Source organism: Peromyscus leucopus, chromosome 18, assembly GCF_004664715.2.
Source record: "Peromyscus leucopus breed LL Stock chromosome 18, UCI_PerLeu_2.1, whole genome shotgun sequence".
NCBI classification, from domain to species: domain Eukaryota; kingdom Metazoa; phylum Chordata; class Mammalia; order Rodentia; family Cricetidae; genus Peromyscus; species Peromyscus leucopus.
The window spans coordinates 8,708,840-8,834,433 of record NC_051078.1 but is presented as its reverse complement, the minus strand read 5'-3'; the positions used below and the strand labels follow the sequence as shown (position 1 = coordinate 8,834,433).

At 47.2% G+C, this 125,594-nt stretch overlaps 2 protein-coding genes and 1 non-coding gene across 4 annotated transcripts; 1 reads left to right on the top strand and 2 right to left on the bottom strand.

The window, feature by feature from the left end:
• Window positions 1-16,413: 16,413 nt before the first annotated feature.
• Trnaa-agc lies at window positions 16,414-16,488 on the top strand. The gene has a single exon. It is a non-coding gene; the product is annotated as a tRNA-Ala (tRNA).
• A 22,270-nt stretch (window positions 16,489-38,758) lies between these two features.
• Tbk1 (TANK binding kinase 1) lies at window positions 38,759-77,575 on the bottom strand. Its single transcript, XM_028869601.2, has 21 exons — window positions 77,469-77,575; window positions 74,811-74,929; window positions 70,521-70,661; window positions 67,332-67,461; window positions 63,820-64,001; window positions 63,356-63,516; window positions 59,701-59,811; window positions 57,146-57,325; window positions 54,965-55,161; window positions 53,478-53,536; window positions 53,071-53,162; window positions 49,362-49,463; window positions 47,901-47,979; window positions 46,598-46,719; window positions 46,427-46,503; window positions 45,534-45,573; window positions 44,289-44,390; window positions 44,085-44,181; window positions 43,375-43,481; window positions 43,114-43,185; window positions 38,759-39,549 (listed from the first exon to the last, which is right to left on the bottom strand). Exons 2-21 carry the CDS (start codon window positions 74,895-74,897, stop codon window positions 39,498-39,500), a joined length of 2,190 nt encoding a protein of 729 aa, XP_028725434.1. The 5' UTR covers window positions 74,898-74,929; window positions 77,469-77,575; the 3' UTR covers window positions 38,759-39,497.
• A 3,089-nt stretch (window positions 77,576-80,664) lies between these two features.
• On the bottom strand, window positions 80,665-120,330 carry Xpot (exportin for tRNA). 2 transcript variants are annotated; one of them, XM_028869599.2, is made up of 25 exons: window positions 120,015-120,330; window positions 116,059-116,192; window positions 112,792-112,874; window positions 110,848-110,904; window positions 110,321-110,390; window positions 108,812-109,030; window positions 107,289-107,473; window positions 107,024-107,192; window positions 104,871-105,107; window positions 103,422-103,460; window positions 102,848-102,910; window positions 101,188-101,312; window positions 100,377-100,521; window positions 100,107-100,226; window positions 99,770-99,864; window positions 99,000-99,069; window positions 98,049-98,287; window positions 96,913-97,198; window positions 94,333-94,522; window positions 93,099-93,215; window positions 92,649-92,764; window positions 91,676-91,723; window positions 87,896-87,967; window positions 83,589-83,645; window positions 80,665-81,249 (listed from the first exon to the last, which is right to left on the bottom strand). In XM_028869599.2, exons 2-25 carry the CDS (start codon window positions 116,116-116,118, stop codon window positions 81,223-81,225), a joined length of 2,889 nt encoding a protein of 962 aa, XP_028725432.1. In that variant the 5' UTR covers window positions 116,119-116,192; window positions 120,015-120,330; the 3' UTR covers window positions 80,665-81,222. The 2 variants fall into 2 exon arrangements, with proteins under 2 accessions (XP_028725432.1, XP_028725433.1); XM_028869600.2 differs by having other exon boundaries at window positions 98,049-98,284.
• Between the last annotated feature and the right edge of the window lie 5,264 nt (window positions 120,331-125,594).

Below are 125,594 nucleotides of genomic sequence, written 5' to 3'. Positions count from 1 at the left end.
CCTCGAACTCACACAGAGTCCTGCCTGCCTGGGCCTCCTGCCTGAGAGCTGGGACTCAAGGTGCGCACTACCACACCTGGCTGACTCTGTGCCCTTTAACGATGCGCCCCTATTATCTGTCAATCAAGGAAGTAAGGTAATTTGTGCAAGCGTGGGTCGTTCTCGGACCCCGTGAGCAGTTTCCTGGGGCATTTGGCTCAATGTTCCACTTGCGCTCAAGCCCATCAAGTGTTTGCTGTCTCTTGAGCGCCTCAGAGAGCCTCTGTCATCCTCCGCTCCCTCCAGAGTCATCCTGAGAAGGTACCAGCTGCAACCCCAACCCACTCTTGTCTCGGTGAGAGAAGAGCGTCTCTTGTTAAGGCTGGTACCCCCTGCAGGAGCGCCCCAATCCACCGCACTCACACAGCTCCCCATCCCTCACTGCTTAGAACGAAGCCATCCGGTTGCCAGGAGTGCTATTATTATTCATGCCCCTTGCAGATTTCTCATGGGCCCCCTCTGCTCCTGCCAAGTGTAATTAAGCTGAGTGGGGACCTCCACATGTGAACCACACATGCAGAACAAACTCTTCAAAACGGCCGCGACTGTTCCGATCAAGAGTCGGCTCTGTGAGGAAGGAACAAGGGCTGAACTGTGCGTCTGGTCTTTTGTGCTCGGTTGTTGGCCAGGGACCAGGAGGAGTCAGCTCCTTGGTTCCAAAGAATTTCATTTACGTAGACAGGAGGCTGAAGAGTGTTGTGTAATTTCAGACAAGATACTGAGAGATCATTTCTGAGAAATCATTTAGGGCCCAGCCTTCGGGGGGGAAAATACCAGCTTTTTAATAAAAAAACTTATATGCCAGGAGAGAGGACGTTAAACAGTGAGTTTGCAGAGGAACAGCCATCATTGCCTGTGGTACTTCTAGAATTTCAGCAACCATGGAGGACAGAGAGACCCCGGAGTGCTGGCAGGATCCAGCTGAGGCCCTTGAGGAAGTTGGATTCATTCCCACTAACTAGTCCCTTCTTCGGATGTTTCATTTTTCATGTTTTCAGTTACTTTAGACATGCTTGATCTGAAAATATTAGGTGAAAGATTGCAGAAATCAGTAACTCCTAAGGTTAACTACTGTTGTTGTATTTTTGAGACAGTGTCTCCCTCTGTAATCTAAGCTGTTCTGGAACTCACTATATAGCCCAGGCTGACTTCTAACCCATGTAGATCCTCCTAAATGATCAGATTATAATTATAAGGGTGAATCCACAGTGCTGGCTAGTTTTATGTCAACTTGACACAAGCTAAAGTCATCAGAGAGGAGGACACCTCGATTGAGAAAATTTCTCCATGAGATCAGGCTGCAGGCAAGTCTGTAGGGCATTTTGTTAATCAGTGGTTGATGAGGGAGGCCCAGCCCATTGTGAGTAGGGCCATCCCTGGGCTAGTGGTCCTGAGTTCTATAGGAAAACAGGCTGAGCAAACCAAAGAGCAAGCCAGTAAGCAACACCCCTCCACGGCCTCTGCATCAGCTCCTGCCTCCAGGTTCTTGCCCTGTTTGAGTTCCTGTCCTGGCTTCCTTTGATGATGAACTGTGTAAGCTAAAAAAACCCTTTCCTGCCCAAGTTACTTTGGTCATGGTGTTTCACTGTAACAATAGAAACCCTAACTAAGATACCCACCATGCCTGGCTTAAAGAAGTTATTAATGTGTATCCTTATTAGTCATTGTTAATCTGTTATTATGCTTAATTAATAAAAAAAACTCTTTTGCAAGTATGCACATATAGAAAACATATATGCATAGGGTTTGGTACATCTTTGCAGTTCAAGGCATCCACTTGGGGAAGAGACTTGGAACATACCCATCACAGAGGAGGTGCATCTACTGTCCTAACTGGAGAGGCACACAAGCAGGTGGACTCCCAGCATGGCCTCATGCTCAGGTTCATCAGCAGATGGTACGGTGGATAAAACGAGAAACGTCCTCCGTAACTTCAGGCATTTGAATACTTGGTCCCCAACTGGTGGTGCCATTTGGCATGTGTAAGAGGTGGAGGCTTGCTGGAGGAGGTGTGTCACTGAAGGTGGCCTTTGACCGCTTAAAGACTTTCAAGTCGCCTCAAGTTGGCTCTCCACTTCATGCTTATGTTCAAGAAGGGAGGCCTCAGTATCCAGTCCCTGCCGCCATTCCTGGGGCTTCCTGCCAAGCTTCCCCACCATGATAGACTAACCCTCCAGGACCATAAACCCAAATAACCCCTTTCCTCTTTACAGTGCCTTCACCATGTGTTTATAACAACAACAGAAAGGTCATGAATCCATAAGAAAAAACCAGCCATCACACATTCAAATTCCATCTTCTAGCAGCATAGAAAACACGCCTCTCAAAATGACTGACCCTGAATATACAATCGATCGGGCAGATGAAAGCCTTGTGTTTTGTGACGAGTCTGTTGGATAAGACTACTGGCATATGTTACATGTTATATCTACAATTATAACCCAGAGTCGAGCTTCCCGTTCAGTAGGCCTTGAGGAAGAACATAATGATAAAGAATGAACACAGATTTGATCCCCTGAGGCCACCTTAGTAAGCCACAGGTTCTTTCTACCAGCTTGAGGGACAGATGGCCTGACACTCAGGACGTTGCCGGAGCCACTGACGTCTCTGCTCACCTGTCTGTCCCTTTTGCGGGAGTGTCTTACTTCAGACGCGGACACGCAGCGGGGCCACCTGCCCTGTGGTGGATCGTCCAGATGTAGCAGGTCTCGGCAGTGGGAGTGGCAGATGTATTTACCGTCTGAAACAGAAAACACAACATGATTCCTGTGGAGATGAACAGGGCTCTCTATCCATCCCACAGGCAAAGGGAAATCCGAACCCCCTAAAGCAAAGCCATATCCAACTTAAAGTCATGACAATCAGAGTGTTGGCCCCGTCTGTTCACAAGAAGATGCTGAACTGTTTCCTTCTCCGCCATCTTGGCTTCCTATGAAATCCAGTCATAACTTTGTTGATTATCTTTTAGAAAAGCAGGGTGTTGGGTTTGTTGGTCAGTTGGTTTTTGAGATATAGTCTCATTCTGAAGCCTAGGTTGGCTTCAAGCTCTTTTTTAAAATGTATTTTATGTGTTATGGGTGTCACATATATGTCTGTATACCACGTGTGTGCCTGGTGCTCATGGAGGCCAGAAGAAGGCATCAGATCCCCTGGAGCCGGTGTTAGAGATGGTTGTGAGGCATCCTAGGGGTCCTCTGGAGGCGCAGCCAGTGCTCTCAACCACTGAGCCACCCCTCCAGGCCCTGCCCCAAGTCCCTTTATTGTCTTGCCTCCACCCCAACCCAAGCGTTAGAACGACAGGTGTACGTAACCACATCTGATTCCCAATTTTTAAAAAATGAAACAAGCCGGGCAGTGGTGGCTCACACCTTTAATCCCAGCACTTGGGAGGCAGAGGCAGGTGGATCTCTGTGAGTTCGAGGCCAGCCTGGGCTACAGAGTGAGTTCCAGGAAAGGCACAAAGCTACACAGAGAAACCCTGTCTCGAAAAACCACAAAACAAACAAACAAATAAATAAATAAACAAAATCACGTAGCATAAACTTCACAGTTTAAACTATGGTTTTTAGTATGTTTAAAATATTGTGCAACTATGGCCAACTAACTATTATCCATGTCTGTCTTCCCAGAAAAACAAGCAAACAAACAAACAAACAAACAAGCATATGATTGGTGGGTACTTCCCATTGCCATTTCTGTAACAGCCATTAATTTATTTTTTGTCTCTATGGATTTGCTTATTTTGGATATTTTATACAAGTGAAACATGCTATGTGGCACTTTTTTTTTTCTTGGCTAACAGCTTTGTCTCAGTAGAATATTCTCAAGGTCTGTCTCCATCGTAGCCCGGCCAGCACCTCGTGTGTCTGTGCAGATGAACAGTATTCCGTTATATGAATGGATCATAGTCTGATTACTCGCTTATCACCTGGCAGATCTGGGGTTGTTTCTTCTTTCTGCCTGTATGAGTCACCTCTCCTCAGCTGTGATAAACCTACCCACCTCCCATAACTGTGATTAAAAAATCAGACAATGTTAGTAGAATACATGTGATATGAAAGGGGGGAATACTAGAGCTGGAAGGCTTAAGCAGGGGTGAGGGGTGGAGAGGAAGAGGTGTGAGGTATGTTCACCGCAACTAAGGATGAGTGGAAAAGTCTATGTAAATCTACTTTGCAAGCTCATTTTAAAATACCATTAAAAAAAAAAAAAGAGTTTGAATACAGTTACCCTGCATGGGTGGACAATACTTCCCCCAAAAGACATGGGTTAATAAATGCAATTTTGGTGCCAGGACAGAGATTCCTCTCTATGAGGTATTGGTCAGGGATGCCCCAGAGGTCCCCCCAACAACACAGGCTATCAGCATTGTTCTTGGTTGCCCACCATAGCTAGACAGTAAGACACAAGAGGCTTTGATTTCAGGACGTAGGGTAGGAGACTGGCATTGACCTGGAAACTTCCTCCCTGCTGGCTCGCTTTCCCAGAGATGCAAGGTGCCGTGCAGAACACTGGAAGGAGAAGATGCATCGGTGGACTCACCCAACAGGGGACCTTGGGTGCTACAGCACCAACCTGCCAGGCAAGACATACTCACGGATGGAGTAGAAGCATTCAAGTGATGGGGATGACCAACCGCTTCCTGATTGGATTCAAGGTCCGCTCCCCAGGAGGGAGTTCAAGCCTGGTACCATAAACCAGGTCCAAAGCCCATGGCTCCCGAGGTCACAGACCCTAGTGAGGGAAACTACTCCTGTTGTTTTGTGACATGGACTTCTACATATTTATATTTATACCCATAACTGCCGCTCTCAACCTTGGTTAAAGAGACCCCTCCTGCAAGGGGGGCTGGAGAGATGGCTCAGAGGTTAAGAGCACAGGCTGCTCTTCCAGAGGACCTGGGTTCAATTCCCAGCAACCACATGGTGGCTCACAACCACCTATAATGAGATCTGGTGCCCTCTTCTGGCCTGCAGGCAGAACACTGTGTACATGTGTACATAATAAATAAATAAATAAACACATAAACAAACAAACAAACAAATATTAAAAAAGAAAACAAAATAAATCTCTGCAAAGGGCAGTGACTGTTGGTTGAGCACTCTGCCCTAAGTGGGACATCCATCTCAACTTCGCCAAGGCTCAGAGGACATCACAGGAAAGAGGGCGGAGAGGATGGAAAGAAAGCTGGCGGATGGGCAGGAGTGCTGTGAAACACTGTCCCTGGACATGCCACAGCCTTGCACTCATGAACTCACATGATCTGCACACGATGAGGCCAGTCAACGGCCCGGCACTGATGGTAGAAGCTCATGAAGCAACATCCAGCCACGGAGCTGCTTTGCTTTGGGGATGTGGCCCAGGGCTGCCCATTCTTATGCAGGCAGCACTAATCAGATTCCATGGGTTATGGGGAGGGAGGATGAGAAGGCTGGGGAGGGACATATTAGAGGAACGAGGGAGTAGGGGGAGGGCGGACTTGGGGGTGATTATGATCAATACATATCCTATACATGTATGAAATTGCTGAATAGAAATACCTGACTAAGCAACTTGGGGAGGAGGGGTTTCCTGTGGCTTCCTGTTGAAGGGCACACATCCTCTCAGAACAGAAAAAGTATGGCAGCAGAGAGAGCAAGAGGCAGCTGCGGATGCTTGCTGGCTGGCTTTTGCTGTGGGATAATCCTCTTGCACACTGTAAAGATTTGTCACTTGAACTGGTTTAATAAAACACTCATTGGCCAGTAGCCAGGCAGGAAGTATAGGTGGGTCTACCAAACTAAGGATGATGGGAAGAAGGAGGGCAGTGTCTGGAGTCACCAGCCAGATGCAGAGGAAGCAAGATGAGGATGTTGTAGTAAGAAAAGGTACCAAGCCACGTGGCTAAACATAGATAAGAATTATGGGTTAAATTAAGTGTAAGAGCTAGTCAGTAATAAGCCCGAGCTACCAGCTGAGCATTTATAAGTAATATTAAGCCTCCAAGTCAGTTATTTGGGATGTGGCTGCTGAGTGTTTGGGAACAGGCAGGTGGGAGAGAAACTTCTACAAGCTTTCTCTCTTTTCTTTTTGCAGGCTCTCTCTACATAGCCCTGGCTGTTTCAGAACTCACTCTATAGACTAGGCTGGCCCCAAACTCACAGAGATCTACCTGTCTCTGCTTCTCGAGTGCTGGGATCAAAGGTATGTGCCACCACAGCCTGGCTGCCAGTTATTTTACTTATTTATTTATTTATTTATTTATTTATTTATTTATTTATTTATATATTTATTTATGTGTTTTTGAGACAGGGTTTTCTGTGTAGTTTTGGTGCCTGTCCTGGATCTTACTCTGTAGACCAGGCTGGCTTTGAACTCACAGAGATCCGCCTGGCTCTGCCTCCCAAGTCCTGGAATTAAAGGTGTGCACCACCATTGCCTGGCCAGTTATGTTTTTTTTTTTTTTTTTTTTTTTTTTTTATAAGGGAGACTGGACACAGGGCTTTGCACCCATTGTTGGGTTATACAAGACTCCCTTGTTTGTTTGTTTGTTTTTAAAGATTTATTTATTTATTTATTTATTTATTTATTTATTATGTATACGGTGTTCCACCTGCATGTGTCCCTGCAGGCCAGAAGAGGGCACCAGATCTCATTACAGGTGGTTGTGAGCCAAGGTGTGGTTGCTGGGAATTGAACTCAGGACCTCAGGAAGAACAGCCAGTGCTCTTAACCTCTGAGCCATCTCTCCAGCCCCCAGTTATGTATTCTTAAGTTCAGGCGAGAAGAGCCAGCCCCTACTTCAATCCTGGGATTGTGTAGGACAGGGAAGTAGTCTTGGTCCGCAGCCTGTCCCTACCCTTGGGGGAAGAAATGGCGGCCCAGGAAGGCTTGACGTCATCGAGATTACATCCGAGGTGAAGTGGTCTAGGCAGGGACTACCTGGGCTTGGGGAGGTGCAGGACGGTCCCCTCGTCCTCTGGCTGTGGCGTCCTTCTTCTTCATGAGGCTAGAGGAACATCCTCTCTCAGAGCTACCACCCCTTCCTCTAGATGTCATCCTTTGGGTAACCGGTCTGATCTCAGGGCCAACCCAGGCCTCTCTTGTCTGAGCTCTCCTCCCAGAGAAGATGGCAACTGCTTACCCAGAAGCCTCAGGGCTAACAACACAGGCAGGGGTGGCGGGATGGGGGTGGCAGAACTACTGTTACAGTGCTGTTGGCTGGCCTTAGACACATGGACAGGGTTATCACAGGACAGGGTCCCCTGTGCAAGGTCTCAAGTGTTCTAAAGGCTGAGCTGGGGGCTGGAATAGAAACAGATAAACTGTTAGGCCCAAGGCCTGGGGATGTTAGAGTTCATCTACCCCCTAGAACTCTGAAAAAAACAAATGTCTATTCAGTCAGTTAGTCATATAAAATAGCATTATAAGAAAATATTAATATAAAATAGCATTATATGCCAGGCATGGTGGTATACGCCTTTAATCCCACCACTCGGGAGGCAGAGGCAGGCAGATCTCTGTGAGTTCGAGGCCAGCCTGGTCTACAGAGCAAGTTCCAGGACAGCCAGGACTGTTACATAGAGAAACCCTGTCTCAAAAAACAAAGAAAATTACATTATAGATCAACTTTCATAAGTTAAGGAGACTGAAAACAAATGAATGAATGAATGAATGAATGAATGAACAAATTCCAGGTAGCTGGAGACTCAGGCGCCAGTGGAATGAGAGGAAAGATGCTCTGTAAACAGTTGAGGACGTGAGTCAGGAGTTCAGGAGGGAGAGCTAACTCTAACAGCATCCCGGGACCCCTCTATGGCTGAGGCGTATGGGAGGCAGAGGTGTGACTGAGGTAGTCTGAGGGAATGCGGACCCCCGGAAAAAGCAGTTTGCTGGTCATGTACGTGGCCTGGTTTTGAATTCTGCTCCCTCTTTTCACAGACTAGAATGTTTGCACAGATTACCAATCCACTGGGAAAAACCATGCAAATGGGAGTATTTTTAATATTTATTTGTTGTGTGTGTATGTGTGTGTACACGTGTGCATGCGTGTGCGTGCACGTGCCCACATGTGGGAGCAAAGGTACCACAACTACATGGAAGTCGAAGAGCAACCCCCAGAAGTCAGTTCTGCCCCTCCATCACGTGGGGTCAGGGGATGTCAAACTCAGGTCATCAGGCATGGCAGCCAGCGCCTTTACCCACTGCGCTACCTGGCTGGCTAGCCCACAGAAGTCTTCTCAGCTTTAAATGACGGACTTGGAGCTGGCTCCGTGGGTCAAGCGCATGCTGTGCGAACCTGAGGACCCGAGTTTGGACCTCCAGCATCCACATAAAAGTCAAACACATCAGTGCACATCTGTGAGCCCAGCACTCGGGAAGGAGGGACGGGCAAATTCCCAGAAGTTGCCACCCACCCAGTCTGGCTGAATTGGTAAGCTCTAAACTCAGTGAGAAAGCCTGCTTTTGAAAAAAAAAAAAAATTATATATATATATACAGTGAGCAATGAAAGAGGACAACCGCCAGCATCGTCCTCTGGCCTCCACACATCCTGATGCACCTGAGTCACGTGAGCACATACATACGCAGAACACAACACACAGGCGAACCTGGGTAAGCTGCAGAATCAGACGTATCCAACCTAATAGGATCCGGCAGCCTGTTGGCCACCAGCACCACGGCGTAACTGTGAATGAGGTCTGACACTAAGTCATAAACTTCCTTAAAGCATCATGAGACTTTTTAGTCTTTTATTTATTTGTTTGTTTATTTATTTATTTTTTGTTTGTTTGTTTATTTTTGGCTTTTCAAGACAGGGTTTCTCTGTGTAGCTTTGCGCCTTTCCTGAAACTTGCTGTGTAGACCAGGCTGGCCTCGAACTCACAGAGATCCGCCTGCCTCTGCCTCCCGAGTGCTGGGATCAAAGGCATGCGCCACCACTGCCTGACCCTTATTTATTTACCTATCTATCTATCTATCTATCTATCTATCTATCTATCTATCTATCTATCTAGTAACTCAATAGGATGGCTGCTGAGCGTGAACTTTGTAGATGACCATGTCGCAATGCCAAAAAGTTGGAGGGAGGTACCAGTTGGGGTGTTTTAGAGTGGGAACTTCAGACAAAGTGGCAGCTGTTTTTGCTTTAGCAAGGATGAAGGTAAGGATAGAGTGTTGCTGTTATGGGGTGCGGGGGTGCTCAGAGGAAGGGAGCGTGTCCGGAGGTCAGAGAAAACCAATCAGAGAGAAGGGACCCATGGGGAAGGAAGTGAAGACCAGTGAGCTTCCAGGAAACCGTTGCAGGGCTGGAGAGATGACTGAGCAGTTAAGAGTGCATGCTGCTGCAGCTGCAGAGGACCCCGGTTCTGTTCCCACCACCCGAGCGGCGGCTCACAGCCCCCCTAACTCCAGCTCCAGGAGATGTGTTATCGACTGGACACGTACTCGCACACAGATATAGACACACACACACACACACACACACACACACACACACCTTTGGGAATAAAGATGGAGGGCTGGCGAGATGGAGGAAGAGTCAGGAGCGCCGGCTGCTCTTGCAAAAGACGTGGGCTCGCTTCCCAGCACCTACATGGCAGCTCACAGCCACCTGGAACCCCGGTTCCAGGGGATCTGACGCCCCCTTCCAGCCTCCACAGGCATTGAGCACGCACATGGTGCCCATACATCCATACAACCACTCACGCAGACATATACAATAAAAATAAATTTAAGAATCACAATAAATTTTTTTTTTTTTTAAAGAAAACAATTAGGTCAGTCATGGAAAGTGTGACCGCAGAGAAGAAGAACAAGGGACCAGGTGCTGGGAGAGTCTAAGACACAGAAACTTGCCTTAAAAGGACATGGGGGAGGGGAGGAATTTGACTGTGTCTCCCTGGGAGACTCATCGGAGACTAAGATGAGAGAGACCCCGCCCACAGAGAACATGGATACTGCCCCGTTAGGAATTAGTAAGCTACGGATGTTGCATCTGGTGGGAAAGAGTAAAGACTCTTTACCTGTTACCCCCACCCTGTGGACTAAGGTGGTAATTCAGTAGAATTCTGTGTTTAAACTCTGAATAGAATAGGGTATGCAATGCGTTTTAATTCCTTAGTTCACGTTATTCCCCTTCTAAAGCTACGTACCTTAAAAAAAAAAAAAAAGTTCCAGGCTGTTTTCACCTGAGAACCAGATTAAATCGATCATTTTACTATTAACATCTGCTTACATGGATGTAAATGAACACCAATTGAGTTATCGAGCTGTGTGAGAGTCCACGTTTTTCTAAGAGGGGACTCTTTCATAACAAGAGGAAACGTTTTCTCGCTCACTCGAGATTAATTCTGACCTCCGTGACGCTGAGCCCACAGCAGACATCCCTCCTTCTCCCAACACAACACTTGCGGGAAGCAAACACAAGGCCAAGCCAGTCGATCTCTCCTCGTACATGTCGTTTTGATGGAATGGGAATGGTCTCTTTACATGTCGTTTTGATGGAATGGGAATGGTCTCTCGAAGGAGTATCGAGTTAGAAGACAAAGGCACCATGGGCTTCTCTATACATTTCGTCTTTACTAAAAGGCGCTTCTTGTTTTGTGCTTTTGGGACAGAGCCTCGAACTTGCTTCATATGTAGCCGGGGATAACCTCGAACACCTGGTCCTCCCAACTCTACCTCCCAAGTGCCAGGTCTACAGGAATGTACCACCATGCCCATTGATCATGAAGTGCTGGTAACCAAACCAGGATTTTCTACCAACTAAGCTACAAGGCAGGTTTTTTTTTTTTTTCTTTTTTTTAACACACACAAGCCTTGCTGAACGAGGGTACATCTTATAATGAAAGGCATGCTGCAATATGATGAACAGCATTTTCCATCCTAACAGATGTAAGAAATGATGGTGTTTATCAAAATCGATGCTGCTTGGCTGGAGACACAGTTCAGTTGGTAGAGTACTTGTCTAGCATATACCAAAGCCCTGGATTTGACCCAGCACCACATACACAAGGCACACTGGTGCTTGCCTATAATCCCGCCTGGCACTTGGAAGATAGAGGCAGAGGCATCAGAAGTTCAAGGTCATCCTCGGAGGTGAGTTTGAGGCCACCCTGAGATATATGACGTGTCCTGAGTTTGAAGCCAACTTGGTCTACGCAGTGAGACCCTGTCTCGAAAGAGAAACAACTACCACCATGAAACACTGGTGCCGTGGCTGTGACACCAGTCAGACTGTGCTTCCTACAAGGCAAGCTGTTCCAGACAGATGGACAAGAGCCTCTGACATCGCTAAGATGGTCACACAACAAACACACATCCCAGACATTTGTCATAGCTTAGTATTAAGTCTGGCAGTTTGCTAGGTACATTAAGAAACAGCAGGTCATGGATCAAGGTCATAGGTGTCCTTTCTGGGGCCGTTCCAACCACCTTCACCTTAATCTTTTTCTCTCCTTCCTCCCTCTCTCCTTCTCTCCCCCCTTGCTCTCTCAACACACACACACACACACACACACACACACACACACACACACCACGTGTGCACACACCTGTAAGACACTTCCAATCTTGCAGGGGCTCTACAAGTCTTGGGACCGGGCATCTCCGACCCTTCTTTTCCTCAGGATTTCATTTCTGTTAAAACTTCATGGAACATCTGCTGATAATCAAGGCCTTCCCCCATTTTCTGAAAACCCAGGGAACCCCAGCCCCGCCAGGCATTCTTGGGAGATGCTGCGGCACCTGAACACACTCCCCCCCTGGCCTTCACCCAGCGAGGCTACCCAAACGTTTCCTTGCTTGCTGAGAACCTGGAGTCACAGCCTGAAAGTTCTTGTGTCCTTTGAGGAAGAGTCTGGACAGCAAAAACACATGTCCTTGATATTTATAACTGGTCAAAATAACGCTGGAGTCAACGCTCCATCTGTTCCCGAGACTCAGACCCTCTGAGCCGACCCGTCGGCTGGCTGCGATGCTCAGCCTTTGTTCGACTCCTGCAACATTTGCAAGCACATTTGCTTACAAGAAACAAAGCTTCCTAGGGAAATGGCTCATAAACGAACTCAGATGGTGAGAAGCCCAAGCAGCAGGCCTGGCTGACGTGTTCATCCCTGGCCCCCCAGAACCAGCTGGGTCTCGCAACATCAAAGGCATGCGCAATTCATTTAACGTGGGTCCCTGATCCCTCCCAGCAGCCGGGGGCCCTCAGACCTCTGAAAGGAGGCAAAAGCTTACCGGGCCTGTGGGTTTTCTTCACCTGAAAGTTGATTTTATCTGAGAGCTTATAAATCGCTGTCCCCATCTCTGAGCGGAGCCCAGCCCGGCTGAGGAGCGCTGAGTGACAGACAGCTGAGGGTGACAGCCTGAGCCGGGGGCCAGCCCCACTGACCTGTGTGACTCAGAGCCTACCAGGCAGGGGCCCGGCCTCACTCCAGTCCTGGCTCCCTGACTATTCTTCTCACAGGCCACCAGCAGGCCGAGCCACCCCTCCTCCGGGGCTGTCGGACTTTCCCACCTACACCCATAAACCGCGTTGGCAAAGGTTGAGAGAGACCCATGGTTTGATTAGAGGTGCCCCTTACGTACGACTAGTTAGGAGACCTCTGAACCCACACACTTAGAGCTGGGTAGTGTTTGGCCACTTTGTAACCCACCCCGCCCTGTACACACACCACTCTGTCTCACCATTTAATTTGTAACACGAGGAGAATAATGGTTCCCACTTGATTCAGTCTGTTTTATTTTTACGGTACCCCAGATTGAACCCTCTGAGCCTTGCATATGCTAGAGGCTAGGAAAGTTCTCCAGCCCTCTTTAATTTCTTCTTCTTCTTCTTCTTCTTCTTCTTCTTCTTCTTCTTCTTCTTCTTCTTCTTCTTTTTTCTTCTTCTTTTCATTTTGAGACTGGGTCTACATTGCTAGACTAGCTTCGAACTTGCTCTGTAATCCAGGAAGGCCTTGAACTTGGGCTTTTCCTGCCTCAAGTAGCTGAGATTATAGATCTGCACCACCAAGGTAGGTGTGTGTGTGTGTGTGTGTGTGTGTGTGTGTGTGTGTGTGTGTGTGTGTGTAGGCACCCACAGAGGCAAGAATGGGGTGTTGGATCTCCTGGAGCTGGAGTTGCATGCAGGTCCTTGTGAGCTGCCTGTGATGTGGATGCTGGGGTCCGAACTCCCATCTCCTGGATGAACTGCAAGTATTCTTAACTATTACACCATCTCCTGAGTTTTTTGTTTGTTTGGGTTTGGTTTGGTTGGTTGGTTTTTTCGAGATAGGGTTTCTCTATGTAACAGCCCTGGCTGTCCTGGAACTCGCTTTGTAGACTAGATCGTCCTGGAACTCAGAGATCTGCCTGCCTCTGCCTCCGGAGTTCCTGACTAAGTCTTAATACATGTGAAAGTTGCACAAGTAGCTGATCCCAGCCCTGCAAAGGGTGAGCCCTGATTTTAACGGAGTCTAAAGAAACCTCTGCGGGCTGCTGGTTAAGAAAATTTGCACTCATGACCAGGGCGGCTGACCGACCGGGGCACTAGTATCTGGATATTTCTGTCTACTAGGAACTCCCACTTCTCGTGATGAGTTGGATAATGGTCCTGAGGATGAAGGAGGGGGACCCTGTGGTAAGAGTGAGGGGAGGAGAGAGAGGCTGGCCCAAGAGCTCCGGGCTGCCAAGTGCGCAGGGGTTTCGTCCCGGATGCAGTGTGCAATTCATGCCAGAGGAGGGCGCCGCTGAGCGCGGCCCGGCTCAGCATCCCGGAGCACCAGGGCCGGCTCTCCCGTGGGTGAATCATTCCACCCGAGACCGCACTTTTCTACACCTCTGCCTTCGGCTGGCCACGAGGCCGCTTTCTCTCCCTTGCTTACTCCCCGAAGACGTTTTTAAATGTGAGGAAAGCGGATTTTACCAAAGCCGGATCCGCAGAGGGAGGCTGTGACGATTTGGTCAAATCCCCCATCCGCACAAAAATAGCTATTTTTTTTTTTCCTCTCAGCTGGCTCTGTCACTCAGTGGCAGCGTGGTCTCCGGGTCTCAGTTGTCAGTCCTCTGAGACAAGCGATGCGTCTACAGGAGCTCTGAGAGCCCTGGAAACTCTCTGCTTTTCTCTTAGGTTTACCTTTCCGGAACATTAGCAATTTTAAGTTTGTTTATTTGTTTATTTATTTATTTATTTATTTATTTATTTATTTATTTATTTATTTATTTATTTATTTTGTGGTCCTGGGAACTAAACGTAGGGTCTTACATAAGCCGGGCAAGGTCTCTGCCACAGAACTGTTTTTCAGCCCTAACGTTTCTTTGGAAACAAAACCAGAGAATTAGGAGTGGCATTCAAACTTCCAAAGTTTGAAATAATTTTAAATGTTCATTTTGGGGAAAAATAGGAGTAATTGATGATAGCGCTACAGTGTAAATGTGATTAATGTCACTGTGTCCTGTTTTTAAAATGGTTAAAATGTGTAATTCCAGCCCTTAGGATGTAGGGGGTGGGGTACGGAGGGTGGGGGTGGATTATGTCTGAGATCAGACTTGGCTCTACAGACTTGTCTGTGTCTCTGTCTCTGCCTGCCTGCCTGTCTGTCTCTCTCTCTCTCTCTTTCTTTCAAAAGGGGGATAAAATGGCAAATTTTATGTTATATCCACTATACACACTTTAACACAATAAAAACATCAAAGAGCAGTTTTCAACCCAATGTGGTATCACAAAGCCCGTAATTCTAGCACTCAGGAGGTTGATAAAAGTGGGTCATGAGTTCAAGACCATCCTCAGCTACATAGTAGAATTCAGACTCTACCTGGGCTACCTGAGACCCTATAACAACAAACCCAAACCAACCAAACTGAACCCCCAAACAACACCACATCCTGTGGTAGACTAGAGAGTACAGGAAGAAGTCCAGACACATCGGTCACCTGACTTCAAATGCAGAAAGAAGTAGAGAAGGGCTGGTCCTGAGACCAGTTCTGGTATCTACTGCTTACCAGCCTCCAGCAGCGCAGGGCTCAAAGGGAATCCACTAAGTAATAGGACTTTTTATTTTTTAATCTGAGGAGGTTAGGGGAAAGACACACACACACACACACTCTCTCTCTCTCTCTCTCTCTCTCTCTCTCTCTCTCTCTCTCTCTCTCTCTCTTTCTCCGAGACAGGGTTTCTCTATGTAGCTTTGCGCCTTTCCTAGATCTCACTCTGTAGACCAGGCTGGCCTCGAACTCACAGAGATCCGCCTGCCTCTGCCTCCCGAGTGCTGGGATTAAAGGTGTGTGCCACCACCACTGCCCGGCTCACACTCTCTCTTGTTCGCTTCCTTCTTTATTCTTCTGTATTCTCCATTCTGTGTTCTGTATTCTCTTTTCTTACCTCTATTTAGAAATGCCCCTTCTGTCTCTCTAGATATTTCCCTTCTCCTTCTAAGTCTCTTGATGTTTTTCTCCTAATTCTCTCATTCTCCATGTTTTCCTCCTAACCCATTTTAACTCTATCTTTATTCTTTCCCTTACAGTTTATAAACCCCAACAAAATCTTTCAGGCAATATAACAATTACAATGTAGCTGGAGTTTTCCTGCCTGGCCCAGAGTCAGGACAAATCTCTCCTTCCCGCCAGTCCCGCAGCCGCTCAGACCCAATCAAGTAAACACAGAGACTTATATTGCTTACAAACTGTATGGCCATGGCAGGCTTCTTGTTATCTAGTTCTTGTATTGTTTTTTTTTTTCTCGAGACAGGGTTTCTCTGTGTAGCTTTGTGCCTTTCCTGGAACTCACTTTGTAGACCAGGCTGGCCTCGAACTCACAGAGATCCGCCTGACTCTGCCTCCCGAGTGCTGGGATTAAAGGCGTGCGCCACCACCACCCAGCTAGTTCTTATATCTTAAATTAACCCATTTCTATTAATCTATAAGTTGCCAAGTGGCTCGTGGCTTACCGGTATCTTAACATCTTCTCATGGCGGCGGCTGGCAGCGGCTCTCTCCGCCCCAGCCATCCTGTTCCCAGAATTCTCCTCTCTGCTAGTCCCACCTATACTTCTGCCTGGCTACTGGCCAATCAGTGTTTTATTTATTGACCAGTCATCCACAGCATTACAATGTGGCTACATTCTGTTTTTTGAGTGAATGATTACAATGAATACAAGTAAAAAAAAAGGCATGTTTTCCATATTCCTTAACATGATTAAGCTTTTTTTTAAGATTTATTTATTTATTATGCATACAGAAGAGGGTGCCAGATCTCATTACAGATGGTCGTGAGCCACCATGTGGGTGCTGGAAATTGAACTCAGGACCTCTGGAAGAGCAGCCAGTGCTCTTAACCTCTGAGCCAGCTCTCCAGCCCGAATTACAAGTCTTAAATGAAAAGAGTTGATAAACTGAACATGAAAATCAAGAACACGGTTGGGGATTTAGCTCAGTGGTAGAGCGCTTGCCTAGCAAGCACAAGGCCCTGGGTTCGATCCTCAGCTTCAAAAAAAATAAAAAAAAGAAAAAGAAAAAAAAGAAAAGAAAATCAGGAACACTCAGACACTCAGCTGAAGAGGTAGCTCAGTTGGAAGAGTGCTTACCTAGTACACGGGAAGCCCCGGGTTCACCTCAAATTACCATGTGGTGGTACACGTCTGTAATCCCAGGTAGGAGGGTCAGAAGTTCAAGGTCAACCTCCGTTACATAACAAAACAAAACTATCTCTACCTGGGTGAAATGGTATATGTTTATTGTCTCAGTGCCTCCCCCCACGCCAGGACAGGATCTCTCTGTGTAGCCCTGGCTATCCTGGATCTCACTCTGTAGACCAGGCTGGCCTCGAACTCACAGAGATCCGCCTGCCTCTGCCTCCCGTGTGCTGGGATTAAAGGCGTGTGCCACCACCACCTGGCATCTCAGTACCTTCAAAGGCTGAGGTAGGAAGCTTGCTTGAACCCAGGGATTTGAAATTAGCTGAGCAATGTAGTGTTACTGTGTCTACACATACACACAGTACATATATGTGTGTTATGTCATACATACACATTCTATTAGCTGGATCTAACAGCTCAAACAAGATGACTGGCCATGCAGCTCAGTGGCATGTGCTGAACATATTCAAGGCCCAACTTTCATCCCGGCCTTGATCAGTTGGGATCTCCCCGCTGTCCTTCTCTCTGCCATGGTTCCATCTTCAGGAAAGATGGTTGCTGGAGGCGTGGAGGTCCTGGTGATCACAGATCTCACAGATAAGCACTAGGGGAGCCAGGAATGTGAAACACACACACACACATACACACACACACACACACACACACACACACACACACACACAGATACATACACAACCTGTTTTCTGCCCAGAAGGCTGGGAGTGGACGTGGGTCATAGCCTGGTGACCTTTGCCCTATCGTGTGGCCAGGCCACAGGGACCCTCTCCCAAGACCCTTATCTGAGCTCATTTGTCTCAGTCAATCTATAGGACTGTCTTCCCCAAGACTCTTACCTGGAGTCTGTTTTCTTAGTTACCATACTGAGCCTGTCTTTATGGAAGGTATTCCTTGTGCCTTACAAAGAGGTTTGATGTGGTCATATCTTAAACTTTGTTGTGCACACAGGATTGGGTTAATTATCACCAGGAAACTTTTTCTCAAATTATGCTGTGCTTAAATATGCCTAAAATAAACTACTCGGGGTCAATTTGAACCAACACCGACTATTAGTTGTGTAGACTTGAACGACCTTCTAGCCTCCCTCTGATGGTCGCTCTACTGGCCACGGTGGTTGCAGACACACACAGTGGTTACAAACACACACACACACACACACACACACACAAGGTCGCCACATTAAAAGGCTCTAAGCTCACATCTAACAGAGGGTCTTTCTTTTCCTAACAGTTCCACTGGATGGATGGACACCATCAAGGTGTTAGAAAACGCTGGTTGCTTATGCAGAGCAACAGCCAACGGAGTGAAGAGGCGATGTACGTGAGGGAAAGAACATTTGCAAGCTGTGTGTCTGCCGTGGGGCTCTCTGGACCATGTGCAGAACTCAAAAACTAATTGCCAAGTAACAGCCCAGTTGCACAGGCAAGAGACCCAACTGGACCTTTCACAAAAGACCGTACCGATAGAGAGAAAAATGCTCAAGATTAGTGCTCTTCAGGCAAACAAACGAAACCCACACGGAGCTAGTCCCTCACGCTCTAGTGAAGACAGCTTGTATCAAAAAGACAAAGGTGACAGGTGCTGGTGACAATGGAGAGATCTGAGCCCTTGCACACCGTCGGGGGGAGGGGGGATGCACACTGGGACAGCCATTCTGGAAAATGGCACGGAGGTGTCTCAACAAGGTTAAAAATAGAAGTCCTGTGTGATCTACCCCTAGGGCTCATGTGATTGTCAGCTTGACAGGACAATCTGGACTGTGGAGGAGACAAGCCTTCGGGAACACCTGTAAGGAATTATTTATGTTAGGGAAGCCCCAGGGCATGCCTGTGAGGGTTGAGCTTCCTTTTTTTAAAAGATTTATTTTTATTTACTTTTGTGTGTCGGGGGAGTGCAGGAGGCGACGACCAAGGAGTCAGTCCAAAAGACAACATAGGATCCCTTGGAATTGGGAGTCACAGACAGTACTTAGACACTTGGCGTTGGTGCTGGGGACAGAACTCAGGTCCTTTGGAAAGGCAGGCAGCATGGTTAACCACAGAGCCATCTCTCCAGCCCCATGGAGGGTGTTATTCTGGTTCGATTTATGGAGATGGGAAGACTTACCCTCAAGGACCGTACCATTCTCTAGGCTTGGGGTCTGGACTGTATAAGGAGGAGAGGACCTTTTCTTCCTGACTACAGTGTGATCAGGAACCTCAGTTCCTGTGATGATGGACTGTACCTTGACCTGTGAGCCAAAAGAAACCTTTCTTCCTCCCTCAAGTTTCCATCAGGGCACTTTGTCAAAGCAATAAGACAAGAGGCTAAGTAGATATCTAAGAAAATGAGGGCTGGAGAGATGGCTCAGTGGTTATGAGCACCGGCTGCTCTTCCAGAGGTCCTGAGTTCAGTTCCCAGCAACCACTTGGTGGCTCACAACCATCTGTAATGAGATCTGGTGCCCTCTTCTGGCAGGCAGGGATACATGGAGGCAGAACACTGTATACATAATAAATAACTCTTTAAAAAAAAGAAAGAAAACGAAACCAGTACATTACAGTGATAATTGCTCTCTTGTGTTCACTGCTGCATTCTTTACAATAGCAAAAAAAAAAAAAAAAAAAAAGGAAACATAAAAGTCCATCAACTGATGAATGGATAAAGAAAATGTGGTGCACATGTATACAATAGCATACTATTCTGTCTTTAAATTAAATAAAAAGCCAGCCACAGAGAGAAAAAGACCACGTGTCTCATTCATACGTGAAATATAAAAACATCCGTCTCATAGACAGCCAGAATGGTGGTTACCAGAGGCTGGGTCTGTGGAGGCAGGGAGGTTGGGAAAGACTGGTCAATGGATTCTAAGTTGCAGCTAGAGAGGAGCAGGGTGTTCTGGTGACCAGTAGGGTGACTGTAGACGAATTTCTAAATGGTCTTTTTAAATAAAAAACATGGAGCCAAATATAGGGGGTGAAAGCCTTAGATCAGGGAAATAGGGAAAGACACCAGACAACCTTACCTCACCAACTCTGCAGCTTCCAAATGTGAGTTACTTCCTGTCTAATGTGCACCTTTATGGCCTTGCTGTTCTGCCCTCTCATTGGCTCTCTTAGCCCAGCTACCTCACTTCCTCTTCCTTCACAGCTCTGTCACTTTCTGTCTGTCTGTCCAGACCTCCAGGCCTCTATGGTTGGTACTGGGATTAAAGGCGTGTGTCACCACGCTTGGCTCTGTTCCCTAGTGTGGCCTTGAACACACAGAGACTCTGCCTGCTAAGTGATCGAATTTAGGGCGTGTGCTACCACTGCCTGACTTTTGTGTTTACTTAAAATGGCTTGCTATTTCCTCTGATCTCCAGGCAAACTTTATTTATTAAAGCACAAATAAAATATCACCACAGGTGACTGTGAATATCACTGGCATACTATCCATTTCCCACAGTCGGAAGACAGGATTTGGGATTGTTTTCACCATGAGGGAAGGATAAATGTTTCAGGAGATGGGCGTTTTAACCTCACTAAAGCCTCATACAATCTATATTCTTGAATCCCCACACTCAGGAGACAGAGGCAGGTGGATTTCTAGGAGTCTGAGGCCAGCTAGCTTACATGCTGAGACCCTGTCTCAAAAATGATCTCTATGAGTCTGAACCAAGTGCCGGCTACATGGACAGGGGTCATGTGTGCACTCATGAACTCACCACAGGAAGACAGGTGTCTCTCCAAGGAAGGTTGGCCTAATGCATTTGATTTCTGGAAAAAACTGACTTTTGGGAGGTAATTGCAGTGTTTGTTAAAGAGAGAGAATTGCAGAATCGACAAGACTAAGATATTTAAAAGCTTCCCTCTAAATGTAGCCGGTTTTCCATGCCAGGTTCATTTTCAGCTGCATCTTTAATCACAGCACTTGGGAGGCAGATCTCTGAGTTCGAGGCCAGCCTGGTCTACAGAAGGATTTCCAGGACAGCCAGGACTACACAGGAAAACCCTGTCTTGAAAAAAAAAAAAAAAGTGAATCACCTTTCACCTCCTGTGCTGTGGGGTCTAAGGCAGTGTGGTCCTCACCCTTCCTAAGGCTGGGACCCTTTAATGCAGTGCCTCATGTTGGGGTGATCCCCAACCATACAACTACTTCATTGCTACTTCATAGCTGTAATGTTGCTACTGTCACGAATGGTAATGTAAATATTTCTGTTTTCCATTTGGCCATTTTTTTTTAAAGATTTGTTTATTTATTATGCATACAGAAGAGGGCGCCAGATCTCATTGCAGATGGTTGTGGTTGCTGGGACTTGAACTCAGGACCTCTGGAAGAGCAGTCAGTGCTCTTAACCTCTGAGCCATCTCTGCAGCCCCCAATATTTCTGTTTTCCAGTGGTCCCAGGAGACGCCTGTGAAAAGGGTCGCGACCCACAGGTTGAGAATCACTGGTTTAAAGCCCGGCACAATGCACACATGACCGGTTCCTGCTGTATGAATCGGTTTCTCTCGGGTAGAAGTGTGCGTGTCCAGTACCTGCTATAGGAAGCGCTTTCTCTAGATACCATTCATTTTTTCAACAAGCCTATCCGAATGTTACAGCCGAGGGGACTCAGATTGAGAAAGAGGAAGCGTCCCAGGTCAGGCTTGTGAGGCCACCAGGAGTCACTCAGCTTGCGTCACCCCGACCCCGAGGGCTTTGCTGTGAACCCCACTCAGGGCGGCAGGGACGATGTGAGGTGAGCACATGCTGTCTCCCGACCTGTCCGTTGCAGGCTAACGGGAAGGGCCCCTCTGCAGCTGATTCAAGCTGATTTCGGTCTCCTTGGGTCAGGCTCACAAAAGGATGTTCCCTTTCAGAACATTTCAGAACGCCTTTAGAGAACATCGTCAGAGCGGCGGGTTTGACGTGGAATAAAGAACTGGCCTAGTTAGAAGAGAAACCCAAGTTCTCCTGGTCAGGCCTTCCTGAAAACTCCCCCGTGGGACCTTCCCAAAACCTCTCCAGGTCCAGTTGCCTGAAGCGGGTTTCCTTAGATCGATGTGTTCTGATGCTAACTGACGTTTGGGACACACTGGATTGGGCAGGAAATAAGAGCTTCTAATTTAATATTAATTTCTTTTGTATTGATTGATTGATTGGCGTGTGTGCGCGTGCATGCGCGCGCATGTGACAGCATTTGCACGGCAGTCGGAGGAACAGCTTGCAGCAGCAGGCAGTTAGACCTCTCCTAGGGACCAGGCTTGAGTCGTGAGACTTGGTGGTAAACCGCTCAGGCAAACAACAAATAGGGAAGAAACGATTTGTTTTAGCCCTCAGTTCGGAGTTACAGCCTTTCCCTGGAAATGACCGCAAGCATGCTTCTAAGCATGCTCACTTTTTCTGCTCATACAGTCCACCGCTGTCCTGATTTATTCTCTCTCTCTCTCTCTCTCTCTCTCTCTCTCTCTCTCTCTCTCTCTCTCTCTTTCTCTCTCTCTCTGTCAACTGGACACAAGCTAGAGTTATCTGCAAAGAGGGCACCTCAGTTGAGAAACTGCCTCCGTAAGATGGGCCTGTGATTGGCACGGGAGGGCCCAGCCCAGCTCGGGTGGTGCCACCTCAGGCAGGTGGTCCTGGAGTGTATAAGAAAGCAGGCTGAGCCAGCCGGGAAGCAGAACTCTTCTGGGATCTCCGCTTCAGTCCCCTCTCCATGTAACTGCCTTGGCTTCCCTCGACTGATTGTGACCTGGGATATGTAAACTGAATAAACTCTCCCCTCCCCAAACTGCTTTCACTGGTTTTTTGTTTTGTTTTGTTTTGTTTTTGTTATTTTGAGACAGGGTTTCTCCGTGTAGCTTTGGTGCCTGTCCTGGATCTCGCTCTGTAGCCCAGGCTGGCCTCGAACTCACAGAGATCCGCCTGGGTCTGCCTCCCGAGCGCTGGGATTAAAGGCGTGTGCCACCACCGCCAGGCCGCTTTCAGTGTTTTATGCCAGCAATAGAAACCCTAACAAGACAACCCCCCAAACCGGGGGAATGGAGCTGCTCACATGCAGGGTGGGTCTTCCGGTTTGATTCATCCAGTTTAGAAAACCGGTTACGGGCATGCACACAGGCCAACTTGAGCTAGATAAAACCTCTCATTGAGATTTGCTCCACAGGTGAGTCTACGTTTTGTCAAGATGTCAATAAAAGCAAACCTCACACCCACCATGCCCAGGTTATGGGGTGCCCTGGAGACCGAATTCAAGGCCTCAAACTTGCTACTCAGACACTCGACCATCCGGCTCCACCTCCAGCCCTCCTCACTTTATTTTTTATTCTGAGATGGGTCTGAGTTGCTCAGGCTGACCTTGAATTCTCTTTGTGGCCCAGGTAGGCCTTGAACTTCCTGCCTCAGCCTCCTGAGGAGACCCCAGGCCCAGCCCCACCTTCCATTCTATGTATATCACAGTCTCAGTGAGATAGCCATTGACCTTGATTCTCACATCTGTCCTGGCGGGAGGGCTGTGTGTTTCTGATCACCCCAGCAGTAACATAGTAAACTCCAAAGCAGGCGCAAGAGAAAACCGACTTGGGGAAAAGGCAGAGGCAAAGGAACTCTCAGTCTGTAGGAATCTCACCCCATGCTCACACTGTTACCTGCTTGCCCATTTTCCTCTTCCAAACCAAGGCTCACCAGGACTCTACAGAGGCTGAACTGACAGGGATGCAAGAGGCCGAAAAGAAGAGGGAGCATGTGGGTGGCTGAGTCATGGATGTATTACAGAAGTCAGGTCTGGGGCAGGTAAATGGCTCAGTGGTTCAGAACACTTGCTGCGCTTGCAGAGAACTTGGGATGGATTTCCAGCACACTTATGGCCGCTCACAACCACCTGTAACCCACAGTTCCAAGGGATCCCTCTTCTGGCCTCTGGGCATGCAGGCAAATTACCCATACACATACATTAAAAAAACAAAAAAAACAAAACACCAAAAAGCGTTTACTGCTCTGCCGAGGACCCACGTTTCATTTCCAGCATCCACATCAGGTAGCTTAAAACCATCTGTAACTCCAGATGTTGGGGACCTGACACCTGTTTCTGGCCTCCACAGGCACCTACACGTGTACACATGATGAGCATACATACACTCAATCACAGACATACAAAATAAGTCTTTTTCCCCCTTTAAAAAACAAACAAGAGTCAGGCCTGTTGAAAAGCTGTATGTGAGGATAGAAAAAGAGTCTCCGGGCAATGGTGGCACACATCTTTAATCCCAGCACTCGGGAGGCAGAGGCAGGCTGATCTCTGAGTTCAAGGCCAGCCTGGTCTACAGAGTGAGTTCCAGGACACCCAGGGCTGCATAGAGAAACCCTGTATTGAAAAACTGAAACAAACCAAACCAAAAGAAAAGGGGGGTGGGGTGCTGTGGGATGTTCTGTACAGCAAATGTGTTGCTCTGATTGGTTAGTAAATAAAACACTGATTGGCCAGTGGTCAGGCAGGAGGAAGTATAGGCGGGACAAGGAGGAGCAGATTCTGGGAAGTGGAAGGCTGAGTCAGAGACTCTGCCAGCCACCACCATGACAAGCCGCATGTGAAGATGCCGGTAAGCCACGAGCCACGTGGCAAGGTATAGATTTGTGGAAATGGATTAATTTAAGCTATAAGAACAGTTAGCAAGAAGCCTGCCACGGCCATACAGTTTGTAAGCAATATAAGTCTCTGTGTTTACTTGGTTGGGTCTGAGCGGCTGTGGGACTGGCAGGTGACAGAGATTTGTCCTGACTGTGGGCCAGGCAGGAAAACTCTAGCTACAGGGAGCGGGGGGGGGGGGGGGGGGGGGGGGGGGGTAGTATGGCTGATGGATAGGATCCCAGGCGAGCCCCTTATGAATACCTCCCCACCACCTTCATCCTTTCTGGTAATTCAAACCTGGGATGCAGGAAGGGAGGGTGGGCTTTGGTGAGGACACTTCACTGACAGCATCTGCCCCTCTGGCAACCCTCCCTTCCTCCAAGCATCCCAGAGTTCCCTGTCCCTGATCACAGTCTCTCAGAACTCTGACTCCCGTGCCAGCCTGGAGCTGGTCTTCACAGGGAATTCCTGCAGAAGGCTGATGTGCCTGGAGAGCCCAAAGACAGTTTTCTAGGACCTCAGGGACATCTTTATCTGCAGGGTGACATCGGCACAAAGAAGCCCCCACAGCTAAGCAGAGAAAGGGGTTCCAGAGACGGCAGAGCCATGGCCAACCTGAGGAAGCAGACTTGCTCTCTCTGGGATGAGCCAGTACCTGGCTCCCTGTTCCTCTCTCCTGTGCCATGAAGCCTGGATGCGGGAATTGTGACTCCTTTAGAAGCAACAGTCTTTCTGGTTCCCCAGAGTGTCCCAGAGTAGTGTGAGGGAGTGGTCATGGGCACAAAGATAATTCTTTCTTATCTCTCTATCCCATAAGCCACATTACCAAGATTGTTTTACGATGTCAGATGTGGTGGTACAGGCTGAGGCAGGAGGATTCTGAGTTTGAGGCCGGTCTGGGCTGCATACCCTACCTCACAAACAACAGCCTGCCCCACCCCCAGAGACAGGTAAACACCTACACTCCCCAACTTCTTTAGCAGAAACCAAATAAGTGGGTAGTTTCCACAGCCTACAGGGTGGTTTCAGAGATGAGGTCGACTTACAGCTCCTTTGTTTCTTGGTTTGGCCTGGTCCTGGTCCACAACTTCCATAGCCATGATCACAAAAAAAAAAAAAAAAAAACAAAAAACAAAAACCAAAAACCAAAAAACAAATAACAAAAACCCTCAATCATCCTGGGGAAAAGCCTAAGAATTCAGATTGTAGCGACCACTTCAGAGTCGGTGCACTGGCTGGTTTTATGTCAGCTTCACACAAGCTAAAGTCCTCTGAGAGGAGGAAACCCTGAATAAGAAAACGCCTCCATAAGATGGTGCTGTAGGCAATCCTGTAAGGCATTTTCTTAATTAGTGATCAATGGGGGAGGGTCCAGTCCGTTGTGGGTGGTGCCAACCCTGGGCTGTGGTCCTGGGTTCTGTAAGAAAGCAGGCTGAGCAAGCCATGGGGAGCAAGCCAGTCAGCAGCACCCCTCCATGGCCTCTGCATCAGCTCCTGCCTCCAGGTTCCTGACCTGCTTGAGTTCCTGTCCTGACTTCCTTGGATGATGAACCAGTGATAGGAAGTGTCAGCCAAATAAACCCTTTCCTCCCCAACTTGCTTTTGGTTATGGTGTTTCGTCAAAGCGATAGAAACCCTAACTAAGACAGTTGGCAACTTCAAAATGGCTAATGTCAGGAAGCTGAGGTTAGAAACATGAGTAATGTTTCTACGCTGCTGTGTGCACATTGAGCCTGGAGGGGAGGCTGGGGACAGACAAGGGATTAAACATTTTACCCATGCATCTCATCACCAAGGCCCACCGTGGTGGCAATGCCTGGCAGCTAAGGGCCGTTGAAGTTGGATCCCTGCCGACCCTCCCCTTTCCCCACGCCCCTCAGCAGGATCCCAGATGAAGCTTCATTGTGGGTTTGTTTGACATCTGGAGATCAGAAACTCCACTAAATTTCTGCTTTTTATTTTATATGCCAAGGGAGGGGGGAGGAAGAGAGAAAGAGACAAAGGAGGGGGGCAGAGGTGGGTTGGTTCCGCGCCCGAAGACCTCTCCTCACCACAGACTCTGTGGCATTTTTAAAGGGTGGCCTCCTTTGAGTTCTCTTTCCAGATCTGTCTGGCGAACAATGCACAGGGCCTCTCCAAGGGTGTTTATTAATGTTCATGCTTCCTGGACTTCCAGAAAGTTGGCTGTTTTATTGAATGTCGCTAGTGTCATGCTAGGCATTGAGCTTGGGGACTCACACATGTGCCATGCACATGCTTTACCACCGAGCTGCACCTCCGGCTCTCAGCTTGCTAGCTTCCAGTGTGTGCATGTGGTGCACACATGTGCATGTGTTCACGTGTTCACGTGTGTGAAGGCCAGGAGCTGACGTTAGGCGTCCTCTTCAGCTGCTCTCCACCCTATTTTAGAGATGGAACCTTTCAACGGAGCCTGAAGGTTACCAGTCTGGCTAGGCTGGCTGATCGGCACGTCCAGGGGATGCTTCTTACCTCTACCCCTCCATCCTTGAGGTGACAGGCACGGGCTGCCACCCCCAGCTTTTCCTCGGGTCTGGGAGATCTGCGATCGGGTTCTCAGGCTTGTGTAGCAAACCCTTTATGGAGCGAGCCACCTTCCTAATAATACATAATGTTTAAACATTGTTATTAGATTTGTTCATTTTATTTTATGTGTGTTTCGCCTGCATGTATGTAGGTGTGCCATGTACATACTCCAGCCCCAGGGAGGTGCTGCATGATCTGGGGGAGTTTCCTGTGTGGCCACCAGCTGGCTAGAAAGACTTTCTGTTCGGCTTTAAGAGTCTGTGCGTTCCCTGAAGGAGTTACCTTGCGACAATGCCAGCCATGCTAGTCACAGAGTTTCAGTACAGACGATGACAGCTACCCAGACAGTGGGTGACATTGCTGTGAAAACCAGGCCAGAAGGTTCATGGAAGGAGGAAGTACTATGGTTTTCCTGTGTGTCTAGTACAGGATCCACAACTCATGTTTGAACGTCATAGCATCAGGTTCAGACTGTCAACATTAAGCTCAGCGGTGGTGGCACACGCCTTTAACCCCAGCACTGAGGAGGCAGAGACAGGTGGATCTCTGAGTTCAAGGCCAGCCTGGTCTACAGAGTGAGTTCCAGGACTACACAGAGAAAACCCTGTATAAAAAAAAAAAGAAAGAAAGAAAGAGAGAAAGAAAGACTGTCACCATTAAAAGAGACTTCCTACCTTCAGGTCTAGCCTAGGGAATCTGCCTACTTTTAGGGCCTTTGTGTGGACAGTGTACCTCCCAGGGTTGAGGACATACTGCATGGGAAGTGGTGTAGGGGGAGGCAGACAGGAGCAGAAATGTCATAACTGGATTGAGACCCCGATCTCAGCCTCCTAGAGGACGTGAACCCTCTCTCTTTGCCCTTTTCCAGTGGGTGAGATAACATCCCCACTGGAGGTCCTTTCTCGGTCCTGCCCGCCCTGACTCCATCTCCCTGTTCCTTTGGGACCATAACTGGTACAGGGGGACAACGGCCCATCACTGTGGGGCTGGTCACAAGCGTCAGAAGCCTCACTTGGGTGTGGCAGCCAGAGGAGCGACATGGGGCCGAGCTCTTGGGTGTGTGGAGGGGTAGGTCTTTGCGTCCGGATCGGTCACACTGCGGAGATTGTGTTTTGGTCCAGGTGCCCCACTCTCCAGTCTTCTATGACTGTCCCTGCAAGCCATCTTCAGCAGAGTGCGCAGCACATGGCAAACCTTCCTTCAGAAAACCACACCTGGAGCTGTTGGGAGTCCTGGGTAACCCCTTCTTTCCCTTACTCTGAACAAGGGCCACCTCTAGCTCCTGTAGATGCTTGTAGACATCTCTGGCACCTGTACACACTTGAACCTTCTCTATTCTAAGATTTTAATATAGACTCCTCAGAGTGTCTTAGCATGTCTATGGCTGTGAAGAGACACCATGACCACAGCAACTCTTGTAAAGGGAAAACGTTTAACTGGGGCTGGCTTACAGTTCAGAGGTTCAGCCCATTATCGACGTGGTGGGAAGCATGGGGGCAGATATGGTGCTGGAGAAGGAGCTGAGAGTTCCACATCTGGAGCCACAGGCAGCAGGAAGAAAGAATGGCACCGGGCCTGGATTGAGTGTTTGAAACCTCAAAGCCCACCCCCCAGTGACACACTTCCTCTAACAAGGGCACGCCCACTCTAACAAGGCACTTCTAATTGTGAGTGCTACTCCCTAACGACCAATCATTCAAACCCTTGAGCCTATGGGGGCCATTCCTATTTCAACACCCCACAGAGGCTGTACCTACATCTATCTTGAGGATTCTCGTCCTTGGTAGGCTGGGACGACAAAACATCAACCCTCTCCTCCTCCTCCTGAGGTCCCAATGACAAACCAAAGTTCAGTTTCACCCTGGAGAACCAGTGAGCTTCTGAGGATTACTTACAGAGCGTGGGGAAGGGTCACGGGCAGGAGCATGGGTGATTTTTAAATCGCCCTCCCCGGAAGCTGTGTGCCCAGCGTGGATGACGGTTTCCCACTGCCGAGCAGATGGAGACCCTTCAATCTTCTCCCAATCATATCCTCTAGTCCCTCCCCCAGATCCCCAGGCCACAAGCAATCAGGGCAGAAATGCAAACAACTGGTTGGGAAGAACGGCTAAGTATTCAGCGGAAGGGTCTGAGGATCATCCTGGCTCCCTCCTTCTAGGAGGGACCGCCCACGGTCAACAAGGCCAGCCGTGATGATGGATTTCAAGCAGACACAGCCCAGCAGTGTGGCCGGGAGGAGGGCCCTGCCCAGCAACCCACCGTCTTGTGTTCTTCACTGCTGTTTATTTCCGACGTCCTCTTTTCAGTTATGACCTCAGGCCTTTTTATCTAGCAGAAATAGTAACAGGAATCTGGGGAGCTAAACATCAAATTCTATTTCATTTATATTTAGGCTTTTTTTTTTGGCTTTAAAGGACTTAAAAATGAACTACTTTCCTACATGCACCATCATAACTAGAAATAGAAAACCTCTACCGAGTATATATTATGTGCGAGGCTCTGATGTATAAACACGTTATCCCTTTTAACTCAGTCTTCTCCGTCAGCCCCACAAGGCAGGTACTGTGCATGAGGAACGTAGGAGGTGGTGGGCAGGCTTACGGGTCAAGGCAGCTTGTTTCTAGTCCTTTCAGCCACAATGCCACCCGACCTAGATTCATGCCCTTGGGGTATAGTTCACAAAACGCAAAATACAGAATTGGGCTGGGAGGTGTTTTTTTCTTTTTCAAGACAGGGTCTCTCTGTGTAGCTCTGGCTGTCCTGGAACTCGCTCCGTAGACCAGGCTGGTCTTGAACTCACAGAGATCCGCCTGCCTGTGGCTCCCGACAGCCGGGATTAAAGGTGTGCGCTACCACCGCCCCGCTGGGCTGGGAGATTTTTGACATCCATACCTGTATACCCACCACCCCAAGATGTGACGAGTTCCTGTTACTGCTCTTGGCTCCTGCAGTTAGCCCTCCTCAGTGCCTGTCAGGAAACCCCTGGTTGAATTTCTATCACCCTTAGAGCCAATACTGTTTAGTTTGGAAAGCCATTCCACCAAATTGCCCTTTGTTGGAGAAGACTGAGTTAAAAGGGATAACATTTGGTGAGCGAGCAAGACAAACTCCATTTCTCCTAACAGCACTAAGGTAAAAGGTGAACCAAGTTCCAGAGACACAGACACCCGGCTAAGACTCCGGTCAAGGCGCCCCCCCCAATGCCAGGATGGGTAGACTGCTGGCCAAGAAGTAACTAAAATGAAGGCTTAATCCTTCAAAGTCTCCAAAAGTACCGGGAGAGTCTCCAACTGTACTTTGTCTTCTGTAGTTCTTCTCTTGGCTAAATGTTCCAGTTAACTGAAGTGTGACCCTGAAATGCAAAGGCTTGTAACCCCTAGCTTGCGGCTTTTCCCTTAAAAAACCTTCTTCTGAGAGCTCAGGGCCGTCCTCCTACACCTGGCTAGCCAGAGTGTTGGACGCCGACCAAGCCTGGGCTTGCTTGTTTTAATAAACCCCTTTGTACTTGCATCGGATGTTGGCTCTTGTGGTGGTCGTGTTTGGGGGGGGGTCCTCTCAACACGGGCACAACAGTGGGGGGGGGTCTTCAAATCACAAATCCATGCAGTCAGTCTTATGACTTGGGGGGGCTTCTAGTTACAGACTCTGTATTATGTGTGTGGTATGACAGTGTCCCCATCACACAGTGACACTTTGGTTGACTCTGTCATCCTCTCCCTCTGGACCGCTTTGCCCTTTGAACATCCTGGGTGTGGAGGAGGGCAATGACCAGGCAAAAAGTGTGGAAGTGGTATATGGTGATATTTTATTTGTATTAAAATGTTATTTGTATGCTAATAAATAAAGTTGCCCCTGGGGTCAGAGCTATTAGCAAGCCATAGGAAAGCAGGGCAGTGGTGGCATACACTTGTAATCCCAGCACTTGGTAGGCAGAGCTAGGTAAGTCTCTGTGTGTTCAGGAATACAGCCAGTATTGGATACACATGCCTTTAATCTCAATACCAATCATAGAAAACCTGGAGGTCTATACAGACAGGCTGTGATGAGGCGGTCATGTGGTTGGGTTTACAACCAATGAGAAGGCAGAACAGAAACACTATAAAAAGACAGACACACAGGAAGTAGCTCTGGTTTGGAGAGATAGGACTGCCACAGGAGGAAGAGTAAGGTTTTAGCTCTTAGCTCTGACCTCTTGACTTTCTTCCTTGCATTGGTTCTGTGTTTCTTATTTAATAAGACGGTTGGTTACATCTACAGTGGTGTGGTAGGTCAGGCCCAGACTCGGTTTGAACTGTCCAGAGACAGTGAGTCAGCAGCTTGAGCGGTTCATGGCAGAACCTTAATGTGCTCCTGGACCTTGGGTGTTGCCGAGGAGACAAGATAGGCAGTGTTCCTTTGACTCATCTTGGCACGGAACCCTCATGGCAGCGAGTCCCCAAATGCACTGAACTAAACCCCATTCCACCAAAGGTTCTGACTTTCTGATTATTACTATTTTTGTATTCATTACTGTGGATGATGAAATTATTGTTACATTTTATGATTATTTAATTTTTGTTGGTTTGGTTTTTTTTTTTTTTTTTGTTTTTGTTTTTTTGTTTTTTTGTTTTTTTTGAGACAGGGTTTCTCTGTGTAGCTTTGTGCCTTTCCTGGAACTCGCTCTGGAGACCAGGCTGTCCTCGAACTCACAGAGATCCGCCTGGCTCTGCCTCTAGGACATGAAACTGAACGTGATTCAACTCTGTTTAACAATGGCAATTGAACCCTAGCTTGCCTTACAAGAAAAACATTCTGCTTTTGAGAAACCGGCACTCTTGTACTCTTCTGTGTTTCCTATAAGGCCAGAAGAGTGAGCTGACTCAGAACAAAAGAACTGTGCTTACTACACAAATGGGGATTAAAGGGGATTAAAGGCTTGCGCCACCACCCCCTGGCTTGATTTAAAAAACAAAACAAAACAAAACAAAACTGTGTACTGGGGCTAGAGAGATGGCTCCATAGTTGAGAGAAGTTATTGCTCTCGCAAAGGGCTGGGTTTGACTGCAGGCACCCACGTGGTGGCTAACAGCTATCCGTAACTGTAGTTCCAGAGGATCAGAAGCCCTCTGCTCACCTCCACAGGCACATTCATTCAAGTGGTACATGTACATACATACATGCTGGCCAAACACCCATACACAAAAGGTAAAAATAAAAACAGCTATGCCGAGAGATGATTGAATAGCTATCTAATGACTGAATAGCTAACTAATCTTTTTATCATCTCAGAGAAAATAGTTTTCCATGGTGTTGGGGTTCAAATGGATGCTGTTTCTAAAATGAAATGGAGGCTTTCTTTAAAAAGTCAGCAATTAGCCGGGCGGTGGTGGCGCACGCCTTTAATCCCAGCACTCGGGAGGCAGAGCCAGGAGGATCTCTGTGAGTTCGAGGCCAGCCTGGGCTACCAAGTGAGCTCCAGGAAAGGCGCAAAGCTACACAGAGAAACCCTGTCTCGAAAAACCAAAAAAAAAAAGAAAAAAAGTCAGCAATTATTAATGAAAGGCTACAAATTAGTTTGGTCTGGGCAGTACTTTGAATGTAACTGGCCCCCCCATAAGTTCATAGAGAGTGGCACCGTTAGGAGGTGTGGCCTCGTCAAAGGAGGTGTGGCCTCGTCAAAGGAGGTGTGGCCTTGTCGAAGTGGGTGTGGCCTGGTTGGAGGAAGTGTGTCATTGGGGGTGGGCTTTGAGGACTCCTATGCTCAAGCTGTGCCTGGCTTAGACCACTTCCTGTTGCCTGTGGATTAAGATGTAGGACTCTCAGCTCCTTCTCCAGTACCATGTCTGCCTGCACATCACTGTTGTAGAACATTATTTTAAGATGTTACATTTGTTTAAGCTATGGAATGTAGCTTGAATCTTTAATGGTCTTTCAATAAAAAAAACCCAGAACCACATTTTGGGGTAAATGCTGGAAGATCAGAGAGACAAAGGAATAAGCCACAGCCACCACCTCTTACCTCTAGGACTCCTGAACAAGCTTTTAGTTCCTGTCTTCTCACACCTTATTTACATTATTCTGCCCAGCCATCACTTCCTTCCTAGTGCTGAGATTAAAGGCATGTGACTCCCAAGTACTGGGATTGAAGGTGTGTGCCACCACTGCCTGGCTCTGTTTCTCTCCTAGACTGAGTCAATCTCGTGCAGTCCAGGGTGGCTTTGAACTCACAGATCTCCAGCTAGATCTCTGCCTCTGAGTGCTAGGATTAAAGGTGTGTGCCACCACTGCCTGGCATCAAATTTTATTAGGGTACACAATGTATCACCACAGTGGAACATTTGTTTAATGATGCAAAGATGTGTTGCGTTATTTTTTATGTTGCATTTGTTTAACTCTGTGAAGCTGTGTTACTGTGCCTGTCTAAGACACCTGATGGTCTAATAAAGATCTGAATGGCCAACAGTGAGGCAGGAGAAAGGACAGGCGGGGCTGGCAGACAGAGAGAATAAATGGGAGGGGAAATCTGGGAGGAAAAAAAGAAAGAAGAAAGAGTGAGAGAACAAGGAGAGGAGGACTTCAGGGGCCAGCCACGCAGCCCGCCACGGAGTAAGAGTGAAAGTAAGATATACAGAAGTAAGAAAAGGAAAAAGCCCACAGGCAAAAGGTAGGTGAGATAATTTAAAGTTAAGAAAAGCTGTCAAGAAACAAGTCAAGATAAGGTCAGGCATTCATAAGTAAGAATAAGCCTCCATGTGTGATTTATTTGGGAGCTTGGTAGTGGGCCCCCTAAAAGAACAAAAGAGCAAAAAAAGAGAAAAAAACAAAACAAAAAAAACCCAACAGCATGCCACCGTGTCCTGCCATAATGATAATGGAGTAAACCTCTGAACTGTAAGCCACCCAATTAGATGTTTTTCCTTTACAAGAGTTGCCGTGGTCAGCCGGGCACATGCCTTTAATTCCAGCACTTGTGAGGCAGAGCCAGGCAGATCTCTGTGAGTTCAAGGCCAGCCTGGTCTACAGAGAGAGATCCAGGACAGGCACCAAAACTACACAGACAAACCCTGTCTCGAAACCTCCCTCCCCCCAAAAAAGAGTTGTCATGGTCATGGTGTCTCTTCACAGTAATAGAAACCCCAACTAAGGCAGACTGAGAAAGTTGAACTGTCTGTTACTGCTCAACAGAGTTGGACACTAGAAACAGACAATGCTGATACTTATGGATGCATTGTGACTGTAAAATATCATAATGACTCCCCAGAAATGTCCCTAGGGCATGCATTATGAGACCTGCCAGTTGACATAACATCAAGGATGAGACATCTCATTCTAGTCCTTGAGGAGCTAAGTGGCTTTGACACAGAAGGGCAGCCTTGATTTCCAATCCATGTGATGATGAGATTTTCACAACATGGCATTCCATGTTCACGTAGCTGCGTGGTTTCCTAGGAAACAAGCTGGGTGCCCTTCACAGTCTGGATGGGATGTGGACACCCTTACACACTGCCTCACTCTGCTTCACTTACATATTATTAAACTTCACTGTTTAATAAATCCTATGACAGGTCTCTCCTGTTTCCATGGTTCCTCGGGTGTGAGGTCCTCTACATATTTGTCTTCATGGGGCTGAGGCTGATGGGAACAGAGCAATGGGAGGTTCCTGAGACTGACGTAAGCCAGCATTGAACATGGACTCCCATCGGCATCTCTTTGGCCCTTTCCTCATGAGCTTTAGGAGTTGTTTCGTGAAATTTGAGGTTCTAATCAGATTGGTATCCTCTGGTGACCGTTGGCATGTGTTTTCCTGTCTTCTGACTGTGTGGATGATGTATAACGTGTGTTTTTGTTGATGAGAACATTTCTGAGCCTTGTCCATGTCTGTGTGAAGAACCATCAGCAAGAACTGCAGCGGGGTCGTCCAGAGAGATGGCTTAGTGGTTAGAGCACTGGCTGCTCTTCCAGAGGACCTTCGGATTCGATTCCCAGCACCCACATGACAGCTCACAACCATTTGTAACTCCAGTTCCAGGAGATCCAATGTCTGCTTCTGGCTTCTGTGGGTGCTACACATATACATACATGCAGGCAAAACATAAAAAAAATAATAAAATACACAAGAAAATTTAAAAAAGAATGGCAGAGAGAAAACAATTGTAGCTTCTACATGAAAAATATTTATTGCCAGGTGTTGGTGGTGCACACTTTTAATCCCAGCACTCAGGAGGCAGAGGCAGGTCGATCCCTGTGAGTTCGAGGCCAGCCTGATCTACAGAGTGAGTCCCAGGACATCCAGGTCTACACAGAGAAACCCCGCCTTAAAAAACCAAAAACCAACCAACCAAGCAGACAAAACACATTAACCCAAGGAAAAATAGATGGGTGAAATATACCAGGCTAACACTTTATACTTCTTGCTGAATTGGACAGCGACCTTCCTGGGTGAGTATAGATCAAAGTCACTTTTGTCTTGAGGTTTATTTTTATGTGTGTATGTATGCACGGTGTTCAGTACACTAGGGACTGCTGCCCAAAGAGCCGAGGAGAGCATTGGATTGTCTGGAACTGCTGTTAGGGATGGCTACCACCATGGGTGCTGGGAACTGAACCCAGGACCTCTGCAGGAGAAGCCAGCGTTCTTAACTGCTGGGCCATCTCTTCAGCCCCGCGGGACCACTCCCTTCTCTTTCTAGCTCCTTTTGCACTTCCTGTCTTTTGTTTTGTTTTGGCTTTTCGAGACAGGGTTTCTCTGTGTAGCTTTGCGCCTTTCCTGAACTCGCTCTGTAGATCAGGCTGGCCTCGAACTCACCGAGATCCGCCTGCCTCTGCCTCCCGAGTGCTGGGGTTAAAAGTGTGTGCCACCATCACTTGGCCTGATGTGTAGTTTCCGACCTGGGCATTCTAAGAGATATTTAGTAACAGGATCAAATTAGGGTTCACCAAAAGCAAAGGATGCTTTTCTTCTTTTAAAAGGAAACTGTCTCTAGTTTCAGAAGCTAGATCCAGAAGATTATAGAAAATGGCTATCCTTATTGCTTTATGCTGTGTTCTCTCAGTTCCCTCAGATGACCTTGTCAATATTTTAAAAGGATTTAAGACCTTCATTTCTTCCCCACCTGGAGCAGGCTCCATTTTGGTAAAAGAAAAAGAAAACGTTTTAAGTTAAGCACTAGCTCAGAGCAACTTTCCTCCGCTTTGATTCCAGGGCGACCTGGATTTCTGGTTCATGGAGCAAGCTGGAGCTCTGAAGAAGCAGGCAGAGAGCTGCTGAGCCTTCTGACAGTCATGGCTTTTGGCCATGGCTGAGTGGAAGCTTTGCAGACTCCCCACACAGTGTTCACACACAGCGGCGACACCTGAGGGACACTGTAGCCGCGAATTCCCTTTCAGCCACCGTGCCTGGGGGATGACCATCTGTTAGTCCTACATCCCCTCTTTGACATCCCCCGGCTTGGTCCTTTGGACTCTGACCCTCGTCACTAGAAACTGTATGGAGGTGCTCTTTCTGAAGAGTTTTATGGTGTCTCAAGGGAACCGCTAGCTTAAGGCAACACTGGAGAATTTTCAGGTGCAGGCCTGACTTCCTTCATGAGTTACTTCCAGAGGAGTGACAGGATGCTGCGTATTCGCAGACTCAGTCCCCAACAGGCCTGTCCTGGACCACCAGTCCCTAGGAGTTAGCGCTGACAGTGTACCTCTAGTGCCATAGCCTTGGTCCCATTTGATTTGTGTGCTTTGATTTGTGTGCTTCTCACTTTGGCAAGAACTTATCCTAGATAAAAAGAATTTGACTAATTCTGGAGTCAAGAGATGTGTAAAAGAACAAGATTTTTCCAGGGCTGTTTTAGCCTTCAATTTTTTTTTTTTTTACAGTGCTATAGAAACCACCACCATCATCATCATCATTTTTTCCCCCGAGACAGGGTTTCTCTGTGTAGTTTTGGTGCCTGTTCTGGATCTCGCTCTGTAGCCCAGGCTGGCCTCGAACTCACAGAGATCTGCCTGCTTCTGCCTCCCTTTGAGTGCTGGGATTAAAGGCGTGCGCCACCACCGCCGCCCAGCTCATCATCATCCTATTTTGTGCCAGAGTTCTACTGCTGTACCCGGGCTGGCCCTGAACTTGGGGCTCTGCTGCCTTGGCCTCCTGAGTGTGCCGCTGTATCTAGTCCTGCACCATTATCCTCTCAGCAGACATCAACGCCCAACAGTCAGTCTCCATGCCTTCCGCTTGAGTCCAAAGACACAAACTTGTCCCCTCCCCTTACACTTTCTGGTTCCTAAAATAGCCAGACTGACTATTTGAGCCATCCTGAAAATAACAAGGAAAGCCACATGATAGGACAGCATGTTACCATGGCGACTGTTTGAGTGGTACCAGATGCTCTCCATTCCCATTCTGTTTTCAGCCCATGTCAGGGATTTGGACTTTCAGTCCTGTGATAAGTGGGACACAAATTCAGGTCAAACCAAAGTGTAGAGACAGGTGGGATGGGCTCCACAGTTAAGAGTGCTTGCTGCTCTTCCAGAGGACCAGAGTTCAGTTCCCAGCAGCCACGTCACATGACTCATAATTGCTGTAACTCCAGCCCCAGGGGACCTAAGCCTCTTACCTCTGTGGGGACCTCACCCCCCAACATGTAAATAAAACATGGATTTGAAAAACCCGTAAGTTTGGTGGGGCGGTGGTGGCGCACGCCTTTAATCCCAGCACTCGGGAGGCAGAGCCAGGCGGATCTCTGTGAGTTCGAGGCCAGCCTGGACTACCAAGTGAGTTCCAGGAAAGGCGCAAAGCTACACAGAGAAACCCTGTCTCAAAAAACAAGACAAGACAAAACCTGTAAGTTTAAGGCTTTTCGGGTAAATTGTTCTTTCAAAGTGATATGGGGAAGGGAATCTAGCTAAAATAACATACTTTGTTGTTGTTAACATTATTTTTTGACACAGGACCTCATTATATAGCCCTGGTTGTCCTGGATCTTGCTTTACAGACCAGGCTGGCCTCAAACTCAAGAGATGTGCCTGCCTCTGCCTCCTGAGTGCTGGGATTGAAGGTGTGTGTATCCTCATGCCTGGCTTAACCAATATTCTTAAGCATTTCTTCAAATGTTTCAACAGTGTCTGTCCACAAACACTGCCTGTATTTACTAATACACCTACCTTGTGGGTATGTGCGGCATGGTGGCTGTGTGGCTGTCTAAGGACATCTGATGGAGTCAGCCCTCTCCCTCTACCCGGGGACTGAGCCCAGATAAGGCTTGGAATAAATCATCTTTCCCCAGGCCATTCTGCTGGCCCTGATGTTCTCCTTGAGACAGGACCTGGCTTGTGTTGGCCCAGTGAGCGGCCTCGGCCCCTCGAACAGCGGGAACCACAGGTATGTGCGCCACTGTGGCCGGCTTCAGTGAAAAAAGGGAGCGTGGCATAAACCCTCCTTTGGCCCCTGTCCTCCGAGACTCTTACTTCTACAGGGTGCGTGTGACCCTGAAGACTCCTATACAGCCCCACAGTGATGTAAAATGCTGATGCGTCTCAGGTCAGGGTAACAGTTTGTGGCATGGCTCCACTGTCTTTTAGAGTTCAGAGGTCCAGTCTACTGTCCGTCAACACGCTGACAACCCAAATCCAGGCCAGTCAAAATCCTCATGGACAGACACACTTCTTGAGGAAGTCACTCCTTCCGCCTGGAACTCCAGGTAAGTTTCCCCAAGGAAAACATGACCTTTCGTTTTGTACAGCATGAAGTTCATAACAGGGACAGCGCCGCCACCACATCCAATATTCTGAGAATAATTTCCCATCACCAGGAGCCTGGCTCCTTTCAGCACAACTTGTGGACTGAAGATGTGGCCCAGTGGTGGGATGTGGCCCAGTGGTGGGGTGTGGCCCAGTGGTGGGGTGTGGCCCAGTGGTGGGGTGTGGCCCAGTGGTGGGGTGTGGCCCAGTGGTAGGTCAATCAGTTTAAAAAACAGTAATACCTCATTTTGTTTCACTAACCAGAGACACAAAAAGCACACAAGCTTCTTACATTAAAATTGAGAAATTTATTCTGTCATGAAATAGTAAGCAGAATATTTCATGAAACAGTTAGCAGAATTAAAGTACAGAAATATTGAAATGATACTAGACTATGAATGGCAATTACACATTTGTGAGCAAAGGAAAAATGAATAATTTAAACAATGAATTCACTATGAATTCAATGAATTCTTTAAATTTTTTGCTCAATAATTCACCTGAAATTAAATGTACGAGGAGAACTGAGACCTGGGCACCTTGTAAAGTGAAACAGTGCCCCTTCATCCTCGTCAAAGGAGCTGACCCTGGGAAACAGTGGGTCGGCTCGGCTCCCCACCACCAAAGCCCGCCACTCCACCGTTCACAACTATCAGTCCTTTCTTATTTCCAAGGATGCCAACTTAAAAAATATTTCCTTAGGCACCGAGCAATGGATTTCTCCAGCCTCACTTGGAGGATTGGGGACAGCATCCCAAAGCATTGGCCGGTCATGGCTTTCTTCTACAGCTCACTGAGGTCAATCTGCCTTGTGTACTTACAAATGTTGAAAGGCAAAATTACATCTGAACAGCAGCCAAAAATTTATATATATATATATGTATTTTTGTATTTACAAACTGTACATATTTACACGACCTCATCAGATGCTGAACTGTAGAAATAAGAACCACCCAGAAAGGCGTTCATTTCGAGCTCCAGTGTTATCTTCCTGTGCAAACTAGAACTTCCCAGAGTCCCTGGAAGGCTAAAGACAGTCCACGTTGCGGAGGCCACCGTCCATTGTTAAGGCCCCAAACCTGAAACACACAAGAGAAGAAAGACGATCTCAGCAGACCCGCGCATGTGCTCTCCAGGGACCCCGTATTCTGGGGACTGAATTCAGGGTCCTCAGGCATGCTGGGCAAGAACTCTGTCAATGAGCTGTGCCCCAGTTCCTGACATCCCAGCTCTCCAGAGAAGAGTTACAGAATAGAGTTCAGAGGAACTGTTGTTGTGGTTATTATTATTTAAGGGCACACAGCTGGCGGTCAGAGGACAACTTTGGAGTCAGCTCTCTCCTTGCACCTTAACGTGGGTTTTAGAGATTGAACTCAGGTCACCAGGCCTGCACAGCGGGCCTTTATGTGCTGCACCGTCTGGCTGGTCTAGGAACAGTTATTTTTAAATAACTGAAGCAACTGTGATCTGCTCTCCTTCTCACTGAAAACGAGGGGCATTATTATACGAAGGAATACAATCCAGTGGCTTGGGGAAGATTAAAATAAAAAGAAGGCTGGGCGGTGGTGGCATGTGTCCATAACCCCAGCACTCGGGAGGCAGAGGCAGGTGGATCTCTGTGAGTTCGAGGCCAGGCTGGTCTACAGAGTGAGTTCCAGGACACAGAGAAACCCTGTCTCATAAAACAAAACAACAAAACAAAACAAAAACAAAAAACAAAACCATTCCTGGGGCAAGAGAGAGCTCAGCAGTTAGAGAACTGGCTGTGGTCCAGAGGACCCTGGTTGGTTCCCAGGACCGCCATGGTGGCTCACAACCGTCTATCTGTAAGTCCAGTTCCAAAGAAACCCGTCCTTTCTCTGGCCTCCTCCGGGAGCATGCCTCCAAGTGGTACACAGACATGTAAGCAAGCAAAACATCCCAACACATACAAATAATAATACGATGTTCAAGAAAATGTATTTTGGGGGGCTGGAGAGATGGCTGAGCGGTTAAGAGCACTGGCTACTCTTCCAGGGGTCCTGAGTTCAATTCCCAGCAACCACATGGTGGCTCACAACCACCTGTAATGAGATCTGGTGCCCTCTTCTGGCCTGCAAGGACACATGCAGGCAGAACACTGTATAAATAATAAATAAATAAATCTTTAAAAAAAAAAAAAAATGTATTTTGAAAATGACATGTATTTATCCATTCTGTGTGCACGCTGCACACACACCACGCACGGTGCTCTCCTGGAGGTCAGAGGACCACTGTGGAAGGTAGGTCTTTCTGCCATGTGGGGCGTCAGGCTTGAGGCAAGCACCATTCCCTGACCTGGGAAAACTTTAAGAGGAAATGGGAAGTGATGTAATTACAATGTTACAAGAATTGGAGACTGTTTTCTTTTCTTTTTTTTTTTTTTTTGGTTTTTCGAGACAGGGTTTCTCTGTGTAGCTTTGCGCCTTTCCTGGAACTCACTTGGTAGCCCAGGCTGGCCTCGAACTCAAAGAGATCTGCCTGGCTCTGCCTCCCGAGTGCTGGGATTAAAGGCGTGCGCCACCACCGCCCGGCAGGAGACTGTTTTCTAAGTGAGGGGCTAAGGTTTATAAGCTGAAGGACAGGGCTAAGAATGGCCTACTCCAAGGAGAGTGAAGAATGGAGCCTCGTTTACAGAATGTTATTCTGGGAGGAGAAGGCAGTGACACTGGTGGCCAGGTCAGGACCAAGACCTGATCTTCCCCAAGGACACACGGATTCAGACTGCACTCTCCAGACAACAGGGGCTTAGGATTTTTTCCCTTTTCTTCCTTCTTTTCTTTCTTTTTTTTCTCTTTGAGACAGGGTTTGTCTATGTAGCCCTGGTTGTCCTGGAACTTGCTCTGTAGATCAGGCTGGCCTTGAACTCACAGAGATCCCTCTGTCCCTGCCTCTGAGTGCTGGGATGAAAGACATGTACCATCACATCTGACGAGAAGTCTTCAAGGCAAGGGACAGACATACTTATCCACTGTTTCAGAAGATTATTCTGGCTGTAAACAGCAGGTCTGTGGTTGCAGAACCAAGTCACAGGCTCCCTGCCCAGCTTCAGGAGAAAGGAGGCGGGCAGGAGGGAAACAGGAAGCCTTGTGAAGACTACCGAACTGGTCAAGGGGAGGAAGGAAGCGAGCCTTAAGACAATTCATATTTCTAGAGGGAGGAAGTGGTGTCCCTGGAATAGCATGAGATGATTAGGAGGGAAACTGAGTCAGAATGATTTCAGATATAAACTCCTAGAGGTAAAACCAGGATGTCCATGTACACACAGGATGTACAATATTCTCTGTTGCCTTGGCTTCCACTATGTTAAAATCTGAATCCTGAAATAATCCGAAACTTGAAACTTTTGAGTACTGACAAGTACTGACAAGTGACCACAAAATGAAATGTCTATACCTGACCTCTTGTGACAAGTTGCATTTATGATGCAGGCACACCAAAACCCTATATAAAATCATTTTCGGCTCGTGCGTATGAGGGATATATGAAACACACATAAGTGCTATGCCTATATTTGGGTGCCATCTCCATATTTCATTATCTGGAAAACTCCAGGAGCCTTAAACACTTCTGGTTCCAAACATTTGACTCCTGTGACTGAGTGTGTGTGTGTGGGGGGTGGGGGGGAGGAGGAGTCAGGGAAAATTAGCACAGCAAGGGTGTTTGGGTACACAGTAACCAACGATTAAGTCAAGGGAAGCTGAGGGATTCTGGCAGCCGGCATTGCAGGACACAGTGAAGCCCTGGGACTGTGAGCACCAGCGAGCATCACGCATGCACCCATGAGCACTGAGCAGGGCACGGCCCAGGTCTGGGACCATGACATCAACTGCACGGTTTCCACTGAGAAGGCAGTTTTCTGCCTTTAGTTGAATTGTGGGAGACATCTTCCAGTGTCGTGCCCCAGCATGGAGGGATCACATCAGTGTACCTTTGAACTGTGCTGTGTTGAGATGAACAAGCACAGTTCTTATAAGGTGACTTGGCTTTCCTCCTTGGTAAACTAAAGGAGGTGTGCAGAGGGCTTCTAGGCCTCTTAGCACCCCTCAGAGCACTGCTGTCTTAGGGGAAACTCTGAATCCCCAAACTGGAAGACTCTTGTGAAAGAGATCCTGTGCAGAGTCAAATAAGTAGGCGCATATCTTTAATCCCAGCACTCGGGAGGCAGAAAGGCAGGCGGATCTCTGTGAGTTCAAGGACAGCCAGAGCTACATAGTGAGACCCTATCAAAAACAAAACAAAGGGGCTGGAGAGATGGCTCAGGGGTTAAGAGCACTGGCTGCTCTTCCAGAGGTCCTGAGTTCAATTCCCAGCAACCACATGGTGGCTCACAACCATCCGTAATTCGATCCGGTGCCCTCTTCTGGCCTGTAAGCCTACATGTAGACAGAACACTGTATACATAATAAATAAATATTTAAAAAGAAAAAAAAAAGTTTTTGGGTTCGATCCTCAGCTCTAAGAAAAAAAAAAAAAAAAAACAATAACAACAAAAATCAACACCAAAGGGTATCACGAGTTCCTCATCCCACCCCTTTCTCACCACCACACCTTCTGAGCAGAGAAAGACAGACGGACAGACGGACGGACAGCTGCGGCGTACGACTCAGCTGCGGCCCACTCACCGTTCTAAAATATGATTGTTCTCGGCCAGCTCCTTCACCACCCCCTCCATCTCCTCCTTCAGCTTCTTCATCCTGGAGGGGAAAGCAGACGGACGGTCAACCTCCTAGAAGCGCATCTGCGTGGCTTTAGGTTTACAATCTCAGTAGCCTGGAGATGCCACCCAGCACAGTAAACATCGAGGACTTTGAGATGCGCGGACGAGATTTCAAGCTGAGACGGGAGCACGTGACCCCACTCCAGTTTCCAAGAGAGCCGCTCACCCGAGAGTCATCTCCACTAGCGTGTTGGAGCTGGGGTAGACGGGAGCCAGGGCGTGCTTGACTCCACTGGAGGCCGCCAGCATTTTCTGAGGCAGAGTCTCCTGTAGCTACAACGGAAGGCGATGTGTCAGTCCCTGGGCAAGGCACAGGGTGCCGCCGATCCGGAGCACGCACAGCTCCGGGAAGGCCGACCCCACACCCGCTCTGCAGGGAGACCGTGTGCATGCTGGCCAGTGCTCAGCCACGGGTCTGCAGCCCGAGCCCAGCTTTCCATTCCCGTTTCAAGACTATCAGGGCTAAGTACTGAAGAGCTCAGTACCCTCTAAACAAATTTCCCTACAAACAATAAAAGATGAATTATCAAGTGTGTCTAGTTGTCCAACATCTAAAAGAGAAAAAAATGGGGGATGGGCCAGTAGTACGGGTGTCTGCTGCCAGGGCTGCCAGCCTGAGCTCCACCCCGGAGCCCCCACGGGGGAGAAGAGACTCAGTCCTCCCGAGTTGTCCTCTGACTGCACACACACACACACACACACACACACACACACCACACACACACACACACACACACACATCCATGCAGTACGCGTGAATGTCACATGGAATTGAACGCAGACACGATGTCCCACGTCTCTGGCGACAGTCATCGGAACTATACTGTCCTCTCGGGCAGCAAAGCTCTTCCCTCCCTGCGGCACTCAGGGACGCACCTCGTTAGTATAGTCTTGATACTTGGACACTTCCTCTTCGATGTCGAAGCACTGATTGGTTAGAGATAACAGCTGTTTCCTGAGATGAAGCATCTTTCTGAAAACCAAGGGGAGTCCGTTAGCCAGCAGCCTCCTGGGACTCGGCTTCAACACGGCTCACCCTGCACTGCTCGGCCCCCTCCCGTCCCCAGGCAGCCTCCTTACCGCATCCACTCTTCTGACTTATCCAGAAAGGCTTCGTACTTGTTGACGCACTCGTCTGTGAAGTGGGTCATTGCTTTTGTTGCATGGTAATACAGTTTCTGTCTGCAAGTTAGAAGGAGCCCGAGGCTGAGCACAACCTCACGATTTCTACCTCCAACCGAAATACTTCAAGCCGGACATGGTGGCGCACGCCTTTCACCCCAGCACTCGGGAGGCAGAGGCAGAAGGATCTCTGTGAGTTCGAGGCCAGCCTGGTCTACAGAGCGAGTTCCAGGACATCCATGACTACACAGAGAAACCCTGTCTCAAAAAACAAACAAACAAACAAACAAACAACAACCCACTCCAAACACACCAAGTTCACGTTCTCGATGATCACTGTGGACCGGAGCTGGAGCACAGGCAGGGGGAATCACCTGACCCGGGCACTGAACTCCTCCCCTCTGGAAAAGCAGTGTTCTTCACCACGGAGCCACCGCCAGCCCCAACACCCATTGGCTGGAGTTGGTGAAGAAGGCTGCGCTGGCCCCCAGGGTCCTCCTGGCTGCCTCTGTCAGCACAGCATGAGGCAGAGCCAGCCGGGCCAGCAGACCAGGCCTTCCTCCTAGTCCTCTTCCTGTCCTAGGGATCTCTACACTGGGGACCAGTGAGCGGGCCTGAGCAATGTGCACCCACAGTGGAACTGTGCGGTGAATCCCAACTTTAAGAAGAATTAAAGATATTACAATGTAAGATGAAGTGTTAAACGGTCTTATTAATAAAAACCGGGAGCCAGATATTGGGGTGAAAAACTGAGAGACCAGAAAAGCAGAAAGAAGCCAGCCACGTTCTTACCACTTTGAGATCCTCAGACAAAGAGACCTACTTCCTATATACCCACGCCTATATGCCTTTCGGTTCTGCTATCTCACTTCCTCTCTCTGCCCAGCTGCATCACTTCCTGTCTGTCAGTACAGACCTCCAGACCTTTATGGTCTGGAAGTCTGGAAGTAAAGGCATAAGTCACCACAGTGGGCTCTGTTCCCAGGGTGGCCTTGAACTCACAGAGATCCAGACAGATCTCTGCCTCCCGAGTGATAGGATTAAAGGTGGGTGACACCACTGTCTGGCCTCTATGTCTAATCTAGTGGCTCTTCTGTTCTCTGACTCCCAGATAAGTTTTATTTGTTAGAACACAAATAAAATATCACCACATAAAAAACTAGCAGCAAAAAGAATCCATTTTAACTCAACCTGGATACTTACTTGTCAAATTTGTGGATCTGTTCTTCGTTATAAGCTAGTCCTGAAAATGGAAAAAGCGTACTTTCGTTAGTGTAGAGTTGACTATCACATGTGCTATATTTCCTCCTTTGAGATCACTGCCTCAAAAAGGCTAAGAGTTCAAAGTGGGTATAAAAGCTTGGGGCCCATGGGCTACATATGACCCGTCGATGCTTTAATTTGGTCAGTATGAAGTTATGATTTAAAAATAAAAACTGTCAACATTTAAGTCAGAATATTTTTAATAAAGCTCCTATCTCTAGCTTTTCTTTAAAAGGGGAGGCCTGGGCTGCGGCGCGCTCCTCGGCCAGTGAGGAAGAACAACCACCATGCGAGGATCCTTCTCAGAACACACTTTATTGGAGCGCCTCTTGGTTAAGGGAGAGCGGGAGGTGAGGGGCCCCAAGGACTAAACTGCAGCTGCTTATATAGGGAATCAGGCAAACGTGCCGTACTGTGATTGGGTCCCGCCAGAATGCGAACACGGGGAGCCACGGGATAGGCTGAGGACATAAGGCCAATTACCATACTCGTGCATCATAGCCAAATATGGAGTTGTTTACAGCTAGGCTACCAGGAAGCCAGCGCCATCTTAGAATGGCGGCTCCCTACACTGGGCAACCCAGGGGTGACAGACCAGGGCCCCTCTTTCAGAGGTCCGTTCCTGTGTGCTCCCTGCCTGCCTCCAGAAGATCTAGGGTTCGTGACCTTCATTTAAGATATGTACAAGGTTGGTTTGACAATAACTTCTAGTACCTTCAACCTCTTTTCTGACACAGATCTACAGTAGCTGCACTTAAAAACCCCCGCACAGTAAAGCAGCTGCTTGACACTAGGCTGGCGCCTTAGAGGAACCCACAGCAGACGTTACTCACTGCGCTCTGCCTTGTCCTTTTTGAACTGATAGTAAATCTCTGTGATGCAATTTAACAGGACTTGCAGTTTTTCTACGCTATTTAAGGAAGAAAAACCCAAGTAAATTATTGGAAGTGATACAACAAAGGAAAATTAACAGGAACAGAAATCACCCCCAGGCCGTAACCTACTTTCTGTCTTTTGGATGAGTGCCTTCCTGATGTGCCCAGGTGTCGGCCAGCAACCCCCCTGGAGACAACCTGCTGTCGATGTCCTGAAGACTGCTCTCTATTGTTCCCTGAGAACTGGAAAGCTAAAGAGAACAATGGATTAGGTCAGCAGGCCCGACCAGGAATGGTTATCAGAGCATCGGAGTCTGTTCAAAGGTCTCTGCTGTTTTGTCTGTTTTCAGGTGAGGCTGATCCTGCTGCTGTTCACACACCACACAGGACACTCACCCGCCCCTTTAATGACCGTTTGTTGTTGTTTGGGGGTTGGCAGGCATATTGCTATTTTAAATTAGAATTCCTAGGCTGGGCATCCTTTCAAGGTAATGAGCTACATCTCCTCCCCTTGTCTCTGACTTTTAAATCATTTTCTCTCCTAAATATTTTTCCAATGTTTCAAATATCATTTAAAGTGTATAAATAAGTAAAGTGAAAGCTTTATTCATGGGACAGAGACTTGTAACATGTGATGCGTTCTGACATTTTCATCCTCTTTAAAACGCCGCCAACTCCAAGGCACTAGACTACAAGCATTACTCCTCCGTGACTCATCCTTTGGAAAACGAAGGCAGGGACACCCATGCACACATACACAGAGCACACACACACATATGCACATAACCTGAAAATAATCTGTCCCTTTGAAAGGCCTTGTGGAGCCCATCAGGAATGTCTGGGTAAAGGGCAGCCTGCTCCCACAGTACATAACTGTGTGGACTTCTGCATGAAGGAGAAATCCATTCCGACACCTTCTATTTTGTGTTCAGCAATCTCGTGTCCTTACTGCCTTTTCTAGTTACAGAAATAACCCACTGCCTGAGGACTCCAAATCCTTTCCTCTTTAAAGAGATCTGATATTTCTGGATTGCAGTTATTTCTAACCAAGTTTAAGCACCAATACTTGACTGCGTGTGGAAAAACCACACTATGAACATCCATTATTACACAACAGCATTAAGGATTAAAACAAAGGAAAAATGCAGAAAATGTGGGGTGGGAATACAGGAAGCATTTGGAAATAGTACAAAGAACTGAATGGCAGAAAGTGTGTGCATATATCTAAGAATATATGTAGAATAAGAAAAATTGTGTATCTTAGATAGACATTGCTAAGAATATATATATAGAATAAAATATAATCCCCCCCACACACACAGTCTCTAAAAACAGAAGAAGGAACTTTTTTCTCCACAGAAGCACCCCTTTCTCAGGGAGTTCACACTAACTCTCACCTGCCCTGTAACTGTCGTAATTTGTCAATACTTACTCTCAACAGTTTGGTGTGTATGTCTGAAATTTCACCCAACTCTGCTGCTTCTAGGTTGATTTTCATCAACTTTTCATATCTGTATGAAAAACACATCACCAGAAAATGAATGAGTGTAACAAATACAGATTTTTAGAGGTAGTTTATGAAGTGGATTTTATTATTATAATCATTTAATAAAAATTTACTCAAGGTCTCTATGCTGAGAGATTCTGAGAAACCTTTGCCGCCTTCCTAAAGAAGGCGCTCCCCACACAGACGCTCCCCTCTATCTGAGGATTTTGCTTTATGTGACTCCAGGTACCAGTGGTCAACGGTGGTCAGAGAATAGTTTGTGGAAAATTCTACAAGCATTTCCTCTATTTTAAGTTCCATGCCATTCTGAGTCGTCCGATGAAGTCACCTGGCAGTTACCCCTTCCAGCCCAGGACAGAGCACATTGTGTATGCTCTCTGCCCCAGAGTTACTCAGGAGTGATCTTAGTCACAGGAAGAACTGTCAAGGAATAGTAGGACTTCAATATCATGCTTTGACTCTATCTGAGTTTCTGCTGGGACTCTGGGAATGCATGCACTGAGAATCGGCTCATATTTACTTCCATTATAAATGTGCAGATTAGGATGAAATAGAGAAGGAAGTTAATTTCAAATCACGTTATGTCAGGATAACGGTGAAAATACCAGATTTTAGAATTATGTATGTATATTATAAATGTGTACTTCACTTAGACATATTGACTGCATTTATTATATTTAACCTGCAGTTTAAATAGTGTATTCTAAAAGGCCATTTGAATTATCATTGTTACAAAATACATTCTCAGATAGAAGAATAATAAGAATAAGTTAAAAATCACTGGGAAAATTCTGTAGCTTTTTAAACTTACTAATGTTTTGTGTGTGTGCATGCCACACCGTGCATATGGAGGTCAAACTGTGGAGCTGGTTGTCTCTTATGTGGGTTCACGTTATGTGTGCGTGCACGAGGCATGGGCTGCACATGCCACAGCGTGCATATGGAGGTCAGACTGTGGAGCTGGTTGTCTCCTTCAGCCTTATGTGGGTTCTAGAGCTGGTACTCAGGTCACCACACTTGGGCAGTAAGCACCTTTACCCACTCAATATCTCAGCGCCCCCCCCCCCCAAAGTTGTTTCTAAAATTCCAGAAATACTACCAAAAGGCTGTTCCAGCTTCTTACTCTCTGAGTTGATGGAGGTTTTATATTTCCTGTTCAACTCTGCTGCCCACCTTGCCTTGCCACTCAGAAAAGGTGGGGGGAAATGCCATCAAAACAGTGATGCTAATTCCTTATGAGAAAGAAACCTGGTGTTTTCCCTGTTGAGACAGAGCAGCCACTGATCCAGAGCTGCTCCACGAACCAAACACTGGGCACACGGGGCCCCACCGTGCTGGGGATAATGAAGACAGAGCTCAGTCCCGGCCAGGGTGGTATCTACTCACACTTTCACAGTCTTCTCAATGTTTCTGATGCAGAAATCCAACGTGATGACGACTTCTGTCTTCTTGTGGACGGTCTCATTGTAGTCATCTCTCACCAGCTCACTGAAAACAGTGCTCTCCCATTAGTTAAGTTCTGTGTTTGGATGACCACTAATTACACTGAGATTCCACTTCAAACATATTTCATAAATTTTAAATGCCAAATCACATTTTTTTAGGGTACCATTAAAACCATATCTGTGTCAGATAATACTCTAGCCAGCCTGTTAACCTCTTGTAATTAGGCTTAATTAAAAAAAAAAAAAAAAAAAAAAAAAAAAGCAAAAGGATTTGTATGACTCTTCCACATCTGGGCATTTATACTTCGCAGACTATCACTGGTTAGGTAAAATTTTAGAAATTAGGTTAAAGTTTAGAAACCCAAGGCATTCAAGTTAAAGATAAAAAGCTAATCTATAAGCATACAAACAAGTTGTGTAACGTTTCTACCATTAGAATTAATTTTCTCCTCGGAGCAGCACCTGTGATCTCCGAAGAGGGTGGTACTGGGAATCACACCTAACGGGAGGGCTTTTGGACTACAACAGCGGTCAGGAAACAAGGCCAGAGTCCGTTTTCATGGCCTATCATTACTCTAGACGAAGAGGACATCGCGTGGCCATGAAGTCTAACATACTGAATGCCCTTTCAAAGAAAATCTGACGTTGTGGCTACATGAAAAAGGTTTTTTAAACTTAAACTATAGTAAATAAAACTAATAAAAACCACTGAACCACTGATCAGTGTCAGAAAAACAGGAAAAAAAATGCTGTTTGTATTTGGCGCATTTAACTGGTTCTTCTAGACATGCCAAGCACCACTTTTGCCACGGAAGCCATCCCAGAGCTAAGGTATCTTGGCACTAACTAAGACATGCGGGAGTTAACTAAGGTATCCTGGCACTAAGCCATGCTGGCACTAACCAAGTCATCCCAGAGTTAACTAAGCCATCCTGGCACTAAGCCATCCTAGAGCTAACTAAGGCATCCCAGAGCTAACTAAGGCATCCAGAGCTAACTAAGGCATCCAGAGCTAACTAAGGCATCCCAGAGGTAACTAAGGCATCCAGTGCTAACTAAGGCATCCCAGAGCTAACTAAGGCATCCAGCACTAAGCCATCCAGAGCTAACTAAGGCATCCAGCGCTAACTAAGGCATCCCAGAGCTAACTAAGGCATCCAGCGCTAACTAAGGCATCCAGAGCTAACTAAGGCATCCAGCGCTAACTAAGGCATCCCAGAGCTAACTAAGGCATCCAGTGCTAACTAAGGCATCCCAGAGCTAATTAAGGCATCCAGCACTAAGCCATCCAGAGCTAACTAAGGCATCCAGCACTAAGCGATCCAGAGCTAAGGCATCCAGCGCTAACTAAGGCATCCCAGAGCTAACTAAGGCATCCAGCGCTAACTAAGCCATCCAGAGCTAACTAAGGCATCCAGCGCTAACTAAGCCATCCAGAGCTAACTAAGGCATCCAGCGCTAACTAAGGCATCCCAGAGCTAACTAAGGCATCCAGCACTAACTAAGGCATCCCAGCGCTAACTAAGGCATCCCAGCGCTAACTAAGGCATCCAGAGCTAACTAAGGCATCCAGCGCTAACTAAGGCATCCCAGAGCTAACTAAGGCATCCCGGCACTAAGCCATCCTAGCGCTAACTAAGGCATCCAGCGCTAACTAAGGCATCCAGCGCTAACTAAGGCATCCAGTGCTAACTAAGGCATCCCGGTGCTAACTAAGGCATCCAGCGCTAACTAAGGCATCCAGCGCTAACTAAGGCATCCAGTGCTAACTAAGGCATCCAGCACTAACTAAGGCATCCAGCGCTAACTAAGCCATCCCGGTGCTAACTAAGCCATCCCAGTGCTAACTAAGGCATCCAGTGCTAACTAAGGCATCCAGAGTTAACTAAGGCATCCAGAGCTAACTAAGGTATCCAGTGCTAACTAAGGCACTCCAGAGCTAACTAAGGCATCCCGGCGCTAACTAAGGCATCCCGGCACTAAGCCATCCTAGCGCTAACTAAGGCATCCAGTGCTAACTAAGCCATCTCCAGCACAAAGCTCCTTAGTGGAGGCAGAAAACCAGGCTTAGGAAGGGAGCTGTGACACACTCAAAGTCGTCCCCAGCCCAAGGTTGTGCGCTTTGGTGACACAACACTAGTCACAGGGAAGAAACCTAAACCATTAAGGGCCAGCCGAGGTAGCAAAATGCCTGTGGTCCCGGCTCTTGGGAGGCGGAGGCAGGAAGATCATGAGTATGAGACCAAGAGCCAGTATAAGAATGGCACAGAGTACACGTGTCTGTGCAAGAATGAATGGGTGTAAGCACGCACGGGCTGTCACAAGCATTAGGTCCCCAGCAACTGCAGTGAGGTGAGCCAGGAAAGCATTCCCTGGTGTCCCTTGTCACCAAGTCACACTGCACATCTGCAGAATGCGGAGTCAACCACTGATGTGTACAGCAGCAGCACAGTTCTCAAGGAGACCCATGTTCTCTTCCAGATGGAACGATGACCTTCAGGAACCACAGAAGGTCAAAGAGAGACCTGGATCATACACATCTTCCGTGTGTGTGTGTGTGTGTGTGTGTGTGTGTGTGTGTGTGTGTAAGTGTAAGATGACCCTCAGGAACCACAGAAAGTTAAAAAAGGACCTGAATCATACACATCTTCTGTGTGTGTGTGTGTGTGTGTGTGTGTGTGTGTGTGTGTGTGTTGGGGTAGCCAGGGGTCAACCAGTGTCTCTTCTCAAGGGCCACCCACCTTTCTTTTTTCAGAAGGGTCTTCCTCTGAGACCTGGGACTTGCCATTCAGGCTGGACAGCGAGGCTGGGTGACCCACCCGTCTGCCTTCTCAGGGTGGGGTCACAAGCCTGTGGTACTGTGCCTCCCCCTCCTTTGTTTACAGAGGAGAGTGGGTCCGAGGGCTGAGCTTGTCTTCATTTCTGCAGAGCGAGCCCTTTCCACCTGAACTACACCCACGACCTCACGTTGTATTTTTAAAGGAATTTTAACCACAGTAAGCGATTAGGAAAAGGGATGTGTAGACTCTCAAGTCCTGTCAAGATGAGTATATACCCGTAGGTGTGCGTCCACATCCATGCAGCGTCTCAAACAGCCAAGTCCATGGTGTGCTCATGACGGGTAAGGTTGGGGGCAGCTGAGCTATGGGCACAGGACTTCTGGGGTGATGAAATGGGTGTATCACTCTGCTCTGCCACACTCAAGGCCCTGACTTGGACATTTTAAAGGCATGAATTCTATGGTGTATAAATTACAGCCCAATACGTCTGTTAAAAAGGAGTGGGTGTAAAAAGACAGGACATGGAGGAAGACTGTGCAGGCTTCCCCCTAGAAAACAGACTGCTTTAATGGCGTCACTGCCAAGTCGAAGTTGTCCGAGGGAGCTAATGAATCCTGTCAGGTCCTCTGAAAGAGGACTGTCCGCTTCCCAGAGCTGGGCAGGTTCAAATCAGACTGTCCATCCCCGTGTCTCCCTAGGCTATTGATGGAAATCAAAGATAACGCCGAGGGGGTGAAGGCAAATGTGGCCTCCCAGAATCAGGCTGTGCCCCTAAGTGCTCGCAGTGGCAGGGGGTCAGTGGTGCGTGAGGCCCCCAGTGTGGTGAGGTCCGTGGGAAGCAGGCTTTTCAGACTGCAGTCTCTTACTTACATCAACCACCGGATCCCCTTCCGCATTAATTCCTGATAGAGCAGCAAGGTGCTGGCTATTCGAGAGGCGTAACACACGACCCCCGTCACTGCCTGAGGAAAAAAAGGGTGGTGTTTGGTGCTGGCAGAGGACAAGGCTAGAGAAACTTCCACACAAAGGCGTTCAGATCTGCGTCAGGTAAATAAATGACCAATGTCTACAAGCTAGGCAGCTGTGACTGGAATAAATATTTCAAGTCTTGACACCATATGAACATCTTTTAACAGAGAGAATTTCCTCTCATTGAGTTCAAGAAAGGAAACTAGAATGTAAAACAACGTGGAATGGGTAATACTTTCAATAGGAAAACTGTCTGCATTTTCCTCAGTCAGACACATAACACGTTGATAAATCCGTCAAACACTAACCTTGGCCATGCTGGCATCACTGTCTAAGTCATAACGTGGATGGACTTTGGGGAGGGAAACTGAAATATGAACAAAGGAGTCAAGTTAGAAACAAAAGTGTTGGGAGCAATCACTGTATTCTTTCTACGGCACGCAGAATGCCTCAACTACGCACAAGGGAGACAACCCTCCACGGTACTTTCCCTGCTTTAAAGGGAAGCCTGGGGCGAGGACTCAGTGGGTCACAGGGCCTGACGTGCAACTGTGAGGTCTAAATTCAGATCCAGCACCCGTGCCAGAAGCTGAGGGCAGCTGTTTGTGCCTGTGACCCCAGCACTGAGGGGTGGGGACCGGCGGGTCCCCAAGGTTTGCTGACCAGCAGCCTAGCTGAAAAAAAAAAGAAAGAAAGAAAAAAAGAAAGAGATCCAGGTTCAGTGAGAGATTTTGTCTCATGGGGATAAGGCAGAGCGTACAGAGCACGACAGCCTACGTCCTCCTCTGACCTCGTCCATGTGGCATGCATGCACGCACGCACGCATCACCCCCACACCAGCGTGAGGCAATGCTCCTGCCCCAGCAGCCACCTCCAATGTTTGTAGAGTGTTTCATTTCTTCCTTTTACGTCTTAAATCGAACAGTTTATGTGTGTGCACACATGCTATGGCATAACGGAGAAGCCAGAGAACAACACTATGGAGTTGGTTCTCCCTTTCCCTTTCACATGGCCTCTGGGACTGGACTCAGCGGGGTGCCAGGCTTCTGGGATTAGCACCTTTACCCACCCAGCCATCTTGCCAGCCTCATTAAAAAAAAAAAAAAAAAAAAGATTTATTTATTTATTTATTATGTATACAGTGTTCTGCCTGCATGTCTGCCCGCCCGCCAGCAGAGGGCATCAGATCTCATTACAGACAGTTGTGAGCCACCGTGTGGTTGCTGGGACTGAAGCCAGGTCCTCTAGAAGAGCAGCCAGTGCTCTTAACCTCTGAGCCATCTCTCCAGCTCCAAGCCTCATTTTTTTTTGTTAAACATATTCTAATACACTGAACTCCTCACTTGTCTTTCAATCTAAATTCAATACTGAAGTCTCAAAAGGGATGCAAAATTCTGGGTAACTCTTTTTTCCCCGACCAGTAGAACAAACAATTTAAAAAATTTCAAAGATGTAGATCTAATTTTTTTTCTTAAATTCTAAAGAATGGCAGAATGTCCTACATATACTAGATAGAATAAATATTTGCTGAACTTGATGATAGGAATGTTATTTTGGGAGTTATCAAAACACTAAAAGCAGTTACAGTAAAACACGACAAATTATCACTTCACAAAATGAAATACTGAAGTGAAAAGAAGAAAATTATGAGGCCTTTCAAGTTTGTAATCTTTATAAACTGTTATGAGATTTTAATATTTCCAGGACGTCCCACATTAAAGTCAGTATCAACTCTGTAAAAATGAGCAGCAGTTTACAGTGACAGATGGTTGCTTTGTTATTGGCCAGTACTTACTTTTTTCATATATCAATCCTATGGTAGTTAGGGGTTCCCGGCTCACGACAAAAATCGGATTTTCCTCTGTGGTTTTAGGGAAATGCTGGGCTAGTCTTCCAAGTTCTAGAACTAAGCGTCGTCCTTCGTAGATAAGTTCTTGATTTGAAGAAACGATTTTGGTTTGCTTATAGACCAGTTCATGGAACACAGCCGCACTGTGGGGGAGTTAGAGGGAGACACAATGCTGGGTGGAGTTAAAGGTAAACAACCCATCCGTACGGTTTCTAGGGCCTGAACAGTTCTTCTAAGCACCGCCTCGCTCATATGGACACGAAAAACGTACTAAACTGGGAACCTCACACAACCTGACCCATCATGTATCTTTATGTTGAAGATCAAGTCACATAGATATGCAGAACCAAGAACAGACCTGACACACAACTATCAAACTTTTGTGAAACACACTAAGAAAGTAGAGTATTTTCAAAACGATGTTTTAGGGGAAGAGGTAAGTTCCCCCTGAACAGGTCCACAAGGTCAAAGAAAGTTTGCAGCGTGACGTGGCTCGGCCTCCAGCCACTGTCTGGTTGGCTCAGGTTTGGATGCTATTTTAAGCTCAAGTGGATGACCAGTAACAATGACATCAGTTGACTCAGGCTATAAAGAACCAGAATGTGACCAAAACAACCTAAGGTTACATTAGCATTGCTGCTTTGTATTTTGTTTATTTTGTATTAGAACTATTTATTAGATTATTAACATGTAAATATTTTCTTTTTCTTTTCAGTCTCTGGTGCTTGTGGTTGAAGTCAGGGCCTCATGCATGCAGACATTCTCTAATGAGCTGGCTACACCTCAATCCTCTTTTCATGAATTGAAAACAACAACAACAACAACAACAACACTTTTTTCTCTTCTATTTTAGATTGGGTGGTGAAAATCAAACCTGGGTCCTCTTTAGTGCTCCTAACCACCGGGCTGAGTCTCCAAACCCCTTTTCATGAGCCTCATGAGACAGCAAAACTGTAATGTAAATTCGGAACAGACTGAGGCACAAAGATTGAGTCTGACTCTTTTTTGGGGTGGCAGAGCAGTGGCCTTTTTTTTTTTTCTGAGACAGGTAGTTTTGGTGCCTGTCCTGGATCTCGCTCTGTAGACCAGGCTGGCCTCGAACTCACAGAGATCTGCCTGGCTCTGCCTCCCGAGTGCTGGGGTTAAAGGCGTGCGCCGCCACCATTGTCCGGCTGCCGTGGCTGTTTTTTGAGGCCAGGTTTCACTAGAAAGCACTGGCTGGCTGGGAACTCTCTCTGTGGAGCAGGCTGGCTTTGAACTTGTGGTGACCCTCCTGCCCTATCTTCCAAACTGCACTAGCCCAGGCAGCTTCTTCATTCTGCTCTAACATCACTGTAGAGGACTCACAGGCAGTTAGAAGAAGTAACCGGGACAGATGCCTGGACTCTCCGCCCAGTCTCTCCCAATCGTAGCACCTTGCAACATAGTAAACTGTCACCACTAAATATATTTACTTGGATACAATCCATGTAATCCCGTCCCCAGTTTTATACTCAGGTGAATATTTAGTCATATGTAGTCTTATTACATGTGTGTTTTTTTAAATCACCTAGTATTTTTATTATATGCAAAACAAATGTTGACTATTTCTTCAGTATTCATAAAGTTTTTATGCTAATTATGTAAATAAACTTAGAAACTCCATTATATTTAAAACTTGGGCTTTTTTTGTTTTGTGTTTTGGAGACAGGGTTTCTCTGTGTAATAGTCCTGACTGTCCTGGAACTCGCTCTGTAGAGCTGGCTGAAGATCCACCAGCCTCTGCCTCCCCAGTGCTGGGTTAATGGCGTGCACCACCACTGCCCGCACTTCTGCTTTTAAAGAGGGTATACTTTCAATAAAACAGCTCATTTTTACCAGTCCGTGGTACCCGAAAGAAGTCATTGAATTAGCTCTGTCAAACCTGCAGTTTAAGTACAAAGTAACTTACCTGTGTATTTAAGAAAATTAATCCTTTTTACTTCCGATAAGTGATCAGGAATTTACTAAGCATTTAAGTGAAGTTTTCCCAATGAGACGTGGTGCTGCTGCTGAAGGTAAGGTGTCTTTGCATTTGCTCTCCTGGCTGAGGAGACGTTCATTACATTACACAATGCAGAGACAGGAGAAGAACACAGAGGCACTTACGTATTATAGCTATGAATATAAATCTTATGTGCTGTCATCTGTTGCAGGGAGAAAACGTGGATTATCATTCGGTGAAGTACATCACTAGTCTCTGCAAAGAACTGGTCAAAGCCCCAGCACTTCTCTTGATCAGCTTCAAGGATGTTGGCAAGGACTGGGGTAAGCAGTGTCTGAAGACCCCTAAAACAGTATTTACAAAGTTACCTGGGAGAGCCAGGGCACAGAGCCATAACAGCTACAAAGAACACAAGTCAAAGGAACTGCCCATGGGTGAATGAGAATGGCCCCCACGGGCTCCCTTCTGTGAAGGCTTAGTCACGTGTTGCTCTGTGTTTTCCTTCTATCCCTCCCTTCCTCCTGCCCTCATTCCTTGCTGACACATACAGGAAGCATGGCTAACTTTTTCTTTCTCAGTTCACTCACTTTAGAAGGGGTTTTTGGCCGGGCAGTAGTGGCGCACGCCTTTAATCCCAGCACTCGGGAGGCAGAGCCAGGTGGATCTCTGTGAGTTGGAGGCCAGCCTGGGCTACAAAGTGAGTTCCAGGGAAGGCGCAAAGCTACACAGAGAAACCCTGTCTCAAAAAACGAAAAACAAACAAACAAACAAACAAAAAAAAAAAAAAAAAAAAAAAAAAAGAAGGGATTTTCGTTGCTTCCTAGAGGTACTTAATTAAAATCTTTGCCATTTAACGCAAACGAAAATCACGAACAGCACCTTTTCAAGTCTAGTAATTCTGATGAAAGACTGCTATGCTGAAATCCGCTGCTGCGGATGAGGTTTGCTTTACTTCAGAAATAAGCCATCTGTCCGGAACTCAGACCATGACATCACTGACTCAGTAATATAATAACTAACCTTCAGTGTAATATTGCCTAAATCAAACATAACACAAATTGCTCTAACTGTAAAGTTCTGCTCACCAATATGACACATTTCTTTTGGCAAATCTAGTTACAGAATACAAGTTTACTTTCAGAAAATGTTTTCAAAAAAGTAAAAAAATGAAACAGGGTAGTATTGCTATTTTTTTTCCCCCTATGAGTTGGAAGGTGGGGTGGTTGAGATAGAGTCTCATTGTTTAGTTCAGGATATCATGAAACTCATTATGTAGCCCAGATGGCTTCAAACTCATGGAGATCTTTCTGCCTCTGCCCCCGAAATGCTGGGGTTACTACCACCCAGCTTTTTTTTAGTTAGCTTGGTTTTTTGTTTGTTTGTTTTGGTTTGGTTTGGTTTTGGTTTTTCGAGACAGGGTTTCTCTGTGTAGCTTTGGAGCCTGTCCTGGATCTCACTCTGTAGCCCAGGCTGGCCTCGAACTCACAGAGATCCGCCTGCCTCTGCCTCCCAAGTGCTGGGATTAAAGGCATGCACCACCACCGTCTGGTCAGTTAGCTTTGTTTTTAGTCAGGGACTCACTGCTATGCAGCCCTGGCCATCCTAGAACTATGTAGCCCAGGCTAGCCTTGAACCTATGGTGATCCTCCTGCTTCTGCTTCCCGAGTGCTGGGTTTATAGGTATGTCCCCACCATGTTCAGCTACTTTCAATTTGACATTAAGTAATCCTTTCTTTGGGACAATCTGACAATATATTTTTTAGAGTTCTGACTGCTAAATTAAGGAAGACCCTGTAAATATTTAAAATGCTGGAAAAAGTACTAGAAATGCTAATTTTCCTTTTTTTGGTATTTTTTGAGAGCTACACTATGAAGCTCTGGCTGTTCTGGAACTCAGAGAGACCCTCCTGCCTCTACCTCCCAAGTGCTGGGATTAAAGGTGTATGCCACTATGCCCAGGCTAGAAATACTTATTTTTTAATTCTTTGAATAACCCGAGTACTTTGTTTTTTTAATCAGGAGAATATTAAACTTGTAGTGTTTTTTGCTTTGTTGTTGTTTTTCCTGTTTTGGTTTTTTTGAGTCAGGGTTTCTCTGTGTAGCCCTGGCTATTCTGGAACTCACTCTGTAACCAGGCTGGCCTTAAACTCACAGAGATCTATCTGCCTGTCTCTGAGCCTCCAGAGTGCTGAGATTAAAGACGTGCACCAGCCTTGCTAGGCAAAACTTCCTCCTAGTTACACCGCTATTTGTGGTCCATCGGTATGAGAGTCAGCATAAAAGTCCTTAGGATGAGTCTTACATTGGCAAGAATTTCAGGACAAATGAGAACCAATCTTAAGAACACATGCCTGTATCCTCAGGAGATAATCCCTAAAGCTCAGAATGTTTACATCACCCCAAATGCAAAAAAACCAAAAAAACAAAACAAAACAAAAATCACATGGTTCAACTTAATAAAAATAAAATTACACTAAAAAGCCAGCAGTGGTGGTCCATGCCTGTTATCCCTGCATGTGGGACGTAGAGGCCGGAGGATTATCAGTCTGGGCTACATACTGAGTTCAAGGCTAGCCTGGGCTATATAGCAAGACCCTGCCTCAAAATACAAACCGACAGAAATAACAAAGGCAGCCCAAAAATATGCTCAGATATTTTTAACATGTTTATGATTTTTAGGCCATAAAGAGATTAAACACAAATGTCCAAAGTCACTTACCGAGAGAGACTACAGGAAACCGGCATGTCTCCGCTCCAGTCAATTGGTCCATTCTCTGCCTTCTGTACCCCAGATATCGCACCAGAAGGTTTCCCAGTGATTATCTTATACCTGGGAGGACAGCAGAATAAGATGAGTAGGTCATTGCCGCATGGCCGAGCAACGGACTCTGCAGAAGTATTTCCTCAGTTGCACCTACAATCTACTCGAGCAAACATGACTGATGGCCACGGGATCCACCAAACAATCAAAATACTTAGAATCTGACTGACAGAAGCGGAATAGTAGTTGCAGGAATACTAGCTACATGTCATAACTCATTTTCATTTGGGAGCCCGGAGAGCAATGAACAGCATTTTGATGTTCACACCAAAGCATTAATTTTTCCATCTGAAAAATGGGGCAAACACACACACAAAAGCTTTGTCACTGAAATCACTAGACTATAAAAAAGCACCTAATCTTTTTTTACCCTTATTATCACAGTCAAACAGACTACAAAGTTACTGCAAAATGAGGCAGAGAATTACTTTTTTAAAGAGGGAGCTAAAACTACACATAGCACAGGATTGGGAAAAGCCTCTGCATAGTCAAAAGGACACACACGCAGGAATAGATGTGCTAAAGGGAAAAGCCAAACTGATGACTGCGACAGAAAACAGATGAGCAGAAGCCAGGCTGGCTGGGGAGCAGGGGACAGTGAGGATGTGGTAAGTCAGCGCAGTGGGACTCTCGGTCTCAGACATGCTGTGCCTTTAAGAATCCCTGTATCTGCACGGAAGCACTCAGCATCGACTGCCAGTATCTTACAGCCAGTGGACAGTATTTCTGTCTGATCATTTTCAGTTTATCATCTAAACAAATGTGCTCTGAGCAAATCAATCTATAATTTCTGCCTCAAGAGAGTTAAAATAAAGAAATTAGCCTGGCAGTGGTGGCGCACACCTTTAATCCCAGCACTCAGGAGGCAGAGGCAGGTGGATCTCTGAGTTCGAGGCCAGCCTGGTCTACAAAGCGAGTTCCAGGACAGCCAGAGTTGTTATACAGAAAAACTCTGTCTAAAAAAAAAACCCAAATTAAAGCCGGACGGTGGTGGCGCACGCCTTTAATCCCAGCACTCGGAAGGCAGAGGCAGGTGGATCTCTGTGAGTTCAAGGCCAGCCTGGGCTACCAAGTGAGTTCCAGGAAAGGCGCAAAGCTACACAAGAGAAACCCTGTCTCGAAAAACCAAAAAAAAAAAAAACAAAACCCAAATTAATGTGGAAAATAAGGTGTCCTCACATGTGCTGGATCCAATTATTAAGGAATAAATTAATGCAAAAAAGAAGTGCAGAGAATTAATGACAGCATTGATATGGTATGCAAATTCTTCAGAAGTCTAACTGTTCTAAGAGTCACATGTAAACCTTAATCCTGTGAAAACTCAATGTAGGAGTAACAAGGCTGTGACGGGACGGGTAGACCATGCACCAATACAGTCAACGGTCACTAATAATGACAGTGCACAGTGCACAGTGCACACAGAGGTGCATTTCTGCACAGATAACGACACCCGGAACACAGTCAACGGTCACTAATAATGACAGTGCACAGTGCACACAGAGGTGCATTTCTGCACAGATAACGACACCCGGAACACAGTCAACGGTCACTAATAATGACAGTGCACAGTGTGCACAGAGGTGCATTTCTGCACAGATAACGACACCCGGAATATATAACTGCCCACCGAGGGATCACACAGCGCCATGGAGTGGCCTCTGAGTCATGTTTCCTTTCCTCCAACAGCACACTTTAATTTCACCCACTTTTAGGTCGTCACTGCTTTAAAAATGTATCTGTGCAAACAGGAGTAACTGTCAGGGACAACTTACATTTAATGGGGAAACAAAGGAGCCCTGGCCTTTGCTAAAGGAGGGTTTTAATAAAAAGGGCACCGGTGTAGAGCACGCTCAGGCTGACACCGCAACATCTTAGTGCAATTAGTGGACGTCTTCTCCGATGTACATACACATGGGGTATTTCCCTAGCATGCATGCAAATGCCCAAGCTTTAGCAAAAGCATCTGAACTTGTTTTAGTTACTTCCTTAAATCAAACAAAGGAAAAATATGCTTCGTCCTCAACTTTCTGAGTTGAAATAAAAGACTAATTTTACAATGTGACTACTGTGAATCCCCCGCAGGTGGGTAAGCTGGGGATGGTGGGTATACAGTTCCAGCATTCAGGGAGCCGCGGCTGAATGGCTTTGCCTATTTTAACACAAACCTAGACACATTTGGGAAGAGAAAATCTTAACAGAGAAAATGCCTCTCTGTAACACTGGCTGGCAGGCAAATCTGTAAGGGATTTTCTTGATCAATGATCAATAAGGGAGGGCCTAGCCCCCTGGGGGTGGTGTCGACCCTAGGCGGGTGGTCCTGAACGGTTAAGAAAGCAGGTGAGTAAGCCACGAGGAGAAAGCCAGTGAGCAGCACCTCATGGCCTCTGCATCAGCTCCTGCCCACAGGTTCCTGCCCGGAGGAGTTGTCGCTCTGACCTCCCAGGAGGATGGACTACAAGCTGTAAGGTGAAATAACCCTTTCCTCCCCAAGCTGCTTTTGGGCCTGGTGTTCATCACAGCAACAGAGACCCTAACACACACAGTGTACAGATGAATTACATAAGAAATTTCACTCCAGAAATTTCTCCATCTTTTCTTTGATTTTTTTTTTTTTTGGTTTACTATTAGTGACTTAGTGTATTGCTCGTTTCTCCAATCATATGGCAGCATATAAATGCATACAACACTATGGGGCTGGAGAGATGGCTCAGCAGTTAAGAGCACCGACTGCTCTCCCAGAGGACCTGGGTTCAGTTCCCAGCACCAACTCAACGTCTCACAACCGTTTGTAACTTCAGTTCCAGGCATCTTCTGGCCTGTCAGGCACCAGGTACACAGACATACAGGCAGGAAGACACTTATACACATAAAATAAAAATTTTAAACTATATACTGGATGGAACCCGCAACCACAGGGAAAAAAATTACTGCCAAAATGTAATTTTTTTTTTTTTTTAATTTTTTGGTTTTTTGAGACAGGGTTTCTCTGTATAACAGTCCTGGCTGTCCTGGAACCAGGATGGCCTCGAGCTCACTGAGATCTACCTACCTACGTCTCCCAAGTGCTGTGATGTGTGTGTCACCACTGCTCAGCCCCAAATGTAATTTTTAAGATGGTCAATCAGTTCAATGGAAGGCAGGAATTCAATTTACTTAGTTCTGGGGCTGGAGAGAGGGCTCAGTGGATAGGAGCACTGGCTTCTCTTCCAGAGGACCCAGGTTCCATTCCCAGCACCACATGGCAGCTCCTAACTGTCTGTAACTCCAGTTCCAGGAGATCCGACACCCTCACACAGGCATATATACTGGCAAAATCAACAGTGCACAGGAAATAAAAATAAATAAAATTAAAAAAACAACAGCAAACCAACCATGACTTGGAAAACTATGCCAACACTCTTAGAAGGCCACATTCTTAGTAAAATCTAAGTAGCATCAAGTATCAGGAAAAGGCAATTTTCATCAATTTCATTTCCTCAAACATATGGGGAAATAAGATGATATACATTAAAAAAAAAAGTTGTTTCTAATTTTAGATGGAGAAAGCACTTACATTACTTCTTTATTCCTACGAGGCCCTTCAAATGGTCTAAATGGCAGTGATCCGGTAGCTGCGTGATAAAACGTCACCCCGATACTCCAGAGGTCAACTGTAGCCCCGTATTTCTTCTGATGATCTTTGCGTAACACTGCTCTCTCATACATGTCAGGATGCTAGAACAGAAAAACACAGCTCCGGGGAATCTGACCACCTCACCCAGGCACACCTGCCTCTCAAGTGCTGAGACCAAAGCTGTCAGTTACTGCAAGGAGGACGCCTCTGAGACTGTCCAGTAGAAAATGACTCAGGATGCGACCCCCAATTCCCTTCTTACCCACCACGTTCACCCGAACAGAAAACGGAGTCTCTGTCATAAGGTTGTGTAATATTTTGTAGACTCGTGACCAGTAACCCCATGTGTAATCCATCCACCGGGTCGGTCATTACAGTGACATTTCCAGTCACACGAGACTTACCAAATACTCTTCTGTGCCGTACAGGGACACGAACTGCTCGTCGTCCTCCAGCTCCCTAGCGGCACCAAAGTCCGTGAGTTTGTACACGGACTGCCCGTCTTCCCCTATGACACGCATGATATTCCCCGGCTTGATGTCCCGGTGCACGATGCCGTTCTCCCGGAGGTGATTCATTCCACCCACTTCAGCAAGAGACACAAGACACGGGGAATGGGAATGCAGGCCTCTGTCTGTACACACATCTCACATTCACGGGTAGGATACTCATAGTCACTCAAACTGAAGCCTTTCTATGAGTTGGCTCAATGTCCTGTTATTCTAAGAAACAGACCCCCTCTCTACAAACACCCACATGCACACGTTCACACCCCGTGCACAAGTGTGCATGTGTGGCACACGTTCACACCCCGTGCACAAGTGTGCATGTGTGCAATCTCATGTTAACCACAAGGAGTCTTAGATAAGAGTTATGGACTACGGAAGTCTGCTGTCTCTGATAACTATTAGGCGGACGGAGCAAGAGTCTTAAGTGATGACTTCCTGAACTACTTTGGAGATGCAGAGAGAATAACAAAGGTCCCATAGTTTTATACTTTGTTGTTGCTGTTTTCGAGACAGGGTTTCTCTGTGCAACAGCCTGGTTGTTTGGGAACTTGCTTTGTATACCAGACTGGCTTCAAACCCACCGTGAGCAATCCTCTGAGTGCTGGGATAGAAGCTGTGTGCTACCACGTCCAGCTCCTGCTTTAGTTATTTTACTTTGGGGAAAATGTCACAAAAAATGAAGTGGCTTCAACATATAAATCAGTAAGACAGCGGCAAGAGGAGGGCACGGTGTGATCCTTGTTTCCGTGGAGACGTGTTTACGGTTAGTGCCAGTCAGCCTGTGTTCCTGAGGGCAAAGACACCGACACTGTGGGGACAGGCAGGGCCCCCAGCTGAGACTAAGGCACCCACCACATCCTGGCTCCTCAACACTTACCCCCTGCTTTCCAAGAAGGTGTCACTTCACTTGTCTTCTAGAAACTAACAGGATAATTGGAGTGTGTGTGTGTGTGTGTGTGTGTGTGCGCACACACATATATTTCTTATGCCTGACCATTCACTTCTGCCTGCTCAAAGCAGCTCTAGAGCCACGAGCAGACACTCATGTCCCCTAAGCACAGTCACTCACCGGCTTTTTGTCTCTACGGACGGACTGACCTGTGCACTTCTTGAGAGTGGGATTATGTGGCACTGTGGCTCTGACCTTCTGTCTCGTGCTTCTCTCATTTTGTATTTTTTCAAGATTCACTCACATTTTAGCATGTGTCAAGACTTCAATTTTATTTTTCAATTAAGAAATGGATTTTTTGCTTTGTATGTATGTATCTTAGTCAGGGTCTCTATTGCTATGAAGAGACACCATGACTACAGCAACTCTTAAAAAGGACACTTTGTAGATTTAATTGGTGGGGGGCTGGCTTACAGTTCAGAGGTTCAGTCCGTTCTCATCATGGTCATGTGCAGACAGACAGGGTGCTGGCTACATTTTGATCAGAAGGCGACAGGAAGAAGACTGTGACACTGAGTGAAGCTTAAGCAAGAGGCCTCAAAGCCCGCCCCCCCACAGTGACGTACTTCCTCCAACAAGGCCACGCCTCCCAACAGTGCCACTCCCTATGAGCTTATGGGGGACAGTTACATCCAAACCACCACATTCCACTCCCTGACCCCCATAAGCTTGTAACTATACCATAATGCAAAATGCACTCAGTCCAACTTCACAAGTCCACATAGTCTACCATAGTCTCAACAATGTTGAAAAGTCCACAGTCCAAAGTCTCTTCTGAGATTCATGCAATCTCTTAGCTGTAATCCCCTATAAAATCAAAATCAGCTCAGAGCCAATTACATTCAAACTACCATGCTACGCATGGTTAGTTTTTGCCGACTCAACACAAACTGGAGTCACATGGGAAGAGAGAGCCTCGGTTGGTAAATGGCTCCATCAGACTGACCTTTAGCCATGTCTGTGACATTTTCTGATTGCTGAGTGACATGGAAGGGCCCAGTTCACTGTGGGCAGGGCCACCCCGGGGCAGGCGGCCCTGGGAGGTACAGGCGGCCCTGGGAGGTACAGGCGGCCCTGGGAGGTACAGGAAAAGGAACTGAAAACGAGCCTGAGAGCAAGCCGGTCTGGAGTGTTCCTCTGTGGTTTCTGATTCGGCTCCTGCCTTGACTTCCCTCAATGACAAACTGTGATCAGGAAGTGTCAGCCAGATAAACCCTTTCCTCCCCAGGTTGCTTCTGGTCATGTTTATCACAGCAGCAAAAACTAGAACCGTAAGTATGTGTGGTGTGATGTGTGTGTGTGTGTGTGTGTGTGTGTGTGTGTGTGACTGTATGTTTCTCGTCTTAGAGAAGGGGTCTCATGCTGAGGGCTGGTCTTGAACCTGACAGGTAACAGAGGACACCCTTGTACTCCTGATCCTTCCATCTTTACCTCACGAATGCTGGGAACACAGACCTGCCCCACCACACGGGGCTTCATTCTTTTTATCAATGAGTAATATTCCATTACATGGGAAATGACATCTTAGTCCATTTGTCAGCTGATGGAATTTTTGTTGTCCTGATTTTATTTATTGGCCATTATGAGTAATGCTACAACACAGATGTGTAAAATTTTATGTGGGTGTGTTTTTAATTATTGTGTCAGCCTGTTAGGATGGCTATGGCATACAGTTATCTTATATGTAGTCTTTCGTGGAACTGTGAAACTGTTTTCTAGGGTTGTATTATTCTACAGCCCTGCAGTGATGCACAGCAGATCCCACTCTCCACTGCCAACGCCTGTTCTCGTTATCTGGATTTGCCCATCTTCAGGGGAAGAAGTGGTTTGTCATTACAACTTCCTCAGCAATTAATAATGTTGAGCACTCTGCAATACACTCGTTGGCCATCTCTCTAGCCTTCTTTTTTGACAAATGTCTGGTCAAATCCTTTGACAAATCTTAAAACTGTATTTGGTAGGGTGTCTGGACAAGCCATCTTACGTGTGATCTACAAACTCTTCTATCCTATGGGCTCTCTTTTCAGTTACCATCTCAAAGAAGCTGTAGCTTGTCCATTTTTACTGATTTCGTGCATGGGTGTTTTGCCTGCATGTGTATCTGTGCACCACATGCGTGCCTGGTGCCTGTGGAGGCCAGCACAAGGCATCAGATCCCTGGACTGGAGTAACAGATGCTTGTGAGCTGCTGGAACTGACCCTGGGCCTCTAAAAGAGCAGCCAGGGACCTTAGCAGATGAGTAGTCTCTCCAGCCCTGGAGTAAGTTTTTAATGCTGATAAAGTCAATTTGTCTAATTTTCCTCTTAGGCACTGTGCTTTTGGTATGGTTTATGAGAAAACATGTATAAAAGTCTTTCGATTTGAATATAGGAAATTAAACTTCATTTTATAATCTTTAAATAAAATACTATGAAACCATATAAATGAATATGTATAAAACCATATAAATAAACATACCCACATCTCGTAAAACAATTAAAAATTCTGATTCCGGTAGTCCATAGGCATTGGATGGCTCCTCTAAAACAGTGTATAAACTCCCACATGGACAAAATTCCATAATAAGCACTTTATGTCTTGTTGTCGTCTGGAAAACAAAGTCGCTGAGTGAGAATCGACAGGAAACCATCAAATCTGACTGCAGGGCAGCACTTGTCTACCTGATCCACTCAGATGCAGGATGGGACGCAGTGACGGAGCTATGGTGATTCCAGGACTAACAAATGCTTTGTTTTTTTTTTTTTTTTTTTTTTTTTTTTCCGAGACAGGGTTTCTCTGCGTAGCTTTGCGCCTTTCCTGGAGCTCACTTGGTAGCCCAGGCTGGCCTTGAACTCATAGAGATCCGCCTGCCTCTGCCTCCCGAGTGCTGGGATTAAAGGCGTGCGCCACCACCGCCTGGCCAACAAATGCTATGTTTACATAATAAACAGCTTCCAGTTTCTAGCAGACAAAGTGGATGGGCTGGGAGACAGCTCAGCACGTACAAGCACTTGCTGCTCTTCCCAAAGAACTGAGTGCAGCTCCCAGCACCCACAGTGGGTGGCTCACAACCACCTGTAACTCCAGCTCCAGGGGTTCCACCAATGTCTCGTATTCTCCCCAGGCACTGGAACACATGTGAGCATACACACACAAATAAAAATAAATCTGAATATATAGATATATTATATATAAACTAACGGGGAGTTTGGAAGACAAATCCGTTTGAAATCTAGCTAAATCTGAACCACAAGATCATGGTTGCACTGTTTAATGTTTTTGTTCAAATCATTTAGTTTCTTCTGTATAACAACATATTTAGGAAATCTCCTTCTTATGACAAGCACTTTTACTTCAAGGAATGGAGTGCTGGCCTTAAAGAGGAATGGGTGAGCTGGAGCAGCTCGGTGGTTAAGAGTATGTCCTGCTCTTGGCAGAGGACCCGAGATCTGTTTCCATCACCCACATCAGGCAGCTCAGGACTGCCTGCACGTGCACTCCAGGGACCCGACGCCGGCTTCTGGCTTGCAAGGGACCTGCACCAGTAATTTATACACATAACTGAAAACAAAGTGTAAGGAGAACAAAGCAGACACAGAACTGGGGGGCAGAACAGCTGGGTCTCTCAGCAAAGCTCTGGCTGGCACATTTCCATTTCGGGCAATTAAAATGCATCATCAACACAACAGCTTTATAAGGAAGAAGGAACCTCATCCAACTACATAGTATGCAGTGATCAGATACCAATTTTAGCAATCTGCAATTTTGAGTAAATCTTAAAATCTAGTATTAATTTTTGACTTTTGGTCCTTTAAAAAATTTTTAACCCAACCAGCCCCCAAATACTTCCTTAATGTATTTTATTTTCTCTGTTCAGTAGTCATGAAAAGAGAAACAATTATAAAACAAAAAGATCGATTGTTTTCTATAATTCATGCCACTGTGTAGCTCGGGCTGGCCTGGAACTCGCTGTAGATCAGGCTGGCCTTGAACTGAGAAACCTCTTAGCTTCTGCTTCCTGAGTGCTGGGAGGAGATGTGTGTTGCCACCACGTCCAGCTAACTTTCCCTTTTGGAAATGACTTCTGGCCCTTGAAATCTGTTTGAAAGATGTGTTTTTGATCCAGGACTTTAGCCAGTGGGTAGCTAATTATGTGATTTTTCTTTTCTTTTAAAAATTTAGATAAGGTACATTATAGTCCAGACTAGCCTCAAACTATCAGCAATCCTCCTGTCTCAGTTTCTTGAATGTTAAGATTACAAGTTTGGGCCCTCATGCCAGCCCCCCCCCCCTTTTTAAATTGAGACACATTCTGATTACATAGCTCAGGCCAGCTTTGAATCCTTGCTTTTCCTGTCTCATTCTCCTAAATGCTTGGATTATAAGAGCATACCACTACACTCAGCTAACAATTTGATTTTATGGAGGCTTTAAGACACATCATATATATTCTGACAAAGGTCCACCATGCAGAACATGATGGAGCCCTATAAAAACATCTCACACCGCCAGGTAATCCCAGTGCTCTGGAGGCAGAGGCAGGTGGACCTCTGTGAATTCAAGGCCAGCCTGGTCTACAGAGTGAGTTCCAGGACAGCCAGGGCTACACAGAGAAACCCTGTCTCGAAAAACCAAAGAACAGACAAACAAAAACATCTCACACCAAAGGCTTGGGTGGTCTTTTGGAAGGTAACATGTTTGTTACCAGCTCACAGTCTACCCTGACCATGTCTATAACTTTGGCTGTTCTAATTTGTATCTTTGTGCTATTATACAGTAAGAAGTACAGTTCTTTTCTGAGTTCTGTGACTCACTATACATTCTAGCAAATTACCAAGTGTCTAGGAACTCCTGCTATTTCTGGTCTGCACGAAGAGTTTGCCTTGTAGACAGCTGCAATTGGGGCCGGTGTCTGAACTAAGGGCAGTGTCCTAGACTATGCTTTCTGGACTTTGAACAATTCCTTTGTAGCCGGGTGGCGGTGGCGCATGCCTTTAATCCCAGCACTCGGGAGGCAGAGGCAGGCGGATCTCTGTGAGTTCGAGGCTAGCCTGGTCTACAGAGTGAGATCCAGGACAGGCACCAAAACGACACAGAGAAACCCTGTCTCGAAAAAAGAAAAAAAAAACCAAAAATAAAATAAAATAAAAAAATAAAAGACTTTAATCTCTAAATTACTATGAATTTTACTCATTTACAAATGTTTCTATCAGTGTCTTTTTGTTTTGTTGTAAAAATTTCATTCTTTATTTATGTGTATGTGTGTCTGCGTCCCGACAATGGCCAGCAGAGCGTACGGGATCTCCTGAAGCTGCGTCGTCACAGGTGGTTGTGAGCTGCCTGCCGTGGGTGCTGGGAACTGAAGCCCGGTCCTCTGGAGGAGCAGCAAATTCTCCTCCCTGCTCAGCCATCTCTCCAGCCCGTTCTTTCTATAACTACGTGAGTTTTCCTTGTTACCTTTTCTTTTCCTTTCGTCACATGTAACACGAGTGATCCCATTTTACACCTCTCCTTCTTGGACCTTGCCCGGCTTCTCTTGACTCTTTGTTTCTAGTCTCTGCCCACTGAAATGTGGGGGACAGAACTCTTGGGGACACGGTGTTTGTAACCTCCTGCTAGACCCTGTCTTCTGAGTGGGAGCCACAACATAACTTGGTGGATACTTACCTCCTCTTCAATAGCAAATAACTTGACAATGTTTTTGTGGTTGAGTTTTTTTAACACTTCAAATTCTCTCATTTGAACATCCACTGGGCGAAGGAAGCTTATGTTATTAAATACTTTGACGGCATAGAGATCACCAGTTTTCTACAAGACAGAGGGGAGGAAGGAGTCAGTCACGGACATGCCACAGCATCTGTACTCTCCCGGCACACCGTGCACCCTTCAGACCGAGCTCCCAGAGCTAGAAGGTAAACAATCTGGAATTCTCCAAAGGTCACTGTTCTTGACATTACAAACAGAACTTACAAATGGTAGACCAGTGACAGAGAGAGTTATTCACGTAGCAGAAGGTAACAGCCCTGGTGTCAAAAGGGAAACTTCCAGGGCAGAAAATGAAACTCCAAGAATTTCCCAGAGCCAAACATTTACAAAGAAGAAGAAAGAGATGGGAAATCATACTCTACAAAATTCTTATCAACATTATCAAAGCAATGCAATTCAGTTTTCAGAAACTCTTGTCACTAGCTATGATCACGTGTGCTGGGACTCCAGAGAACAGAGGTCCAGTGGACTTCCTGGCTGCATTACGTCCCTGCAGGTAACCGTGGACTTCCTAGTTGATCATGCCACCACTGCCCGCACACCTGTCTTCAACTTCACCACCTAGACGCTGGGGTGGGGGTGGCTGGTGCAGTTTGTGCCTTCATCAGAGACCTCCAGAGGAGCGAGGACCTGCTGACAGGGCATGCTGCAGTAACCCTCTACCCCTCTCCACTACACGCACTAGCAGGACCCACATGCAGGGTTTCAGCAGCACAAAATCCCCTGGCTCTAAACTCACCCAGGCCCGCCCACTTCCTTCCAACCCTGGAACCAGCCAGCTCCTCCCCGGTGGCCAGCATGGGCCTTTTGGCATTCAGCCTCACTTTCCCCTATTTACTCAAGGCTGAATCTCCTCAAAGTCAGTTCTTCTTGGGGGTTCAAGCATGGCCTGCTTCAGGACACCCCAGGACGCCGAGTAGGGCCTCTCCTTTGGACTGTGCTTCCCCTTCCCATAGATGCCGCTGTCTCCTCCTCTCACACGGAACATTATCTGTTAAAACTATCTGCTGCTGTTACTAATCTCTCACTATCAATATTCCAACCTCTCACTATCAATATTCCAACCTCTCACTATCAATATTCGAACCACCATCTCTAAACGACCCCCACTGCCCAAGTCACACCAAGTACAAAGAAATGCGTATTTCCTTTTAATTGTCTCAAACTTAGTCTAACATATGGCTTTTTCCTTACAAATGTTTGGTTGCATTTACTATTTTACTACGTGGGTGTGTACGGGCATGGGCACATGGGTAGAGGTCAGAGGGCAGTATTCGTAGTCATTTTCCTTCCCACCAGTGTGACCTGAGGATCAAACTTAAGTTGTTACATTTGGTGGTAATTGCCTGGAGCAGCTGAGCCAGATCAAACCCGAGGTTTCTAAGGGAGGAGAAAGAGATGGGAACGATACAATGTATCAATGCACACAATGTATCGATGCCCCAGGGTCATCAGGGTCGGCACTCCGGGAAGGTTTGTGAGGGAACTGGACCATGGGAATGCACCATTTCCATTCAGTCGCCTACACCGCCATCGGCCACTAAAGCCACAAGTCACAGTTAGACGAATGATAACGGCCTGCAGGCTCTGCACGTCCTTTCTTCAAGGCCCTTCCTTCTCTTCACCTTCACCGCGGTTATCATGCCCATAGACTCCATCCGCCACAACGGCAGCCAGCGAATGGCGGCTTCAATAAGGAAGACTGAGGTCGAGGAGAACAGCGGGATGGCTCAGTGCAAAAAAGCACGAGTCGTGCAAGCCTGATGACCTGGCTCGGAGATCCCCAGGACCAACGGTGGCGAGAACTGACTCCCAAAAGGTGCCCTCTGGCCTCCAACATGTATGCTATGGCAATGTGCCTGCACACATATACCACACACTAATAAATAAAACTGTCTTAAAGATTAAAAAATCGATATATTTGTAGTAACAGTACATTGAAGAATACCGTGTCCAAAGCAGTACACAGAGGGTGAATGTCATGATCAAAAAATTTTTAAACAACCAAAGGGGAAGCAGGATTTTTTTTCAAAAAGATTTATCTTTCCTTTACTTTTTTATTATTACATTTATTTTATGTGCATGGGTGTTTTGCCTGCATGTATGTCTGTGCACTGTATGTTTGTTGGTGTCCTTGAAGGGCAAAAGAAAGCATAAGATCTCCTGTAACTGGGCACAGACCATGAGCTGCCATGTGGATGCTGGTGATCACACTGGGTCCTCTGAGAGAGCTAGAACTCCTCACCACTAAGGCAGCCCCCCAGCCCAATCGCACTGTTTCTAAGCAGGAGTACGTGAGGGTCTGTGTGCAGGTATGTGAACACTGGGTGCAGGTGCTTGGAGGGCAGAGGCATCAGCTCCCCCTGGAGCCAGCTGACATGGGTGCTAGGAACTAGAACCAGGTCCTCTGCAAGAGCAGTCTGTGTGCTCTTCAATACCCCGCACCCCACATCCTGCTTTTTAGTACAGTCTTAAATACTTGAAGTTACTAAGAACAACCATTGGGTTCTGGAAATACATCTCTGGAGAGATTAGTGACCAAATAATAAACTGGATCATAGAAACCTCTTAGGTCCATTCTTATCCTCCTCAAATCTATTATTTTTGGTTCCTACAATATATTTTAAAAGTATATCTTTGTTTTTTGAGACAGGGTTTCTCTGTGTAACTTTTGGAGGCTATCCTGGAAATTGCTCTGTAGACCAGGCTGACCTGGAACTCACAGAGATCTGCCTGCCTCTGCTTCCCGAGTGCTGACCTCATCCATCCATTTATTCCTTCATCCAGTGACTATTTCAGAGCATCTACCATATCTAGGTACTTACGCGAAGGATACTGAGTACCTACGTAGGGAACAGGACCAGTAGATAAACTATCTAGTAATGCCAGCACTTTAAACACATGCCAACCAAGTTATCATTACTGACTGTCATTTAGTTTCCAACTTAAATCCTTCCTAACGGCCCCTCCATACACAATCAAACTTGGTTATAATGTAACGACCCCAGGCCCCCACAGTGCCCGACACAAAGTAACCATTCTAGTAACTTGACCCAAAGGAAGACAGGAGCTCAGGTGTGTTTCCAACACTACATTCCCTTACTCGCTTCTTGGCACAAAGCAAAAAAATAGAAAAACAATTTCTGGGAAATCGAAGCATGATCAAAGTGAACTTAAATAAGGACTCAGAGCCCCTGCACAGTTCCAGGGTTAAGAGGAAACTGCTGAAAGTCATCCATATGACATCGATGACTCATTCCTTACGAGCCATACAGCTGTTTATAACCATATTCTCTCCCCGGAGGAACCAGTCCCTCACCCATGCATGCCTGTCTCAATGGCAATCTCAAAGCTACGGGACAACAGAGGAGCCTTCCCAACTAAAACATTCAGGGTTCCTGTGTTTTGACCCATAAAAGCAATTCCCACTCTAGTATTTTTTCAGCTTTCTGCACATGTATCTTCAGTTTCTCCATTTTAAATTATCCTGGTAGTTATCTTTAATTTCATCCTCCAATACAGAATTCATCCAACCCGCCTGGGTTCTCGACCCGCTGCTGAGTGAGATCAATCCTTTTACCTCCCTCCCACTTTTCCCAGAGCACAAGGCCTCCCACTGGGACACAGCCTCTAACTCTGGTCTCCAGGTTGAGAATCTCCTTTCCCACCAATCTACCTTGGAGGACGCTATTTTGTACTTTTTTTTCAAGACAGGGTTTCTTTGTGTAACAAACAACCCTGACTGTCCTTGAACTTGCTCTGTAGACCAGGCTGGCCTCGAACTCACATCGCCTCTGCCTTCCAAGTGCTGGGATTAAAGGTGTGTGAGTAGGATGTTATTTTAGAGACAGCATGAGACCTTGGTTGAGCAAATGAGAACCACCTGTGAGCATCTTTCTGCCCACCCTGCCTCCCTCTACCACACGTCACCATCGGGAAGTTAAGCAGGACGGAAGGAAACACTTTCCAATCAACTTCCAGTTTTTCCCATCCCATAAACTCACCACTGGATAGATGTGTTCACTGCCCCCCCAAAACTGAATCTTAAATAATCACAAAAATCATACAATCCTTTTTCTTGAGACCCTCCCTTCCCAAAAGGAAGTCAGAGTCACAAAGCCAAACATTTTCATATACATGTGCTTGTCGGAAGAAATAAAGCGAGGCAAAGAGCGACAGCCCTGTACCCACCTTGTGTCTTCCTCTGAAGACATTTGCAGTGGCCCCCTGGCCTAAGATATCAGACAAGAGCCACAAATGGTTGGACGTACTCTGCATCTTCTCGGCTTGCTCGGGCGCCTCTCCTCACGCTGAGGGGAGAGAAGAGATTTGCATGTAGGCTGGTAAGGAAATAACCACCGCCAAGAACCAAACGGTAGCCACATTTCATCCGAAGTGGGACTATGTATTATTTACTGCCAAGCAGGAGTGCATGGACAGTCCAGTGTCAGAAAGGTTTCTAACGATATTAGAGGACAAAACACTCTGTGGGTACTACAGAAACAAACCCACGATATTAAAACCACTGGCACGCATTCAATTGTTTTTGCTATGCTTTGGAGATGGCGTTTTACCGTATTTCCCAGCCTGGCCTTAGAGCTCTCTGTATAACCCTGCCTGCTTTTCTGCCTTGGCCTCCACAATGATAGAATTACAGGTAGATCTGGCTTTTTTTTTTTTTGCATATGAGTGTGTGGGTCTGTGTGTGTGCTGCTGCAGGGGTGGGAGAAGGCTGGACTCCCTGGAGCTGGAGTTAGAGGCAGTTGTGAGCCACTTGCTCCACTCCCACCCTCCACAAGAGCTGCAAGGGCTCTTCAACACCGAGCCATATCTTCTACACCCCCATGTCGGGCTTTCTTTTCTTCATATATTCAATTGAATTTGCATCACAGAATGGGAAAAAAAAAATCCCTCCATTATCTAATACTGTCTCTGCCAATTAAAGCAATACTACTTATCTCCTCCAACTGTTTTGAAAGATTAATAGATTAATCATTGATTTTTTTGACACGGGGGTGGGGTGGGGTGGGGGGGTCTTCTTATAGCCTACATTAGCACAAATACTAACAGAAAGCAACCATCACTACGTAATAGTTCCATCGTGCAAAATTTCGACTACACAGAAACTGTAATTGGCAAGTCTAGAACTTGCTATTCCTGAAACGTCAGTAACTCCTCTGACGCTGCTTAAGGACGGGTTCCTGGGCCAGTGAAAGGGTTCGGTGGGCAAAGGGGCTTGCTGCCACACCAGACAACCCAGGTTCAGTCCCTGGAAGCCATGTGGCAGGGGGAAAGGACTATCTGCGCCACAACAGGCATGAGCCCCCACACACAATAAATAAAATGTAAAAAAATATTGCAAAGCAGTCATTCCCCTAACTTCTAAGTAGACAGGGTATACACACACCAAGTACATATTCCCAAGTCTTAAGAAGCACCAAGAGCAGGCGTGCCCTTTAACACGGGAAAGCTGTGCAACTGGAAAAAAACATGGTACCCACATCCGACACATCAGACTCCTCCAAGTCTGCTCTAAGTTTGGACCACAAAAATCTTACAGTCCATTTCCAGTAAGTTAGAATTGCAGTCTTCCAAGGATGGTTAGGAACATAGAAAATGGCCAAGGGTCCAAGTGTCACCAATCTCTTATACACCAGCTATCTTTATAATTTTATCACCTATGCAATTTAGATAAATAATTGCCCATCCAATCTATTTGAAGTAAGCAATAAGAATAATACTCACTACTAGCCAGATGCCCTGCGTGTGTGTGTGTGTGTGTGTGTGTGTGTGTGTGTGTGTGTGTGTGTGTGGTGTGTGTGTGAATAAGACTCCCTTTTCATAAATAATAAATGCATTTACCAATTACTGCATTTCATTCAAGAGATGGTAAACTCAAATATGTAATGGAAAAACCTTCCCTAGCTGATGTTACATTGTTGCTATCAGATAACTAAATGACAGCATCATCGAGTACTTATGTGTAGCGAGTGGATAATTTAAAAACACACTTGGCTAAGATACCTGCTTTCTATACACCAATGTAAAAAGAAGGGTCCACGATGGTGATGGTTTGAAACTTTCTTCCAATAACCCCCTCATGACTAAAACATGACTCAGCACACCCACCCGACGCTTGCTGTTAAGTCTCCCCAAATTTTGACAAGCGTGTGTAAACTGGCATTCAACAAGTACAATACTGGCGACGCTGTCGTCAGTCTACTTCCTTTAATTGTTTAAAAACGAAAGTTACCGGGGATAAAACAGGTTTGGTGGCATGGGGCACGGACAAAGTTGCTGGGTTTCCAAACTCAAACTCACGCCAACCATTTATTCGACAGAGAGTCGAGGTTCCAGAGTGGGGAAAAGGTCGGGTTTTGATGATGCATTTGACAGTTCTCGGGGAGAACCTGTCTTGGGACGACTGGCAGAAAACACCAGGGAAATGCATTAGGCAAATCAACCCACAAGCTAGGTGGAAGAGGAACAAGACAACATGGGGATTTGCATTATTTTTGTCCGTGCACATGAAAAAAACAAAACAAAAAAACCCCAAGCCCCGTCTCGTGCTGGCAGCCTCGGGTGAGTCAACCTTTGCGACGGCCGCTGCCAGTCCATTTAAACCCCGGTGTCGTCAGCTGGGCCAAGGGTGGGAGCGGCGCGTCAACTCCGGGCTGGGCAGGCAGGCAGGCAGGCAGGCAGCCCTTCCTTCTGCCCGGGTCGCCAGGGCCCAGGCGGGGCGAGCGCGCGGCTGCGGGACCCCTCCGGGCCGCGGCCCGGCTCTGACGCAGCATCCCGCCTCCCCGACCCCCGGGGCCCCGCCGGCCCGCTCCGCCCGACCCCGCTTACCCAGCCGAGTCCCTTCTCCGGCGCGCACAGCCCGCGGCTCCGGGGCCTGCTCGCGCCCCAGGCTACTTCCGGCTTCGCCAGCCCGGGCCGCGGAGCACGTGACCGACGGCGGCGGCGGCGGCGGGAGGGGGTGGGGGGGCGCGCCTGCGCCTGCGCACTCCCGCGGGCCTATGGGGCCGCGGCGGTCGAGCATCTTTCATCTCTCCGGTGGCGGCTGCTGCAGCTGCAGTCGGCGGTGCGGGACGGCGCCTACCGTACCGCGGGCGGGCGGCCAGAGGTCGGGAACTCTGCACCGCAGGGTGAGTGCGGCGAGCTGGCGACGCCCACAGTCTCAGGTCCGCAGGATGCTGGCCGCCGCCGAGGACTTCCGCCGAGGGTTGGATTGGATTTAAACCTCACTTGGCTTGCATGAGCAAGAATCGGTTCTATATAATGTCCATTCTGCTCTTGAAACTGGGAATGCTGGAGAGTTTAAGCACTGAACTTGACCACGTAACCCAGTACTATGGTCAGTGTGGCCAGGTCTCGCTCCAGTGGATCGAAGGTGTAACTTCTGAGTAGGGAAGGGAAGGGGGTGGGTCCTAGAGCAGATCTACACTGATGGTCGAGGTTAAGGGCAAAGGCTTCCACTGGAACAGACAAGGGGTTGAAGTCTCCACTCACTCCGGACCTGAATCTCTCTAGGCCTGTTTTCATCACATGCAAAATGAAGATTTAAAAAAAAAAGCCCAATCCAAGGAGTTCTTAGAAAGAAAGTTATTTTATTAGAATTTTCAACAGTTTAGGCAATGAAATCACTCTAACAGTAAATGCACTTTCTGCTTACAATTAAAACCCATTTCAGTTCTGATCATGACATGAGTGACAGGTCCCTCCGAGTCAGAAAAACCCACAGCTCAAAAATGATGGAGGAAATAGGACTAAGCCAAAGGACTTCACATGTTTACCACGTAAGTGATACACATTAAAATACCACACAGCACTTTCTCCAAAAGTCAAGCCACCGGTGAGCCCATTAGCAAGCTCTGAGACGGAAACAAACGGTTTAGGCATGGGACTACATCAGGCACCACAAAACCCAAGTCGTCCACCTCTGCGTTCTCACCTGTAACAAGTGAGGCCGGCTCTTGAGACAATTATTTGGGTGCTTGCTCTTAAAAACAAGGTACCTAATGAGGGGACAGTTTCCTGTCGTGACGGTAACCTCGAGGAATGAAGATGAGCATTCTTATACATGATTATTACATTGACATGAAGTTCCTGACGTCCACACTCTGATTTCCACGGCCTGATCCCGAAGGTCTAAACACAGGTTACTCTGTTGTGGGGCTTTAAAGAGCCATGTACAGACTCAATAGTACAGTAATACAAGCTAATACTGAGGCCTATGTTTTAATTCAGTGAATTCTTAACAAGTTATGAGGTAGCTACCATTATTTCCCCCCATCTCTGAGGGGGAAACCAAGGCAGGGAGAAGTCATTTAACTTGCTCAAGGTCCTAAATTCAGTTACTGGTGTAAGTGGCGTTGGAACCCACTTAACTTGGGTCCAGAGTCCACAGTATACAAGGTCTTGTTCACTACTACGTGTGCTATTCACTACAATACCTTGTGCAACCACTGTCGCGACAGAAGCCATTACACCTCACAGCGCACAGGAAAATAGCAAAGGAACACCTAGTTTTGCTTGTCTTTTCTGTTTTTGAAACCGAGTCTCACTCTGGCCCAGACTGGCCTTGGCCTCCTCTGAATGGTGCGATTATAAGCATGAGCCACCAAACCTGCCCCGCTTACCTATTTTTTACAAAATCATTATTTATTGAAGTATTATATACTTCACTCATCTATTTTTATCACTCAATAGAACTATTCTTAGCTGCCCATTTTACTGCCTTTATTTTATAATGGAAGGAAAATGCTGACTATCTCTTGTGGAGTTAAAATCAGGGAAAGATCCATGTGCACAATTCAGAGTAAATTGGGGCTCAGCAGGTCAGTGCTTGCTGAACAAGAGTGAGGACCGAATTTGGATACCCAGCACCCGCATAAAAGCTGGTACAGTCGCCATCTGCAACCTGAGGACTGGCACACAGAGACAGGAAGTCTGCTGGCCAGCCAACCTCGCTGAGACGCTGAGCTCCAGGTTCAGTGGAAGACACTCTCAAAAAAGGTTCTTATCCACCTAACCCCAGCACACACACAGATGTACGTAGGTACACGTGTACACACACACACACACACACACACACACACACACACACACACACACACACACACACACACACACACTCCAGGCTATCCACGGGTCACAAATCCACGGACAACACACACCTCCCTCCTGAAATCTTTCTGTCTGCTCCCTGTCTGTCTGTGGTGGTAGGGACTGACCTCAGATTCTCAAGCAAGCACTCTACCACTAAGTACTATACCCCCAACTCCCGCTCAGCACGCCATCAGGCTTCTACTTGCTATACTTTTAGGCAGGTTCTCATGTAGCCCAGGCTTGCCTCAAGCTCACTATGTAGCTGAGGACAGCCTGGGACCTCTGCTCTCCTCCCTCGTTCCCCCTCTACTTTTATGCAGTGCTGGGTCTGGAACCTGGGACTCTGCATGCTTGGGAGTTAGACCCGGGCCTTAACTGGGCCTTTACAATGGAAGCTTCCATGTTTAGAGCCACGCTGCTGTCGTTCGGTCTCTTTTCTGCTGTTCCTACTGCACCCACGCCTTTTCTAGCTCTCTCCTATAGCACGCAGCAGTACTTGTAGTACTTAAGCAGCGACTGACTACAAAGTCATAAACACACAGGTGGTCAGACCTGGTGATGCATGCCTTTAATCCCAGCAGCTGGGGGGCAGAGACGGGCAGAGCTCTGAATGTGAGGCCAGCCTGGTCTAATATAGCGAGACCCAGTCTCAAGACAAAAACAAACAAAATCTAGGTGTTCTTACTGTGCTCTAGGTACACCTAATTCATAGAAAAACACTGGGATTTATAATCCTATCATAGATTCATGGAGCCGGTTTCTAGTGCATTTAAAAAGGCTAACTTAACAGACCTAAGCTGAGTGACCTTCAGGTAGTGAAGTAGTCAGTGAAACGAGGCATCCACATTCGTATCAGCAAACCTTTAGGTGGGAAATCAGAGTTGATTGAGGTGGGGAAATGAAGCTATTTATAATAATTCCGGAGAAGACTTGGTATATTTCACTATGTAAAATTTATTATTATTTTTTTTTTTATAAAAAATGTGTAACACCAGCACCTACTTTTAAACGGACTAATTTAGGAACCCATTCTCTTATAGAATACACATTGGCATTGAAACAGTTTCAAGAAATGTAACGGCTGTCTACAGAAAATTATGTTTTGATTGTTACCCCATAGTTATGTGTGTGCACACATAAAACTGAACATTTCCAACTTGACATTCAATTGTTAGTCAGTTTCCCACTGCTATAGTTTTTCTTATAAAGAACTTTAAAGTTTCACATAAAGAAAAAAATTAAGGTACTAGGATAAATCTATGTCTTTAACAGCATTTTTACATAAACAATTTAAACTGGCATGCAGGCAACTTTTCTTGTTGTCACATACCTGTATTTAGGGAAAATTACACCCATTTTACAGAAAATCCCACATACACAGCAATAAGCTCAGAACCATGTTAAAAGACGGTGTAATGGCACACAAAACTGCTTCTTGATAAATTATGAACCGGAATTCCTGGTCTTGACACAGGACAGGGAAATCCAGTCCTCAGGGCTTTGCTCTCTGGAAGAACACCTGTAAAACAGCAGTGAAACAGCGGTGTCAGGCAGGACAGCCCTGGGAGGCTTCTGAAGGCTAGTCGCCCTGGTAACAGAGACCACTGCCAGGAGTAACGGCAGTCAGAGGAGACAGCTTTTGATTTACTGGGAAAGTTAACAGTGGAACATTAAATTCAAGGAAGAAAAAAAGTCAAAGATAAGACAGAAATATTAAGCCTTAAAAGATTTACTATGTATTCGGTGATTTAAAAGCTATTTCCAGTTCAATGTTTGAGACAAAAGTGTGGACTAGAAGTCATGCTAAGCACTGTCCAGCAATGCAGTGCATCTGCAATGATGTCACGGACTGAGTGTTGGAGATGGCAATGGCAGGCAGGGAGCTCGTGGAGAAGGACCGTATGCACCATCATATTCCTAAGACCTAGAGAGTGGAGGATGGGAACGGTGACTCACCCCGGAGATCCTAAGACTTGGGAGGCCAAAGCAGGAAGACAGTGAATTCTAAGCTAGCCTGGGCTACATAAGAGATCCTGTCTCAAAATAAACCAAAACCCAAAAGTGGTAAGAATGACCACTGAATGAGCAAGAGAAAGCCTCCTAGAAGGCTGTCTTGGTTAGCTTTAACTGTCAAGTTGATATAGCCTAGAGGCCCCAGAGGAGTCTTGACTGAGGGACTTCCCAGATCAGACTGGCCCATGGGACACTGTCCTGACTGTTAACTGATAGAGGCTGGACCACCCGAATGTGGGCAACGCCAATCCCTGGGTAGGCGGTCTTGGACTGTGTAAGAAAACTAGCTACTCATTAGCCTGGGACGAACCAGCAGGCCGTGGTCCTCCATGGTTTCTGAGCTTCAGGTTCCTGTCCTGAATGCCCTCCCGATGGCCTGTGACCTGTAAACTCTTCCCCCACTAAGTTGCTCTTGGCCATGGTGTTTGTCCCATCACCAGTAAGAAACCAGAACCGAGCATGGCAAAGGCAAGCAGAGACCAGGACAGAATTCTTAGTGGAGGGCAGGAATAAGGCCGAGGTGAACAACAGCAAAGATGATTTTTACAGGAGACAGAAAAACCCGGTCTGACATCAGACTATGAAAACAACTGAGACCCCAGATGAGCAGCATGAACTTGTCTTAGTCAACAGTACTTCCAGGAAGAACAATGGATGAAGGACCACTTGATAGACCAGCCAGGCTGTCACAGAGAAGGAACACTGAGTGAGCTCGCGTAAGGCGTCCAAGGGAGCAGGGAGGAATGAGTGCAGTGATCAGCCAGATAGGAAGGAGAACACGCTCTTGACTTCAGAATTCTACTAACTGCTGGGCAGTGGTGGCGCACGCCTTTTGTCCCAGCACTCGGAGGCAGAGGCAGGTGGATCTCCGTGAGTTCAAGGCCAGCCAGGTCTACACGGTGAGTTCCAGGACAGGCTCCAAAGCTACAAAGAGAAACTCTGTCTCGAAAAAAAACCAAAAACCAAAACCCAAAAACAAACAAAAAAACTCCCAAAGAATTCTACTAAGTGGAGCCCGGGAACCAACCACTCACTCATAACTTGTTACCAAGAAATGTAGCATACAGAGCTTTGCTTTTCAGTTTGTGCATGGGAAGTACCAAGTACACGTGAGAACCAGTTCTGGTTCTGGCACAGTGACTGCGCTCCTTGATCAGGGAACTCGCTCGTACTGGTACCTGAAGCACCATCTGGTGTCTGGACATAAAAACAGCCGTAAGCAGGAAAAAGTAATCTCCACCTGCTCTCTCTCTGTTTAGACAGGGTCTCACTAGGTAGCGGAGGCTGACCACTAACTAACCTGTGATCCTCCTGCCTCCACCTTCCAAGTGCAGGGATTACTGGTGTGCACCACCAATTGAGGTGTTTAATTTTATTTATTTATAAAATTTAATGCTTTTTGAATAGAAAACACAGCCTTCTTGGCCAGATCCAAGGGGATCCCTTTTGTTGGCTCTACATCCAAATGTTTCAAAATGAACTACAAGCGAGTGGTTTATACCTTTGCTTCTGTATTTTCAGATCCTTTCAACTTAATCAGCAACTTAATCACAAAATTCCTTTTCTTTCCATCCTCTAATACCCATTTAATTACATCATAAAACTATAAAACAAGAAAACCCAAACCCAGGCATTTTTATACCATATGTTCAGGCTCTTTAGACAATTAGTATAAATATCTAATTATCTTTTTCAATAGCTTAGTTCAAAGAGGATTCATAAAAACTTCTGCAATTACATCTTCCTAGGGCAAAGAGACCCCAAAGTGAGTGAGTTAGTCAAACTCTGCACCCTCAAACGTTACCTCGCTGTATATAAAGACGGGGACCTTCCCCAAATACCTACCTTAAGGTAATTTTTAAAAACTTTAGCATCAGGCTGCTGAAGCGCTTGACAGAACTCCTGGGGGGACAAGGAGGGAAGAAAATAGGAAAAGTCCATTGAATGCAAGCCCACAGCATCCTTTTTGTTTTAAATTGAGGGCAATGAACACAAACACAGCTTACCATGGCAGCCACTTCACATGCACAGTACAGTGTTAACCTCGTGTGCGACAGCTTGCACAGGCTTTCTCAGCCTGCAGAAACCAACGCCTGTGCCCACTGACCCACACCTCCTCACTTCTCCCCCCCACAGCCTCCATTCTGCTCTCGGCTGTGATAAGGCCTACTAACTACTCTGGACCTCTGGTGTGTGTTTGTTTTTTTCTGCCTAACTTAGCACAGTGTCCCCAGTGTCACCTATGTGGTAGCACAGGACAAGATTTCTTTCCTCAAGGCTAAATAAACCACTGCAGGGATACCACACTTTCTTCATCCTGTCTCCTAACAATGGGCAGTAATATTACTTCAAATCCACTCTAGTACTATCACAGCTCAAAATCAAGTCAAACCAATTCTTACTCCCAAAGGTTATATACGAGATTTTCAAACATTACACCCAGACACGTTTTCTTTCATTTTCTCTGGGTCACCAGGGAGGTAGAAATCAAAACCAGTGTGTTATCTCAGACTTGGTAGGATGGTCGGTCACCAGCAAAAGAACCAACCAAACCCCCAAAGCCGGGCACAACAGCTCATGATATTCCAGAACCCGACAAAGAAGGGAAACACAAGACCCTGTCTCAAAAGGAAAGAAAAAGAGGAGGAGGAGGAAGAAAAACAGAAAGCCTGAAGTAACGGCGCAGGAACACATGAGTGACAGTGTGGCTGCTTGGGAGAGGGAGTGAAAGGTTTTGATCGGAGGCCAGCATCTCATCCCATTCAAACAAACTCCCAACACAAGACCAAGTCAGTCAGCAGGGATGTGGAGAAACCCTAACGTGCACACTGTTAGTGAGAACACACCACACACACACACACACACACACACACACACACACACTGTTAGTGAGAATACACATGGCATCTGGTATGCTTTAAGTGTTTGTTTTTAAACAAACTAGGGATTGACCCTTGGGCCTCACAAGCATTCTAAGCACATACTACCCTCCGTCTAGTTCAGTACAAAGGCTATGAAAACTTTCCAATACAACTACCAGCAATCTTACTTTGGGGTATCTATGGAGAAGAACTGAACCCAGCATCTGTAGACAAGATTAGCACTTAGCTCATGTGCACTGTGGTACAACAGCGAGCTGTAGAGATGACTTACATGCTCACTGATGGACTGATGAACAAAGTAATGTTCATTTGTAGAACGGACCATTCATTCCCTATCTACTGTAAGGAAGGAAACCTTGGAACCGGGGAGATGGTTGGTGAGGTAATTCTGTGAAGACAGAAGGACCTGAGTTTGATCCCCAGCATCCCCATTAAAAGGCAGGCGTGGTGGCACAAGCTTGTAATCCCAGTGTCGGTGGGGCAAAGGCACGAGGGTCTCGGACCTGCTGGGCAGCCAGCCTAGGTCAACTGGTGAGCTGCAGGTCCCAGTAAGAGACCCTGTCTCCAAAGACAAGGTGGAGGCTCTCAAGGAATGATCCCCAAGGTTGACCTCTGGTGTCCACAACACACACGCACACGCACGCACGCACGCGCACACACACACACACACTCACTCACACTCACCTACACATACATGGACACATGCGCATACAAAAGAAATCTTGCTATATAAAACAAAAACGGAAGAATTTTGTGGACATCCTGTTAAGTCAAACAGCCAGTCACAAAAGGCAGAAGACAGGATTCTACTGCTTGTATGAGGTCTCTACAGCAGTCAGGGTTAGAGGCTCACAACACAGCAGGGAGGTTGCCAGGGCTGGGAAAGAGGACTTAGGCAGAAAATCTAAATGACGAGCCGGGCGGTGGTGGCGCACGCCTTTAATCCCAGCACTAGGGAGGCAGAGGCAGGCGGATCTCTGTGAGTTCAAGGCCAGCCAGGGCTACCAAGTGAGTTCCAGGAAAGGCTAGCAAAGCTACACAGAGAAACCTTGTCTCGAGAAACCAACCAACCAACAAATAACAAATCTAAATTATGTAAAATGGATTTTCTAGAGACCTATCTAATGCTGTCTAAACACAACATTGTTCTTTAATTAACAAGACTATACAGTAGACTTGAAAATGTTACGGTACACCCTATGTGATGTCTTCTTAACGCAATAAAATAAACCTTGAAAAAACCTAACCAAGCACGCAACAAGAGAAAAACCCTCCAGAACACTGTGGGAGAAGCAAACAAATCTTGGAATCCGAAAGGGGCTAGTTTTAGGCCTGGCAGTCAGTTGGTCATCCTGTTTGTCCCTTCACAGGAGGTTCTAGCTCTAGCTGCCACTTGAGCTGCATGCACTAGTGCAGGAAAAGTGTGGGAGCTGCGTGAACAATGTCAAGTGTAAAGGAGCATTGTAACTTTCTAGCCACCCTCCTCAAAAACGACTTCAACACGAAGACCGTGACACAAACCCCAGCAGAAGTTCTTTTCTTTTTCCCTCCTGTTTCCTCTCTTCTCTTTGCCATGCATGTCGGGGTTTGAACCCAGGGTCTTTTTTTTTTTTTTTTTTGGTTTTCTTGAGACAGGGTTTCTCTGCATAGCTTTGCGCCTTTCCTGGAGCTCACTTGGTAGCCCAGGCTGGCCTCGAACTCACAGAGATCCGCCTGGCTCTGCCTCCCAAGTGTGAACCCGGGGTCTTGCACATGGCAGGCAAGCAAGCATGCTCCACTGCACTGTATGTCTGCCATGCAGGGTCTTCACGTGCTACGATCACTGTCGGCAGCCTACAGAATGGCTTCTTTTTTCTTTTGTTTGCTTTGCACACAGACTTTCATCGGCAGCCCCAGCGGGGGCCAGAACTCCCTGGATAATCTGAGGCAGGTTCAAACTCACGACAGTGCCCCTGCCCTCGTCTCCTAAGTGGAGGAATTACATGCATGGGCTGCCAGGCCCGCCTGAATGCTTTCTTTTCAAAAGCACAAAAGACTCCAGGGCTGGAAAAGAAAGCAACTGTAATGAACTCTGCTTCTTAAAGGGTGTATCTGTTTTTATGTAGATGGGCTTCCGTGAGTTGACGTGCACCACAAGCCCTTAGGGGCCAGAAGAGGGCACTGGAGCCCCTGGGGCTGGAGTCAGGCGGTTGGGAGCTGACACGTGGGTGCTGGGAACTGACCTGAGTACTCTCCAAGAGCAGCCAGTGCTCTTGACCAGAGCCCCATGAATTCTGATCTTTAAAGTATTTAGTTTTGTAGCAAAACTTAGTGTCTTCCCAAGGCACAACAGAAGTGCCACTACCCCGGGCTGGGGAGATGGCTCAGAGGTTAAGAGCACTGGCTGCTGATCCAGAGGACCTGAGTTCAATTCCCAGTAACCACATGGTGGCTCACAACCATCTGTATAGTAAGATCTGGTGCCCTCCTCTGGCCTGCAGGCATAATGCAGGCAGAATACTGTATACATAATAAAATAAATAAATCTTGAAAAAAAAAAAAAAAAAGTGCCACTACCCAATCATCACAACAGTGACACACACAACAGTGGCACACACAACAGTGACACACACAACAGTGGCACACACAACAGTGGCACACACAACAGTGGCACACACAACAGTGGCACACACACACACACAACAGTGGCACACACAACAGTGGCACACACAACAGTGACACACACAACAGTGGCACACACAACTATTTCTAAGTTATCTCCAACCTACATGACATGGATATATATGGGAGGTCAGGTTGGGGGATTCCTCAGCACCCAGTAAAAAGCTAAGTGTGGTGGCCTGTCCCTGTAACCCCAGCACTGCGGAGACCAGCACTCTAGCACAATGTCGAGCCAACAAACAGTGTCTCAAAGGAGGCAGATGGTGTCCTGAGCATGGCGCCTGGAGCTGTCCTCCAGCCCCCGCCCCCATGTGCACACACGCACGGAGAAAAGGAAAAACGTCATTTCTATAGGTATGGCTACAGACAATGTTACTGTGGCCTATCGTTTACTGAATGGCAGGAAATTAAATTTGTATTGGATGTTAGAATAAAAACATAAAATTGCTTCCATTCAATTTCATGGATTATTTTAGTCTAGGCTCTAGGCCATTGACAGCAAAACAAGCTAATGCCATGTGGCTTTTGTGAATTAAAATTTAGATTTGAAGTACACACATTTATTTATTTAATAAAATTTCAAGCAAAATCTGTTAGGAGAGCTCTTACCTGAATTATTTCTGGAGCGACTTGTAAGGAGGGCAGGTATTCCTGTTGAAGATACTGAACACATTCGGGGCCCTGCAGATGAAGAGACAACCCAGTCATCTTTCTGGGCACTAATAACGCTCAAGAGGTTAGACCAACACACCTACACTTCACAGACGATACAGTATCAGGATAAGAACAGACCGCCTTGATTAGAAACCCAGGAGACACTTTGACACTGCTTCCCTTTAGCAATGTATTCCTGAGAGAACAGCTATAAAAAGACTGAACAAACTCAATACTTAAGAACAGCAGTGAACTTCGTGTCTTGTGGTAACCTGTGTATGAATGTCCTAGAGGCCAGAGGTTGGTGCCGGGGTCTCCATACACTGCTCTCCACCTTATTTTTCAGACAGGGTCTCTCATTAAGTCTGGAGGGGCCAATGGGGCTTGGCTGGCCAGCCAGTGAACTCCGGGGGTGAGCCACCTGTCTGCATCCCCACCTCAGCACTGAGATTACAGGTGTGCACATCTGGCTATTTCGTGGGTGCTGAGGACCTAACACAGGTCCTTCTGCTTGCACAGAAAGCATCTGACAGACCAGGCCATCGACCCACCTTCCCTGGCCTGCATCTGATGACTTTCAAGGACTTTAGTAGGTTGATGGTTTACCTGAAAGCACATCACTGAACAAAACCAGTGGTCCACACCTAGCATTTGGGAAGCTGAGGCATGAGGACCGCTCTGAGCATGAAGTCAGCCTGGCTACAGAGTAAGACCATTTCAAAACAACCCTACCTTTCCCTCTTTAACATCCGGATTGTTTCTAGTCTACTGTTTACTATTATTAGTACTTCTCAGTCACAGGATTCCTTTATCTTCTTTCTACCTTGACTCCTGGCCCTCTACCTAAATGGGCCCCGGTCTCAACTTACTGACCCCTCGGAGGAACTGTCATCTCCAGGGGGCGAACACTACACTGGTTCTCAAAGGTTTCTCACTTCTCAGCTTCCCATTAACCTGCCCATTCTGCTTATTTCCAATGCACTGCTCGCCATTCCCATACAACCGCATTATCACCTACATACATATGTGTGTGTTAAAATCAGGATTTCCACTAATTTGGACGGAAGGCAATGGTGGAGACCACCGCTCTGAACTGCTCCTCAGTCCTTCTCCAAGCATCCTCCAGTGTCACTGTCTCCTGTTACGTCTCCTCTCTGTCCTTGCTTTCCTAACTTTGGTTCAGCCTAAGTGTGGGTTCTTTTTGTCCTGACCTTACAAGTTCTGACATAACAATGAGGACTCCCAAGTCAGCACTTAGTTCTAAGTACTTCATACTCACATTCCCAACAACTTGGGTTTCGCTCTCATTTTTAGGATATTTAGGATATTTGATTATGTGTATGTGTGTTCTCTGTGAATGAGTGTGTGTATGTGTGTGTGAGAGAGAGCACACGCGCATGCGTACATGCTTGCCCATAGAGGCTAGAGACATTGGATCCCTTGAGCTACTTGAGAACCTTCCCAAGCAAGTGCGGAGGTCGGTCCTCTGCAGACCAGCGCTCACTCTTCACTTCTGAGGCCGCATCTCTCCCCATCTTTGGGTATTTCTTTCTCGTTGCTTTAGGCAAAGTTCCTTTTGTCCTGATCTCACAAGTCCTGACAGACTAACAATGAGGACTCCAAAGTCAGCGTTTAGTTCAAAGCACTTCGTCCTCGTTGTATTCCCAAGCACTCTCTGAACATCTTTCCCCGCAGTGACCCACATGACGACCACTCGGCCTCCCGGTGTTCCAAATGTCCACGTTCCGAGCACAGCTTCCCCCCACCGACCCCACCGCACTCTTCCGCTGTCGCTGCTGCCGTAAGCTTACGTCTGAGCCCCACCAGATCCCTGCGGGACAGCTGCCGGCCTCACTCTCTCTCTCTCTCTCTCTCTCACACACACACACACACACACACACACACACACACACACACACACACACACACACACCCTGCTTTGGTTGAAAAGCCAGTTCCACCACCGTATCCTCGTCTTAAGGCCTATCTGACAAAGTCTGCCTTTTCCTGTTGTTTGCTTATTGTTCAGTCAGGCAGCTTCGGTCCTAGACTTTTTTGGTGTTTCTTTCTTTTTCTTTTTTTGGTATTTTGAGTATCTGTTTGGTATTTTGTAATAGTCCTGGCTGTCCTGGAACTCATCTTTGTAGACCAGGCTGGCCTCGAACTGACCAAAATCTGCCTGCCTCTGCCTCTGCCTCCCAAGTGCCAGGATTAAAGGTGCGCTCCACCACTGCCTGACTATACTATTTTTTATATACCCATTAAAATACTCATTTAAGTCACTATTTATTGTTGTTATTTGCTCCGCCCATGACCTTGGGCTTTGGGGGTGGGGCGAAGGAGGCAGCGCTTCCTGCCATGGTACGTGACCTCTTAAAAAGGGGTCATGTGTCCTCCCTCCCCTTTCTTTTTTCAATTTTATCCTGGCGTGACTGGACACTGGACGGCCTGGGAATTGAAGCCGGTTCCTCTGGAACATCAGTCAGTGCCATCTCCCTCCCTAGGCAGTTTTCCCTTGATTCTGATATATTGGGTCTTCACCTTTACACATTTTCCCCCCACCCTACCTAGGGGGAGTACAGGTCTAGAGGAAATGCCGTTGGACTAAAACCTTCCTTCCCCTTCCTTCCGCCTTCCATCAGAAGGGAAGACTCCAGCTCAGAGAAGCGAAGACAGCATGTTCCTTGACGGGGACGGGGGACGGGGGACGGGGGACGGGGGACGGGGGACGGGGGACGGGGGACGGGGGACGGGCCACTGCAGCTCACTGCAGCTCAGGAAATGCTGCTCTGTGCTGGGCCACAGCAGTTAGAAATTGCAATTTTTGTTAAAAGGAAAAAGTACTTATTTTTGAATATTGGCACCTAATTCAAGTTATCGGAAAATACCCAAAGTCACTTATGATTTATCCATGACTAACTAGACTGACAGGAAAGGACTTGGTATTTATGAGTAATGGAAGTCTCTAATCATTTAAACCTGTGACCCCTATACGTGAGGAAGAGGCTGAGGCAGAAGGACCACTAGCAGTTCATTCCGGGCGGGGCTACAGTGTGAAATCCTGTCTCAGCTAACAATAAAAAATAAATCGATTTGCCAAGTGTGGCGGTGCATGCCTTTAATTCCAGCACATGGGAGGCAGAGGCAGGAGGATCTCTGTGAGTTCAAGAGCGGCCAGGACTATTACACAGAGAAACCTGTCTTGAAAAAAAAAAATATACACAGATACACACAAACGTACACATAAATCAATCACAGGCTGGAGTATTAGCTCAGCTGGCAAAGCACTTGCTGCGTAAACGCGAGCATGGGCTCCATCCCCAAGCCCACCTCAGTTACAAAAGCCTGAGCGCTGAGGGACGCTTATAACCCCAGTGCTGAGGAGGCCGAACAGCGGTTCCCTGGGATGCCCTGCCAGCCTAGCCTAATGGTGCGCCCCAGGCCCCAGTGACAGAAAGCATCACCTCGACCTCTGGCCGGCACAGGCACACGTGCCCCACCCCACGGGCAGCCCCTGGCTGTACAGAAGTTGAACACTGAAATGATCCCGTGCCCCACAATGTGAAGGGCGGTAACAGTCACTGCTCTCATTCAGTCCTTTCCACACATCCACAAAATCAGTACTGAAGTCATCTGTCATAAAACACACTTTTCCAGGTGATGAGTCAGACCCAACTGAAAACACAGCAGATAAGGGTTAAACGTGAGAGAAGGAGCAAGGAGCGTAAGTCTCACCCGTTTGAGATGGATTGTTTTCAGCGTCACAGCACACTCAGAAAGCGCCTGCAAAATATAAGTTTAAAATTTAACATGGGCAGTTCTTTTGTACAAAACCAAACTTTTACCCTCCCACCTCCAAGCTACTGCAAGGAAAACACACAGCTTCGTGCCTGCAGGGAGTCAAGAATGGTAAAGGAAGTAGGCCACACAGAGGAAAGCAAAAGACGAACCCCTGGGGGCAGGGGGGGGGGGCCTCAGGGGTTAGGAGCACTGGCTGCTCTTCCTGGGAACCAGGGCTTGATTCCCAGCACCCCACGATGGCTCACCACCGGCTGTGACTCCGGTCCCAGGGGATGTGACTCCCTCTTCTGGCCTCTGGGGGCGCTAGGCATGCGCACGGCACATAGACATCCACGGAAACAAAATACCCACAGACATACAAGAAAAAGAAAAAACTACGAGCTGTAGTCCTAATGGAGTAGCATGGCTTTACCCAACCATTCGAGAAGTGAGAAAACATCTCTCCCGTGAAGCACTCTGAAAATGAGACCTGGGGCCCGGCACACAGAAAGAGAGCGGCCATGCCTGCTCGTCACGGCAGGGGAAGCCGCAGAGTAGGGCATGACGGCACAGACATACAGTCCCACGCTCTGGGGGCAGAGGCAAGACACTGCCCAGAGTCTGAGGACAGGCGGGGGTGCAGCGAGACCCTGGCCAGCTACGGCCACACAGCACACCCTGTGCCAAAGGCAAAGTGAGGGGAAGGGAAGGGGAAACTGAGGAGAGAAGGGAAGAGGAGGGGTGTGGCTTAGCGGTCAAGCGCCTGCCAAATGTGTGGCATCCTTATCTGTCCCCAAAACAGGCAAAGTGACTCGGTGACTACTCTGAAGTCGTTATGTCTACATAAAAACAACCTGTGAAACAACCCGCCTGTCATCAGAGAAGCGTCTAGAGAGCTGCATGTGTAGACAGACTCTGAGGGGCTTACCAACACCGTCTGTGCGTCAGCCAGGTCGAAGGTCTGCTTTAGAGGAGCTAGGAAACATGCAGGGACGATGTGCTTATAAACGAAATCAGCAAATCCCACTGGTCCATCTTTACCTCCTGTCAAGAGAATCCAAATAAATGCTCATCTTGTTTAAAAAGAGAGTCAGTCAGTCCACGTAAAGGGAAAAATCAAGCCCCAGTTTCTGCTTCTATCTGGATCAGAGTTCCATTTCAGCTCTAACCATTTCATTTCAACAGTCCCATTAGGCAGGCTGGGGATGAAGGCTGGAAGACAGTTATCAGGCTGGAGGTGTAGTTCACCATGGGACCACTTGATTACAGCATGCATGGGGCGGTGTGTGTGTGTGTGTGTGTGTGTGTGTGTGTGTGTGTGTGTGGTGTCGTCAGGATAAAACCTCAAAACAAAACAAAAACAACAGGTTCCTCTCACCCCAGAGCTCCACCAGCTTAGAGAGGATGATGAAACACGTCTTCTGTGCAATCGGATCCGGATACTCAACGGCTCCCTGGATGACGGTCACCAGCACCCGTTCCACGTTCTCCGCACCTGAGGTGAAAGACCAGACTTGAATTTCAAAAGGAAACACACTACCTTAAGCACTCGGTTTTTCAAAATGTACAGTACGTCAAAACACGCCTAGAGCGTTGATAAAATCCCTTCACTGCTTTTATTAACCAGGCCCCTCAATTCTAAGGACTGAGAAGCCAGAATTCCTTTAATATCTTCTGGCTTTTTTTTTTTGGGGGGGGGGGAGGACCTTGCCGAGTAGACCAGGCTGACCTCAAACACACTGATGTGTAGCTATTGGAATTAAAGGCTCTATGTGACGGTCTGAATGAGAATGGACACCACATGCTCATGTATTTGAACGCTTGGTCCCCAGTTGGTGGAAGTGTTTAGGAAGGATCAGGAGGTGTGGCCTTGCGGGTGGAGGCATGTCACTGGGCATGTCAGGCTTTGAGGTTTCAAAAGCCCGTGGTCTTCTCAGTGAACTCTCTCTACCATGTGCCTAGCTCTCACTCCTGCTCCAGCGCCACGCCTGCCTGCCTGCCTGCCTGCCGCCACACCCCGGCCATGATGGCCACGGACTCACCCTCTGAAACTGTAAACAACAACAAGGTCTTTACTTGCTGTCTTGGTCATGGTGTCTCACCACAGCAATGGAAAAGTAGCTGAGATCACTCACCATGCCCAGCTTACCCCTCTTCCCTTGTGAGGAAAAGTCTCAAGAGTTGCCCAGACTGGCCCTGAATTCTGTGCAGCCAGGAAGGCTTTGCACTTACTGGGCTGTCCTGCTCAGACCCCAGATACCTGTGATTACAAGCCTTCTTCGCATGGTTGGCCAGCGCTACCCTCAATTTCAAGATGGCAAACGGGCCAGTCGGACTCAACTAACTGTCAGGCCAATTCCGGCCCACGTTCACTATACTACTTACTAGAAATTAAAAATACAGGGAAAGAGAGAGAAACTGGCTACAGATTAACTTTAAGGTGCTCTGCATGCTTGTAACTCATCTCTATTCCAAAGTACTGAACACTCTTAGGGCCACCAGACCACCTCCTCACCAGTTCGCTGTTCTCGTCCACTCACGGAGGAGCTCAGGGGTCTGGCTGAGACAAGGACCTAGGCGGGCACACTGGCGTGCGTGGCGTGCATCCCTACCTTGATTTGCGATCACCTCGCTCATCCCGCTGCCTGTGACGGTTTGCAGGAAGGCGAAGTAACTCCTGCGCAGCATCTGCTTCTCTAAGGCGGCCGACTGGTCGTTGTCTTCTGCGGGCCGCAGCAGCACTTCAAAGATGGCATGAAGCAGGGGCATGAACATCTGCTGTAAAAATGGGGACACCTGAATCTGGAAAGAAGAGCAGCTGTTACTGACCTCAGAAATGATGAAGAAAAGCAACGGGGCACTCTGGAAAGAGGGTGTTTAAAAAGCTCTTCGCTTTCTACGGAGGATATTTACAAACTTAATGAATGTATAAACATACGCACTACCCAAAGACTCAAGATTAAATTCAACACGTATGGGATTAAGAGCACTGGCCACTCTTCTAGAGGACCTGGTTCCTTTCCCAGCACCCACATGAGGCTCTCAACCATCAGTAACTCCTGTTCCAAGGAATCTGACGTCCTCTTCTGGTTTCTCTAGGCAATGCACACACATGGTTCACAGGCATGCGTTCAGGCCAAACACCACACACATAAAAGTCAATCTTAGGAAGTTCAACTTGAGCCGGGCGGTGGCGGCGCACGCCTTTAATCCCAGCACTCGGGAGGCAAGAGCCAGGCGGATCTCTGTGAGTTCGAGGCCAGCCTGGTCTACAGAGCGAGATCCACAACAGGCAACAAAACTACACAGAGAAACCCTGTCTTGGAAAAACCTTTTGGAAGTTCAACTTGTATCTTAGAATTTTGGTTATGGGCCAGCAAGATGGTACCATAGGTAAAGGCACTTACTGTGCGAGCCTGGTGACCTGAGTTCAACCCCCAGAGCCCATGGAAAGACAGAAGGAGAAAACTGAGTCCACAGTGCTGGACTTGGATCTCTACACACCTACACACACACGCACGCACGCACGCACAGTCTAATAAAAGTTAAAAAACAAATGAAAGAAATTGAAATGAAATAATAAGTGTTCATAATGAAAGTTGGCCAAGAAATTTTTTTAAATTTAAATTCTTAAGGGAAAAAATCCTAAGAAATGAATTTTGTAAAATTAAACTACATATGTGGCTTTCATTAGCTAAGTTCCTTATCCTTTCAGGGCCCCCGTTTCCTCTTCTAGAAGGCAGAATTCTTATCACTGAGGGTTATTATGAGGAGTACAGAGCAACACCCATGAATATTGAGGGCAGGCTTTGAACTTAGAAAGCCTAGTGCCGTTCTCCTTGGCCAGCTCAGACCTGATTCATGCCCTGCGTTACTTCTAGCCTCTTGTCCCAGCACCTGAGTCCCAGTGCTGTGTTCAGTTAGAGCTCAACACTGGATTTACTTGCTCTTCCTGGCGGTTTTCTCCACCTACAGTGACTAACACTATTAAAACATCTACTCAGGGGGCTGGAGAGACGGCTTAGTGTGGTGGTATTGTGTTGCCCAAAATATTGTGTACTCTAATAAATTTATCTGGGGTCAGAGAACAGACAGCCACTAGATACAAAGGCTAGAAAATGGTGGCACTCACACCTTTAATCCTAGCATTCCAGAGATAGAAATCCCTCTGGATCTCTGTGAGTTCAAGGCCACATTGGAAAGAGCCAAGCATGGTGACACACGCCTTTAATCCCAGAGAGCCAGCCTTTAATCCCAGGGAGTGGTGGTAGAAAGCAGAAAGATATATAAGGCGTGAGGACAAGAAACTAGAGGCATTTGGCTGGTTAAGCATTTCGCCTGGTTAAGATTCAGGCTTTTGAGCAGTAATTCAGCCTTTGGGATGAGGACACAGAAGCTTCCAGTCGGAGGAAACAAGACCAGCTGAGGATCCGGCGAGGTGAGATAGCTGTGGCTTGTTCTGTCTCTCTGATCTACCAGCATGGACCCCAATAACTCGCCTCGGGTTTGATTTTATTAATAAGAACTTTTAAGACTCCTGCTACAGCTTAGTGATAAAGAACACTTTCGGTCCTTTTCCCAGCACCCCCAGGGAGGCACACAACTCCACGCCCTGGACCTCCACTTCCAGATGATCCACCACTGTCTTCTGACCTCTTCAGGCACCAGGCATGCACACGGTGCACCTACATACATGCAGGCAAAACACTCATACACATAAAAAAAGTACTGTTTTCAACCTAGAAATCTCCCTCGCCTTACCTGTGTGGCAGACAGCAGACTACTGGGAATGTTAGACATGCCATGACCCATGTGACCAGGCAACTCAGGGTCATTTACTAGGTAAAGGTGGGGCTGAGGGGGGCTTGGTCTGCCAAGAGCTTCCTGCACACACATGAGAACCTGAGTCTGAAGCTCCAGACCCCTGGAGTGAGAAGCTGGGCATGGTGGTGTACCCGAAGATGGGGGAGGAACGCCAGTGTCTACCCGAAAGCCGGTGCAGCTCCATCAATGAGCTCCAAGGTCAGAGACAGACCACGTATCAAAGACTAATGTGGAAGGTGATGGAGGCCAACCTCTGGCCTCCACATGTATGGGTCACCCCACCTCCACAACACACAGTAAGGTATGTGAGGATGCAGACTCTAACTTTTAAGTCACGAGAGTCTCCGGACTCGGAGGGCTTGCGGTACCTTGAACTTGGCCGTAATCTGGTTGATGAGTGGAATGAATTCCTGGAGGTCTTTCGCTTCACAGTCTTTGAGCATGTGTTCTGAGGCAGACGGGATGAAGGGAAGCACTTCTTCCTCTAGGCAAATGATCATTCGGTGAAGGAAAGTCCGAACTCCACTTCTGAGAATGTCCTTTTGTACGGGGCAGCTGAGGGCTGGCAGGAAGGTCTGTAAACAGTCCAGGTACACCTGGGAGCAGCCACACTGCTTCACAGTCTGCTTGTTGCTGAAAGCCTTGCTGGTTCGACTGCACGACCAAAACCAGACAGGCAGGGTTAGTTCATCCTCCCCAGTTCAGGGTGCACACCAGCGCGGCGCACACCGGCCGGCAAGCTGCCAACTCTAGACTCCCATTCTTCCCTACGCCAGAATCACTTCCCTCCGTGGTTAATGGCCACGTGGAAATGACTGCTCCCAGATGTCATCACAGAGCACGTTAAATAAACTAAGCAAATAAGATGTAGTTAACATAATCTGAGTCTGTCTATCTGCTTCTCTAAAGTCTGATACAGTCTTCAGGAAAAAAATGTACTTACTACGACTAAGCCATCGGGTAATCGGTACGCATCACTCACTAAATTTAGAAAACAACCCCATCACACTCACAGCCCAGTTACTCCTATCACCCAGGCCTGGCTATGCGCTGAAATGCGCCGGAGTGTACAGTGTACGACAACTTCCGGTATAACTTACTAGCAATCATTCCAATTTTCATGCTGTTAAAAATGTAGGTAAAGAAGTAAGCGGCTGCTTGGTGTCTTTGGGATGCAATGTTACAGCTAAGGAGTCTCAGGACTTCTCCTGAAGGCCCCAATACTAACTAGGCCACGATGTCGCAGTATGCTGCTGGTACACAGACACCTGGGCCAACCTGAAGCACAGGACGGACTGACACTCAAGTCAGAAGCTGGAGTACTAAGGATTTAGACAGTCCTCATGGTAAAAATACAGCCAGCAAATGACCTACCCTCTTTGCTAGCCACAGTTTAGACAATCAGAGCTCTGAAAACACTTAAGTGTATCCATGATACAAAGGTCCACAGCAGAGGTTCGGCCTACGTAGACGCACATTTTAATTTAACTGCAACGGGGCTCACCTGGCAAATCCAACCGCATGGTTGAGACTATCGGCCAGAGAGGCCTGCCTTTCCTCATCCTCAGCCATCATCAGCTTCTCCAACAGAACCTTGAACCTCTCCATCAGTGGCGTCAGGAGGTCCTTCATTAAGGCCTGCTTGTGCTCTGCGGGGTAGTCGCTGTTGACGATCAGGGCGCCAGCTGTTTCATAGATGAAGAGCTGGTCGTCGCTGCTCAGTAAGGACTGGTAACCGTTCTCCTAGGCGGGAATTTCATCTTAACTGAGGGTTTCCATTCAGTGCCTCTCATTTACTTAATCAAGAACGAGCACGAGAGATGGGAAATCTCATCCACCACATCGGCTCACAAACCGGGCATTTATAAAAAAGTGAAATTTCTGACAGGCAGTGGTGGCGCACGCCTTTAATCCCAGCACTCGGGAGGCAGAGCCAGGTGGACTTCATGGCCAGCCTGGTCTACAAAGTGAATTCTAGGACAGCCAGGGCTGTTCCACAGAGGAATCCTGTCTTGAAAAACCAATATATATAAAATAAATAAAAATAAAACAAAAACCACGTGTGAATCAAACTGTACTTATAAACGATCTCAACTTCAATTCTTTTAGTTAGTGACACTGACAGAATGTTTTAGACCCTAAGTCTGAAGACAAAAACTTCAATGTTACGTGGCCCTGGGAACGAGAAATACGATCACGTTAGAGACTAATTTAGAGGCTGGATTTCTTCTCTTCTCCATGAACTATGTCGGCTGCGTTTAACAGTGCAGAGAAATCAGAACATGCTCCACACTGCCGAATTCCTATTATGCTTGTCATCTAAATAACCTTGATACAGAGATCCACATAAACTCGGTGCGCACACCTCCCCTCCCCTAGTTAGAGGCAGGGTGAGGCTGGTTAGGATGGCACAGGCAGTCTCGATATCCGGGGAAGACACTCAGAGGATACTTACCGGGGGAGAAAGGGCCAACAAGTCTTGGATTCTATTCAAAATCTCCTCAATGAAAGGATTCATCTGTTTACTAAATGAGATCAAAAGGAAAAACAAGGTAAGTGATGTGCTCATAAGCTGCTGAAATATGAACCCCTTTAAAAGGGAAGGAACCAAGGCTCAGTTTTATGCTAGCCAATCTGATCACTAAAATTAGCTTATGAGCAATTTAAAAAGTCTACCTGCTCTGCAGTGATACATTACCAAGACGATAGCACTACCTACCCCGGCTCCCAGGACTTATACAGATACTCTATATGACAGATTATGTTAAAAATGTACTTTCAGGCTGGGCATCCCAGGCAAGCCTATAACCCCATACTTGGGAGGTAGACAGAGGCAATGGAATCAGTTTGCCATCTCCAGGACCAAGCAAATAAACAAAAAACATGCACCCTGGCCTAGGGAGATGGCCCAGCCATCTTGAATTGAAAAGGAAATGCATTTGCTGTGCAAACCCGAAGACTTGAATTTGATACCTTGATCCCACATGGGAAAGCTCTTACTCCCACCTACATCACACACCCACTCAATAATAACCTATAGAATCTACAAAACAATCAAAGTATGCACACAAGCCATCTGTTAGTGCTGAATACAGCAACAGTCAGTCACAGGGAAGGAAGCCAGAGCATGGACACCCAGTGCTCCTGGGGGGGGGGGACGACGCTTCAACTCCCGGCTGCCTCCAAGCGCACACTTCACAACCAGCCCTGGAAGCCGACACTTACTTGAGAGATTTGACAAATCTGGAGAACAGGTAAGCGGTTCTGCTCCGGACTTTAGGGCTGGAATGCCACAGGCCCCTGTGATCTAGGAAAGCCATCTACAGAAAGAGACACTGATCATTTCTGGTCTGATTCAAGGGTTTCATTGTCACACTGCACTTTTTGCTCACATCAAATTGTACTTGTTGGGCAGGACCAGGAGTACAGGAGGAAAGTTACACACGTTACATGCAGGGAGGATCTTAAGGACCTGATTCACATAGACCTGCCACCCAGCATTAGTCAGGAGTCACAGAGAACAGTCTCTCATCACTGAAGCGGGAGTGAGGCGCGCACTTACTAGTACACTTGGAATGTGCTGAGGTTCAACTGTGAAGAACTTCTCATATCGAACAACAGTTTCAAAGAACTCCAGGGTCACAGACGTGTGCTGGTAGGAACTGACTCCTGACGTTACCAACTAGAAAGGGGGGAGAAAAAAAACGAAGAAACCCATCTTTGTTTCCCGCAGCATCCGAATCCCCCCCCGTAAAAACAGCCCAAGCTCTAACAAGGAAGGCGGCCCTGGCGCTTATCGCACAACAGAGTGAAGGATGCTCAGTATACCTACCGTTCGCATCATGTCCTGCAAAGCACTAGCTTTTGAAACGTCACCTGAGAAGTGCGCACCGTGGGACACGGGGAGAGCTTCCGCCAGCATGTACAGCAACCTCACTGCCACCTCCACCTCCATGAAGCGTGTGGTCTGCCAGTTCCTGCCAAGGCACCAGAGTGTCTGTCTGTGAGACCCGAACAGAGACTTTTTATATGACTCTCGACACTCGGGACAGTGACGCACCCACAAAACGGCTCAGCCACTGGCGAGGTGCCCACGCTCCTGTGACCAACCCCGGTGAAACCCACTGGTTACCAAGACAGCGCAAGAGGACCAGAGGAAGTAACAGTTTGGGAGGTGAAAACGGCTGGGCTACATTAAGTGCGTGTATGGAAATACCATAATGAAACCCATTATTAAGTATAACTGACATGCTAATAAAAACCATTTTTTACTTTTTTTATAAGATTTATTTATTATGTATACAGTGTTCTGCTTACACACAAGATCTAATTATACATGGTCGTGAGCCACCATGTGGTTGCTGGGAATTGAACTCATGACCTCTGGAAGAGCAGCCAGTGTTCTTAACCTCTGAGCCATCTCTCCAGCCCCCAATAAAAACCATTTTAAAAAATCTCTTGAATGATTAAAAAGTCAAACTACTCTTTTTTTTTTTTTTTTTTTTTTGCCAAGCAATGTAACCTAGAGCACAGAGGGGGACACAAGATAAATTACAGAAGCGGCACTTTTTCCAGAGGTGTGAGGAGGAGGACGGCCAGTCAGAGCAGGAGCGGGAAGAGCTTACTCCAAGGGCAGGACTTACTGCAGTGTGGTACTGAGCACTCTGCGGACAGAAGCCAGCACTAACTCTGGTGACACCTGAGCGAGCCTGTCCAGCAGCAGCTTCAGCTGTTTTCTGTATTCTACAAACATGGCCTCATCTTCACCCTGCGGCACAAGTTGAGAGCAAAGCATCAAGATGGCGCGGTGGTTAGGAGGACTCGCGGCCAGAGCCTGAGGCCGCACCCCTCACCCACAGCCCAGGGCGGGAGGAGGGAAGCGACCTCCACCGCCACACCCTGGCCCACCCTCACCATACTGATAAATAAACCTTTTATCTTTGGGTAGAAAAATCCAAATGCTGGGTAGCACTTCCCTTCCTGCTCATGTAATTAGTAATTCTAAAAACACCGTAGCCATCAAAGGCCTGGGGCACACACAGCCTACGAGGGGCCAGGGCTGGGAGAACACAGCCAGTATGGCCCACATTCGGCTTAGACTTGCCCGGTCTCTTCATTCATCTTTTATTTCCCCAAAGTGCCAACAGTGTTACGATAGGGGCTGATGTGTTGGTTATTATCACCATCATCCTTTGACAGCACACACACACCTAAGCAAGCACCCGATGGCCCTAGAGTTAGTGGGAAGCGACCCTCTCATGACCTGGACACACTTCTAGATGAACAAGTCCAGTTCAGCCTCATTCTCACCCTCCTCCTCCCTCCACTGACTGAGCCTCAAGCTAGTACTCTTAGTAACTGTGAGATAAGAGCACCAATAATATTGTCAACTGTAGGTTCAATGTCACAAAGCATTATTTTTCTTTCTTTTGGTTGCTATAGATATAATCTAGGGCCTGAATGCAGTAAGCAAAGGCTCTACCACTGAGCTATACCCCAAACCCTGTAAATTATTTGTTTTATTAAGAGATTTCCTATTCATTTTACATGCCAACCACAGATTCCCCTGTCTTCCCTCCTCCTGCCCAAAAATTTTTTAAAAAAAGATTCTTTTTGGTTTGTTTGAGACAGGCTCTCACTTTGTAACCCAGTATGTAGCCCAGGCTGGCTCAACAGTTATGGCAATATTCTTGCCTAAGGCTGCCAAATGCTGGGACTTCAGACATAAGCCACCAAGCCCAGCTTACAAGATTCTCTATGTATGTGTAAGTGCACAAGAGCATTCGAGCATGTGTGTGTGTGTGTGTGTGTGTGTGTGTGTGTGTGTGTGTGTGTGTGTGTGTGCAGACAGGAGGCCAATCCCAGGCACTGTCTTCACGGGCTAGTCACCTTGTGTGTGTGTGAGACAAGTTCTCTCATTGAGACCTGGGACTCAACGCCTAGGCCAGGCTGGCTGGCCAGGGTACCCCAGGAACTCATGGTGTTTGCCTTCCCAGCTCAGGACTACAAGTACGCACCACCAAATCCAGCCATCTACAGCCACCAAATGCAGATCCTAATTTTTATACAGCAAGCACGTTACCAACCGAGTCACCTCTCCAATCTCTTAGACAGTGAAGGATTCAGGTCTCTACGAGTGTTACCCCAAACTGACATTAACATAAATTACTACATCAGTATAAACATGATTGATTTAAAACACTATTTCTTGTTTTAAAAGGCTCTGAAACTAAAAAAATACTAATTTGATGCAAACAAGCAATACAATTAAAACCAGTTTTTCTTTGACACAAAATTCCTTACTTCATTTTCAAAGTTATATTCTTCATCATAAGTCAATTTTTTCATCACAGCCAACATGATTGCCTAAAATTAATAATGAAATAACATTTGTTAATTGTTCTTTTTAATCTGGAATTTGAGCTACATTTCAAGGCAGATTTCAGACAAAGAACTGATCAGTCTTAGAAGGGCATCTCTGTCACTCACTCCAAGGCTCAGGGACTCTCCTGGAGAGGAGGTGAAACATGACAAAGAGTGGGGTGCTGTGTACAAATCGGAGTTACAACAATCTGTCCTGGAGGGAGGGTACCCGAGACTCGGGAAACACACAACTCACGAGTCCCTAAAACTCAGCAGGTTTGCTCAGCCCCTCCCTCCCCGTTACACACTCATGGAGGGCTGCTGGGAGCGGCTCCACCACTGTGGCTTCTGGGAGTTAGCGCCCGGAGCTGGGCGGGCTCTTCAATGACGCAGCTGCCTCTGAGCTGCCTCTGCTCTGGTAAGTAACCCCTCACCCACAGTCAGCAAAAGAACCCCAGTAAACGCACTGATGTGGGGGAAGAAAATCTACCATTGGTTTCAAGAAACCACTCACCTCTACATTAGCTTTCTGCTGGTCCGAGAGCACTGGAAGCTTCGAATAAAAAGCAAACAATAATTTATTGGTTAAATGAATAATTTATTTCTAATGTTCTACTTGGTTACCGAAGTAGTTTTCTAAGCAATTAATATCTTCTAAAACATACACACAGGAGCTGGTGGTGCAATTATGGGGCAGAGCATTTTCCCAGCATGTACAAGTCCCTGGGCCCAATCTCCAGCATAAGAAAATAAAATACACAAATTTCTGCTGAGTAGTATGACAGCAAGTCTATAGTTAATGCGTTCCCAACTTCAGATGTAGTAATTTCATGTCTAGTAAATAACTTGACACACGGGCAGTAAGGAGATTGATTTGATTAAGTTGTTTATCATGTATTTATAAAGAATTAAGCTTTACAGCAGTAAAGGATGTTTTTACTGTTTTGAGACAGGGTCTTAGCATGTAACTATGATTGGCCTGGAACTCACTATATAGATCAGGCTGGCCTTGAACTCAGACATCTGCCTCTATCCCATCAACAGCTGAGACTAAAGGCATGCATGACCATGCTCAGCTTCTTAAAACAAAGCAAAGATCACAGCTTACAAGGTCTGGGTCCAGTCTCCAGCACTGCAAACAGAACCTAACAATGACGGATGACGTGGCGGGGAGATGGTGCAGCCGGTACAGGTCTGCTGCACAAGCCTGAGGACCCTAACTCGGATCCCCACCATCTGTGTGAGCCAAGCACGCGGCACACGTGGGCAGCAGGATGGGTGGGTGCAGACAGGACTCTGGGGGTCACTGACCAGCCAGCCGACAGCCAGTGAGCTCCACGTTCACCAAGGGCCTGACTCAAAATGAAGGTGGAGAAAGGAAGGAGGACAACCCACTCTGACTTCTGGTCTTTACACACGCACACGCACAAAGACAGGCACACGGACAAATGCACACGCACAGGCATGTGGACACACACACAAATGAAGAAAGCTATACGCTCTTGCAAAGAAGTTACCTTAAGCTTGAATGAGTCAATTAACCCAATATAAACCAAACCTGAACATGCTGGGGGAGGATTATCATGTTCAGTCTACTCAGCTATCTATCGACCCTGAGTACAACAGCATCAACTGGCCAAGCAGAATGTGCTACAGATAAAGGGTGGCCCACACTTTCAAACTGGATGGGGAGTCACTGCAGGTACTGTACCCCAGACCAAGACCGAGGCTGGGAAAGTCATGAGCTGGACAGGAAGCCACTGCCGCTGTTGTGGCCTCAAATCACCTTCTAAATAACTTAATCATCTTAAGTTTAAAAAAGAAAAACTACAAAAGAAATACAGTAATTAACACAATACACACACACACATATATGAACCAGAATTATGGGTATTTTCTTATTTTCAATTTTCAACAGCTCTTTATAAATCTACTGGACAAAAAGAACAAAACAATGACTCACCTGTTTCAAAATGTGAAGATAATCGTAACAAAATCCAATAATGTTAGAGGAGATATCATCATCCTCATGAACTAGCAGCTGTAACATAAGTGGTACTTTTGTCTCGATCGCTTCAAGTGCCTCTTGCGCATTCTTGACAGCCCCATTCTTAACTAATTTAGTCCAGCTAACTATTAATGACTGTCCCATTCCATTGACCAGCTTGGAAAATCTGGCCACAAAGTCCAAGTCTTCTTCCTACGGGCAATGAGCAAAGACCACAGTTACAACCACCCGCCTGGGGAAGAGGCAGACCTCTGACCTGCAGCATGAATGCGGTGCCCATCAGGGCTCAATCTTTGAAAAATGGTTATGTAATCTGTGTGGCACGCAAGGTCAGTGTGGCTGTCTACGTGCCCTCCTCAGGGGTCAGTCTTCTCCAACAGGGGTTTCAGGAATGAAACTCAAGTCATAAGGACCTCAAGGGGAGAGTTTTTATCTGCTGAGCATTCTGGCTCCCAGGACTCAATGTTAAGACAGTAGCTACCAATTCCATCATTATGATAGGAAAATTATCAGAATGTGGAAATTTTCTGTTACCAGTATTATCCAATAGTACTCTAAAAGCAACTATTTTGTTTTGTAATTAAAGAAATAGTTTGTATGTTTGGTGTTTGGCCTGCACATACATCTGTGCAGCATGTGTGCCTGGTGCTCAGAGAGGCCAGAAGAGGGCAGTGGATCCCAGAACTGTAGTTCCGGCCTCTGACAGAGCAGCCAGTGCTCTTAACCACCCACCGTGAGGCATTGACGCTGTTGGCAGTCCAGTGGATATTACCAACTTTAAAAAGAAAGGAAGAGCTTTCACAACGGAGACGTTTTAGAGCCGCCTTCCCCAAATGTTCACTTTCTGAACATTTCTATGAGGTCAACGCTGTCGCACTGCATGTGTAACTGTGACAGTCCTGTCTGGAACTGTGTGACTTAGGCCTCAGCTGCCTACACGGACACAAAGCTGCTATTATAGTTGCCTGCTTCGGGCGCCGCCATCGTTACAGGCGGACCCTGATTATTTTCACTAGTTATCTTATCTATAAGCTGTTCGCCCACAGACAGAGGCTCTACTTTTCCTATTTTAGATTTCCTTTTCTTAAAAACCCCAGATATTAAATAAATAAGACAGTAGAAAGTCACAGAACTACCTTCGGTGCATGAAGAGGGAACCTACTAAGGCCACATTACTGAAATTATCGCCAATACAAAGCTGTCATAGGGCCGGGCCGGGCCGGGCGCCACCAAGCCTGACAAGCTGAGTTCCAGCCTCAGACCCACCTGGGAGGAGAGAACCGACTCTGGAGGTTGTCCTCTGACCTCCCTCCCCATGTGCACCGTGGTGCACGCATGTACACATGTACACACACACACACACACACTAAAGAGACGTAATAAAGAACTCAAAGCAGTCTTAGAGACGCTTCTCCTCAGCTGCAGCTAAATCTGAAATGCCGCCCTGGGCTCAGGGGCGCCTCAGTGACAGTGCCGGCGGGAAGCTCTGGCGCCATCCCTGGCACACACGCAAGAACAAAAAGCCTTCCCGTCACTCTCGCATCAGTTAAAACTCGAACAGGGAGCGGGAGACAGGGCCCAGGGCTGCAGGAGCACTGTCCGCTCTTCCAGAGGACCTGCCCCCACGTGGCCACTTATGACCACCTGCAGCTCAAAAGAGTCCCGGGAGCTCTGACCCCCTCTTTTGGCATCCTTGGGCACTGGGCATACAAGTGGTGCATGGATCGACATGCAGACAAACAGGCATACACATAAAATAAAAATGTGAAACATTATTTTAAAATTCAAGTCTACAATGAAGACGAAACTTTTATGGTTACTAGGTCTAACCTGGGTCAAACAGTCACATGCACTATGGTGCAACTGGCGTATTTCCTGTTACTCAGGGCATGATCAACACTGCAAACCTGCAAAATGCATGCACCATTCTGACTGTAAAGTATCAGAATGGGCACTGCCAAGTGTGCAAGGAAAACACCACAGATGTTAGTTGGGGCTCTCAGAACGTGGTGGTTTACCATCCGTTCAAGGACAGCCCCAAACCCAGAGGGAAAACAGTTCAGCCTCTGTGACGACCGTCAGAGCACCCACGTAAGACCTGCACCGACCTGGTCAATGCTGAAGAACCCAGCCGTCTGCAGCACCTGACACAAGGACTGCACTAGCTTCATCTTATCCACAGGGTCCATCCCTTTGTTCACAATTTCAAACAGACAGTCGCATGCTTCTTCCCGCAGAACTTCCACTGACATGTGACCTAGCAGCATATTTATAAACCTGGGGAAGGAGAAATCAAGACCGTAACGTTTTCAGTTCACCGGTTTTCGAGCCCGACTCTGACAAGTTCAGTTTAAACGTGATCGGCGCCCGCACCTATCATTGGCTATAAGGGACAAGTCTATCCAAGAGACGTAAGCCCCGACGACTTCAAGGCACTGGCACAGCACTTCTGAGTTAGTGTACTGGTAACTGTGTAGGATCTGGTACCACGACTCCACCAGACTTGGAATGCACTGTTCTCTCATTGTGTCTTTGATCAGAGTATTCCTGCGCGCCTCCTACAAACAGAACCCAAAGACAAGGGAGATTAGGACAGCCGAGGGCAGCTGCACACAGTGATTTCCTCTGCACCAAACTCCAGGCTTGTTAAACAGTCCCTACCACGGCTTCCTACTTATCTGCTCTAAAATTACATCCTGTGATTCTCTGTGTTTCCTTTTTCCGTTCTGTTCCGTGGTGCCAGACTTAATTCATTAAATACAAACTATAAATAAGCATTGCTTAGAAATTTCAAGAATGTGAAATGATTTCTAAACAGTAGACAAAACTAATACTTACTCTATTTAAAAAAAAAAAAAAACAGCCGTGACTTAAATGTACAGTGTCCTTTAAGTTTATGAATCTTTTAGTTACAATTGTCTTAAACTATTATATACAAGTAAAGCCATTTCCAGTGGGTTTTTTTGCTTTTTTGTTCATGAGACAGGATTGTCCATATGTAACTCAGGATGGCTCTCCTACCCCAGTTACCCAAGTGCTAGGAACAGCCAGTTACACTTCCCACTCTTTATTAATTACTTCTATGTTGAAGAGATAGAGATCAAATCCCGGGCCTCCTGCACACTAGGCAACGGCTCTCTTAGTTCACAAGCACTAAGCATTACTTTTAGGAATAAGGCTCGACTAAGGATGTACCTCAGCTGCAAAGATTCCCTGGCACTGATAAAACACTGTATTCAATTACTAGCACTACTTAACAACAAACCAAACCAAACAAACAAACAAAACAAAACAAACAAAAAACGAAGGCAAGAGAGATGTCTAGATGCATAAAGACCAGGATAGAGGGCTTGGGCGCCACGACTGGATGAGACCACGGAGACAGCACACAGACCTCCACACTCATAAGCTACTGCTTTTCACTTGTTCAGAAGTATTCAGTATGGATGGCATTTCACGGAACTATGAGAAAACAAGGTGTACTTCCCTGGTGACACGGTGACTTAGCTTTAAAAATCTAATTTAATGCTGTAATTTCAATCTTCGGTGGTGGGAGAGGTTAAATTTCATTGCCAGCAAATTCAAGATGCTAGGTACATTTGTAGTTTAAGAAGAGGCGAAAGGCCCGGGGGTGGGTGGGTGGGGTGGAGGCGCACGCCTTTAATCAAGCACTCGGGAGGCAGAGGCAGGCAGATTTGAGTTCCAGGACAGCCAGGGCTACACAGAGAAACCCTGCCTGAGAGAGTGAGGGGCGGGGTGGGGTGTGGGTGTGGGAGGTTGGGGACAGTAGCAAACAAACAAAAAGAAATGCAACAGACCAGACCCCCTGTCCTCCTCTCCACATGCTCACCTTCCCTACAAAGCCTACGTTAAGAACCCAGTCAATGGTGACTTGCCTCTGATGTGTGAACCACATCCCTGTCCACCAACTCTGAATCGATGGCCATGAGGATGCGCAGGTACAGATCCACTCCCCTGGGGTTCAGGTCCACGACTGAGAGAATGTCGAAGAAAAACTTGGGCCATTTAGTGAGATACTCCGTAACAAAAAGCAAGGCGAAGACCTGGGCTGCTTTATTCCGTATAAAGGTCTTCTCTGGCTGGGGATTCAGCATCTGGCAAACAGAAAAATCCACAAAAATTAGATCCAAACTATTCAAAAGCACATTATTTTATTTTTTTTTTTTTCTATTTATCATTAGCTGGCAAAAACTCACTTAAATTTCAATATTGCCCAGATTGGCGGCAGCAAATTTACCCATGAGTGCAAGGGACCGGTCACATGACGAGCAAGTGAATTAATGGCTGCCTCTTAGACTGGGAGGCAAAGGCAGGTGAATCTCTGTGAGTTCCAGACCAGCCTGGTCTACAAACTGAGTTCCAGGACAACCAGGGCTACAAAGAGAAACCCTGTCTCAAAAAAAATTTTTTTAATTTTGGGGGGGGGGCGGGGAGTAGGGAGCTGTTTGCTTGTTTGGAGTCAGGGTTTTCCTATGTAGCTCAGGTTGGCCTCACTCAGAGGGATCCACCTGGCTTTCTGCCTCTGTGGGATCAAAGGTTTGAGCCACCAGCCCAGCCTAGGCCTTGTTTTTATGTGACAAGGTCTACTAACAGCTCAAGTTGGCCTTTAAAACTTGTTCAAACTCCAGGCTGGCCTCCAAATAACAATCTTCCTCCCTCTGCCTGTTGGTATTGAGACACAGGTGTGAACCAAGGGTTATTAAGCTTCGTGTACAGAATTTTTCTTTTTCTTTTTTTCTTTTTTTTTTTTTTTGGCTTTTCAAGACAAGGTTTCTCTATGTAGCACTGGCTGCCCTGGAACTCACTCTGTAGACCAGGTTGGCCTCGAACTCACAGAGATCCGCCTGCCTCTGCCTCCTGCGTGCCGGGATCAAAGGCGTGCGCCACCACCGCCAGCTAAATAAATTACTTTTTAAAACTAAAGTTTCGCCGGGCAGTGGTGGCGCACGCCTTTAATCCCAGCACTCGGGAGGCAGAGCCAGGTGGATCTCTGTGAGTTCGAGGCCAGCCTGGGCTACCAAGTGAGTTCCAGGAAAGGCGCAAAGCTACACAAGAGAAACCCTGTCTCGAAAAACAAAAAAACAAACAAACAAACAAAAAAACTAAAGTTTTAAAGTTCAGCCATGTGTGGTGGTGGGTACCTTTAATTCTGGCCCTTGGGAGGCAGAGGCAAGCGTATCAGGTCAACCAGGGCTACATAGTGAGACCCTGTCTCAAAAAAAGAGAAAGGTTTCCACAAGGTTATGGCAAGTAGAGCAGTTTTGGTTATTAATACAATCTTAAATTATTATTGTTTCTGCCCGTGATCTTTAAGACCAGCACTTTAAATATAAAAGAGGGGGCAGCTGGCTGACTGAGGCACCGAATGAAATGAACGGTTTTACCTGAGCTTGCAGCCACGACAGGAGTGTCTCCCTGATGAGCTGCTGCTGGGCTGTGCTGAGTTCTGAGTACCTGAGAAAGAGGGAACAGTGACTACATTTGCTGCAGGCGGTGGCAGCGGCGAATGTAAATCTCATCTATCAAAAGGGAGAGTTTTACGGCATTTCGGCACCAGGTTTCCTAAAATACACTGCGGATGTCCATTAACACAGTCATAAAGAACACACAGAGGAGCCGGTCAGACAGGCTTCAGTCAGTGACCTCAGATTTGTGGCTCAGTTCACGCTCAAACAAACGACAGCTATGTGATTTTTTTTTTTTTAAACCAACCTGAGGTCTGTGGTCTACAGAATAAGCCCACAGACTGGCTAGCTCAGTCTGAATAAATCAGAACACATGCGTAGCCCAGATACAATTTCTACACTGGTAGTTTACTATCTGTATTTTGGTTTCCTCAAGGACAGAATAACAAATTAAAATACGCCTGTCTCAACAAATCTTTGAGATTAAAAACAATGAAAAGGCTTACTTGTATTTCACTTGATGTTCTAATACTTGAAAGCAGAAAAATTTTATGTGATCATCACTGAAAAAGAAAAAAAATTAGAAAATCAGAGAATAACTGGGGAAAACAATGGCAAAATACCTCACCAGTAACAACGGTGAGGTTCCTAACACTAGGCTTTTGCCTGGCTTTCTACTAACCAACCATGTTTTACTCATTTATAGTATTATCTTTTTTGCTTTATGGCACTGGGTACCTAACTCAGGGCCTCATGAATTTCAGGCAAAGGCTTTACCCATCAGCCACAGGTCCAAGTCCTGAGTTAAACAGGTTAAAAGTGCTCTAAATACAATTCACAACACATGGCAGTCCCATTACATTTAATAAGCAACATAACCACGTGTTCTAATACACACCCTAAACACAGTGCTTTGGGAGTGGAGGCCATTGCCCCGAACTCGAACGTGGAGAGTCAAAGCTCTGGGAACAATTTCTGTGCTTTACTTTAGAATGATCAGGAAGATCAAGACGGCAAATAGCGGGCAGCAAGAGACTAACGAAATCAAAGGTGCCGCCGTGGCCTACCTGAAACTTAAGCTTTATTAATTAGTCAGTCCTCTTACAAGCAAATCCAACATATTTGTAAGGTAGGATGGCTCAGTCCACCCTCAAAGTTCACACAAGAAACTGAACCACAAATAAATCCACTTTTGTAAGATGGGAGGGGAGAAAAAGACCTATTTCTAACTCCCCCTAGGGGGATACAGCCAACAATTATTCTGACAAAATCCTTTTAGAGTCCGGGAATCTGCTCAGTCCAGATGGACGGTGCATGAGACAGGCTTTGTGCGGGACACTGTTTCCTATGGAAAGAGCAGTCCAAGCAGAAATGCAGACACTCTAAGATGTTCCAGAAAAAGAAGCCCCAGTAAACCAAACTACGCTGCAGCCACACAGGGTGCCCGCCACACAGGCCTACGGGCCCAGCACTCCAGCACTCCAGCCAGAGGGCCATCACTAAAGCCCTGTGCTCCAGCTCCCAGCAGCAGGCTGCTGTGTCCCGCTAACTAACAGCTTCCCACAAGCCTCACCATGCCAGGTTGTCTTCTTTACTAAGAAGCTAACTTAAACAATGATGAAATGAGTATACAAGTTTCCATTTCTATGAAACTGCGTTTGCCGCTTTAGAAAGACTACCCAGAAGGCCACATTGCAGGGGAGAGCCTTTTCACATGTGGTACGTGGCCTCAGGAATCAGAGGATAAGAGCTGGAGAGAAATATTGCGAGACCTGCTTTCACCCTTTCTGAATTCTCCTCAGAGGCCCGCACTGGAAACCGTACAAGGTAGGACTATGAGCATCACCCTAAGACTGCAATGAATACGAATGACAAGACCGGGGTTCCCACACCAATAGTAGCTGAATACTGATATACTTACTCCAAGTGAAGGCTTTAGATTAAGATACAGATCATTAATGATCACCTCCTTCACCAACTTCCAACCGTAAGACAATGGCATGTTTAGCGTAGCCTCTTCCAGTGAGGACTGGCTATCAGCTACACAATACACATAAAGAAAGGATAGTTTGGGCTGGAGACGCGGCTCAGTAGTTAAGAGCACTGACTGCTCTTCCAGTGGACCCGAGTTCAATTCCCAACACCCACATGGTAGCTCACAACTGTCTGTAACTCCAGGATCCACCACCCTCACACAGGCATACATACAAGCAAAACCCAACAAAATAAAAATACATTTTAAAAAGGATAGTTTGACTGAAAAAAATCAACTCTGGATTGGCTCAAAAATTTGGTTTGCTATTTTTCTTTTTTCATGCTACTAACAGTTTTCAAAAAGGTACGTTACAAAACGTTTTTTATAAAAACACTTCCCAAAACAAAACTTAAAATGTTTCATGTTCATAGAAAAGTCAATCCTTCCAGACAATACAGAGATCTGTGTTAATTACCTGTATGTCTTCTGTGCTAAAGCCTCTGCACACACCTGCCAGGCATCTGGGGAAATCTTCAACTGCTCAAAATAAGCCAGGGCCTGGAAGATGGCAAAACAAAGCAACAGAGTTGATACTGAATTCTGATGCTCTACTCATACTAAACAAAGGCTGGAGCGAACCAATAGTCAACAACGATTTGGGTTTAATACATCAGCTAAAACATCTAATCCAGGCTTCTGAATATATGCACAGTCCAGATGTTTCGTTCCTAAGAATAGATCAGTGACCGGTTACCAGTTAGACACTTACAACAGTTTCCTTCAGTAAAGGAGCTGGCGCGAGATTGCCCTGCAGACATCACTGGGTTATGAGATGACAGAAGAAGTACCCAAGCGTTTTTTTTATCAAGTGCAATAATTTAAGGTACATACAACCATAGAAGGGCCGGGGAAGGGTGCTCGGAGCACACGCGGCCTCCCACCACGGGTAAATGCTGAACAAAACAGAACACAGAGCTTTCTGGCCCACAACTAATCTGGGACGGGCAGAAAGGTAGCAGGTGACAGGGGCGGGTGGTGGCGCACACCCTGGGAGGCAAAGGCAGGTGGTCCGGCTTCACAACTGCTATCTCAAGTGGAGGGCGGTCTGGGGAGGCCTGACCCGAGTCCTTGGTAATGTCAAGTTTCTACAAATCCCACGACTACCACTGGGAACCTTTCCGGAGGCAGGGCAGTGTGCAAACGCAGTCACTCACGTATACACGCTGCTAATATTTCACTCCCCATAAGGGGAGGGGTTCATCAGCTAAGACTCTCTCTAACAGTGCTTCCTCTGAACGACAGTGAGGCCCAGGCATGCAGCTCCGGTGATGGAGGGCTTGCCTGGACTAAGAGCCCCGGCTAAATCCTAGGCGCGCGCGCGCACGTGCACACACACGCACACACACACACAGGTGTGGCGGTGCTTGTCTGTTATCTCAGTACAAGAGGTGTGGGTAGGAGGAGCAAAGCTCAAGGGCAAGTTTGAGGCTAGCCTGGGCTACATGAAACCCTGTCTCAGAAAAATTAAACGAATGGTTTTAAGCCAAAGCTGGGGAAGAGGGAGGAAATAACCAGAACTCCTTCCGCTTTTGTCTCTGGTAAGAAGACGCAGCAGGAAACAGGCACCTGAGTTCAATTCTTGGAACCCAGGTCAAGACGGAAAAAAAAAGAGCGGCTCCGTGCAAGTCCCGAGGCCCTCATTCCCCGCCCACACCGTCCACGCCGTCCACGCCGGCACGCTGGCTCATTCATTAATTTGTAAAGTGTTGAATGCTGGAACTTCCAGGTGGTGGCTGCGCACACCTTTAATCCCAGCACTTGGGAGGCAGAGGCAGGCGGATCTCTGTGAGTTCGAGGCCAGCCTGCTCTACAGAGTGAGATCCAGGAAAGGGGCAAAGTTACACAGAGAAACCCTGTCTGGAAAAACCTAGAATTGTGAAGAGGACCAAAGCCAGAGGCTCTGGACCAGACCAACAGCTCCTTGCAATGAACGATTACAAGTCAAGCTGCTCGGACACTGCAGCTCCCAATGCCAACAAGACAAACCAAGAGCTGATGGAGAGGTGGGAAAGACGGAGGAGCAAAGGGGTTTAATTAATATTTTTAAATTTTTCTTGGGGGGGGGGGAGTCTCTGCAACGGTGAAGGGCGGACATGGGGGGACTGGGAAATGAGCGGGATTGGAGTACACCATGTGAAATTCCCCAAGAATCAATAAAAATTATGATTAAACAATTTTGATAAGGACGCTAAAGTGTCGCTCTTCACGATTGATGGCTTCTGTCAGGTGTGGGTGGGGAAGGACTAGTTTTAAGGGGCTGGCCCAGGAGTGTGAGCATGCCAGCGAGTACATGGGCAGCACAAACTGAGCTTTTTTCTTTTTTTTGGGGGGGGGGGAGGCACCGGTTGAGGGAGTTGACCTGGGAGGAACAGGAAGTGAGTGTGCTGGAGGTTCATGATGTGAAAATCCCAGATAATCAATAAAAATATTATAAAAACAAACCCCACAATCACCTGACACTTATAAAACAGCCAACAGCTTTTAATTATAATCAGCATGCAACATCAAGGTAGGCTAAAGGTCAGACTGCAGCCGGGCGGTGGTGGCGCACGCCTTTAATCCCAGCACGCCTTTAATCCCAGCACTCGGGAGGCAGAGGCAGGCGGATCTTTGTGAGTTCGAGGCCAGCCTGGGCTACCAAGTGAGTTCCAGGAAAGGCGCAAAGCTACACAGAGAAACCCTGTCTCGAAAAACCAAAAAAAAAAAAAAAAAGGTCAGACTGCAGTGTCTCAGCTATTATGAAAGCAGGCAGCTTAAATCTCTATGAAAATAAAACCATTTATATACAAAAAAAAAAAAAAAAAAGCCTGGACTTCTAGATTTCTAACGTTCCAATACTGACTTCTAGATTCCTATTATTTGCCATATTTGGAGAGCTAGTTGCTTTTTTATCAGCAGAGGCATACATCTTATCATATCATAAACTACTTGGGAGGTTTTTGTTCACTTGTTTTTTTAAACCACTTTAGAAGAAATTTCTACTACTTAAAAGCTTAGTGAGGCTGCTAACTTTAGCTCATTTACAGCAAGTTCTCTTCTTTGCTACAAGGAGTAGGAAGAAAGAAAAACTCCCCCTTTCCTCTGATCATAAACTTCGGAACACTCACATCTTTAAAAATTAATTAAAGGCCTGTCCTTTTAGTGTCTTCTTTTATCATTGGGCTAAAGTCCTTATTAGATTTATAAGCTACATTATTAGGTTTAATTGCTTACATTTACCCGAATATACCAGCATCTCCTAGTGAATTTCACGTCACGAAATCGTTTCATGTAACTTAAGATGTGGCATATTAAAACTGCTTATTTCCAGTCTGCAAAGACTAAACAACACACGAGTAAAGCAACTTACAGTCCAAGGCGAGCAAGGGTAAAGTAGAATATGCACTACGCTAATGCAAACGTTCTCTGCCTCTGTAACTGTGTGACAACTTTGAACAAAAGAAATGTCGGATGTTGCACAGGACCTGCCCTCACAGGCCGGCCGGTCGGTTTCCGCACTCTGGCTCAGCCAACTTAACAAAAATCAATCACCACCCTTGATGTTTCAATATTCAGAACGTACTCACCTCAAATCTGTCGGAGCCTATTAATGTTTACCAAGTCAGATGTGTTTTCTGTTTAAATCCTCCCACGTACATTTGTGGTAGCATGCTTTTAAAAACGACTAAATCGATGGACTTACCCTTTGTCTAAAGTCTGAATCAGCATTTGGATTTAGCCCTAAAAGAGCCTGTTCATCCATGTCTGCTGTTATTCCTGGAGTTTTCCGATCACAATAGACGTGGCTTCTAATCCCACAGAAGAATCCACAATCATCTGCACACAGAAAACAAAAAGACGATTATCTGGAATGTAAGAAATGGCTGAAAAGACACAGCTCTGTAGATGCAAAGTCCACCCTGAGATCAAGGGAACCCATGTCTCACCAGAACAGAGTGGACCCTGTGGCACACACCAGTGTCTAGTTTTGCACAGTCTAAACAAGTATGCCATTAAGGCTCTCAGGTGGTACTGTCCTGCAAAGCTCGCCAGCCAAGTACGGAAAGTAACTCTTTTAGAAGGATGCATGCAGCGTTGGGACTTGTCTGCAGCGTAATGTGTGCTGGGGAGAATAATATCTACATGCCCTTGGTTTTGTGCTGTAAGAATTTCCCTACTCTCAGAGATGACCATAAACATCTTTTAAAGCCATTAGAATGGGCCCGGCACCCACTTAGAATGGCTCACCTCAGGGTTTAATACCCTTCCTGGAGGTCTACCAGTAGGGCAACCCAAGGAAAGAGGAAGGGCGAGGGAGCGAAGAACCAGTCATTAGTGTTGGAACAAGGAGCTAATTCTGCCTTTTACAGGTCTCTGCTCTTGCCAGCCAATTCTAGAAATGTATTTCATAGATGACTTCTCTCACTCAGAACTCCCCCATCCCACACCAGCTTTCCTCTCCTCGACATCCCCGGAAAGCAATCTACTTCACAATCCGGAGTCTAACATCCTCACACCAGAACGTGGTACGCTCCCAAAGACAGCTAGTTCTTCCACACACAACATGCTTTTCTGCATACACCTGGAACAAACTCCAAACAGTGTGAACGCTGTTCTCAGGGGAGGAGAGTTTGCCAGTAAAGGGCTTCCTGCACCTGGATAAGGTGACTCCCCAGCACCCTTGGAAAAGCTAGGTGTGGTAGAACTGGGGAGGTGGGGAGAAAACAGTTGGCAGACCCTCAAAGCTTTCTGGACAGCTCCTCTAGCCACACTGGTGAGCTCCAGGTTCACTAAGACCCTGTCTCAAAAGAAAAAAAAAAATGCATTATGTACATATATGAAATTGCCAAAAATTAAGTTATATAGTGAAAATCAATGGAGGAAGACACCTGATATAGACCTCTGGCTTCCAACTGCACACATATAAGCTCACACAGACACACCAAACACACAAATGACATTTTCTGGAACACTGAGGGTATGGAAATTAGGCCTTACATTCCTATTACAAAGCTATAAAGCTTCTTTATTTACCTACTTTTCATTATTAGAACTGAAGTGAACTTAAAGAGGCCAAGAGACAAACAGAGGTCCTACGTACGACGCAGCCTTTTAGAAATGGTGAGACCCGGGCCAGGATGCAGGATCCCTATACTTTCCTGTTTTCTACGGTCCCTTTTGGAATCAACATCAGAATATAAGCTGAGAATAAGCCTTGGGAATAAAGGCCAGCCTCTTCTCTCACCACTCACGGCAAACCTGCAGACCACAGCAAGGCAACCCAAATCCCCGACTGCCCGTGGGACTAAGATCCAAACACTTCTAAACAACCAACCCCTACCATTCGGCACGGTACTCAGCAAGGCCAGCAGCCCCCTATTTACACAGCCGCTCTCAGGTGGCATTCTACTCGACTGTGCGCACATGGCTCTTTTCAGCTGTGTGGGCAAACCCCGCGAGGCCTTCCAATGTCGGTTTACAGATCACCTCATGCAATAATCCGGCTCTGACCTCTGCTGTCTGACCCGACCAAATCGGACTAGGTACCCCTTCCGAGCTCTGCCAGCCAGTTTTCCCTCACTAACCGTCAAGAACAAGGACTGTGAGATATGCATCACTACGTTCCTGGGATTTAAAAAGGCGGGTTTGGGGGGTTTTTAAAGTTCTGGGTTTGAAGCAGGAGATGGCTCAGGGGTAAAGGCTCTTGATTCTCTAGAGTCACAATGGTGAAAGAGAGAACTGACTGCTGTGTGCGCGCGCGCACACACACACACACACACACACACACACACACACACACACGTATATGTAAGATAAATACATACATGTAATTCTTTATGTCCAAGACTTATATTCCAATCTTGTCATTAAAAAAAAAAAAAAAAAAAAAAAAAAAGCAGCTGGGGCAGTGGTGGCTCATGTCTTTAATGCCAGCACTGGGGAGGCAGAGGCAGGAGGATTTCTGAGAGTTCAGCCTGGTCTACAGAGAGTTTCAGGACAGCCAACCTGAGAAACTCTGCCTCGAAAAACAAAACCAAACAACAACAAAAAAAAGACATAACCAAACCAAACCCAACCCAGTCATTAGTCAAGGCAGCACACATCTTTTAATCTCATTGCTCTGGGAGGTAGAGGCAGAGGATCTGTGATATACCAGGCCAGCCTGGTATATCTGCACACAGCTGATCTGGCTAGCCAGAGCTGGAGTGAGATTCTGTCTCAAAAAGAAAACAATAATTGAGGCTACAGAGACAAAAAAAAAGTATGCATTCCTTTCTACCAGAGGAAAAGAGGCAAAGTCCTCAAGACTACAGTGTAGGCAAAGCATGCCTCTAATAGCTGGCTTATAAGTTTAGAGGTAGGCACACAGGATGAGCTCTTTGAAGCATTCTTAAACTAGAATGGTATTTTGAACAGATGGAAAAGCAAAATGGTTCCACCAGGAAAAGTAAAGTAGTATTCCTCTTATAAATGCTCAGAGAGAAAAGTCAGTTTAAGAATTTCTGTAAACTCCTGATTGAGAAACTTCTAAACCTTCATTTCCATCCTCCACTTTGAGAAAAACTGCTTAAGCTTTGCCATTTCGCTCTAATCTTGACAAGAGGGAAAAAAAAAAAAAAAAAAGGCCTCACGGAAACACATGATCAACAAAAAAGCCCTAAGCCAACTTGTTACAGTTGTCAATAGGGAAGGAAACCCGCACCAACACTCGCCATCTACACATTCGGAGAAAGCACTAGGGTGATCAAAATTAAATGTTCACTTATCTGTGAATAAGACACTGAAAAGCTACAGCTAATGTTAAAAAGGTAACTTCTTAATAAAAACTGGACGCTTAGCATGCTGACCCACAGAGCCTGGCAGGCTTAAACATTGTTACAGTATGGTAAACATTTTATACACGGTGCAAAGGTGGATGAAACGGGGGTGTATAAAATGTTTACCATACTGTAACATAAGAAATATACTTATAACTATGGAGCCGTAATTCTTCCTTAGCCATCAGGTCAAAAATCGAACAACGTGGAAAATTCCTCCACACCTACTTCAGCCCGTTTGAGACTGACTTAATCTTTCCAGCCTTTTAACAATCAAGTTGACAAGTCGCTTTAATACAACGTAACTTCCCCCGCCAGCAACAACTAAGGAAGGCTTTCAAAAAGTACTCGTTTTTCAGGTTACAGGAAAACATCACGCTCCTCCACCACTGCTGCAAGGCTGTAAAGAAGCAAGGAGGGGGGAGAGAAGGGCTGGCTGTTCGTGCTGGCAAATTACTACGCAGAAAGATCACTTATTTCTCCCCCCCCCCCTCCTATGGGTGCCGGGGTGGGGAGCATATCAACTTGTGCACATCTACAGCTGAAATTGGTGGGACGCACTCTAAAACTATCACAAATGGGGTTGGTGGGGTGTGTGGGGTGGGGAGAGGTAGCCTCCGAGGCCGGCCTCGCCCCCGATCCCTCCCTGGGCGAAGCCTCGTGGCCACCCGGGTGATGAAACACCCGGCAACCGGCAGCCACGCAGTCGGGACGTGGCCGCCACCGCCACCGCCACCGCTCGCCCGTCCTGCCCTCAGCTCAACCAAGCCCGGGCTCGCCCAGCCCGGCTCGCCCGGCCCCGCAAGGGTCCCCGGCCCGCCACCCCCCAGCCTCCAGTCACCATCACTCCTCCGATCTCTCTTCCTCGCCGGCACTCCCGAGGGCCGGCCGGCCGCCCGGAGCGGCGCCGCACGCAGGGAGGACGGCGAGCGGCCCTCGTCCTTGTCGCCGCCGCCGCCGCGCTAGAGCGCCCGAGCTGGCCCGGGCCGCGCTCGCCTCGGCGGCGCTCGGCGCTCGCTCAGCGCTCGCTCGGCGTCGTCCCCGGGCGCGCCTGCTGCTCTGCGTGGCGCGGAGCGGGGCGGGCAGGTTGGCGAAAGCCGGCGGGCGGGGTCGGCGGCCTCGGAAGAAGGAACACTGCGCAAGGGCCCCGCTAACGCCGCCGCCGCCGCCGCTGCCGCCGCCGCCGCTGAGTCAGCGCGAGGCACGCCCCCCGCGTCGCGCCGCGCGGGCCAGCGCCAGCAGCAGCACCAGCAGCCCCAGCAGCAGCAGCAGCAGCTTCATGGGAAGAGTGCAAGACCGGCCCGCCGCCGCGCGGGCTGGGCCCTCCCGCCACCGCCCCCCTCCCCGGGGGAGGGAGGGGAAACTACAACTCCCAGCGTGCAGCGCGCGCAAGCGCAAGCGCGCAAGCGACGCTCCGCCTCCCAGGCGGCGGGCCGCGCACACGTGCTCCCTGGAGCTCGCAGGGAGGGGGTGGCGTGGGGTGGGGTTTGGGGAGGGGGCGTGGTCGGCGGGGCTCGTGGTGCATGTCGGGAGAGCGCATCCGGTCCTCCTCCTCCTCCTCCTCCTCCTCCTCTCCGCCGGTTCCTGATGCGCGCTAGGCTTTTAAAGAACCGGGCAAGCGGCTTGAAGCAGCATCCACGTCTTGCAGAGAGGACTGGACAGGCGGTGGATGGCTTAGAGTGCTGAGCGCCAGCGATTGGAAAGCGTGGGTGGGAAGGTTTAGACCACGTGTTGGTGTCACGTGCTTGAATGCCTTTCCGGGGGGTTCCACGTGTCTAGCAAGAGACCTCAAGCTTGAGGATCTGTTGAATGCTGGCTGCCTTTGAAAATTCGCTGCGCTTTTACTCACTTGTTTTTTGCTTTTGATGCAGGATCACACTCCGAAGCCCAGGCTGGTCACTCGTTTTTTTTTTTTCTTGTAACTTAACCCAGGCTGGCCTAAACTCTTATCAGTCCCAAGTCCCCAGGGTTACAGGCATGGGCCCCCATGCCCAGTTTAGATGTTACTAATTTTGCTCACGAAGAGAAAAGCATTCCGAGCGATGGTGGCACACGCCTTTAATCCCAGCACCCGGGAGGCAGAGGCAGGGGGATCTCTTGAGTTCAAGGCCAGCCTGTTCTACAGAGTGAGTTCCAGGACAGCCAGGACTACACAAAGGAACCTTGTCTCGAAAACCAAGACAACAAAATAACAAAGTGTTCATAAGTCTAGCTAGGCAGTGGTGGTGCACGCCTTTAATCCCAGCACTCGGGAGGCAGAGGCAGGCGGATCTCTCGAGTTTGAGGCCAGCTTGGTCTACAGAGTGAGTTCCAGGACAGCCAGGGCTGTTACACAGAGAGACCCTGTCTCAACAACAGCAACAAAAAAGTCTAGTGCTTATGTTGTTTGCTGGGCTCCAACTGTTGCTTTATTTATTTGATCCCAAGTTGTTTTTACTTTGTGGGAGCAGATAGGGTGCTGAAGACAGACCACAGTAAGGATACCACGAGAGGCTAGCTTGGGGAACCAGTGACTTTTACTTTAGTTACTTACAGGAACAGAAAGGATTTAAAGACACAGAAACCTTTCAGTTGTTCATGTCCCTGAGCTTCGAGAGTTTGCTCGCAGCATGGAATGTTTCAACTCCCCTTTAATACTTTGTGTTTTAAGGCGCACCCCTCCCTAATGAAAGGTATTAATCCCAGAGGAAACAACACAGTGAATTCAACATTTAGATTTTATTTTGTTTTTTAGAGACAGGGTCTCACTATGTAGATCTGGCTGTCCTGGAACTCAACTCTGTAGCCCAGGCTGGCCTGGAACTCAAGAGATCGCCTGCCTCTGCCTCCCAAGCACAGAGATTAAAGGTGTGTGCCGCCACACCTAGCTCAACATTTAGATTAAATACCTGATTGTTCAGGACATACGGAATACAGGCTGGATGTAGTCAAAGACTCCCACAAAGAACGTACAGGCCTGGCCTGTTCTGCAAGCCTGTGATCCAAGCTGCTTGGGAAGCTGGGGCAGGAGGATCTCGAATTTAAGGCCAGCCAGGGCAAAATGGCTAGCTATACCTATCTTTTTTTTTTTTTTTTTTTTGGTTTTTTGAGACAGGGTTTCTCTGCGTAGTTTTGCGCCTTTCCTGGAACTCACTTGGTAGCCCAGGCTGGCCTCGAACTCACAGCGATCCGCCTGGCTCTGCCTCCCGAGTGCTGGGATTAAAGGCGTGCGCCACCACCGCCCGGCTAGCTATACCTATCTTAAAAGGTAAATAAAACCGGGTGGCGGCGGCGGCGGCGGCGGCGGCGGCGGCGGCGGCGGCGGGCGGCGGCGGCGGCGCACGCCTTTAATCCCAGCACTAGGGAGGCAGAGCCAGGTCGATCTCTGTGAGTTCGAGGCCAGCCTGGACTACCGAGTGAGTTCCAGGACAGGCACCAAAACTACACAGAGAAACCCTGTCTCGAAAAACAAAAAACAAAAAGGTAAATAAAGAGGTCTAGAGATAGAGCTCAGTGGTAGTGTGCCTGCCTCTCCTCCACCACCTTTAACTTCAGTCCCTAGCACAGCGGTTCTCACCCCGTGAGTCTCGACCAATGGGGGAGAGGGTTTAATGAATCTTTCACAGGGATCACCTAAGACCTTTGGAAGACACATACTGCATTATGACTCATAACAGTAGCAAAATGTCACAGTTATGAAGTAGCAATGAAAATAACCGCACGGTTGGCGTCAGCACAGCATGAGGAGCTGTATGAAAGGGTCGCGGCGTTAGCAAGGTTGAGCACCACACTGCCCTAGTACCACAAAACAGAGCTAACAAAACTTGGGACTGGAGTGAGGAGGGGAATGGAAGAAGCAGGGTAAAATTGGTGTAACCATTGAACAGCTACATTTATTTACCAACGTCACAGAAATTCTTTCCCAGGGGGAGTCTTAAGCAAAGCCTACTGCCTCTTCTTAAGGGAGTGGTGGTGGGTGGCTCACACCTTTAATCCCAGCATTTGGGAGTTAGAGCGTGTTTTATACACTGGACACACTTCTAAGTGTTTATACGTTCATTAATCCCCAACCACTGTATGGAGGTAGGTACTGTTATTTTTAAATTGTTTTATTTTTATTTGTATGTATGTATTGTATGTAGGAGCCTGAGGAGGCCAGAAGAGGGTGAGGGATCCCTTTGAGCTGGAGGTGCAGGCAGTTGGGAGCAACCTGACAGGGTGCTGGGACCAAACTTGGGTCCCCTGGAAGAGCAGTGAGTACTCAAGTACACCTCTCCAGCTCTATTCCTGATTTTGTAGATGAAGAAGTTCATAATAGAGGTTGAATAACAGATAAGTGCTTCAAATTATAGCCCACTCTTAGGAGTTCATCAGCCCATGGCGCTCATGCGGGTCCATTTTGTCAGGAGGTATTAAAGAACTGTGCTATTGTAAACATGCTCAGAGTTCTTGTTCTTACAACAGTGAAACTTTTTTTTTTTTTTTAAACTGTTCCACACCTTCCCACCCATTTTGTTTATAGAGGCCGGGTTATAGCTGGGTACCGGGTTATAGCTGGGTACCGGGTTATAGCTGGGTACCGGGTTATAGCTGGGTACCGGGTTATAGCTGGGTACCGGGTTATAGCTGGGTACCGCAGGCTAGCCCCTCCTGTCTCGGCTGGGATCACCATGCTCTGCCCCTGCCTCCCTCTTCTTCCAGGTGCAGGAGTACTTGAAAGGTTAGTCACCCCTTCACTGTCTTTTCTCACGTGCTCCTCTCTAGAAGAGTTAGAATCGCCGTCACTGTGACATTCACAGATGAAGAAACCCGCCCTACAGTTCTCGCTCAGAAAAAGTAAAGAGGAACGTGACAGTCTGGCCTCTTGATCCAGAATTTCTCGACTCTAGCCAACCCTGTTTGTCCCTCAGCTTTGTTTCTGTCGTGACTTTTCCCCAGTCACTCTACAGAAGTGCATCAGTGTCACCAACTGTGTTAGTCAGGGTGAATATACATTATTACGTAGAAAGCTAGGTATACATACACGTATATATACAGGTACACATGAAGGGGACTTCATTAGAACGGCTTACAGGCTATGGTCCAGCTCGTCCATCCATGGCGGTCTCCAACAGAAAGGCCCAGAATTCAGTAGCTGGATGTCTCAGCAGTCCCGATCTGGTGCTGGAGTACCTGGGAATTCCCAGAGAGCTGCTGGTCTTCCGTGGGTTCTACGACCGTAGAAGGAATGTCTCAGCCACAGGATACATTAGCTCACTAGCAAGACTGAAGGCAAGCAGGCAGAAAAGCGAACACCTCCTTCTTCCAAGTCCTTTTATGAGGGCTGCCACCCAAAGGTGTGGTCCAGATTTTGGGTGGGTCTTCCCAACCTCAGAGGATCCAATCAGGAAAATCCACCCCCGCCCCAGGCTGCTTGGGTTTTAGCTGATTCCACATTAGCCCAGTTGACAACCAAGGTTAGTATCACACCAACTCAATGGCCGGTTTTCTTAATTTATACATTTCTTTCAACGGCTCTATCAACTATTTCTTTTACCCTTGGAAGTCTCTCTACTCATTATTTCTGGCGCCGTGATTTTAGGTTCCTTTGCCTTCTGCACTCTGTCTTCTTCAGACACACTCCTAATTCATTTGCTCTTCTTGGTGTATGTGTGCCCCTTCAGTAGTTACCCATTTCCACACTTCCACACTTGATGCTTGGCTGGTTCCTACAGTTAGTTCTATACATTTTGGTTTTATGTTTTGTGAGACGACATCTCACTTGGCAGGACGGGCTGCCCTAGAGCCCTCTGTGTAGCCTTTGTGGGCAGGCCCTGCATCCATGTGACCTCCTCCCCTTCTGTGTCCCAAGTCCTAGGATTACAGGCCTTAGCCTCCATGCCACACACTGGTTCTCTGGGCTGGTTCTAACTGTTCTGCACCCACAATTGACCATCCATGCCTCTCAAATGCAGCTGTTAGACCTCATTGTGGTGGTATTGGATTTGATGGGGCTTTGGGAAGGTCCTTAGAGCATAAGGGTGAAGCTCCCTCCCACCACTGGAGCTTAGGAGAAAACTGCTCTGAGCTGGATTTTAGGCGGTGGTGGCGCACATCTTTTCTCTCAGCACTCCAGAGGCAGAGGCAGAGGCAGGGGGGTCTCTGTGAGTTCAAAGCCAGCCTAGCCTACAGAATGAGATCCAGCACAGTCAGGGCTACACAGAGAAACCCTGTCTTGAAAAACTGAAAAAGACAAGGCTTCTGCATGCTGTTCCCCCGTGACACTGGATCTGATAATACCTTCATCTTGGATTTGCAGACTCTTCGGGGTATGTTTGTTATTTAATCCTCTCAGTCCACAGCCGTGTGTGATGGCAGCCCACAAGGACTAAGGCAATGTCTCAAACCTACCCTGTCTTCTTCATACAATGTACCTTCATGTAGTGCTGGTTGATAATTGTTT

What these genes read in the sequence shown, in the direction of transcription:
- Tbk1 (XM_028869601.2), bottom strand. Translation starts at nt 74,897, where the DNA reads ATGCAGAGTACGTCCAACCATTTGTGGCTCTTGTCTGATATCTTAGGC. An exon ending in TACACACCAAACTGTTGAGA is followed by an intron (nt 46,720 to 47,900) that starts GTAAGTATTGAC and finishes TGTTCTCTTTAG; the next exon opens with CTTTCCAGTTCTCAGGGAAC. An exon ending in ATCAAGACTATACTAACGAG is followed by an intron (nt 43,482 to 44,084) that starts GTGCGTCCCTGA and finishes CTTCCGTTGTAG; the next exon opens with CTACAGGAGACTCTGCCTCA.
- Xpot (XM_028869599.2), bottom strand. Translation starts at nt 116,118, where the DNA reads ATGGATGAACAGGCTCTTTTAGGGCTAAATCCAAATGCTGATTCAGAC. An exon ending in ATTCAGACTTTAGACAAAGG is followed by an intron (nt 112,875 to 116,058) that starts GTAAGTCCATCG and finishes GCCATCTTCCAG; the next exon opens with GCCCTGGCTTATTTTGAGCA. An exon ending in CATGCGGTTGGATTTGCCAG is followed by an intron (nt 97,199 to 98,048) that starts GTGAGCCCCGTT and finishes TTGGTCGTGCAG; the next exon opens with TCGAACCAGCAAGGCTTTCA.